The 101,252-nt window shown below is 50.5% G+C and overlaps 5 protein-coding genes across 15 annotated transcripts; 1 reads left to right on the top strand and 4 right to left on the bottom strand.

The window, feature by feature from the left end:
- Window positions 1-8,090: 8,090 nt before the first annotated feature.
- PCK2 (phosphoenolpyruvate carboxykinase 2, mitochondrial) lies at window positions 8,091-17,089 on the bottom strand. The gene is made up of 10 exons (XM_036449623.2): window positions 16,928-17,089; window positions 14,497-14,742; window positions 13,605-13,789; window positions 13,315-13,518; window positions 12,618-12,805; window positions 12,144-12,306; window positions 11,663-11,881; window positions 9,219-9,356; window positions 8,854-8,949; window positions 8,091-8,628 (listed from the first exon to the last, which is right to left on the bottom strand). Exons 1-10 carry the CDS (start codon window positions 16,954-16,956, stop codon window positions 8,174-8,176), a joined length of 1,923 nt encoding a protein of 640 aa, XP_036305516.1. The 5' UTR covers window positions 16,957-17,089; the 3' UTR covers window positions 8,091-8,173.
- Window positions 15,325-28,577, top strand: NRL (neural retina leucine zipper). Of its 2 annotated transcripts, none has more exons than XM_036449740.2 (4): window positions 15,325-16,878; window positions 17,523-17,657; window positions 25,986-26,392; window positions 27,216-28,577. In XM_036449740.2, the coding sequence occupies exons 3-4, from the start codon at window positions 26,012-26,014 to the stop codon at window positions 27,546-27,548; spliced, it is 714 nt and encodes a 237-aa protein (XP_036305633.1). In that variant the 5' UTR covers window positions 15,325-16,878; window positions 17,523-17,657; window positions 25,986-26,011; the 3' UTR covers window positions 27,549-28,577. The 2 variants fall into 2 exon arrangements, with proteins under 2 accessions (XP_036305633.1, XP_045440785.1); XM_045584829.1 differs by having other exon boundaries at window positions 15,325-16,894.
- A 1,653-nt stretch (window positions 28,578-30,230) lies between these two features.
- Window positions 30,231-36,945, bottom strand: CPNE6 (copine 6). Of its 2 annotated transcripts, XM_036449638.2 has the most exons (17): window positions 36,746-36,945; window positions 35,266-35,437; window positions 34,675-34,854; window positions 34,310-34,384; window positions 34,066-34,140; window positions 33,846-33,929; window positions 33,666-33,755; window positions 33,190-33,294; window positions 32,899-32,985; window positions 32,619-32,678; window positions 32,219-32,352; window positions 32,086-32,140; window positions 31,955-32,006; window positions 31,287-31,420; window positions 30,923-31,159; window positions 30,546-30,720; window positions 30,231-30,421 (listed from the first exon to the last, which is right to left on the bottom strand). In XM_036449638.2, the coding sequence occupies exons 2-16, from the start codon at window positions 35,431-35,433 to the stop codon at window positions 30,583-30,585; spliced, it is 1,674 nt and encodes a 557-aa protein (XP_036305531.1). In that variant the 5' UTR covers window positions 35,434-35,437; window positions 36,746-36,945; the 3' UTR covers window positions 30,231-30,421; window positions 30,546-30,582. The 2 variants fall into 2 exon arrangements, with proteins under 2 accessions (XP_036305531.1, XP_036305543.1); XM_036449650.2 differs by lacking the exon at window positions 36,746-36,945 and having other exon boundaries at window positions 35,266-35,449.
- On the bottom strand, window positions 33,948-55,029 carry CARMIL3 (capping protein regulator and myosin 1 linker 3). 9 transcript variants are annotated; one of them, XM_045584783.1, is made up of 41 exons: window positions 54,743-55,021; window positions 53,039-53,133; window positions 52,681-52,731; window positions 52,526-52,585; window positions 52,330-52,445; window positions 52,040-52,137; window positions 51,738-51,808; window positions 51,557-51,630; window positions 51,273-51,348; window positions 51,102-51,190; window positions 50,560-50,654; window positions 50,246-50,332; window positions 49,944-50,053; window positions 49,762-49,839; window positions 49,187-49,263; window positions 48,998-49,107; window positions 48,839-48,908; window positions 48,511-48,625; window positions 48,283-48,364; window positions 48,062-48,158; window positions 47,885-47,939; window positions 47,629-47,801; window positions 47,311-47,379; window positions 47,063-47,156; window positions 46,879-46,977; window positions 46,368-46,496; window positions 46,097-46,210; window positions 45,604-45,779; window positions 44,746-44,833; window positions 44,491-44,634; window positions 44,178-44,241; window positions 43,849-44,057; window positions 43,413-43,516; window positions 42,501-42,816; window positions 42,044-42,172; window positions 41,366-41,432; window positions 41,185-41,274; window positions 39,548-39,666; window positions 39,282-39,462; window positions 39,045-39,155; window positions 38,579-38,924 (listed from the first exon to the last, which is right to left on the bottom strand). In XM_045584783.1, the coding sequence occupies exons 1-41, from the start codon at window positions 54,780-54,782 to the stop codon at window positions 38,899-38,901; spliced, it is 4,248 nt and encodes a 1,415-aa protein (XP_045440739.1). In that variant the 5' UTR covers window positions 54,783-55,021; the 3' UTR covers window positions 38,579-38,898. The 9 variants fall into 9 exon arrangements, 8 of the variants coding, with proteins under 8 accessions (XP_045440739.1, XP_045440743.1, XP_045440741.1 ...); XR_006742207.1 differs by lacking the exon at window positions 48,511-48,625 and adding an exon at window positions 33,948-33,993 and having other exon boundaries at window positions 38,836-38,924; window positions 48,062-48,364; window positions 54,743-55,024; XM_045584787.1 differs by lacking the exon at window positions 48,511-48,625 and having other exon boundaries at window positions 39,282-39,456; window positions 49,003-49,107; window positions 54,743-55,019.
- Window positions 55,030-55,727: 698 nt separating this feature from the next.
- LOC118725686 (dehydrogenase/reductase SDR family member 4) lies at window positions 55,728-67,687 on the bottom strand. The gene is made up of 8 exons (XM_036449714.2): window positions 67,513-67,687; window positions 66,146-66,323; window positions 60,950-61,051; window positions 58,746-58,816; window positions 58,602-58,653; window positions 58,240-58,374; window positions 57,791-57,846; window positions 55,728-56,109 (listed from the first exon to the last, which is right to left on the bottom strand). Exons 1-8 carry the CDS (start codon window positions 67,641-67,643, stop codon window positions 55,995-55,997), a joined length of 840 nt encoding a protein of 279 aa, XP_036305607.1. The 5' UTR covers window positions 67,644-67,687; the 3' UTR covers window positions 55,728-55,994.
- Between the last annotated feature and the right edge of the window lie 33,565 nt (window positions 67,688-101,252).

Raw genomic sequence — 101,252 nt, 5'->3', positions numbered from 1 at the left:
GGCGTGGTTACCTCAAACTGCCCTAACCTGATGGCCTGGTCCCTCCCAACTGCCCTCCCCGCTTAGTCCCCGTGACCCCTGGCCTGGCCAACAGGCCCAAACATTCCAGCCTCTCTGCTCAGCCCCAGACACTCCAGAGGCGGCAGAGCAGTGAGGCTTGATCCCCTATCAGAGTGGGCGGATCCTGCCTCTCCACTTGGTCCCTGTGACCCTTGGCCAGGCAGACAGGCCCAAACACTCCAGCAGGGGGGCTGAGGGGACTGGGCGCTGCCATCTTGTGGTTATGGGTGCCTCCATATTTGTGATGAAGTGATGGTTAATTGCATATTACTCTTTTATTAGATAGGATTAGTTTCAGGTGTACAGCATAGTGGTTAAATATTTATATAATTTATGAAGTAATCTGCCTGGTAAGTCTAGTAACCATCTGATAGCATACTACCGTGTTTCCCTGAAAATAAGACATCCTTTGAAAATAAGACATACTTACAGGTTTCCTTCTGAGTGAAATATAAGGCATCTCCCTGAAAATAAGGCCCCCCCTAGGTTAAACATGAGAGATTTGGTCCACTGATTCTGAAAGAAATGGAGTCAAGAAATTCACCAGGAAATTCAGGAATTGGATTGTTATGATGATGTTTCAGAAGATGATGACATGATTGTCATTGAATAAATGAGTAAATTCTTGATACTGTAGGATTCACAGTTTATCTGGTTTGTGTTGACAACTACCGTACTACCGTACCGTATACAAGTAATAAATTTCCTTTATTTTCATTTAACAATAAATGTGTACCGTATTCTTCTTCATGAAAAAATAAGACATCCCCTGAAAATAAGACCTAGCGTATCTTTGGGAGCAAAAATTAATATAAGACACTGTCTTATTTTTGGGGGAACAGGGTAGTATATAATTATTATAATACTAAAGGCCTGGTACATGAAATTTATGCAGGGTGTGTGTATGTATCCTTCAGCCCAGTCTGCACCCTCTCTAATCAGGGACCCATCGAGGGATGTCCCACTGCCCACTTAGGCCCGGTGGGATCAGGCCTACACAGGCAGTCAGACATTCTTCTCACAATCCAGGACAGGGCTCCCAACTGCTCGCCTGCCTGCCTGCCTGATTGCCCCTAACCACTTTTTCCTACCAGCCTGATCATCCCCTAACCACTCCCCTGCCAGCCCAATTGCCCCTAACTTCCCTCCCCTGCTGGCCTGGTCACCCCTAATTGCCCTCCCCTGTTGGCCCAGTTGCCCTCAACTGCCCTCCCCTGCCATCCTTGTCACCCCCAACTGCCCTCTCCTGCAGGCCTGGTCCCCCTATTTGTCCTACCCTGCAGGCCTGGTCTTCCCCAACTGCCCTCCTTTGCCAGCCTGGTCACCCCGAATTGCCCTCCCCTGCAGGCCATCTTGTGGTGGCCATCTTTGACCACATGGGGATGGCCATCTTGTGTGTTGGAGTGACGGTCAATTTGTATATTACTCTTTTATTTATTTATTTATTTATTTATTAAAAATATATTTTATTGATTTTATACAGAGAGGAAGGGAGAGAGATAGAGAGTTAGAAATATCGATGAGAGAGAGTCATCGATCAGCTGTTTCTTGCACACCCCCTACTGGGGCTATGCCCACAACCAAGGTACATGCCCTTGACCGGAATCGAACCCGGGACCCTTCAGTCCCCAAGCCGATGCTCTATCCATTGAGCCAAACCGGTCCCGGCTGTATATTACTCTTTTATTAGATAGTATTATTCACTATATTCCCTATGCTGTACTTTTAAAAAGTATATATATTTTATTGATATTTTTACAGAGAGGAAGGGGGAGAGATAGAGTTAGAAATATTGATCAGCTTCCTCCTGCACGCCCCCTACTGGGGATTGCCTGCAACCAAGGTACATGCCCCTGACCAGAATTGACCTTGGGACCCTTCAGTCTGAAGGCCAATGCTCTATCCATAGGTTTCGGCTCCCTATGTTGTACTTTATATCCCTGTGACTATTCTGCAACTACCAATTTATACTCTCTCTCTCTTTTTATTTTTATTTTTAATTTTTCATGAATTTCAGAGAGAAAGAGAGAGGGGGAGAGAGATAGAAACATTTTCTTCCATTGTATATGTGTACCACAGCTTGAAATTTTTTCTTTTTTGTTCTCACCTGAGGATGTTTTTTTCCATTGGTTTTTCCCCTCATTGATTTTGAGAGAGAGTGGAAGGCAAAGGGAAAGAGAGACATAGACATTCATGTGAGAGAGACACACTGATTGGTTGCCTCTTGAACATGCCACGATGCCCCAACCAGGCTGGGAATGAACCTGGAACCTGCAACCCATGACTGGGAACTGAACCGGTGACACTTCAGTACTCTGGCTGATGCTCTACCACTGAACCATACCGGCAAGGGCAGTCTTTTTTTTTTTTTTTAATTATTATTATTTTTTTTAAACTATATTTCTTTATCGATTTCAGAGAGGAAGGGAGAGGGAGAGATAGAAACATCAATGATGAGAGAGAATCATTGATTGGTTGCCTCCTGCATGCCCCACACTGGAGATCAAACCTGGAACCCAGTTATGTGCCCTTGGCTGGAATCGAACCTGGGACCCTTTAGTCTGCAGCCAGTGCTCTATCTACTGAGCCAAAACAGGTAGGGACAAGGGCAGTTTTTAATTCATTTTTAGTTTATTCTTGTATATGGTGCAAGAAAGTGATGTAGTTTCTTTTTAATTTTTTGCATGTATTTGCCCAACTTTCCCAACACCATTTATTGAATAGACTGTCTTTATCGCATTGTGAAAATGGCATTTCTTTTAAAATAATTATTATTAAGTCATTTTGATAAACTCTATTAGTCTTTCCTCTCGTGATTTTGAAATTTGGTGTGTTTCTTGGTGACAGTTCATAGTGCTTTTCATTTGGATAGCTCTATTCTCCCAGCTACACTTATAGCCCCTGAGAGGTTTTCTACCTTTAGCACCCATTTTAGAACCAATTCTGGTAATTGCTAAATAAATGTCATGACCTGCCTTGGGGTTTCTTGCTCATTACCATCTCCACTAGAGGGCAGGTGGGGCCAAAGAGGAGAGAGAAAAGCAAAATTTTCTTTCTCTGAATGCACTGTTCTCTCTCTCTCTATCTCTCTCTCTCTCTCTCTCTCTCTCTCTCTCTCTCTCTCTCTATCTCTCTATCTCTCTATCTCTCTATCTCTCCATCCCAGCTCCTAGCCTGCTGATTGATTGCACAGAGCTCCTGGGACACCTGTACAGCTCCAGGCAACACAAGGGGAAATTCTGAAGTGACTGATGATGTGTTTATACATTATCTTCTTGCAGCATTCTCTTCATAGAGGAATGGTAATGTACCCAGGACTTAAAATAAAATATGTTGATTATAAAGCAACTAGTGGCCCAGTACGTGAAATTTGTGCACATTAATAGGTAATTAATTAGAGGAAATATTTTAATATTGCTATCTGCCCTTTCTCTATAATAGAAGTGTCAGAGATGAAAGAAAATTAGTAAAATGTATATGAAAATCTCCCTCCTGTCAGAGTCTGGGGTGCACCACGGGACCCAGAGTCAATTTCCCACTCACCCACATACTCCTCAAAATTGCACGAGACCCAAACCTGGCTGTCTGCCCCCTATTGGGATAGATCCAGAATCGGCCGGTCCCATTCTTGTCAAGCTCCGCTGGGTGAAGGGCTCAGCCTCAGGTCCCCTGGCCTGGTGTCATGGCGGGGGTGGGTGGGGGAGCACAGCCTGAGGTCCCCAGCCTGGTGCTGGGGCGGGGGTGCAGCCTGAGGTTCCTTGGCACGGTGCCAGGGTAGGGGTCTCGGCCTGAGGTCCTCCAGCCTAGTGCCAGGGTGGGAGGTGTGGCCTGAGGTCCCCTGTCAAGCCCCACCGGGCAGGGGGTGAGGTGGGGCACAGCCTCAGGTCCCTACTGAGTGCTCATTAAGGCTCATTAAGGGAACTCAGCCTTCACTGTGGGTGCCGCCATCTTTTGGCAGAGTGAGTCAATTTGCATATCCCCACTTTATTATATAGGATTGTATAATTATGGGTTTTATAATACTTTCATGTCTTGTGTCCTTGAGAACAACAACAAAAAAATTTTTTTTTGAGAACCAGAATTTTTTGTGTGGCAGACAGGAGGTACGCATGTGATACAGAAGATGTTAAAAACCCTTGACCCCTGAGTTTGAGTAGGAACTATCAGTATGAGGTGTTTTACTTTTCGATCCCTATTCACTGTGAAGGTCTAGAAACAATGATTATTTCAGTTATCAATGAATACTCCTGCCACCTATATCTTTTTGTTGTTGTTCTGCCACTTATATCTTAAAATACCATTACCAACAGAAAGAAACCACAGCTTGGAGAAATGGCTGATTCTAGGTTTGGGGCAGGAACTGTACAAGATGAGCATGGAATAACTTAGCAAAGAAGCCAGCTAAGGGTAATGCCAGAAGGACTCAGGAGCCTAGTCCTCATAGTCAAAGATGGGACAGTTTGAGCATTAATAAGGATAATATATGTTTAGGGGCCCTGGCCGGGTAGTTCAGCTCAGTTGGTTAGAGTGTCCTCCTGATAAGCCAAGGTTGCATGTTTATCCCCAGTCAGGACACATATAAGAATCAACCAATGAATGCATAAATAAGTGGAACAACAAATCAATCTCCTCCCCCTTCCTCTCTCTTTTTCTAAAATCAACAAAAGTTTTTTTTAGAAAACTAAACATTACATTTAAATCATGAGTTCATAATGGGGTTTGTGTGTGTATAACTAATTGGTCATCTTATTTAAAAAAAATTTATTTCTGAGAGGAAGGGAGAAGGAGAGATAGAAACATCAACGATGAGAGAATCATTGATTGGCTGCCTTCTGCATGTCCCCTAACAGGAATCCCACAATCCAGGCATGTGCCCTGACCAGGAATTAAACTGACCTCCTGGTTCATAGGTTGATGCTCAACCACTGAACCACACTGGCTGGGCTCATTGGTCATCTTTTTGAAGGATAAGAAAACAAATCATTATTATGAAGATGGTAAATAAAGAAAAAGAAGCAGTTAATTGCTGTTCATATATAAACTGTACCCTAGGGTAATGGGTAAAAGAGAAAGGGAGTGTTCCTTTGTAAAAAGTATTTCAACTGTTGAGCTTAGATATGAAATCCCTAATAAATTAATAAGTCTAAACATTGAACATCTAGGCCTGGATTCTTCAATGGTTAAATTGAGGTAAAAGAAGGAAATAGAGGAGGAACCTGTAGTTTAAAAGAGACTTAAAAAGTCTATGAAATTTTTGGAAAACAAGCAAGGCTAAACTATAATGTTTAGGGATCCATATTTGGGTAATAAAACTACAGAAAACAAACAAATACAGCCAGGAATTGATTATGGTGGACCATAGTATTCATTTATGCCGGGAAGGAGGGACTGTGATGGAGATTATGAACATGGTGAGGAGGTGGGTGTGGTGGTGGTAATGAGAGGTTACTTTTGGTGTCTGGCAAAGTTCTCTTTCTTTTTTAGGTGATAGTTTCAAGAGTATTCACTTTAGTTTATTAAATTATACCTTTGTTTTTATGTATCTATTTTAAAATTAAAAGGTTAATAAATATGTGTCATTTATCTTTTATCTTTCACCTGGAGCTATAGGCATACAACCCATTTTATTCTAATTGATAGTCATTTTTAACGCTAACATAGTCACATCACTGTGAATTTAGATACCAGAAAGGTTCCCGGAACCCCAATTCCCTGCCTCTTTCCTGAAGAGACTTACTTCCAAACTGATTTTCTTTCTCCTCTAAGTTTTATTTACATTGCTGATTTTACCCTTAAACTACAGAGTTAGTAATCCTATCTAATAAAAGAGTAATATGCAAATTGACTGTCACTCCAACACACAAGATGGCAGCCCCCATGTGGTCAAAGATGGCTGTCCCCATGTGGACACAAGATGACCGTCATAAGATGGCCAGCAGGGGACGGCAATTGGGAGGGACCAAGCCTGCAAGGGAGGACAGTTGAGGGTGATCAGGCCAGCAGGGGAGGGCAATTGGGAGGGATATCAGGCCTTCAGGAAAGGGCAGTTGGGGGGACCCAGCCTGTAAAACAGGGCAGTTAGGGGTGACCAGGCCTGCAGGGGAGGGCAGTTGAGGAGGACCAGGCCTGCAGGGGAGGGCGGTTGGGGGAGGGACCAAACTAGCAGGGGAAAGCAAATTAGGGGCAATGAGGCTGGCAAGGGAGGGCAGTGAGGGGTGACTGGGTGGGCAGAAGAGGGCAGTTGGGGGGACTAGGCCTGTAGGGGAGGGCAATTGGGGGTGACCATGCTGGTAAGGGAGGGGAGTTAGGGGCAATTGGGCTGGCAGGGGAGCAGTTAGGCATCAATCAGATTGGCAGGGGAGTGGTTAGGAGGTAATCAGGCTGGCAGGCAGAAGCGGTTAGGGGCAACCAGGAAGGCAGGCAGGAGACCTGTTGGGAGCCAGCAGTCCTGGATTGTGAGAAGGATGTCCAACTGCCCGTGGTAGGATCGAGCTTAAACTGCAGTCGGACATCCCTTGAGGGGTCCCAGATTGGAGAGGGTTCGGGCTGGGCAGAGGAACACACTCCCCCGTGCACGAATTTCCTGCACCTGCCTCTAGTATATAATAGGTTTACATAGCCTAATTTAATCAACATAGAATAATCTGATCTAATAAAAGAGTAAGGAAAGGTCAGGACAGCTAACATATATTCAAAGATTACTCCATGCCAGGTGTAGTTTTGAGTGTCTGGCACCACTGACTCTTACTAGTAATCTTAACGATACTGGAAGGTGTGGGCCTATCTACATTCTACAGATAAAGTAACTGGCTTGAGTCTACTATGTGCCTAACATCTGTTATGCTGCTTCTGATCATATTGTTTTAGTCATCACATGCTATTTATGAAGCTGAGGATTTGTCTGTATATTTTTAAATGCAATGGACTCCATTGCTTACTGTATTTTAGCATGTGATCCACTCTGACCTTTAGAGGCTTTTCTGTTCTTACACAGACTTCTATCGTACCCACCTCAGTTTATACGCTGACTCAGCCTGATCACAGATGAAGTTATCCTCAGCTGATGCCCCTGATTTATGTAGGATCCTCTCTCTCTCTCTCTCTCTCTCTCTCTCTCTCTCTCTCTCTCTCTCTGTCTGTCTGTAGTTTCCCTCAATTTGATTTCAGAGTTTAGGCCAAGGCCTTGCTACTCAAACTATGGTCCCTGGACCAGCAGCATCAGCATTACTCAGGCTTGTAAGAAAATCAGAATCTCCAGACCATCCCAGACTTGCTGAAAGAGAATCTGCATTTTAATAAGATCCCCAGGTGATTCATATGCATTTTTAAGTTTGAGAAGCATGAAATAGGTAGCTTATAAGATCCTTACAGTTCTATAGTCTATGCTGCTGTGAAGACATGGCTCTGCAGTTATCATTTACCTTTGGCTCTATTGCTTACTGTGTGACCTTGAGTAATTACTTAACCTCTCTGTGCCTTTGTTTCTTCATCAGTAACCTGCTTCAAAGGGTTGTTTTGTATGTGTTTAGGACACTGCCTGCCACACAGAAAAGGCTATAGAAGTGTTAGTGGTTCTAATATTGAATAAGCTTTCTTCAGTACTCTGTGAGTCCCAATTTCAGGACAGGCAGGAGGAAGAACAGTTTTGAGAATTGACAATGAACCACTTCACTGGAGAATGGGGTTATAGAGGCTTCTGCTAGGCTAGTGGAAGTTCAGGAATTTTAGGCCTGGAGGCTGTACTGAGCAGCTGGCAGAGGACTCCACCTTTTTAAGACCTCAGGACACAGAGTAGATAGTGCTTATTCCCAGAAATTCCTACTTAGATGGCAGGAAGATAGAGCTATCCATGGCCATCAGCTGCTTAGAGGAGTTGGAAGAAGATTGTGAAATTGGTGTTAGAGGGAAGCTGTGAAGATAAGTGGGGAATGAAAACACAAGTGTTATGTAAAATAAATGAGCATCTCTTATTGGAAAGCACGTGGGGAAAGGCCTCTGGCCTGGTCTCAAGCCGCCTAGAAGTTGTTTTGTGCAAGCTCAGTTGCTCTCCTAGTCCTCGATGGCAGAGGGACTAGGGGGATGCTGTGCTCTCTGGCTAGACTGGAGCCTCAGGTCACATTCTGCGCACACGTTTCTCCAGGGCCTCCAGCTCAGTCAGTACCTCCTTGGGCAGATCCTGGTTGACCTGCTCTGTCAGGTAGCTCCTAATTTCACCAGCCTCCTGTTCCCAGAAGTCCTTAGGGAGCGAGAACAGCTGGGCAGTATCTATGGCTCCCAGGCCACTGAGATTCAAGGCACCTTCCTTTGGCACCAGCCCGATGGGTGTCTCTCGGGCACTGTCCTCCCCCTCTAGCCGCCGGCAGATCCAGTCAAGAACTCGAGCATTCTCTCCGAAGCCTGGCCACAAGAAGCGTCCAGCCTCATCACGCCGGAACCAGTTGACATGGAAGATGCGGGGCAGCCGGGCTCCCTTGCGCCCCTCCATGCTCAGCCAGTGTTCCAGATAGCGCCCAAAGTTGTAGCCAAAAAAGGGCCGCATGGCAAACGGGTCATGCATGATCACCTTCCCTGGGGAGGGGAAAGGATGGGTAAGGAATCTTCCTGCTTACTGGAAAAGAGAAGGGCACCAGGCATCCAGGTGGAGGAAGTTGTACAATGTTCATGGTTCTGGAATCTCCTCAGGGCAGGGTGAAAAGGGATGGGGAAAGGGCTTGGCAGGAGGAAGGTCTGGCTCAGGCAGGGAGAGAGGAGGCAATGTGGGCACATGGGAGAGGGACAATGGAAGGTTCTCACCTTTGTGTTCAGCCGCAGCAGTGGACTCAGAGCGCATAGCACTGCCCACAAACACTCCGTGGCGCCAGTTGAAGGCCTCATATACCAGGGGCACTCCTAGAACACCAGTGAACGGGGTCATAGGCAACCGTATTATTGGACTCACTCCATCCTTTCTGGTGATTCTGACTCCTAATCTCCTAGAACCTCAGGAAAGGTTTGAAATGTCCCATTTTCAAACCTCATGCTTCCCCCCAATTTTGCATTCTCCAGGGGAGAATGCAAACTATAGTTGACAATCTGAGCTTTAAGTATAAGAGGGAGGTGGGCCCTGATGTAGACTCAGATCCTTTACCGACACGGCATGGCTTCCACACAATGTTTACCTTTGGGTCTGCGGCCTCCAAAGATGATAGCATCAATGGGGACACCCTCAGGAGCCTCCCAAGCTGGGTCCATGATGGGACACTGGCGAGCCGGGGCACAAAAGCGAGAGTTGGGATGTGCACAGGGCTCCTTGTCACCTGGCAGAGGAAATACAAATACTATCACTTCAAGGGCACATCCACCCCCAGCACACACATGCAGGCACTCTTGCACAATTTCTTTTTGCCTCATCAGCTCCCTACAACCTCATGTGATAGGGAGTAGGGAGTTAGGACATTTCCCCTAAAAGATCAGGTTATTTAACCATAATGGTATTGACAGTTGAGCTGTGTGAGAAAAGTGAGAGAGGAATTGGGGTTCAGCAGGACACTAATGTTTATGCCAAACTATGCCCATGTGGCATGGGCCACTGTTCAAAGGAATGGAGTTAGATGTTGGCATAATTCCCCTGTCCCCCACCACAAAAAAAATATTTATTTATGGATATTATTTAAATACCCAAACCTAAAGCAAAAACTGAATCTGTCTGGTGAGTATTTCAGACAATTGACTTTTCATCAGCACCCCTGAGCTATCAAAATATAAATAGGGACCTAACTGGTTTGGCTCAATGGATAGAGCATCAGCCTGTGGACTGAAAGGTCCCTGGTTCAATTCTAGTCAAGGGCACGTACCTTGGTTGCGGGCACATTCCCAGTAGGAGGTGTGCAGGAGGCAGCTTATTGATGTTTCTCTCCCATCAATATTTCTAACTATCTCCTCCCTTCCTCTCTGTAAAAACTCAATAAAATATATTTTTTAAAAATGCAAATAGGAATTGATTTTAAAGCTAATAGAATTTTGGTGACTTCCCTGGGTCTGCCTAGTCCCTGATGGAGTGATAAAGGTTGAAGAACTCAGACAAGGATATAACCTGGACAGGCATAACCTGAGGAGCCCAGGTCAGTTGGCCCCTTCAGGTGCCCTAGAGATGCGTTGGGACTAAATCAGGGGAGAATGTATACTAGTATGTAGGGCACTATCCTGGGGACCCCAAATGGACATGGTGCCTTCTCTGCTGGAGGTTGCTGGTCAGACCTATGAGGCAAGGAAGTTAAACAGCTGGTTATCCCTGCCCTTATTCCACCCACCAGCTCCTGCCTCCACTCTCAAATAAGAGCTGTCCTTTACCCTCTCTCTTACACTTTCATCAGCCCCTAATTCAGGTCCCTAGCACAGGGTGTTATTCTGGGAACTGAAACTGGGAACAAAATGCTCTAGTTATAGCCCTGAATCCAGAAATGATGAAAGGGTTGGGGAATTAGCCTGTAGGGAAATATGAAATTTTCTTGGATTTCTTAGTTGGGTAGGAAGACTGAGGAGGGCTTAATGATGATGTTGAAGAAAATAAAGGGTGATTAGATGAGGAGGGTGACTGCTAGGCCAGCGTGGAAAACTTGAGTATAGGCTTCAGTGACCACAGTGACCATCTTCCCCCACCATGCTCTTCTTTGCGCTCATCCCTATGTCTCTGGGCTCTCTGACTGCTGGAGGCCACAGAAAACCGAAGGCCAGAGTGCAGGGCTGGGGGAGGGGGAAGTATTGCAAAGCATGGGGAGAATTGACAGGACTGAGAAACTCACTTCTAGGAGAGGCTAAAGAACTAGTCTGATTCAGTTTGGAAGAATGTGTTGGAGGGATTGGGAAAGGGTAGGGATTACAATACTGACCTGTATTTATTTAATTTATTTTGGTAATCCTCACCTGAGGAATTTTTCCATTGATTTTTAAGGAGAATGGAAGAGAGAGAGAAAGACAGAAAAACATTGATATGAGAGAAACACATTGATTGGTTGCCTCCTGCACAATCCTGATCAGGTACATGCCCTTGACCGGAATAAAAACCGGGATCTTTTGGTCCGCAGGCTGATGCTCTAGCCACTGAGCCAAACTGGCTAGGGCAACATTACTTACCTTTAGACAGTGGTTATTATATGGGGGGATGTTGAGAAACAAGTCACAGGTAGAGGGGAGGCTTCCTCCCTTACTAATAGGTCAAAATTTATGAATTATGTTGTGAACCCTATTCCTTCTATAATAATTTTCAAAACATACCGTTTAAAAAATAAAATATATTTATGGTGGATTTACTATGTGTTTGGTACTGTACTAAACCCTTTGTATCTATTTAATCCTCCAACAACTTTGTGATAGATGCTACCCCCATTCAACTAATGGGGAAACTGACACTCGGAAAGTTAAGCAGTTTAACCAAGTCACAAAGCCAGAACTTGATGGAGCTGGGATATGAACTGAGACCTTGCCTGGGGTTAGAAACTTCAAACATTCATAACTTCCTGTGCCTCCTGGAGGTCCTGGAAGATGCCTCTGGGTTGTGAAGGATGTTATGTCATCCAAGTGCTGAGCCCTGGGAGCTGTGTCCTGACTCCCCCGCCCCACATACCAGGTTTCCAGGCCTTGCCCAGCCAGGAGGTAACGGTGACGCCAGGTGGAAGAGGCTGGTCAATGCCCTCCCAGTACACGCCACCATCGCTGGTCTCAGCCACGTTGGTGAAAATAGTGTTACTTTGGATTGTGGCCATGGCATTAGGATTGGTGGTGGCAGAGGTGCCAGGGGCCACACCAAAGAAGCCATTCTCAGGGTTGATGGCCCGGAGTCGACCTGTTAAGTGAAAAAAAAAGAGAAAGACCAACCAGGAGAAATTGAGGGGTGGGCCAGGGAAGGTCCTGCTTTGTTCCTCTTTGCCTTAAGCTGGACCCTAGATCTGACAAGGATCCTGGTTTGTGTCTCTGCCAGGATTTTCAGAGGAAGGTCAACTATTCAGGAAGTTTCTTACTGACAAAGCTCACCATGAGTAGTGGAGGGGAGACCTCTATGCTCTGGTAAGAGCCAGAATCAAGAGTATGATCCAAGGACCACTCACCATCACTGTCAAACCTCATCCAGGCGATGTCATCCCCCACACACTCCACTTTCCAGCCTGGCAATGCTGGCCGCATCATGGCCAGGTTTGTCTTGCCACAGGCACTGGGGAAGGCGGCTGCCACATAGCGCTTCTTCCCCGCAGGGCTGGTGATGCCCAGGATCTGTGTGTTGGGGAGAAAGGGAACAAGGGGGAGGTCACCAAAGGTCAGGGGATGGTCTGCACAGGAAGGCAGCTACAGAGGAACAGGGAGGACAGATGTTTATTCACTTAACAGGTGCATTGCCTTGCCACTGGGCCAGGGGTAGCAGCAAGGGGAAGCCCCCCAACATTTAGCAGCTTGGAGTCAAAGCTTTGGGCTTTGGGCAGAGTCCCTGCCCACCAGTCTGGCACTTGGCAGTGGGGAGGCAAGGCTGAGGCAGACTGGTCAGGCACCACCACTGCCTGGCCCCCCCACACCTGCCCGGTCCTCACCAGCATGTGTTCCGCTAGCCAGCCCTCATCCCTGGCCAGCCGAGAGGCGATGCGAAGGGCAAAGCACTTCTTGCCCAGCAGGGAGTTGCCACCATAGCCGCTGCCGAAGGAGACGATTTCCCGCCGGTCAGGCACGTGGCCAATCAGGGTTTTCTCTGGGTTGCATGGCCATTTGCTCACTGGCTCCCCTGGGGACAATGGGGTCATGGGGCTGCTAGCAGGAGCATCAGAAATGGGTTCGCAGTGTTTCCCAAAGTGTGGTATGCGTACCCCCAGGGGTACGGGAAGAGTTTGGTGGGGATATGCACTGCATCGTGCTTAGCTGCGCCTAATTCTATGTTCTCATGAGTATGAGGGGTACTCAGTGTTACGAAAATTATAGAAGGGGTACACGTTTGTCAAAAGTTTGGGAAACACTGGAAAGGGATCAGGGGTTGGCAGGATAGACACTTGAGAGCAATGGCGGTGCCAATGGATGGCTGAAGTCCCCCACCTCATAATATCCATCAGCTCTCTATTCTTAGAGACTTTCTCAATCTTGTGCAAACTGTTCTACAGACAGCCTCACTCCCAACCCAGGCCTGCTGGACTGACCTAGGGAATTAGGTGTCTCATTAATTAGGATGGGAAGGATTTGGGGTTCCCTCTGAGTGTAAATAGGCCTTGGTGTCTTCCCATGGACAGGGCAGGAGCTCACCTTGCCCAGCCAGGGGCCGGCCCACAGAGTGCAGACACTTGACAAAGTCACCATCTCCGAGGGCCTGAAGCACAGGCGTCCCCAGCCGGGTCATAATACGCATGCTTGCCACCACGTAGGCCGAGTCGGTGAGCTGCACTCCAATGCGGGACAGTGGGGAACCCACAGGACCCATGCTGAATGGAAGCACATACATGGTTCGGCCTGTGGGGGGAAATGTCACCTGGATGAAGGGTTCCAACCTATTAATACCACCAGTGCCCTACCCTCTGTGTCCCTGCCCTGATTACCCTGCATGCAGCCTGGAAACCTCTCATCCACAGCTTGCTGGAACTCAGCTGGGGACATCCAGTTGCCCAGCTGCCCACGGGCCCCACCAGTCGGGATGGGCACCGTGTCTCGTTGAGAAGGAGTTACAATCACTGTCTTGCTCTCTACTCGTGCCACATCCTTGGGGTCTGTGCGGGCCAGCCAGCTGGGGGAGAGAGGATTATCAGGAAGACGGTGGCCAGAAGGTCTCCCTCATCCCCAGACCCTCTTTCAAGTCCAACTTTGATTCCAAGTCTTCTGTTTTCCCCATCCATTTGCACCTCAATCTTCCTCCAGGTTGTGTCCCATTTAAGGGGACAAATGAAGGGGAGTCAGGTGCTGATGTTATTGCAGGCTTAGCCCAAACCCATATTTAATTATGTAGTTCTCGTGGCCCCTAGCCCTCTTAAAGGCCCCTTTTCCTGGCAAAAACTCCCCGAACTTGTGAGAAAAAGAAAAGAAAAAGCTTTTATCTGTATCTGCTTCCTTATTTAACATAAAAATACAGACCACTCCCAGTAATCCTGACTTTGTTTCCTCTAAAGCTCCTACTGTCCTTGCTCATTCCAGTGAGATGGTTTAGTTCAGTAGTCAACTCATTAGTCAACAGAGCAAAATAATCAACAGTACGATTGAAATTTCTTTTGGGAGCCAGATATTTTAAACTTAAACTTATTTTTTTCTAATTAAACTTAAACTTCTTCTAATGCCACTTCTTCAAACTATACTCGCCCAGGCTATGGTATTTTGTGAAAGAGCCACACTCAAGGGGCCAAAGAGCCGCATGTGGCTCTTGTCTTGGTAAAGACAAAGTGAGTGGCCTCAGTCCAAGCAGCTGCCCCCATCTTGTGGGTTGCTGGGCCCAGGACTTACCAGTTATTGTACTTGGGGAGCTTTCGGATGAGTCCCTGCTGCTCCAGCAGGGTCAGTGTGGCAGAGTTCTCTGCCTCAGTCCCATCACAGATGTGGATGCCCTCTGGTTGGCACAGACGTGCACTACGCTCCACAAAGTCTCGAACCCCAGAAGGCAGCTGGCCCAGATCGCCATTGAGTACTCGCAGCGACTGGATGCTGCGCTGGGATGACCAGCCATAGGGGCTCAGCCTATGCCAGCTAAGCCTGTGAGAGAAAAAAAAACAGGTAATGAGCCAGGACAGGAAGCTGGGGCTGCTACGGAGCATGCTAAAGCATCTGGGTGCAGGTCTCATGAAGAGCAGGTTGGAGTAGGTGTGAGGAATAGGTTCAGGCGACGTGTATCTTGTGGCCTTTATGAAGCTTAGTCAGGGTGTCTCCTGGTCACAATGGGTAGGTATTGCCAAATGATCATAAAGGCTGTGCTATGTAGAAGTACATGTATAGGCATGCTAATGTTTTTGCGGGCCTAGTCTATACTAGATCTGGTCAATGTTTAGAAATGAACAGGTGCCCAAGGCCCAAGTATGGAAACTGTGCCTAGGTGACAGCTTCATGTTTGGTATTGGAAGTTCTCATCCCTGTGCTTTCCATTCTCAAGTCTACTTTTTTAAAAGTTAAAAAGGCAGCTATTTTTATTTTAAAAATATATTTTATTGTTTTTTTTACAGAGAGGAAGGGGGAGGGTTAGAGAGTTAGAAACATCGATGAGAGAGAAACATTGATCAGCTGCCTCCTGCACACCCCCTACTGGGGATGTGTGCCCACAACCAAGATACATGCCCTTGATTGGAATTGAACCTGGGACCCTTCAGTAGAAAGGCTGACACTATTCACTGAGCCAAACCGGTTATTTTTATTTATTTCTTCTGGTGTGCATGCTGTAAGACTGTAAAAACCTCATGCAAACAACCTGTTCTTTGAGATGGTACAGTCCCAGGTTTCTAGATTAAAACTCTTGCACAGTGAGTAGGTGATCAGATGTTGGGTTTCAGCCATCAGATCTGCTGCCGCCCACCTGATCCAAAAGGATTGCAAAAATATTGCCACTGGGTAGTTACTTTTGAACCATGCGAAAGGCTGACTATTGGGAAATGTCACTAGCTAAGCATGCCCTGTTTCCCAGGAGTGTAGGGTCCCTGTTGTCTCTCCATTCATATTCCTGGGAGAGGGAGAAGCAAGGTCCGCTCTGATTGGACCAAAGGCCAGGAAAGGGAAGTTGCCCTTCTATGCCCCACACACCTAGGAGCACATGATCCTATCACCCCCACCCCCCCCCCCTCCCCGTTCTCTTTCCTAGAGGACATATGCCTAGAGAGCTTTGGGTGTTGGTGGTAGGGTGCAACAGCAGACTGCAGGAAGCTCAAATTCAGAGGGCGTAAGCCTGTGGGAGGGAGAAGCCTCAAACCATAGATGTGGGAGTTGGAGCCTGTCTGGAGTGGGAACTGGGGTGGCTTCCACTGGGCAGAGTGAGATGGAAACCCAGTGTAGTCCCAGGGGCAAAGGAGGAGGGTGCCTGGGACCTGGGTCTGTTCCTGCCTCAGGGGGAAGTGTTCCCTGAGCACGAATCTTAAAGGTACACAGCCTGGAGAGAGCCTCTGCAAGAAAGTCTGGTGAGGCTCCCCCACTCCTTCCAGTCCTCTAAGAACTCCTCCTCTCTCTGCTCCAGAGACCACCTATGTGTGGGCTGGCCAACTGAACCAGCTGTGGGAGAGAGATGGGGTCAGTTCAAATTCTGGAACAAAACCTGGGGAGAAGGGACAAGACGGGAAGCTGTGAAAAGGGGAAGGGAGACAAGCAAGGGCCTAAGGGCTCCTGTCCTGAACTGGGATAAAGCCAGCCATATACGAATTGAAGGCAACTTGGATCCTTCCTCCTCCCTTCTTCCCCTCGCCCCAGGTCCCTCGGCTTCCGGCCAGGTCCCAGTGGTGGTGGCAGGGCAATGGATGTTTACATTAGGGAGCTGAGCGCCAGATCCCTGGACTCATGCACCCTTGACCCCAGGGCCTTTCTGTTCCTCGTGGCAACGTGAGCACAAGAGTTACATCTGCAGAGGAAACGGGACAGACTCAGAAAGGGGCTTCGCGGGGGCGAGCGAGGAGGTGAAAGGAAGTTCTGAGCGTCATTCAGAGACCGCGGGGCAGAGACCAGCAGAGCAGGGCGGGTAGGAGGGGACGGAAGCGGAGAGATCGGAGCTGCTGAGGCAGCCCCTGATCCCTGGCAAGACGTCCGGCCAGAGCAGCTTGGGTTCGAGAAACACTCGCCCCCTGCCCGCTGCCCCCTTGGATGGGAAGCCAGGTGGAGGCTGACCAGCAGGAGGGCGCAGCTGGCAGCTCCACGCGGGTGAGCTCCTTGGAAGGTGCGGGTCGGCCCCGGGCTGGGGGTCACTCACCGCAGGCCCGTGCGGTACACAGCGGCCATGGCACCTGGGCGGGGGTCGTGGGGTGGCACGGAACGTAGCGGAGCCTGGGAGAGATGGAAGGCGGAAAGAGAGCGCGCGGTGGGGCGGCAGGGAGCTGAGACTGGGCGGGAGGCGCTTAAAAAGCGGGCGGGCGGGCGGATGCAGGGGCGGGACCTCGCCGGGCAAACGCGACCCTCTCCCGGCCACGCCAGCCGGCCGGCGCTCGGTCCGTCCGGGGCACCCAGTCCCAGGCCCGCCCAGCTGCACCCCACCCCCCGCATCCTAGCCCTCAAACCCGTCTCTCCCATTGGGGGACCGGCTGCTCTCCTCGAGGCTCCGCCCCTCCCGGCCCACAGCACATGATGTAACTTTGAGGACTCTTGCTCCCGGTAGATAGTGACTGGAGACGCTGGGTGGCAAACAAGCCAGGGGCTGGAGTCCACGGGGCCTGGAAGTCTGTTAGAGGGTGTTGGGCATTACATTCTTCCCAGGGACTGGGCACTCCCAGGCTCTTGTGATTTGCAAGGTCTCAATTCTAAGGTCTCTTCAGTCCCCAACTCCCAAATCCTTGTTTCTTCTCCTCCAGATGAGGCCTCCCTTCTGCCTTACCATGAAGCAGTCTTCACGCCAGTCTTTTTGGGGCCTCTGCCATGGTCATTCTTTCCACATTCCCCTGGAGAAAGCATCTGCCCCACCCAAGCACCATCATAAAAGTCCTCAGGTAATTTCTCAAGTTATATCTACATTTTTCTTCAATTTGAGACCACTGGGTATCACCCCAAATGCCACAGCACCTCAAACTTAACATGTCCGTGAGAGGCATCTCTCAGCATCCACTCCCCCTTTCTGATAATGGCATCTTGATGCTCCTCTTCAGTCTGTGTGGTCATGTGGGTCTCCTGGGCGTAGGTTCTCAGCTTGGCCCATTTGTGTGTTCCTCACTCTGACTTCAGCAATTGGAAATGTTCGAGGATGGGGATGAGGCCACTCTCTTTGGCTTTTTCTGTAAACTTTCAAAATAAGCTCCTGTCCTGCTGAGGTTGCTGAGCTAGTAGACTATAAGCCTGGAGCTTCTGGGTGTCAGCTTAGCACTGCAAAGCAGGAACCTGCCGAGATGGAAGCCAGCCTAGAGGACGCAGAGCAGAGGAACGGAGAGAATCGAATTTGTGACTTAGAATTCAAATTTAGAAATCAATTTATTTCTCTTGCTCAAGCTAATTTTCTTAAGAGAGAGGAACGGAGAGGGAGTAGAACCTGCAACCTGGGTGTGTTCCTTGACCAGGAATTGAATCTATACCACCTTTTGGTGTACCAGGGTGATGCTCCAACCGAGTCACACTGGCCACGGCTGTTCAAGCTAATTTTAAGTGCATTTCTGTCATTTGCAACAGAAACCATTTAGATTCTCAATTTCTCAGAGTTCTATGCTGGAGCATGGTGAAACAAGGAGAGCTGGTCTGTAGCCTTGGGTTTGCTGCTGGTCTTCCTCTCTTCCTGCTCCATCATGCACTCAACCTCATGTATATGTATTTGGGGCTCTTCCCTCCAGTTCCAACATCTAAACTCTGTCCACACCCATCCCACTGCAGAAAGCTGCCTGTTTGCACCTTTGGGCATAAAAGTGTGCACACTGGTGGGCTGGTCAACCTACCAAAGGTCCTCATTTCTTCCATAATCCTCTCGTGCTCTCATGGTTCCATATCTCAGCAAATGGCTCTACCATCTAGCCAGTTGCCCCAGAAGAATCTGAGTCTGTTCAGACAACTCCTTTTTAATCCTCTATAGCCAATCAGACACCAGGACTTCTGGGTTTATACTTCACAATTATCTCTTAAGTCTGTGTCTATCCCCATAGCCACTGTTTTAGTGCAGGGCTCATCTCTCATCTGGTTTCAGGTGATGGCTTTCATGCCACTTCTTGGCCTCATACTCCTCCAAATGCAACCCTTCCCCTCCATCAAGCTCCCCTCCAAATGTTCATCAGTAGATGAATGGATTAAAAAAATCTGTGGGACATTTACACAATGGAATACTGTGCAGCTGAAAAAAGGATGGATCTCTTACCCTTGGGACAGCATGGATAGATCTGGCAAGTATTATGCTAAGTGAAATAAGCCAATCTGAGAAAGACAAATATAACATGATCTCACTTATTTCTGGAATCTAATGAATGGAATGAATTGACCAACAAAATAAGACCTGAAGCATGGAGGCATGGAACAGACTGACATACCTCAATTTGAGGTTGGGGGAATGAGAAGAGATAAACCAAGGAACTTACTTATAGGCATGGCCCATGGACATGGGCAATAAGGTAGTGAAGACATGGCAGGGGGTAGGAGGTAAAGGGCTGTGAGGAAGGAGGTAAATAAAGGTAAAGGGGCCAGGGTGCGGGGAGAAGGGGAGAGACCTGTAATACATCAACAATAAAAAGGATATTAAAAATAATAATAATTTAAAAATTGGTCTTGTTTTTATCATAGCTCCCTACAGAATCTGGCCTATGATAGGCACTTATTAAATGTTGGTTGAATGAAAGAATGAACAAGTCCCACCCATGTTTCTGAATCCTTCCCCTCCTTTTTTCTTCCTCCCTTAATTTTAGGCAGACTGCTCAAGGGGCTCCTGAGAGGATTTCCTTGTACTGCTGATTCCCTGTATCTGCCACACACTTTGTTTCCTGGCCCTCCTGGCAGCCTGGCCCACCAGCTGACCAGTGTCCTGTCCATGGCGTACCACCAGGGGGCAGCGTGTGATCAACCTTACTCTGGTCTGCATTTTCTTCTTCCCAGAGCATTGTGGACAGGAGGGGGAGGGGCAGGGGGAGGAGGAGAGGGAGAGGAGATATCGGATGGCTCACAGCTATAGTGGATGCTGTGATGAGCTCCTGCCTAGATTCCCCTTCAGAATCATGATGCTCATTGTCCCAGCCACTGAGTGTTGGCTCCTGATGGTTCACAGCTGAATGTTTCCCTGAGAACTACCTGTGACTGAAGGAAACTGTCTTATCAAATGCAATGCTCCTTTCCTGGGATAACATGTCACCAATGACAGGTTCAAAGGCCTGGTCCCTTGGCCTCAAATTGAAACAACTATGAAAGTTCATCCCAGCTCCAGAGATTCTATAGAATCAGCTGAAGTCTATTCTGTTGCAACTGTAATGCATTTCAACTTTTCCCCTGCCCAGTCCTGCTTCTCTCACTCCCTTTGAAAGTCTTCCCTAATAAGCCCCCTGTACATAAGTTTTCATCTCAGTTTGTGTCCAGCTTAAGATTTTCCCCAAACTCAACTTGGATGCTCCATTAACTTCCTTATTTGACTCTGATTCCATTTTTGCTCTCTTCCACACTAGATCCAAAGTGATCTTTTAAAAATAATTTGATTCCATCAGGTCTCCACTGAAAGCCCTTCAATAGCTTCTCACTGCTCATATTTATTTGTTTACTTTTAGATGATTTTTATAAGAGTTTATTTGAGTCATACTGACAACATATGCTGGGGAGTAAGATCTCAAACGCTCCCAGCTTCTCACTGCTCTTAGAATAAAGCCCACATTCTAAACTTGGTCTACAAGGCTCTGCGTGATCTGGCACCTGTGGACTTCTCCACCCTCATCTGCCACCATTCTTCCTCCCTTTCCTAGGTCTTTTGGAAGACCTCTGGCCCCCTTGGTCTTTTTCAGTTTACTGAATATATTCACTTTTTTCCTACCCTGCCCTTCTCCTTCATAGCACTCGTCTCAGTTACAATGGTTTGTTTTTAGGTAGGCCCATCCTTAACATGGATTCACATTTGATTTTATTTGGAATTCCCAGGATTCCCCAGTAGAATGTGGTGGTGTGGGGAGAGCCAGCTACTGGTCCTCAGGTCCACCTCTTTTCCCACCCCTGACACAGTCTTGTACTGCAGGGGCCTCATGTGCATGTATGTGGACCCCTCTGTCTATAAATCCTAATACTGCCCATAGCCTTCTGCAAACAGCCACCTCTTGGCCACTTGTTAGGTCTAGGAATGTGTGAACGGGTAGTTTGGTCTACTCTTGGATGGGCAACCCAGGGAAGAGGTCCATGTGGGCCCTAGAATTCTGGAGTTCTGGAGTGTGGTCCAGAAGGGGACTGGGTGTGTGCACAGAAGAGGCCTGGCTTCCTCACTCCTTGGCACATAGCTGGAAGAGCACCAGAGTGGAGCCTTCCAAAGCACAGTGCCCAGGGCAGGGGTCACCAATGCAGTGTTTCTGTTTCATCTGTAAGCTCCCCAGAGGCAGGGTTGGTGCCAGTCTGATTTGCTGAGGTATACCTAATGCACAGCACAGTGCCTGGGGTGGAGTAGGTGTCAAGTGAATATTTGTCAAGTGAATGTAAGAGGTACACCAGAAAAGGTTTAAGAATTTGTATCTATTACTGAAGATCTGGATACCAAAAGTCAGAACTAGGAATGAGAACAAATCTTACAGGGCTCCAAAAATGGATATAGTAACAGCATCCTGGATTACTGACTCTGTCTCTTCACCTCTCCTTTCTATTTCTTTCCTACTCCACTTCTCTAGGCTCTTTGCCTGCTTGGCCCTTTTTCCACATGGCACAGCATCCCTCAGTCCACATCTTTCTACTTTTTCATCCTTTGGCAACTACTCTTTCTTTGTGACCTGACCATCTCTCTGTCGGCTTCTCTGTATTTGTTTTAGTTCTTGGTTCTCAACTTTCTTTTCCTTTGTTTGTTTCTTTTTTCTTTAATCTACATTTTCCCATTTATTTATTTTATTTTAAATAAAAATAAATATTTAAATAATCAATTTTTTAAATTGATTTCAGAGAGGAAGGGATAGGGAGAGAACATCAGTGATGAGAGAATCGTTGATATCTGCCTCCTGCATGCCCCTCACTGGGGATTGAGCCCACAACCAGGGCATGTGCCCTTGACCGGAATTGAATCTAGGACCTCTTAGTCTGCGGGCCAACGCTCTATCCATTAAGCCAAACCAACTTGGGCTCTTTTGTTTCTTTCTTCTATCACTTTTGCTCTTCTAGTTATTTGCTCTTATCATCTGTCTTGTTACTCTTACTCCCTTCTTGACCTCCTCCCAGAAGCTTTCCATGGCCCTTTGCCCAACTTTCCATGTGCCATTGTTCCTCTGTCTCCTTGAGTATAGATCCCTGGGAGCCCTTGACTTTTTCTGTGTTCTGTCCTAGGTCTATACCCACTGCCTCCTTAGCTAAGTCTTCCTGCCTCTCTTTCTCTGTTCTGTCATTCCTAGAGTCTACCTGACTTCATCTTTTTCCTCCCCATTTTTCCTCCCCAGATGTTCTTGAGCCAATCAGTGTCAGGATTCACCCCCTGCCCCCTCCCCTCCTGACAGAGGACCTATGAACTACCTCCTAGGCCACAGTCTCTCCTTTCCATGTCCTTGGTCCTTTCCTCTGGCTCAGCCCTCAGACTCCCTTTCCTGCTCAGTGTCGCCTGGTCTGAATCCCTAGCAGCTCAACCTGCCTGAGCTTGTTTAGTCTGACTCCTTTAGCCTGTTAGCAGCTCAGCCCTCCCACCTCTCCTTTGAGCCCTCCAGTAAACAAGAGGATCAGTGAAGACCTGACAGCTGCTGAGGGGAGAGGGGCCAAGTGTCTGGCCAGGCCAGACCAGGCATAAAAAAAAGGGGGCTCATTCAACATTTCAATTTCCTTCTTTAACCAGGAAGATTCTGGGGTCTCTCTCTTGACTATCTGTTTTAGAGCCACATACTATGGGCATGCGTGAGGGATTCCCTGTCTATATGGTCCCCATTCTCATTTTGTGGCTTTGCTTCCAGGCCTTGAGCTTTTTGGCTCTTCAACAAACAGCACTAGATTCAGGCAATCACACTGAGAAGCCTTTCTCCTTGAATAATGGTAATGGTTTCTGCTCCACAAAATAGAGGCTAGGTGTGGGAGACAGATGTCATCTGATCTAGGTCTTCTTTTTTTTCTTCTTCAGATTTTAAAATTTTATTTTACCATTTTTTAAAAATTAAAATATTATCTGTATACACATCTTACCATTGTCCCTCCCCCCCATAGATGCCCTCCCTCCCCAGAGTTTTGTGTCCATTGGTTGTACTTATATGCATGCATACAAGTCCTTTGGTTGATCTCTTATCTCCCTCAGATCTCCCTCCCCTCCCTGCTGTAATTTGACAGTCTGCTTGTTGCTTTACTGCCTCTATATCTATCTTTTGTAGGTCTTCTTATATGTGTGTGGAGAACATGTCAGGAAAGACCACACACACAAACACACAAAGGGAAGCTGAGTTTTCTGTAGGCATTCTGTAGACCAGTAGTTCTCAAACTTTAGTGTTCATCAAAATTGCCCAGAGGGCTTATTAAAACATAGATATTTTTGGCTCCATCCCCAGAGTTTCTGATTCAGTAGATTTGAAGTAAGGCCAGATAATTTGCATTTTAACAAGTTCCCAGGTGATGCTGCTGATCTGGGGACCACATTTGAGAACCACTGTCTTAAATCATATGAATCTCCCAACTTTTCAACCAACACCTAAGGCTGGGACTAGATTAATTTTTATAAGTTATGATCATTGGGGCTGATTGACACCCACGTCTCTCTTTGGGATGGGAAATAGGATCTGTTAACCCTACGGGAGGGTTTAGGTGTCCTCAGAAGGTAGGGAATAGCCTTTAACTCATGGAGTTCTATTCCAGTACAGACCCTATTTAAACAGCTTCAGACAGCTTTAAACATCTCCTTAGCTAATTCCTAGTATCCCTGTTCCAACTTCTCCTCAGGGATGATAGGTCTAAGAGGTGTTAGGGGATTAGGCTGAAAATGTAGGTCACCCACCAACCATCTGGGAACCAGAATGAGTGAGAGAGGAAAAGAGAGGAACAGAATACACACAGAGAAAAGATGAGGAGAAGCAAAGGGCATATGAGGGCAGTCACAAAAGTCACAGATGGATTGGTGGTGATTAGATTTCAGTGTTCCACACTGGCCTGGAAGGAAGGGGCAGAATTTCCAATTTTTCCTTCTCCTGTTCATTCTCTGAAGCTGGACTGCCTGTCTTGGGGCTGGGTCAGCAAGAGTGAGAACGACTGAGGATTGGATGGTCAAGTCCTGGAGATTCCTCATGAAGAAGATGGCTTCTCTTTCCGATTTGATACCTACGAGGGTCATGAGGCTAGATATAGTGGGAGTGAGGCAGGGCGCAGAAACATGAGGATTCCTGAAAATAGGAGACACCCAACAGCCCAGGTGAGAGTGGGTTCCAGAGAACTTGAACTCCCAAAAAACAATGACAAGGGGCTGCAGAGCTTTGGAGGGCGAGAGCACTGGGAGCTGTCTTTTCTAATCCATACTTTCTGTCACTGAGGGCTGAGGGTTGTGTTCACATGAGGGTGGTGGTCTGTACCAGGAAGCTGAGAACATGTAAGTCAGACTATCAGTGAGGAGCTTTGTTGGGGAAGATGCCTTCTTTCCTTCCTTGAAAACAGGCAAACTTGTTCTCTCCTCTTGTCTCTCCCTCTCCCCCCCAAGGCCAATAAGATAGTCAAATGATCCCCTTACCTCATTGGCTACAGGCCTAAGGACCACAAATGACCTCAGAGAGCTATCCCTTTAAGAGTGCCCTGTGGGCTCTGTGCCCACAGCCCCTTGTTCTGAGCAAGGCACCTAGGCCTTGCTCAATGGTGCCTCCAGCCTCTGGGGAAGCTGTGCTTGCCTGGCTCTGACACTGACCATATCACCTCTGCCATCCCTTAAGTGAGTATGCCCTGGGCCTTCCTGGGTGCTGGGCTTCTAACCTAGAGCCTAGAGTCCCCTCCTCTGATACCTGCTGTCTGCTCTCTGTTGTCTATTTTCAGGAATCCTCACATTTCTGTCCCGTACCTCATTCCTACCCCAACTGGCTCTCTATCTCTCACTGCTGTCACATCAGAAACATAAACAAGTCTCACTTATTCTTTCATCTAATTCTCTCTGGATGCTTCTCTCAGTGTCTCACCACCTTCTCCCTGCCAAGAACCAGTTCCTTCAATCTGTGTGCTTGTTTCTGTCTTCTCTGTTCTCTTAAGGGTGAGGAGCTCAATAGACAGGGCGACAGCCCTTCCCTGGGACAGGAAGAGAGGCCTGTCCTTCCTCCCACCTCTTTGGCCAGAGCCTAGGGTCTGAGATGTGGCTGGAAAGAGGAATTCCTAGGTTGGGGGCATCAAAATTAAGCCAAATTCTAAGCCTTGTGGATGAGCACTCCCTGCTTTGCCCCTTCTGGAGCTATGGCTGTGGCTGCTGAAATTGGGACCTGAGCTAGGGGGAAACTGGGGTCAGAATGGGGAAGATGAACTGCTCAAGTTCACACAACATAGGGGGTTCTAAATGGAAGAAGAAGAACCAATCTTGCTTGGTTCCCCTGGGAGAGATTGGCCTTGGGGAAAGATGGTCGCCACCGAGTCCCGATCTTTCTAAAACGGATTCTAGAATCATTTTTTCCCCCCTGGAAAGTCTCTCACCTCTATAAAAGGGGTTGGTTAACTCATAGAACAAATGTGCAGTAAGGGTCTTCTATATGCAAGGCATTGTCTTAGGTGCTCTGAGAGATAGAGAGGTATAATAATAGCATTTTATCCTTACTCATGCATTAAAATTCACAGCGTTCATGTTTCCCTTTGTCTTAAAATATATACCTACTCTCACAGTTAATTAAGCAAAATTTTTAATTGCTTGGAAATGGAATGGTGCCTCTTGAGATGACAGAGCATCTCAGCATGTTCCAGCAGTAGAGTTGGAGCACTGCCATATTCTCCTTGTTTTTCATAAATCTCAGAGGCACCAGTGGGGCCAGAGACTGTGCTGTCCTCTTCCTCACGTAAGCTACTGTCCCCGATCAGGGACTTCTGCCACCTGAAAAATTGGCCCTCCGCCCAGAGGTGACTATGCAGGGAACAGGGCTGCACCATCACCCGGCTTTCCAGAATTCAGGCTCCAGAGCCCTCGGGCTTTGGGGGAGCAGGTTTTGGTGAAGGAGACTGGCAGGCAGCCTCCAAGTGCTCCAGATGTCTCCTCTGTTTTGCAGGTGTGCCCCCCCAATCCAGCCCCAGAATGGCACTGCCTCCCAGCCCCCTGGCCATGGAATATGTCAATGACTTTGACTTGATGAAGTTTGAAGTAAAACGGGAACCTTCGGAGGGGCGATCTGGCACCCTCACAGCCTCACTGGGCTCTACACCTTACAGCTCAGTGCCTCCTTCGCCCACTTTCAGTGAGGCAGGCGTGCTGGGGGCCACCGAGGGCCCCCGGCCAGGCCTGGAAGAGCTGTACTGGCTGGCCACTTTGCAGCAGCAGCTGGGGGCTGGGGAGTTACTGGGGCTGAGTCCTGAGGAGGCCGTGGAGCTGCTGCAGGGTCAGAACCCAGTCCCTGTTGAGGGACCCCATGGCTATTACCCAGGGAGCTCAGAGGAGACAGGAGCCCAGCCCGCCCAGGTGAGTGATCAGTACGCTGTTTTGAGGGGAAGCAGAGAAAACGAAGGAGCTCCTGGACGGGGAAAGAGACAGAGGGCAAAAGAAGGGAAGAAGGGCCCTTGAAAGAAATCAGAGAAAACAACGCTCTGCCCCCTCCCTTTTTTCCAAATGGAGAGAAATGAATAGGCCGATCCAGGAGGAAAAGGGAGAAGGTAAGGTTAGAAGAGGGCAGAAAAGGCAGAGTTGAGAATTAAAGGTCGTGGAGGAGCAGGCGATTACGGCAGGTAAAAACCATGCGTGGAAAACTGGGAACGAGAATGAATTTGTCCTTTTCAAGTCTTGGTGCTACCCCAGCCCCCAACCTTCTCAGAAAGGATCGGGACTCATCCTATTAATTATAGACACAGATGGGGGTGTTGAGGGCATTAAGACCTAATCCAAATCCGCTGAGGGTCACAGGGTTGCAGCCTCCGGGAGAGGAGAGCCAGGTGCGTTGGAAAGGTGGGGTCTATCTGGGCATGGGCACACTGGAGACACGTGGGCTTGGAGCCTGATGCTACAGACTAAACAGGGATGGCCCTAGGCTCAGGTGCATGATGGGCCTGCTTGTCAGTGGGAGGCGGGCGGGGCCAGCCGGGCGGGTCTAAAACGGGGCTAGAGTCCCTGGGCAAAGACCTCTGGGAGCCGGAAGTGTTGGGACCCGGGGCGGGGTCTGGGTGGGGAGATGGAATCAGAGGAAGGGCGAGCATTCAGGTCAAGTCCAGGGCCAGGCGGGGCCGGCCTGGCGTTGGGAACCGAGTGTCCGGTTCGGACCAGACCAGGTCTCCCCCTACTCCCTCTGCAGCTGGCCGAGCGCTTTTCTGACGCGGCGCTGGTGTCGATGTCCGTGCGGGAGTTAAACCGGCAGCTGCGGGGCTGCGGGCGCGACGAGGCGCTGCGGCTGAAGCAGAGGCGCCGCACGCTGAAGAACCGCGGCTACGCGCAGGCCTGCCGCTCCAAGAGGCTGCAGCAGCGGCGGGGGCTGGAGGCGGAGCGCGCCCGCCTGGCCGCCCAGCTGGAGGCGCTGCGCACCGAGGTGGCCCGCCTGGCCAGGGAGCGCGACCTCTACAAGGCTCGCTGTGACCGGCTGTCCTCCGGGGGCCCCGGGCCCGGGGACCACGCTCACTTCCTCCTCTGAGCCTCTTGGGGCCACGGAGTGGTGGAATAGGTTGGGGTGGGCTCACCACCCAGAAGGCAGCTGTCCCATTCACTAGGTGTTATCCAGCGCCTTCTGGTGCCAGACACTCCTCTGTATGACCACAGCCATATCCTCAAATTTCCCGGACCCTTAAGGCATGTGCTGTCCCTTCAAACGGGCCATGCACAGAAACCCTCTACCTTTTGCCCAAAAATCCACACGACCAGGATCTGAGATCAGCGGGAACCAGTACCAGGCACTGTGTGTGAGCTGGGCAGGGCGGGGGGGAGGGGGGGGGCGGGCGGCAAGGGCGTGGATGATGGCTGAGTGACAGTGCATGGGAGGTGAGGGAGTGGTGTGTATTTTAATGAAAGGTTTTCAATTTATAGGGCATTAGGCAGTAATTAGCAACAAGGCTGTATTTTCATTCTGGGGCTCATAACCTCCCCAGTTAGGATTACTGCATTTTCAAGGTTTTAATTTCCAATAGCAAGACAGACTAGGAATTTCATCCAAGAGGCTTTCCTCCTACCCAACCCAGTGGCTTCCAGGGCCCAGAGCTGCAAAGGCTTGAGGAGCTTCGGGGGTGGTGATTGTGGGCCGGGAGAGAGCCCTGGGCGGGAGTCCGGAGACCTGGGTGCTCCAGCTCTGCCAAGGGAACCACTGCAATCTTAAGCAAATCATTTGCTCCCTGGATCTTAGCTACCTCATCTAAGCCTCATTCGGGTTGGGTGACTGCTCTCACTTTTCCAGTCCCGGCATCCTTAGTGTGCGAGTCCAGGGGTCTCCCCAAGACAACCTCACCGAAGGGACTTCCTGACCTGCGCCAGCTTCCTGGCTGCAGCCTACACAGTGGATGAGCCCACGCACCGGTCCTCTGCTGCTCCCTGCAGGCCGCTTGACCTCCAGATCTGCATAAGATGACCCTGCTCCCTCCTGCCTTTCTGAGGGCTGAGGTGAGACTTGCCCCAGCATGGCAAGGAGCTGAGAGTGCAGCTTTTGTGAATTAAACTTGAAGTCCAGACAGAACTTTATGCTATTGGTTAGTGTTCTTGTAATTTAGAAGTGTTCATTCTTTATCCTTTATCCCTGTGTGTGTGTGTGTGTGTGTGTGTGTGTGTGAGAGAGAGAGAGAGAGAGAGAAGAGAAGGGAGAGAGAGAGACAAAGAGAGACAGAGAGAGACTGGGAAGCCCTACCTGGGCTGAGTGGTGCTTTTCAGTTCTGGAGGCCCAATAAAAATGGGGTGGAGGCGTGGGGACTGGGCCAGATGGAGCCTCCCCCTCCCACCACTACTGCACAGACGCTCAGGAGCATCAGTGACTATCCTGAGGTCTCACAGTTGCTATGGTAATCCAGCCCTCTGCTTCAGCAGCCTATGGTGAGAGTAGTTAGGGGATATGGGCATGTCAGAGGCATTGAACTGGAAGCAGCAACCTCACCAGCTACTGTCACAGGTCCTCCAGGTGACATAAATGGGGAGAGGCAGTCAGGCAAGGGGGAAGAAACTGTCATATGTCTCTCTTCCTTCCTGCCCCCTTTAACCATCCCTTCCCCAGCTGTCTCTTCCCATTCCAGTTCTTGTTACTGCCTCCCCCTCCTCTAGCCCAGCTTGTCCCTCCTCCACTCAGGAGCCTGCAATGGGGGCCTCTCTTTCATCTCCCCCAGGATTTCTTTCTTTTCTCCTCTTCTTTCCCCACCACTGGCTATTGGCTGCTGGCAATGGCTGGCTCATGGCACCTTTAGCCTCTCCTCCTTCACCCTCTCCCACACACATCATTGAAGGAAGAGGAGCCCAGCTATTCTTCCTTCATTCTGGATCTCACACCTGCCTTACCTGCCCTCTGAAGCTGCAATCCAGACCTACTACTGTTCTTGCACACTTTACCTTATTGGCTGAGGCACACACATGGGCAGAGACTCCCATCCACAAGTGTCTCTGGGTCACCAGATATATTCCACACAGAAATTGCACATTAGTGGTTGGTAGTATGTGCCCTTTAGTCAGATGGGCCTGGGCTCAAGTTTAAGGGCTCCTGGTTCTTCTTTGGCTAAACAATAATGTGTCCTGCTATTGTGAATGTTATTAAGAGTACACAGCCGGACTACCTGAACCACTAAGGCCACGCTCATGGAAAATCAGGGATGTGCAATCATGAGCACACACGTACATCCAAACAACTAGGAAAACCAGGCAGCACAGACCTTAGATGTCTCTTCCGTATTCTTAGTTCACTAGCAGACCTCCTGCCCTGCTCACTCCCCACACACCCCTTCTGGGTCTCACCCACAGCTGTGTGTGGGCTGAGTTCCACCCCTTGGGCTCAGCTGGGATTCTCTGGAGACAGCTGTAAAAAGGCATTAGCCTGCCCCCTTGACAGCCCCTCATTACCTTCCCCATCTCCAATAATTAACCCCCATGGTGCCTGCCGCGCCCCCCCACCCCCCATTGGGAGGTGAGGATAGGGGCTTCTCAGATCTCCTTGGTACATAGTTGGGGTGAGAGTGTAGAGACATGTGACTGCCTGGTGAACTCCGGCCTAGGTTTTGAAAGGTGCCGGTTCTTAGTTGGTCCGAAGGTTGTGGGTTATTGTTAAGCTGAAAGGTGCCGGTTCTTAATGGCATTTGTGGGTGCTACAGACTACCCAGTGGACATCTGAGACATGATGGGTAGAGGCTGAGGCGCTAAGACTGGTTCCCTTTATTAACGGCCAGAAAGTCAGGATCACTGAAGAGCGTCAGTGCGGGGCCACAGGACTATGGGGCCTGGAGAGACGGGGCAGGGCTCTCCACTCACTTCCAGGACCCAGGGGGCACAGCTGATCCAAGAGGGAGAGGCACTGGTCACTCGAGTCACAGGGGTCAGGACAGGCACCTGAGAGAGAGTGGGATCATCATAAGCACCCTCCTCTACACCATACCTGGCCGAGATGGCCTCCACCAAGCCCCACTCTGCACCCCCTCGGTAGTGTCCGCTCCTTCGGGCACCCAGGACTCACTGAGAGGCTGAGGGAGTGTCCGTCCAGCGGGAGGCAGTCACGGGCTAGGGCTGGGAGTGGTGGCCGGCGTGCTGGGCCTGGGCACCCCGGGGCTGATGCCCTGGCTGGCGTAGTACTCCACCACCTGCCGAGGCACCTCGGCCAGGACACACTTAGCCAGCGCAGACGGTGCGGCCTGCGGGTGGGGGGTCAAGGCAGTGGTTGTTAGGGACCCAAGCCTAAGGGGCGGGGGCAGGGGCAGGTGTGGGCGGGGCTTCGGAGTGACCAGCTGGGCTCTAGCATCCTTCTCAGGACATCCACCCGGTGGGAGGACCAGGCCAGATTTGGGTTTGTGGGGAGCTGTGGAGTCCCGTTGGGAGGGAGCACCGGACACTCACATCCTTGAAGTCCCGGAAGGGAACGAACTGGACGATGTCACGGGCTGCGGGCACCCCTCGAGGGCAGCGCAAGGTACCCTCATCGCCATCCAGCAGCCGCATGTCAGAGAAGTCGGCATTGCCCACGCCCACGATGATGATGGACATGGGCAGGCGGGAAGCGCGCACGATGGCGGCGCGGGTCTCCGCCATGTCGCTCACCACGCCGTCTGTGAGCACCAGCAGCACCGAGTACTTCTGCGGGGGAGGGAGGGAGGAGGTGGCCTCTGTGTGCAAGGCCTCTGGCACATGCCCCAGCCGGTCCCTGCCCCGCCCCACCCAAGAGCTCCCGGGCAGAGGCTGGTTGCCTGCTCCCTCTCCTCACCGTGGCTCGGCCGGTGCTCTGCTCCCGCTGGGCTGGCTCGGCCACGCGGTTGATGATGGGGGCCACGTTGGTGGGGCCATAGAGCTGGATCTGGGGCAGGCAGCGGCGGTAGGAGGTGATGACCCCGGAGATCTCTGTGGGCAGAGGCGAGGCTTTCAGGGATTAGCAGGGACATGAAGAGCATGTCCTGGCACCCCTTAAAGTAGGGGTGTCGAACTCAATCAGAGAAGGGGCCAAAATCTAAAATCCAGCCTAAATCGCGGGCCGAATGGTTTACTGAACAGTCATAAACTGTCATTGTGATGGAAACGCAGCTGAGTGCAATGATGACAGCGCGGTGCGGGCCACATTGCAAGGCATGGCGGGACGGATTTGGCCCTCGGGCCTTGTGTTTGACACATGTGCCTTAAAGCAAGGAGGTGTCCTTCCCCCCGCCCCCCTTCCTAGTTTCTCAGTAAGAAGGAGAGTTGGATGGCCCAGGCCCTGGGGCAGTTGGGCGGGTAGATGCTGGGCCAGGGTCTGGAAGTCTTATCAAAGGAACCCAGGCAATGAATGGGTAAAGGGTCGGGGAGCTGAGCCCCTGGGAATGCAGTCTGTGCTTTGCCATGGGGTGTACAGGGGCGTGCAGCAAACTGTATTGGGGGGCTGGCGGGAGCATCCCCTCTTACCTTCACATTCAGGATTTTCCGGGTCAAAGTTGATAGCAAAGTCATGGGACACCTAGGAGAACAGCCAGGGGATCATTCCTTCCCGTCTCTCTGTCTCACCAGCTCCTCCCACCTCTTGGCACCCAGCCTACCTCGAAGTTGGGAGGGATCCGAGCCCCAAAGCCAAACGCCGGAAACCGCTTGTCACTGGGGAGAAGAAAAGGCTGCAGGGCCCATCGGGCAAAGCCTCCCTGCCCGTCTCCCCCTGCCCCCACCTCTCTCTACCTGTCATAGTCTTGGCAGATGCCTCCCACTGCCCGCAGGGCCTGCAGGTAGTGGTTGGGCTGGCGAGGGCTGAGGCAGTGTAGGGACTGGCTGCTCCTGGGGTCCCCATTGGAGGCCGTGAAGTCAATGGCCACCTGGTAGAGGGGGGAAAGGTTCTTGCTACAACCCCGAGAGCCAATAGGGCGGCTAGGCCAGGGCTAGTGTCCATACGGAGGACTAAGGAGAATCAGGGTGAGCCCACAGGTAGATAGCATCATCACAGAGCGGGGTGAGAGGAACAAGATGACAATGCTAGGCTCACGAGAGGCCTAAGGAGGGCCGAGGGCATTCTGGGGTCTTTCTGCTCACTGTGGGCTTAGCCCTTCCCTCGTATCCGTGTCCCCGTCCCCTGGGCATTTACCGTGAAGCTGATCTGGCAGCCGCCCATGATGTAATCCAGAAACGTGTGTACCTTCTCCACCTGGCGGAAGCAGGGGAGGTGAGGTGGAGGGGAAGTCCTTTGGGGAGGGAGCTAGGTGGGGCTTCTGTGGGGGAAGTGGAGGGATCGGAGCTTTTGAGGTTGAAGTTGGCAGTGGTGTAGGGCAAGGGTTTTCAGTTCCCAGAGGCAAAGGAAGAGTTGAATGTGAGGTTGCAGAGGGCTCGGGGCTGGGGCAGGGCTTGAGGCTGACACTGGGGTTTACCGTGCACTGGGCCAGAACTACAGTCCCCGAGCTCTTGTAGTTCTTCTTCTTGTCCCGATATTTGGGGTTGATGCAGTCCCACTGCATCTAGACCCCCACATTCCCCAAAAGCCCAGGTCACAGTTCCATCAGGTGACCCCTCCTCCCCCTTCCAGCAAAGCCTCCCAGAGCAAGACTTCCTGGATCAGTCCCTAGGGTGATGCTGAGGATGCACGGTGGCCTCTTCACCATCACCCTCAGAAGTTTCCCAGAGGTATTGGGGGGGTTCTAGGGGAGGGGTCTTTGTAACACCTCTTGTCCAGGATTTGCTGTTCCTTCCTGCATCTCCTGGAAGGTGCTGGTGAACTCTCCAATGAAATCATGTTTCCCACTTGAGTCATAGTCATACACCAGGAACTGAGAAGGCAGGGGGGTCAGGGTCAGGGTCAGGGATGCTTTGCAGTGGTTTCAGGGGCCAGGGGGAGGGACTCGGGGAGGCAGAGGGCTAACAGTCTCTATGTCCAAAAAGATGAACTCATCCTGCCCAGAGAGGCCATTTGCTGAGAATTTCATTCTTTGGCTCAGTCTGGCAGCGACTTTGGCTTGGCTAAAAGGCACACATGTAGGCACACATGTGGGCACACATATGGGAACACGGAGTTGTGACAGGTTCTTTAGCCCACAGTGGGGGGCGGGGGGGAAAGGAAGGGAGCTTGCTACACTCAGGGGCAGGCCTCAGGCAGAGACTGGACGCCTTAGGCGGCTGCCCTTGCTTGCTGGGGCCTCACCTTGAGAGGCCGGTGGATGTCACAGCTGCACAGGGAGTGCAGGGACAGGCGGAATGGCTCCCAGCTGGGGTTCAGGTTGTTCTTCACCACCTTGGAGAGGCACCAGAGAGCCCGTCACCCCCTGTCTAGGTTTCCCTACTCTGCTCCTCCTCCCTCCCTCCCACAGCTCCAGGCACCAACCTCGGTCCTCCAGACCAGCTGCTCGCTCTGGTCCTCATTGGTCTTATAGATCTCGATGAAAGGGTCAGACTTGCTGAACAGATCCTGGGGACACGAGGGAAAAGGTCCATGAGCCTGGAGAGGTGTGCGGGGGGTGTGGGGGGAGGCTAATACAGAGCAGGGAGCAGGGCCGGGACTCTGGGATTTGTCTTGAGTGGGGGCCGGGACTCTGGGGGTTAACCTTGTTGTCCAGCTTGTGGGCTCTGAAGGTGAGCTGCACGTAGTCGTTGGTGCCAGACACCTCCTCAGCGACAATCTGCAAGGGGAACACAAGTGGCAGGACTCCCCCCTCCCCCCTCCCACAGGGGCCACTCTATGCCCTTTCCTTTAAGTGGGGGCCAGTCGTGGGCATGATGTTGCCATGGATGTCCATGCAGGGGCATTGAGTGCCCTGTCCAAGGGTGAATATGGGTGACCTTGCCTACCGTGATGGTGGACTTGCCCGCAGTCTTCCCATTCTTCAGCAGCAATGGCTTAGTGACCTTGGTTTGGGACACAATCTGGAGATGGAGGAGGAGGGAGACCTGGCTGTGAGGCCCCACCTGCCTTGGCCAGGGTAGAAAGGACAGGGGTAATAAGTTGGGCTAAGGTTGGACTGTGACCCCCATTGTTTAGATGAGGAGACTAAGACTCAGAGAGGTTAAGTATCTTTCCCAAGGCGGCACTGCCAGTGAATGGCGGAGATGGGGGTCCAAGCCTGGAATGAACTAGCCCTAGAGCTCATGCTCTCTGTCAATCTGGATCTCAGAGAGGAAGGCAGGAGCTGGAGGGGGCGGGTGGTGTTGCAGACCTGGCCCAAAGTGCACTCTGTAGAGCCAAGGAAGGTGTCATTGCTGGGGCCAGTGGCTCCGTCCTCGGCATCAAACACGTGGAACTGCAGGGGCTGCTTTTCTTCAAAAAAGTACTCAAGGGCCAGCACCCGGGAGAAGACGGGGCTGGAGCAGGAGCGCAGCACCTCTGTGCGCTCCACCTGCGGAGAGGGGGCGGGGGGTGAGGGCCTCTGGGAACCCAGTACTTTCCCCTGGACCACCCACCCTGCCAGCTGTCCTTGGGCATGCACACCCCCAGCGACTAGCTCTCCCTCCCTAGGTTGCCTGTTCCCCCAGTGTCCCCTCTCGCCCCCCCAACTCAGGATGCTGTCAGCTCACTATACCTTCAGCCCCCTGGGGCTCTCCTAAGGCCTCTGAGAACAGTGCCACTGGCCATCTCAGGCCCCTCTGTAGCTCTGGGCTTTAGAAACTATAAATGATTTGTGTTTGTACCGACGGCACACCCTGCACCAAGGTGACCCACACCTCCTGGGAGCGGCCCCTCAGGGTCTTCCCTTCCCACGTGAGGCCTCCACCCAGCCTCCCTCCTTCCAGGCCCGAGTTGCTCTCACCTCCACCCACTGCTCATCAGAGTAGAGCTTGAGCAGCACGCAGGGGTGGGGCTTGGCGAGCGTGTCTCGGTCCAGGAGGCCATGGCAGGATACCCGAAGCTCCACCCGCGAGGCCCCCAGCGTCATGGCTGGGGGCTCGGGCACCCATGCCATCTCAGGGTTCGACATGTCACTGTGGGGACAGAGCAGACGGCCTGGATACTGGAACGCGAACACCTGCCATGGGAGGGGGTCTACCTTCTGGAAGCCTTTGCCCTGTTTCCTGAGGTCCGGGGACCCCTGGGCCGCTGGGACCTCCTGTTTCCCTGCCCTCTCAGGGCTCGGCTTCCCTGGGAGCTCTGAGCAGAGGAGGGTGGAGTACCTGAGCCTCCCACCTCTGCACAGCCCTGTGCTTCTGTCACCCCTTCTGGCCTAGCGTGTATGGAAGGGGCTGGAAGGGCTAAAGGGTTGGGGGTGGGGGAGTGGGTTCCTGGCAGTCTTGGTTCCTAGGCCATCGATTGATCCACACTTTTTGCTGCCTCAGCACCTTCTGCTGTTTTCCCAACTGATGTCTGAGCCAGCGCAGCACTCAGTCTTGGCCCCGGGGAGATAAAGTGGGGCAGAGGGGGGTGGGGGAAGGGGTGGACGGGCCCCTGGAAGCCTGAAGAGGATGGGCCTCAGGAGCGGAGCTGCGGTGGGCAGGAGGGGGCAGGGTGAAGGCGCCTGGCCGTCCCTGTTTGTCTCCCCCCACTCACCTGCAGCTGGCCGATGGGAGGGGAGGGCGGTGGGCTTGGGGAGCTAGAGGCAGAGCTTGTGCCTGCGGAGCGCTCCTCCAGGCTCCTGGCAGGGGCTCCCACTATGACAACTCTCACTCCCCTCCCCACCTCCCCTGTTCTCACACTTCTTGGCAGCGCCCAGCAGTGTCTCTTAGCGACGCGTTTTTTGGGGAGCTGCGGCCCCCTCCATGCTGCCCGTGGGATGCACGCACGCCACCTTCCCCCAGCAGTGGTACCAAGCCTCGGGCAGCGGCAGGCAGGGGTACGCTGGCCCGAGTTCACGGCCGGTCAGTCCATCTATCTGTATCTGTCCGCATCTCAGGGTGAGGCTGTCTGATCTCGTGTCGTGGTTCTGCCAGCGAGTGTGCATCTGTGTGTCTGGATGCTCCCACCTTGTGTGTCTGTCCCCTAGTCCTGTGTCTGTCCCCAGGAGGGTGTGACAGTTCCTGTAGGCGCCTCCCTCAGAATGGGGACCCTTCTCGGGCTGGGTACCCCCTCCCCACAGGCTGTGCTTTCCGTGTCTGTGAGGGAGGGTCTGGGCTGCAGGGGTCTCTGCCTTCTAGCCACCCGTCTCCCGGTTCCTGCAGGTCCCCTGAGAAGGGCAAGGGCACGTGACAGGGAGGGATCCGGCAGAACCGGAGGCTTCTCTGGGGGCTGGGGGAGATGCTGTTACAGAGACTGGGCCGGGCCGGGCCGGCCGGGCTGGGGAGGAAGGGGAAGCTCACCTGGGCTCTAGCTGGGGGCTCCTCTCTCCGGCTCTGGCCCGGCCTTGACTCCTTTCTTCTCCAGCCGCTGGCGCCAGCTCCGGCTCCGGCTCTGCTGCTATTTATGGGGCCGGGATGGGGAGGGGAGGTGGCAGCACCAGCTCCCCCCTCACCCTCCCTCCAGTTGGGAGGGAGAAGAGGAGAGGGGCAGGGACACTGCCTGGGAAGGAGCCATAGATCTCGGGGAGGAGGGTGGGCTGGAGGTGGCTCAGAGGCTGGACCTCCACAGACACAATGACACACATCTTCCCCTTCACACCACACCCACAGCCAGCATCACAGAGATGCACACACATCCACTCTGGGGAGTGATGGAGATGCGCACCCACAACCCACAGGCTCACACATATCTTGACACGCACAGACGCCAGCACATAAACTCTCTGTGACACCACGACAGTTATAGCCACACAGACACACACAGGGAAACACACCCAGTCTCACGACACTCTCCACATCACACTCGTTAAGGATATTTGCGCCTATGAAAGAATGCTGGCTGTACTTGTCACTCACACACACAGCAGAATGGAGATCTTCACGTGCTCCTTAAAAACCACTCAGCTCCTCAGAGCTCTGAGAACGAGATTCAGCATCCCAGCCACCTTTAACAGGGAGACACAAGGTCATGGACACAGCTGCTTACGGGCATTCAGTCTCACGTTCTGGTCACACAACCACCCCCCTGAAGACGGGGTGCCGGTGGGATGTGCTGAAGGACTGGTTCCAGAGGCATCTTCCTGGTGCCCACAATTCTCAGTTCCTCGTGGGAGGGGCCAAACCAGGCACTGGTCTGGAGGAGAGATCAGTCATTCCCTAGTGAGGCCGGGGGAAGTGAGCCATTGCCTGGGAGCCGCCTGCCCCACATGAAGACATCTGGGTCCATGGGGATGGCGATCTGGGATGAGTGGGCAAGGAGGTTCCCCCGAACACCTTCCCCTCAGCGGGCAGCCGTTTACTGACAGCTCCTGGGTGCCAGGCACTGTGCCCGGGGGCTGGGCCATGAGGTGACTGGGACACAGCTCCTGGCCCTGGGGAGGTGTGTGTCTATAGAACAGACAACCTCACAGACAGAGACGATTAGCCACTACACAAGTGCCATTAAGTGTGTCAGGTGCAAAGGTGTGGATCTGGTCAGGATGCGGTGGGCCGCAGAGAGGGAGGGTCCCACGGATGAGCCGGGGGAGGGCGGCGGGAAGGGCTTCACAGAGGGCGGGGCTCTTGAGCTGGAGTCTTGAATGCTAAGCTGGTATTTGGCAGCACTCCAATGGGAAAAATTAATTTAATCATCAATCTTCTCACAGCATAGACATTTCTGTTCACCTTCAGGCTGCTTTTCTGCTGAAATTTCTGACTATTGATGGTGCACACTCTAATCCCACCATTAGTGAGCCTGCCTGTGTGTAAACACACACACACACACACACACACACGCACGCACACACGCGCACACACACACACACAGCACCCCTTCCCAAATCTCCTCCTGGTACATTGGGGTCTTCCAATCTTACCGCACGCCCCAAAGCTGGACATACACTGGTGCTGGTTTCTATCATTTTGGTCTCTTCTCCAGCCAGCTCAGCCCAGATCCTACACGTGACATTTCCTGGGGCTTGGGGACCTCAGTCCCCTCCAACCTGTCCATCACTTTTCCGGCCTTTCCCTCTCTACTCAGAGCCCCCACCCCAATCCTGTGAGGTATTCCTCACTCTTCCCCCTGAGAACAAGCACGGAAGGGGAACAGATGGTGGGGTGTGGGGCAGTGACTGGGGAAGGCAACAAAGACTCAAGGCAGGCAGTGATTTTTTTATTTTATTCTATACAAGTGGGGAGAGAGCCCCTGGGGGTAGAGGGCTAGATCTGCCCTCCAGGGAGGGAGATGTCCCCCACCCCGACTCTGCTGAGGGAGCAGGCACTCAGAGCCTCCCTCTTTCCAGGTTGCTCCCTCCCTTCCTGTCCCCCTCTGTCCCCCACACCTCATCCTGCCATCCAGCCCCTGTGAGATGGGCTGGCAGAGGGACCTGGAGGTGCAGGGGGTGTCAGGGGGTGGGGGGTCAGTCCTTGTGAGGCACATGTCGAGAGGAGGGCTGGGGAGGGCGCAGCAGCGGCGGTCAGTCTGTTCCGGGCTCACTGGTTCCTGTGGGGACAAATCCAGGGAGCCCTGTGTCCTGGGCAGGGAGAGCCTGCCGCCCGCGCTGGGCGCCGTGTTGGACAGGTGGGTGAGAAGGGGAACTGCCCGTGGCCCACCCACCGGCACCTGTGGAGTCGGGGGGCCGCCTTCTGTCCGGCTCCAGCTTGTCACAGGACTGTGCCCGCCGAGTCCTCTTGGGCTTCAGGGGGGCGGACCGGCGGCCTGGGTCTAAGGGGCCTGAAATGACAGTCAAGGCGGGTCCGGCATACGAGTGAGGCTCAGAGCTGGGTGCTGGGGAGGGGGACCCCGTGCGGGCAGCGGGGGCCCAGAGGCCTCCCGGGGCCCCTCCAGCGGGTGGCAGACCTGGGGCCTCAGGCTCCTCTTGGTCCTGCTGTGAGCCCAGCCTCAGCCGGGGCTTGTTTATTCCTGGGGCTGCACTCCCAGCCTCAGCCTCTTCCCTGCCCCCTGGCTCCTGGGGGGGACGGCGGCCCCTGGGCACAGCCACGGGCTTGGGGGGCCGTGGAGCCAGAGGGGGGTCCTGCAGCTGACAGAAGAAGGAAGATGCCAGGTCATTAGTCAGTCCTTTGCCTCATCAAACTGCCTCCCCCACTCACCTGGCCAGCCCTCACCTTGGCATTCCTAGCGGGAACGGTTCTCTCAGGGAACAGGACCCCGTCCTTCCCCTCCTCCCCATCCTGGGAGGAGGGGCTGGGACTCTGGCAGCTGTGGTTGGGGGCACTCTCCTCGGCTAGGGGATGGGGAGAGAAGAGAAACTGCAGGAACAGGCATTCTTGCAGAGCCCTCCCTCCCCTGCCCCTACGAAGCCCTGGAGGCCCGGACTTCCCCATTGGCTCCTAAGCCTCTGCCTTCATGTTCCCTTCTGCTCTCACGTTTTCTTAGTCAGTGCTCGGCAAACTCATTAGCCAACACAGCCAAATATCAATGGGACAACGACTGAAATTTCTTTTGAGAGCCAAATTTTTTTAAAAACTTAAACCTCTTCTAACACCACTTCTCAAAATAGACTCGCCCAGGCCGTGGTATTTTGTGCAAGAGCCACACTCCAGGGGTCAAAGAGTAGCATGTGGCTCGCGAGCCACAGTTTGCCGACCACTGGCCTTAGACCTTGGCCTCCGGGATGGTCCTGGGCCTGTTACCTCTGGAGTGGGCGCAGGCTGCCCCTCGCGAAGAGCAGGCTGAGCTCGCTCCTGCTGGGATAGAGCCAGAGCCTGGGCTGTCCGGCCCGCAGGCGGGGCTGCTCGGCCAGGGCTGCAGTGCCCGGGCCCTGCCATGGCTGCAGCCTGGCTCTCCCAGGGCTTTGTCTCCCGTCTGACTTAGATGGCGAGAGCCTCAAGGAGGGGCGCCCTGGCACCCCCACCTCCTGCCTCTGTGGCTTTGTGCACACTGAGCCTGAGGGTAGCCCACCTGGAAGGTGTTGTCCGTGTGTGTGTGTCTGTGGGTGTGGGTAAGAGAAGCCGGAAGGGTGCTGGGGCAGGTGTGCACGCAGGGGAGGGCAGCCTGGCTCTGCACACGCCCGGTGCCCTGGCGTCTGGTGGAGAGGAGGAGGGCGATGGAGGGTCTGGATCTACGGTGTGATATTCCCTGTCAGTGATGCTGAAGGGTCAGGTGCCAGGCCCGTGGGAACATAGGCTGACGCTGAGCTGACCAGCTTTCCTTCAGAGGTTCCGTGGGTGCAAGGTGCTCGGAACCCGGCAGACAGAATGCCATACCACGAACCCCTCCCTTTTATGCCTTCAGAGTTCCAAAGCCAGAAGGTAAATAACTTGTACAAGGTTAACCCAGTTGGTGGTGGCGAGCTGGGCCTAACCACCTCGGGGGCAGGACGGGCTCCGGCCCCTGCCCTGTGGCACCTGCCGCGTGAGCTGAGGCTGGCTTAGCAGCTGCTCTTGGAGGAGACTGGCATGTCTGAGGGGGGCCTGGCATGACCAGTACTTGCCCACTCTTCCCAGCTGAGGCTCAGAGAGAGGACTGTCTGTCCAGGGTGCCCCTCTGCTGACCGGGACCACAAGGGGCCCTGCCTGGAGAACCCTGGAATCTCCCACAACCTGCGTTCTCGTCTGCCCGTCCAGGCAAAGCCACTTCTGCCCTGTCGGGCCTTTCTTTGGGCTGGGCTGTCTCTCCGGGCTATCGCTTTGTAAACAGCCTTCGGCATTTCCCCCGTGTTGTCTCTTCACGGCCCCGCCTGGGACTCCCGGATGCAGGCACAGCCTGGGCCTCAGTGCTGCTGCCTGAGAGGTGCCCGTACCTATGTGCCAGGTGGCCTCCGCACGACGCATGGCGCTGAAGCTCGGCTTGGTGCTTTGAGGGGGTGGTGGCGGCTTCCAGGCTCCAGGCCCTGGGGATGGAAAAGGGGACCAGGAAAGGCAAATTAGGAGGGGCCCCCGAGAGGGGGGTCAAAAGCAGGAAGGGGGGGTGACCGTGCTCACCTGCATCATCTGAAGAGCGCCGCTTCTGCCACGCCTGGACACTGCCCTCCAGGTCTGGGCTTGTGCCCTGAAAGGAGAGCCGAGGGGGGGATGGGGTGGTGGTGGTGGTGGGGATCAGAAACGCCCTCTCCAGGCGGGGACTGCACATAGCAAGAGGCTTCCGTTCCAGCATCCTATGTCATTAGTCCCCGGACGCCCGGACCACCCTAGGGGTGTGTGAGATGGCTCGCATGAATGAAAAGACTGCTATGTTAATAGTTGTATGTTTATTTTATGTGCCGTAAAAGAAAACATGACTTTGGCTTTAAAGATAATAATGCTCAGGTCCAGACGAGGTTAAAAAAGGCGAGTTGATTTAAATGAAAACGATACGTAAATATTAACACAGGTGGACAGTGGAGAAGATAGAAGTCAGTCCTAACATGGCGATCAAGTCACCGAAGTTTGGGAAGCAGCTCTGGAGGAAAGTGTTTCTATGGCGGCCCGTTTCACAAGGAAGTGGAGGCTCCAGAGGTCAGGATGCCACGGCAAGTGTCTGGTACGGCCAGAGCTGCAGCGAGCACCTCTGCGGCCAATGCATGGCTTCCCACTGGCCCACCAGGGACGGGGGTGCAGGAGGGAGAGGGTGGCAGACAGGGACCCCCAGGACCCTCACTTCGCCGCTTGGGCTCCCCTCACCTCTTGTTTCCCATCGAAGCTCCACCCTTTGGTTCTTCCCAACCCGGGAAGGGCAACGCCCTGGACTCTTGGCTGCTGTGCTGTCCCAGGGGCCTGGCCCCCCTCCGCTGGGTCTGACCCCTCAGAACCCTAAACAAGATCTCAGGTTTACAAGCAGCTTCGAGGGAGGAGGGGCTCCCCCGGCAGCGAGGGAGTGGGGAGGGCCCCTGCCCTAGGAGCCCCCAGCCCGGGGGAGCCCTGCCCACACCCTTGGGAGAGTCTTCCCACCACCCGGCTATGCATGCAGCACGCCCAGCATGCTGTACAGGCCTAGCCCCTCTCAGGGAGCAGGGAGTTGGGACGACCAGAGGACCCCCGAGTCCCTGGCATCCTCCCCATAACTGCCTGGGTGGGGTGGGCAGGTGGGCTGCGTGTGGGGCAGTGGGCGGGGAGGTCACAGGACTTCCGCCTCACTCACCATCTTCCTGCGGAAGGAGGGCCCCCGGCTCCCGCCCAGCCCGGGGAGCAGGCCGCTCTCCTCCTCCGGGCTCCAGCAGGGCGAGGAGTTGTTGCCGAGGCTGGGCGGGTCTGGGCTGGGGGGGCTCTCCTGAGTTGGGGGTGGGGGTGGGGGCGGAGGGAGGAGGAGGCCGGTGGTGGGGGACCCCGGTCCCCTGTCCCCCTTGAAGCTCCGGGGCCGGCGGAAGTGAAACAGGCCTCGGCGCCTCTTTTTCTGCAGCGGGGGCAGCGGAGGCTCCGGGAGGCCCGGCCTCAGGGTCCGCAGGGTCCGAGGGCAGCTGTGTGGGGCCAGGGGGAGTTAATGGCAGGGCACGGGGAGACAGAAATGCCAGGGGCAGAGGCAGCTCAGGGTGGTGCTGGTGGTCCCTCTCAGGCCTCACAAACCTCCCCGTTTCCTCTCACCTAGTTCTGCTGCTGCTCTGCAGCCCTTCCCACTTATCTCAGGGGAGACACGTCCTCACCTTCCCTGTCATAATCCTCTCCTAGCAGATCAGCTCTTCTCCCAGGCTCGCCTCCTGCCCTCCCCTCTGTCTCTGCAGGTGACCCAGTTCCTCAGGGCAGGACAGTGACTGAAAACACACCCTCAGGCCTCTTACCCTAATGGTCATACCCTCCCCCCGCCCGGGGCCTGCAGCCAGCCCCAACCTGCCCCAGGCCCCATCCCCACCACCCCGCTGGCCCTCCTTCCTAGCCAGCTGTCCTGAGACTGAGAACATGTGGGAGACAAGGGCTCGGTGTGGAAGGACCTGGATGTGAGGAAATGCCCCAGAGAGACCGGCTCTGCCCCAGGGCTCCGTCTCCATGGGAGCTGGGCAGGCAGGAGCCCGTCAGGGCCTTGGGGCTGGAGAAACGGAAGTGTGTCTAGGGGCCACACCTGGAACTCTCATCCATGACCCTTCGGCTGAAGAAGTCCTCCAGCCCCTCATCAAGGCGGGTGGCCATCCCGTTCTCCTGGCGCATCCCAGGCACGGGCACCTGCTGGGCGGAAAGTCCCGTAGGCAATCTCATCCGGGCCAGGGAGGCCCTCCCATCCCCTCAGGGCCGTCCCCTTCGGACAGGGACTGGCTTCTCCCTGCCCCATGGGAGTGTAGACGTCAGTCCCTCTGGAAATTTACTGAGCTTGGCAGCCCGCACCACAGTGACTGCTGCTGTCTGGCAGACAGATTTCCTCTCGGTGACAAGGTCTAGGTCCCGTCCAAACTGGAGAGTCCCTGTTGGGGTGGCCTGCCAGGCCCCCCCCCCCACGCAATGGCTGGTGCTCTGTGCCAGGCCTGTGAAGCTGGTCCTCTTGAGAGGCCTGACGGACTCACATTGGGCCGACCAGGTCCCGGAGGGGTGGTCCTGGGGGGCCGGGGCCGGCCCTGTGTCTGATGCCTCAGTTTGTAGCCGTGGGTGGGGAGCTCGGAGAGACCTTCCCAGGAGCCACCGGCAGCGGGCTGGCTGTTCCCGAGCCCTGAGAACCAACCGGGAGGGATCCCCAGACTCCCCAGCTGGCTCTCCATGTCCTGAGGGCTCCCACCTGTGGGGACAGCGGCGTTAGAGGGACCGACCGGCAGGGGGGACAGGGAGAAAGCAGGCTGGCGAGACAGAGGAAGAAGAAAAGGAAACGAGGCTGTTGGAATCAATGCTGGGGACTCACTAATGAAGGCGGACACTGGCCGGATCTTGCGGCAGCGTTTCTGCTTTTTGATGGCCATGGTGTCCTGCAGAGATGGAGGTGAAGCGTGGGGCCCACGCAGGACCTCATCGGGAGCCTCCATTCCTCAGAGTCCCTCCTGCCCCCCTCCTCAGGGGTCTCGGGGAATTAGGGAAGAGGCTGGGCTGGTTGGGCTAGTGGGTGGGACCAGCTCCGTCAGGGGAGCGTGGGGTCCAGAGAAGTGGAAGGGGACCGTGTTTTGCAGGTTCAGGGGCAGGACCTAGGTTAGGGAGGGGGTTGGGGGTGAGGTGCTCACGATGTTAGTCCCAAGTTCATCATCTGTGGTCTCCTCGTGGTCATGGTTCCGGCCCCGGCCCTGGCCCCGGGAGGACAGATCCTGCCCGTGGCCTGGCCCCCCTGATGGGTCTGATAGTGTCCTTAGCTGGGCCAGGTGCCGGGCCTGGGAAGGACAGGATCCTAAGGAAGTGGTCTACCTCCCAGAGGCTTGAGGGGAGGGGGCTTGGGGAGGCAGTATGATGCCCACGTGCAGGCCATGTCTGCACTGGCTTACCAGGCTCTTGTGTGAGTGGTACAGCTCCTGCAGGATCTCATCCACTATGGAGTTGGTTAAGTAGGTGACGACTGAGAGCTTCACTTCACTGCGGGCACAGGTGGGGCTGCTCAGCCACTGCTTCCCGGGCCCTGGCCTCAGCCCTATCCTCCCCAGGTGCCCGGGGGGGGGGGAAGGGCCGGCTAGCCCGGCCACCCAAGGAGGCCCTAACGTGCTGTAGGAGGCTCGGGGGGCCACACTCAGATCTCCATAAAGGCACCCTCAGTCCCTTCCACCGACCAGGGGTGTGTGGGTTAGGAGGGGGGGCAAAGAGGACGGAGGCCCCTGGAGCTCCCGTGGAACAGAGCTGGGTGAGGGGGTGCCGAGAGAGCTCTCCTGGTCTCTGCCGTAAGAGCAGAAGCCAGTTCCCCTGGTAATAATGTTTCTTTTTCTTTGCTTTGGAGAGGGCTGGCACCCAGACCCAGAATGAAAGAGGCCTCGGGGTGAAACCTGGGAGGGACAGCTCACACTCTCCAATCACATCTGTTCTCCTGGGCCAAGCCTCCGCAGGAAAGGACTCCAGTGTACGTGTGTGTGTGTGTGTGTGTGTGTGTGTGTGTGTGTGGCTGTGTGTGTGTGTGTGTGTGTGTGCGCTCGCACCTCTGTGTGTGCACTGCCCGGCTCCTGAACCCCAGCTCAGCACTTGGATTTCTAGGGCAAAGACCAGTCCGACCCTGAACAACAAGGTTGCATTTGGTTAAAGATTTATCCCTGGTAATGGAGATTGGGCCATCCATTATTCATGGTTGAGAGTGGGGCCCCAGGTCCCTAAGTGTTCTGGGCCCAATCCAGCCCTGCCCTAACCCGGCCGCCTCTCACTCCAGCTTGTTCTGGATGTCCTGCCCGGCCTGCTCCAGCAGCGCCCCGCGGATGAAGTTCCGGGGCACAGTGACGCGCTCCGCCACGTTGCTCAGCATCTTGTTGTGCCCCTCGGCTACCCGCATGGCCACGGGACATAGCTCCTGCGTCAGGCTGACCATGGACTCCAGGATCACCTAGTATGGGGAGAGGGAGGCCAGAGCCCAAAGGGGGGCGGGTCAGGCGTGGCTTCCCTGCTGAGAGACAACAGCCTGTCTATTCCAGCCCCTCAGGCATCTACAATACCTACCACACGGACAGGGAAGTCAGTCTGGGGCCAAGACTGAAGCTAGCAGGAACAATGCAAGCCCAGTTTTCTAGTAAGGTCTCTGCACAGTGGGAGTGTGGGAGTTCTCAGCTCCGCATTTCCTTCTGGCCTCAGGGATCTCCCGGGGCAGACCTCGCCCTCCGCTCAGAGCCTGGGTCCACACCAGACTCTTTCCCCAGGACTTGCCTGCAGCTCCTTGTCCACGGCCTTGGACACCTCACTGGCGACCGACTCCAGCCTCTGCCGCACGGGCCCGTCGTTGGCCAGCACGTGGCCCAGCTCGTAGAGGCTGGGAAACAGCTGTGTAAGGAAGGGGCTGCGGTCAGGCCAGACACAGGCCCGTGTGCCTGGAGGGCGAATGCACAGGCAGGGCCCGGACACTTCTGGGATGGCCTGGTGGGCCGTCCTGGGTTCCCGATTGCCAGGGAGAGTGTGTGGGGTGCTGTGCAGGGCTCACCGCCCGGGAGTTCTTGGCGTCCTTGATGAGGTCCCGCGCGTAGAGCAGCTCGTCCTGCACGGGCTCCAGGGGGCATAGCCTCAGGGCCCGGACCTCCTCCTGCACGCGCCCGCACAGCCGCTGCAGCATCTGCAGCACAGCGGGAGTGTTAGGGGGACCTCGCACAACACCCTCCCAGGCGGGACCCCAGGCACCCCGTTTCTGTGTCTCCCTGGGCAATGCTACTGGTGCCAGCACTGCTGGGGTGGTGGGCATATCTCTGGATGGCCTGCTCTCACTTCTCCTGGGGAAGCCCTCCTTGAAGGCCCCGTGGAGCTCCCACAGTCCTGTGCACCCCTTGTCTGGGGCCCCCACTGTTTGCCCACATGTTCTCCCATTTTGGGGACTCTTATTCTTCCCCATACTTGAGGCCAGTTATGGGCATCATGTGATGCCTCCTCCATGCTCCCCGCCCCCGTCACATCACACCTGTGCCTCGCATGCCCCACGTGGCCCAGAGGGAAACGTTTACTTGCTCGGCGCTGCTGGTCACCAGGCCCTGCTGCAGCCTGAAGGCCTGCTCCTGGGGACACGTCTGGGAGTGGTTGTTCCTCACCAAGCACCACTGGATCTGGAGATGACGGGGTGAGCCTGTCAGGGCCCGGGGACATGGGCTGGCCCCTGCCCTCTCTGTGCCACCCTGCCGAGGCCACCACCTTCTGCCAGACGTCCTCCGTGCGCTCGGGGGCGCTGCGGTAGGCTTGGGAGATGTCGCTCACGGGGAAGGACATGAAGCGCAGCGTGTGGTTGCTGTGGACACAGGAGCACAGGGGAGGTGAGGAGAGGCCCACCTCCCGCTGACCTCTCCCCTCGCCCATGGCCCTTTCCAGCATTTCTGTGCAAAGAGGTCAAGAGGACTGGTGTGAGGCTGAGTTAGTTCAGGCGTGGTCCCTGGCCCACTCACCTCTCCAGAGCCCTCGCAACGTCCAGGAAGCCCAGGGCAGACGTGTTGTTCCGATCCCATAGGATAGTTCTGGGGAGAGGTTGAGCACAGCTTGTTACCTTCCCTCTGAGTCCCTGTTAAGGGGCAGGACACAGCCCCTCCTTTCCTGGGTAATGAGGCAGACTCAGAGATGGTTTGGGCCTGAGGGTTTCCTGGAAGCTGGGGCAGAGCAAGGCAAGCAGGAAGTGTGTATGTGTGTGTGTGTCTGTGTGTGCGTGTGCATGTGTATGTGTGTGTGTACGCACACTAAGGGGTCAGAGGGTTCAAGTGGGGACCCACCTGAGGGAGGAGTTTATCTGCAGGGCCTTAGACAGCATCTTGGCCCCAATGTCCTCCATGCCATTGCCGCTCAGGTCCACCTTGGCCAGGCAGGTGTTGCTGCCCAGGGCGTTGATGAGGATGCTGGTGCGCAGCTTCAGCCGGGAGTCTGCCACCGACAGGGACTGCAGGGACTGTGTGGGCAAGCAGGGGTTGGGCCCAGGTTCCAAGGCTCCCGCCTCAGCAGGCACCCCCTCCCCCCGGCCCAGTCACCCACACAGTCCTCTTCCTGGATCATCTGCACCAGCTTGTGGAGGATCTCCTCCAGGGTCCTGCGGGGAGAGGGCCGGGGTCATGCTCTTGGGGGAGGAGGGAGGGACCAGAGGCAACACAGTGAGCCCCAAGGGGAGGGGGCTGACAGAGGGAGGGCCTATGGTATGGGGAGGGGCCTTACTTGGCCTTGACATTGAAGTTCTTGCCCAGGAACAGGTGCTTGAGAGACTTGTTCTTGCCAAGTGCAGGCACCAGTGTCAGGAGGTCCGAGTCAAACCCTGGCCGGTAGATGGAAGAGGCCTGGCCTTGAGGCCGAGGCTCACAGGAGTCTCCTTCACACTTCTCCCCCACGCTCCAGGCCCTGTCCCCACCGGCTCCCGGGAAGAAAACACCTCCACTCACCATTGTCTGACAGATCCAGGCTGCCCACACAGGTGACAGCCCCCAATTGCTCTTGCAAAGCCTGGGCTCCTGCTGAGCGGAGCTGCAGGAACAGGGTGGGGGTGGGGCAGGGAGGCAGGGTAAGGGCGGGGGAGGGCACCTTTAATGTTCAGAGACCAAAGTAGATACGTCAGGGCTCAAGGTCATATCAGGTCTGGGGTGCAAAATCAGGAGGCCCCTTCTCCACACCAGATTCTTCCCCAGGGCTCTCTCCCTTTCAGCCAGAAAAGTCTCCAGGCCGCTGCACCCGAGATAGCTCGCTCCTGCCCTCTGGTGGGGAAGCCTGGTACCTCCGTCCGCAAAGCTTTAAGGGGGGAGATACTGGAGACTGAACATGACCTCTGGAAAGAGGGACGCGGGACGCAGACCACAGACGGAGACGGGAAAGCGGAGGTGTGAGCAGGTTGGGGGGTCACAGAGGAGTAGTGCAGGGGCAAATACTGCCAGGGTTTGACTGAGGTCAGAGAAATGAACAGTGGGTGGGGAACAAGCAGTGGGATCGGGGGACAGGGCTCACCTCACAGCCGCTGAGGTCCAGGTGCAGGTCACTGAGGTGGCTGTTGAGGGAGAGGCCGTGGAGCAGCGCCCTGCGGGAGGAAGGCCGGCAGGCCCACTGTGACCTCTCGCCGCTTCTCTCAGGGTTCCCCCTTGGCCACGCCCCCAACCCTGCACCCACCCGACCTGAGGGCCTCCAGGGGCAGCTTCGTGGCAGACAGGTTGACGTGGCTCAGGGTGTAGGCGCTGCTGAAGAACTGCTTGAAGGCTGGTGGGGCCTCTCGGCCCTTCCTGCAGAGACCCTGGGGTCAGCAAGGGAGAGGGACACCCACCCCTTACCCCACCCTTCCTGCACCCCTCACGCCCCCACCTGTGAGAGCAGCTGTTACGCGCCAGGTTGAGGTAGGTTAGGTGGGAGCAGCAGCCATGGAGCAGGGCACCCAGAAGCTGTGGGGAGAGGCATGGTGGGTCTCCCAGGGGCTGGGAGGGGTGCTGGGAGGCGTCTCCCCTCCCCATCAAGGTCCTGTTCTTAGTCCCCCCATCGTCAGTCTATGTGAGCCCAGCTTCCCCTCGTATTGCCTCGGTTTCCCCTCTGTGGAAAGTGGGTCTGCTCCCTGCCTGGTGGCCAGGGGCACTGGAGAGGCTCACAGACAACGGATGCATAAAGCCGGGGTCACCGCAGACTCACGAGGTGCCTTGTCCCCATTGCCTCCTGGGGGAGGGGGCGGGGGCTGGTTCTCATGGAGCCAGCACAGCCTCGGACGGGGACCAAGGTAAAGTACAGCACAGGTGTCTGCTGTGGGGGCTCCTTTACAATCCAGCTGAATCCGAAGTCACCCGGCCAGCTCTGCCCACCTTCACACTCGAGGAAGGTGGCGGGGCACAGACCCGCCCTGGCCTCCCCAATCACCCCAGCTGGCCCACCATGACCAGCCCACCCCTCACCGAGTCCACGGCGCAGTCCGTCCCCGCCAGGTCCAGGTGCACCAGGGCGTTGGGCTGGGCCAGGAAGCTGTAGAGGGCCTGGGGAGGGAGGGCGGCGGGGTTGCAGGGGAAGGGGTGACAGACCAGGCCCTGCGGCCTGAGCGTGCTTCGGCAGGGGCTTGGGCTGTGCTCCAGGGACTCACGTTGGACTCGTCCGTGGCGAGCAGCCCCGGGTTCTTGCTCAGGTCCAGGTACTGAAGGGAGCTGGCAAAGGCCGGGTTGGCCCCGAAGGTCTGGCCCAGCGCCTGGAGCCCTGAGCACAGCGGGCACTGGGCTGGGTTGGCCCCCATTCCCACAACACTTCCCGGCTCCCAAAGTGTGGCTCCTTCCCTTCCCCTGGGCCCTGGGAGGCTGTGTGAGTGTGGGGAGAGGCCTCTGGATGGGGCTCAACTGGGCAGCACTGGGGAGGTTAAAGGTCAAACGTCAGGGTTCCCAGCGCAAATACCTCGAGGGGAAATGGCAGTCTTGGCCAGGCACAGTTTGGTGAGGCCCGTGGGGAAGCAGAGAAGCTGCTGGCTCAGACTGAGGAAACCTGGGCAGTGGGGAGAGAAATGCACCCAGTGAGAGGCTGGGCAGTGGGAGCAGGTGGTACAGTCAGGGGAGGGGCACGAGTGGGGTACAGGCCTGGGGTCAAGGATGGAGGTGCTGGGGCAGGGGCTGGTATCAGGTTGGAGAGCCACTGTCAGAACCCGGGTTGGGCTCTGGGCTAGGACAGGGGTCTGCACTGCGGAGGAGGTAGGACTCCGGGCTGGGGCTCACCCTTGTCCTCGATGGGATTGTGGGACAGAGTGAGGGCATGTAGCACGCAGCTCCCGTTCTCCCCAAACACGCAGGCCAGCTTCTGGACAAAGTCCCTTCAGGCAAGGGGAGGAAGGATGTGTTTGTCCCAGCCCCCTGGCTTCCCCTCTTCCTCCACCTGCCCGCCTGGCTGGGACTGCAAAGGACAGAGGCCCCCAAGGTGGGAGCAGGCCAGGGTCTGCCACGGAACTTGTCCCCACTCTGGAGCACAAGAGAAGCTGTGCTGAGACAAAGCCCAGCTTCGGGCCCTCGAAGAGAGAAGCCCACCCGCCTGGTGGCTGTGGAGCATGCTGGGGAAGCCACGGAGCTGGGGACCAGGGGGCTTAGGTCTGAGTCCAGCGTGACCATTGACTTGTTTTCTGCCCTCTTTGGGCCTCAGTGTCTTCTTCTGTAGAGCGAGGAGCAGGATGAGCTAGCTCAGAGGCCCCTATCATGCTCTGAGGTTCTGTCACCCTAAGACTACATCACGGGGGCACTGCTGCCCCAGGAGGAGGCTGGCTCACGTCTTAAGTCCGGCGTTGTCCAGCACCAGCTCTTCGAGGCTCCCCGACTTGCTCAGGGTATGTAGCACCTGTTCCAGCACTTCAGAGCCCTGAGGACAGAGCGGGGGCTGTGGTCAGGGGCCAGAGAGGACACGTCCCTCTCCCACGTCCTCCACCCCTCCTCATCCCTACCAGCCGCAGGTCCTTGCAGTAGAGTTTGGTGAACCACTGGTTGTAGGCCAGGGCTGCCACCATGAGGGCCAAGTCTCTGTGGGAGATGGGAGTGGGTGGGAAGTGGTGAGCAGGTGGGCAGGAAAGAAGAGACTAGGCATAGAGTGGTTGGGCTGGGGAAAGCCTGGGTGGGTAGAAGGCAGTGGAGGGGGGTTGGGGAGAGAGGTCTGGGGCTGTGGGTGGGATCAGGAGGGCTTCTGTGGCGGGGGGTGGTGTGGGGTGGGGCGTCGATCCCATCAGCTTACCGGCTCTCCAAGTGGCTGAAATCTAAAAGATTGAACTCCCGGTTATCCTCGGCATGATAGATGGTGTCCACATCCTTGAGGAGGTAGAACTGGCTCACCCCTGCTCCCCTCCTCCTCCTCCTCCTCTGCCCCCTCCCTCCAGGTCCCAGCTGCCCAGATGGTGGGTCCCTGCCCAACGCACCCATTGCACCTCCTCCCGGCAGTGCAGCCCGTTGTAGTCACACAGGGCAGCGTAGGTCTCAGAGAAGCCACCTGTGGGGCAGAATATGGGCTGGCTCCATGAGGTGTAAGGGAGTGAGGAACAGGTTTAGGGGTCAAGGAAAGGTCAAGGTCATTTCATGTGCTAGTGCCCTGGGTTCCTGCTACACCATGAGGTCCGGGAGCGGTGGGTCCCTGGGGCAGGTGAAACCCCATATAGAAAGGACTCTGGACAAGGGGCAGGGTGGTTTAGATCCCACTTTCGTCAGGTCTGCCCCCGCTCACCACACACACTGTGAGTGGTGGATGTGGAAGTCTCCGAGTTGGGGGATGTGTCTCGGGGCCCTTCTGGAGTGTCTGCATTTCCACGCCGGATTAGACTCCTGGAAGATGAACAAATCCATCCCAGAGAGAGGTGAAAAGAGGCTTTCCACGTCTTACGGCGTCTGGCCCCCAGAATAAAACGGGAGCAGGAACATGCTGGCTCTTCTCCTTGCTGTCCTGGGAGCTCAGGCTCAGGGGGAAGAGGGTAGGGGAGAGAAGTTTCCTTGCTGTCCCACTCCTTTGCCACTCACCCAGGGCCAGGGCAGACCTTGGAGAGGGCTGAGCTCACGTGCCGCGTCACTTGGTCCACACTCTCAGCTGATGGCAGCCGCAGGCTCACCATGCCTCGCTCTGTCTCCACGAGGATCTGGGGCGAGGGAGCAGCAGGGCCTCACACACTGACCCCCTCCTCCTGCTGGCCCGGGGGGGCCCAGGCCCGGTGCTCACCTGGTTCTGGCTGAGTGTGTTGAAGGCCCGGATCTCCAGGACATTGAAGGAGCTCTCCACCTGGGGGGTGAGGATGCTCAGCTCGTGGAGAGGGTCTGGCTGCCACGCTCAGGAGGGGGCATGCCAGGTGCTCTCCGCTCCTCAGCCCAACTTACCTTCGCTGGGACTTTAAGGGGGAAGAGGTGGAGGCGCCAGGAGGTCAGGGCCTTCAGAGAAAGGAAAAGAAATCAGCAGTAAATGGCCATTCCCTGGGCCTTTGATTCGTGCCCTCCCCCAGCCCCCTCAGCCAGTGTGCAACCTGGCCAGCAGCGGCCCTCCGTTCTGGGGGTCTAGGCTCTCTCTCATGCCCCATTCTAACCTCCTGGGCTTTGACCCAGTTCAGCCTAAGCCCTCCCCTAGACCACGTCTCCTCAGCTCTTCCCCACCTCCGTCTTCCCTCCTCCCAGGCTCTCTGCCCTCAGCAGCCCAGCTGCCCTTGGTGCCTCCCTCTGCTCCCAAGCCCTGTGCCCTCACCAGAACTCGGTCCTCAAACTTCTTGGGCTTCGTCTCCAGCTTCACACGATGTTGCTGGAGCACAGCCCCTTGGCTCAGGCACCTCCGGATGCTGTCTGCAGGTGGAGAGGGGCCTGCTCAGAGCTCCCCTTGCCCTGGCCACCCACCTCCTCAGGGCTCTCCAGGGGCAGAATCAGAGAAAAAGAGAGACAAAGAAGGCAGGGACACACAGCTTTCCTTCCTGGGTGCATTTCTCTTCCTATTAGAGAGGGAGGGGGTGTGGAGAAAACTCTGGTTCCCCATGTTTCTAAACCAAAGGACAGCCGCTGAGTGACCCTGTCTGTGGGAGGGCGTGTCTTACACTTCTGAGGGTGTGAAGGCTCTTTTCCAGCCTGTTCACTCCAGCAACTGTCAGCCCATACACAGTGAGTCAGTGCGTAGGGGTGTGGGCGGGTTCCTTTCACTATACTCTAGGTGGTCTTGGGTGTGAGTGTGCCTGCCTTTCACAACGCGTGTGTGCGCGCCTTCTGAAGCCGCCATTGGTGAGGATGGGGAGAGTGAATGAGTATGCTGTGCTTGCAGTTGTGAAAGGGGCACAGAGCCAGCAGGTTCCCGTGTGTGTGGCAGGTGGAAAGGAGTTGGTGTTTAAATGAGACCCTACCTAACTGCTGAGAGACGAGAGAGAGAGAGAGAGAGAGAGAGAGAGAGAGAGAGAGAGAGAGAGAGAGAGGAGAGGGAGAGAGGGAGGAGAGGGAGGAGAGGAGAGAGGAGAGAGGGAGGGAGGGAGGGAGGAGGGAGGGAGGGAGGGAGGAGAGAGAGAGAGAGAGAGAGAGAGAGAGAGAGAGAGAGAGAGAGAGAGAGAGAGAGAGAGAGAGATGTGTGTGTCCAGGCACTATAAAGATGTTTGTACACACATCTCAGGATTGTGCTGTGTGTGTGTAGGTGTGGGAAATTGCTAAGGCACGCTTGCCTCCGAGTATCCTTGAGCTCCTGATCTCTGCCTGGGCTGCTGCCTGTGGGGGTCAGGGTTGTGGCAGTGCTGGGGGGCCGGGCCTTGGTTTGAGCCGAGCCTGAGGGCCATGCAAACAGGAGAGGCCTTGAGGTGTGGGTATAAGGTAGCAGAAAGGGGCAGGCTGGGACGGGGGCACTGGGAGGTGAGCTGCAGAGACCTCGCTCTAGCTTTTCGTTGCAAGGCAGCCCTCTTCCCGGATTCCCTTCTCTGCCCCCCTGGTCTGGGCGCTGCTGGGCTGCTAGGGGGCTCTCCGGGCCAGTTCCGGGGCGGGGCCGGGAGAGGGAGGGTGCAGAGATAAGAGGCGGTCAGGACCAGGGGCAGCTCCCGTCGTGCAGCCTGGGGTGGGCCTGGCTCCGCCCGGCGGGGAAACAAGGACTCTCTGGGGAGGGGACCAGCCGCCTCGCTTAGGGGTGGGCCTGAGAGTCAGCCCCAGGGACCGCGAGGGGACTACACCTGCCACCAAAGATCAGCACGGGCGGCTCTGGGACAAGAAGGTCTGACAGGGTGAGGCGAGGTGGGGCAGCGGAGGATGCTCCGGGGACAGAGCCCCGCAGCTGGGATGCAGGGCAGGGGAGGGGGCTGCCTTGCCAGCGGGCTGCACGGGGCGGGGACGGGGCGGAGGGGCACAGGGCTGGGGTGAACCGCGAGGAGGAGCGCACTGGGTCTCGAACGCTCCCAGACCTGGCGTCCCGGAGACCACCGCAGCCTCGTACCTTGCAGCTCGCGGGTGAGCTCCGTGCTGGACTTGGCCATGGCGGCTGCTGTGGCTGCCGCTGCTGCAGAGGAGCTCCCGCCGCCGCCGGGGAGCCGCGGCACATGCTACACCCGGCTCCGGCAGGCCCGGCGCGGAGCGATGCTGCAGCCGCCGAGCCCGCTCCAGTCGGGCGGCTGCGTGAGCGCTCCTGCCCCCGCCTCCCTCCCGGCGCCGGCCCCCGCCCGCCGGGACGTGCGGGACTGAGCATGCGTGCCGCGCCGCCCGGCTGCGTGGACCCCGCGCGCCCCTCCCGCCGGCTCCCGCGTGCGACGCCCGGTGCGTGTTGCCAGGAGCCCGGGCCAGCTCCCGAGAGGGGGCGTCCCCGATTGGCGGGCCACACACTCCGCGAGCATCACGAGCAAAACCCGTTTCTTTTGTTTGTGGGCCTGGGTACCCCGGTCATCCTTGCAAGGCCCCTTCCTTTTCCCGTTTGCTCTGGCGGGCGGTCCAGCTCGTCCTCCTTGACCTGCGAGGGAACTCGGGGCCGGGCAATGCCAGGGGAGGACCTGGCCAGATCTGGGGGAGTTGGTCCTTCCTCTCCCGCTGCCCAGCATGGGGATCCCTGTGGCGCTCTGGGAGTTCCCATGCCACCTCTTTCCAACTGGCAGCTTTGCAGACACCTCCACCCCAAGCAACATGCTCAGGTCCTGAGCCAGGGAGGAAGGTCAGGGGATCCAGAGATCCAGTTCACTCAGACTTATGCTTTCTGCTCAGCTACCACACCTGTGCGCCCCACACTAAACAAATGAACACATAGAGTTAAAGCAACACGATCATCTGCATTTTATTGGCACCTCATTTACAAATTTCCAACCTTCACAGCCCCTCCTTCAACTCCAGGTCCTTCTCTCCCATCTCCCTCAAACTGCCCCATGCCAGGGATATATATATATATATATATATATATATATATATATATATATATATATATATATATATATATAGCCAAGGTAGACTCAGCCTACTCAGCAGACCTATCCTGTGTCCTCAGGGGAAGTCATTATCCAAGGCTACAGCCACAACAGGAATCCTCATAAGACCAAACTCTGATGGCAGGGAAGGCTGGATCTTGCCATAGGGCATAAGTGGTTTTTGGGGTGGGGGAAGGTGAGCAGTATGGTAGGCAGAGGTGGTAAAGGCTGGTAGATTAGTGCTGGACCCCGATGGGGGTTGAAGCCCAGTCTCTGCCCAGGTAGACTCTCTCCAGGTACTCAGAGGCGGGAGGGGGCTCCTCCAGCCACTGTCACTGTCTCCCCGGTAATGTAACTGGCATCTTCAGAGCACAGGAAAGACACAATGCCTGCACAGTCTTCCGGCACGCCTAACCTGGGGTATAAGGAAGACAAAGAAGGGGTAAAAATCAAACAGGCCAGGCCCCCCCAGAGAATGAAATTTACTTAATAAGTATCAGTTGATTTTTCAGGACCAGTGTACATGTCCATCAAATTGGGTTATCATGATGATAAGCTGTTATAGTTTAGTTTGAGCACAAATACTGTACTCTGAAAAAACCACTACAAGTTATAGTCAAATAATAGAGATACTTTGTTCTTCAGAAAACCGATGGCACCAAAATCCAAAATTTTATAGATAAACTTGTGAGCAACTATTTTATACTTCAAATAATTTGCTAGTCAAGTGTCAGGGAGTCTGTGAGATAGTAAATGGTTTGTTTAAAATTACTCCATTTGCACGGCTTTAATTCACAGATAACATTTTTAGGAATCTATTTTTGTCCCTTAGAGTCAGGTTCATTTTGTGAGAATGTGCTAATTCTCAGTGTTTATATCAGTGATTGCTTAGTTGGGAACATTTTAACGTAACTGCCAGAGTTCTCTAGAGGTGGGGCAGAGTGCATATCTCAAACCTAGATTAGTGATTCTTCACCTAGCTGTACATTGTAATTATCAGGAAGGCTTAACACCTTCTCCCCTTCCCCCCCCCTCCCCCCCCCTCCACCTCTTACCCCCTTCCCCCCCGCCCAAAAGATGCCCAGGACCTGCCTTGGACCAATAAGAAGGAATCTTTGGGCCCTGGCTGGGTAGCTCAGTTGACTAGAGCATTGACCCAATACACCAAGGCTGTGGGTTCAATCCCCAGTCAGGGCACATACAAGAAACAGCCAATGAAAGCATACCTAAGTGGAACAAATCGAAGTTTTTTTCTCTCTCTCCCTCTCTCTTAAATAAAAAAAAAAAAAAAAATCTTGGGAGTGGGCCTGACCATCTGTAGTTTCGTAAGCTCCCTAGCTGAGTGGAACAGGCACCCGTGATTGAGAAGCAGGGGGCCAGTGAATCGCTGGGGCTCTAGGAAGACAACACCTTGGCTTATTAGTGAGCTGTGAACTTGGCCTGCAGCTCATGCCTGACATCAGATGGCTTTGGGGGCACTGGAGGGGATCTTCTTCCTTAAGGAGGAAGTAGTCCTTGAGGGACAAGATGGAGAAGCTGAAGACCAGCGTTCCCAGAAGCCACAAGTTGGAGGGAGGCAGGGAACCTGGAGGACAGGGAGCCAGATGAAGGTGCTCTAGCAGTTCGTCCAGCCCCTGGGGGAACAGGCCAGTTTTCTTAGGCAAGAGGAGTTTGGGGACTTAGTAAAAGCGCTCCAGTCCTTTTATTTGGGTAGTAGGATCATCAACCATGTTTGAAAACATGACTTTAAAAACACACATGACTTTCATTCAAAGAGAACTAAAAAAGCATGATTTGGTTTGGTCCCTAGAAGCGAGGGATGCCTCGAGGTGGAGGCAAGCAGCCAGCTGGAGAGAGGAGCCAGAGCCTTCCCTGCGGAACCCTGGACTCATCAGGGTTTGCGTTTGGCAATGGAAGCCGACGCCTGTCCCGGCCTCACTGTGGTGACCAGCGATCACGAGCTTGTGAAGTGTGTGGTTTGAGGCAGAGGAGAGCGTGCCCTGTCGTCTGTGGGACCAGGAGACGCGAGTTGCGGGCTGTGTGAGGGGCCATATCTCCCATCTCTATCCCTCTTCTCTCTCTCTGGGACACCTCACCTTTTGATCCGTAGCATTTCTTTTAAGCTCTCCTCTCTTGCCTCGTCCATCCACAACTGCAGGAAAAGGGGACTCTCTTTATGTGAAAGAAGAAGAAAGGGGGACAAGCAGGGGGGAACTGGCCACCCGCACATCGCCACTTCCTACGTCTGCCTAGCCCCCAGCCTCTCCCCACTGCCCTCTTCCATTTCATTCTTTTCAGATTCATTCTTTTCAGAGGCATTTCACTGGCTCTCCCCCTTCCCACCCACTTAAGGAGACATGAAACGGTGTGAGCAGAGTCTGAACTTCTCAGTGTCCACCGAACACCTGGAGGAAGAAGGGGGCTGGGCTGGCCAGGTGGCTGGCACGGAGGGGGGCGACAGGAGAGCTGGGGAGGGGAGCAGTGATGGGGAGCTCAGGACCCCGAGCCAGCTTTCCCAGCAGGATGCAGGACAGCCCCTCCTCACCACTTGGCTGAAGTTAGTCTTGATGATTCCGGGCGCCAGGCAGTTCACCCTTATGTTACTCTGGGCCAGTTCCATGGCCAGGTTCTTGCCGAGGCCCAGCAAGGCTGTCTTACTGACATTGTAAGGGCCCAGGCCCTGGGGAGAGGAAACATGGGTTCATTCTTGGTTCTTATTGGAAGACATTCAGGGCAGTAGGTAACAGGGCAGCTCCTGGAATGGAGGGCCCCAGTTAGAAAATGGAACCCTCCCCAATGCTGGGGTTTCGTGGAGACGGGGCATCTGTTTTATGGGAAGGGACTTAGGGTGACTGGAAGGTGCCAGATGGAGGAAGGGATGGGAGTAGCGGAGAAAGGGGCTCTTACAGGAAAAGGGGTGTAGGCTGCTATGGAGGCCACAATCACCACGGAGCCACCTCTGGAAAAAGAAGAGAATGACCCTCTTCTCACAGAGACCCCCGCCCTCAGACACGTGGGGCCCGTCACACCCCTGCTCCCTCTCCTCCGTACCCTCGTTTCTCCATCTCCGGCACCACTGCCTTTGTCATCAGGGCCATGGCCTTCACATTAATGCCCAAAATCTGGAACCGAGAGAAGAAGGTGAACAGCATAAGCGGAGAGCTAGAGAGCACAGGGTAAGAGCAGCCATAATAGGTTCTCTCAGACCTGCCCGACGGGGCTGGTGGAGATCTTAGAGATGATTTCCGGGTCCTTACAAGAGACGAAACCAAGGTCCAGAGAGAAAGAAGTGTCTTACCAGTGCGTTCAGTGAGAGGAAGAACATCAGGCTGGGCGAGAAAGCACGGAGCCTGGCTCACCTGTTCCCTAACTAGCCAAGCATGATTCAGCCTAGAACGAACATAGCTCTCAGGGCTACGTTGGATTTGAGCTGGATTTTCTCTGTTTCTTCTCATCAGGGAGAGCCTGGGATTAGGTTGGCCTCCGGGGATCTGCCAGGGAGTGGGCTGTGCTTCCCAGGGACAATAAGCATTCCCGCACTCTGGCTCCGGAGCTCAGGGACTGGGTGCTCCTGGCCTCCAGGATGGATTGTCTGGGGAACATTTGCTGGAAAGTGGGTTTATGAGGAGAAGTGGGATCACTTTGGGGAAGCTGGGACATAGGCTGGAATCAAAACCTCACACCCACAATTTAAAACAAACGCATTGCCACTGCGCTGAGATAGTCCCCTCCCATGGCCCCTGGCAAACTCTTATTTTGAAAAATTTCAATTGTACAGAAAAGTTTAAAAAGAAGTGCAATGGTTATCTTTTTCCTAGACTCATCAATTGTTCACATTTTGTCCCATTTTCCCTATGTTTTTTTCCCGAACCACTGAAAGTTAAGTTGCAGGTGTCATAATGCTCTAACACTAATACTTATGGATAGTCTCACACCCAAGAAATTTAACACCGATAATAATGATTTTACCTAATGTGCTGTCCATAATAACATTTCCCAATTGTCTCCCCTATGTTCTTTTATTTAAAAAAAAAAAAAGTTTTTATTGATTTCAGAGAGAGGAAGGGAAAGGGAGAGGTAGAAACATCAATGATGAGATCATCAATTGGCTGCCTTCTGCACGCCCCCTACTGGGGATAGAGTCCCTAACCTGGGCATTACCCTGACCACGGAATCGAACTGTGACCTCTTGGTTCAGAGGTCGATGCTCAACCTCTGAGCAACAGGCGGTACTCCCATTTGTCCTTATTTGAAAAATGCAAGTTTTAATCAAGAATCAGCCCTGGCATTTAGATTTGATGTACTGTGATATTTCTTTTAAATGCAAACTAAAAAGAAAAATTACTTGGTGTAAAATTATTTTCCTGTGGTCTCCATTCAGACTGCTCATGAAAGATGTTTTTCTACTTTAAAGAATATCAATCAGGAACCAACTCACTGAAGAACATTCGGCACTTTGGTCTCTATGTCTGTGAAACACCGATAAAGTACAATATTTCTGGATTCTTAAACTTCAGTGTGGAGATATTGATGACATTAGAAGAAAAGAAAAATCAGGGGCAACTATAAAAACCTGGCATTTCCACACCATGTGGGAATATTAACCTTAATAAACAGAGACAGATATTTTAATTGAGGTTTTACAATTAAAGCGTGCAGGTGAGTGAAATATATTATAAATGTAGTGTAATGATACACATTCGCAGAAAACCCAAAATCCCACACTTGAATTCGGACAGCGGGACCTCCAATTTACTGTGGCAGCGAAGAAGAACAGAGTCGCAGGTCTTTTCGAAAGGCTGTGTGTTATAAAGCAGCAACGGAGGCCATTTCACCAGCATTGGTATTTTATGGAACTAGCGGCTATTAAAGTTCTCCAACTCACGCGAAATACTCTTTTTTATTGGCAGCTGAACGAGAGGACAGATGGTGTGCAAATTTAAATGTATCAGTTATTGGCAGATTAGCTGCCGTGCCTGCTGGAAATAAACCAGGAAGAACACCTGCATAAGGGCACAGTGAAGGCTGGGGTGTAGGGAAGGAGCGAATGGAAGGAGACAAACTGGGAGAAGCAGCAGTGACCGTGATGGGCAGGGAGAGGAAGCCACGCCCCACCAGCCCTTCCCAGGTGCGCTCCGCGTGCAAATCCCAAGCTCACAAGTTCTAGAACGTGGCACCTGACAGATGTATGTAAAAGCAGACAGAGTGTGTGCTGTTCTCTGAGGCCCGCCCCTGGCTGCGTCATTCCCTCTCACCTTGTCCCACACCTCCTCGGTGACGTCCATGAGGTTTCCGAAGAAAGGGTTGACGGCAGCGTTGGAGACCAGGATGTCGATGCCCCCATAACGCTTCACGGCCTGGAGGGAGTAAGGTGGGAATCAGGGCTTCGGGTCAGTTGGGGACGACCTGATTAATGCTGACAGAGAATTCCTAGTCAGGAACAAGAGGATGTAAGAACGACATCTCTGTTTCTTGAAACATTTTTCTCTAAAACCACCCTCACCTCTGCTGCTAAACACGTAAGGTCGCCTCACTTCCTTGACATCTTTTCTTCCTGCCCCCACTTCTTCTACGGCTGTCGCTGACCCTTTGCTCATTACACCTTCTCTTTGGGGTGCTGCTTTATTCTCATGGCCTCGCTGTCACGTCAAAATCTATTTCTAGACCCTCTTCTTCTCAGATGGAATCCCAGCCCCATTTCTCCAAGTGCTTACTGTCCAGTTCTCTTTGATACGAGTTACCATTATCTCAAACTCAGCCTTTCCACACCTCCCTGAAAAGAGGAACTGGTTTAGATGGACTCAGAAAGTTACCACTGGGAGGGGCCTGTAGGTCAGTTAGCCTCATGTCCTCAGGGTGAAGGTGATAACTCTCAGGTCCGGGTAAATTAATTTCTCAAGACCCAAAAGTCAGGAATGACATATGAGGGTCAGCTAAGCACAGGAGGCCTGTTCATTTTTGGTCTTTGAGAAAGGCAGAGGGATTTTCTCAGGGCACAAAGCTACAATAGTTAGTGGTGGCAGAACTGAAATCGGTCTGATGGGTGGGGGTGGGGGGAGGACACCCGTCTGGGATTAAAGCAGTTCTGTACTTGGTGTCATCCCTACACCCCACTTTAATGGCTTGGAGGCATGGAAGATTCAAGGCAGAGCTGAGATTGAAACTGGGAAAACCAAGAGTAACATCTCACTTCCTTACTAAATAGTAAGTATGTGGTAGCAGGAATGTGCTGGAGTAATGATCAAACAGAATCTGCCAACAACATATCACCCTGAAATGAGACTTTGCCTTTGCCTAGTACTGGCAATTTTTTGTTATCCTCATCCGAGGATATGCTTTTATTGCTGTTGCTTTTTAAATCCTCACACGAGGGTATTTTTTCCAATTGGGGGAGAGGAAGACGGAGAGGAGGAGGGGGAGGGGGAGGGGGAGGGGGAGGGAGAGATGAGAGAGGCACAATGACCAGTTGCCTCCTGCATGTGCCCTGACTGGGGGTGGGGAGTGAACCAGGAACCAAGGCACATGCCCTTGACTGGGAATCAAACCCTCGACCCCTTGGTTCAAGGGCTGATGCTCTCACCACTGAGAAAAACTGGCTAGTGCTGTTTTTTATTTTTAGGGAGAAGGAAGGAGGGAGAGAGGGAGAGAGGGAGGGAGGGAGAGAGGGAGGGAGGGAGAGAGGGAATCATTGATGTGAGAGAAAATCATACCCCGACTGGGGACTGAACCGCAACTTAGGTATGTGCCCTGATCGGGAATTGAGCCTGTAACCTTTAGATGTACAGGATGATGGTCCAACCAAGCCACACCAGTCGGGGCCAGACCTGGCTATTTTGATGCCTGGGGCAAGCGGCATTAAATGGGCCCTCCGTTGACTTTGTGCTTCACGATTTGGCGCAGGGAGGGGTGTTATTAACAATGTGTACCATCTGCTAGCTCCCGTTTTAACAAATTATTCTTGCTAACTAGGTGCTAAGCTCAGATGTTTTGAACGCCTGAGCTGTCAACAAGTAAATTTCACAAAAATGTAAAACACATAACCTTTTAAAACCAGTATTAATACTTTCTTGTGCTCTCTACACTTTAGTGTCCTGGCACCGAGCCCCGGTCTGTGTAAGCCTGGCGTAGGGACTTGTGACTCAGAAAGAGCAGAATACGTTAGGCAGTGTGTGCTGCTGCTGTGCGTGTCTTTGGGGGAGGGGGGGAGGTGGTGGTGGATTGCACAGAATCACCTGGAACGCTTTTCTATTTCTGCTGGGCATCCCTCTCCATCTAGGCCTATCAGCATGGACAGGGGAGGAGGCTGGGTTTTGATTGAACATAGATAGAGGACCATAGAAGATTAATGAGAAAGGTATTCTGGCTTTCCAGCTGGTGTCTTCTAAGCCTTTCTCTAAATTGTGCACTCAACTACATAAAATAGGCATTGTTTGCTCTGTATCCTGAGGATATAGTGTGTGTGTGTGTGTGTGTGTGTGTGTGTGTGTGTGTGTATATATATATATATATATATATATATTTATATATATTTATATATTTATATATTTATATATATTATATATATTTTATTATTTTTTTACAGAGGAAGGGACAGGGATAGAGAGCTAGGAACATTGATGAGAGAGAAACATCGACCAGCTGCCTCCTGTACACCTCCCCACTGGGAATGTGCCCGCAATCAAGGTATATGCCCTTGACTGGAATCGAACCTGGGACCCTTGAGTCCGCAGACTGACACTCTATCCACTGAGCCAAACCGGTTTCGGCCCGAGGATATTTTTTCCATTGCTTTTTCAGAGAATGGAAGGGAGGGAGAGAGAGAAACATTGATGGAAGAGAGACACATTCATTGGTTGCCTCTCGCATGAGCCCTCACCAGGGGCAGGGAGCAAGCCCGTAACACAGGTATGTGCCCGAGACCCTTTGGTGTGAAGACTGACACTCTAACCACTGAGCATGCCGGCCAGGGTGCGTTCGGTATATTTTTTAGAAAAACATAATCAAGTGGAGCAGCGGCTGATCTGGTTTCCACTCACCACGCCTTTGAGAAGCTTCCCGGCGCAGGTTAGGAGGTTACTGGGTAGTCACTATCCTCAGAGCACAGCTCTCCTCATCACAGGGTGACAGCTGGCAGCTGGGAGCACACAGCTCCAATTGCTAACAAGTATCCTGTTATTCTCCACCCTGGCATTGCCCCGAGAGCCGTTCTGCTCCTCTCTTCTGTTTCCCATTTCTTGACACCGGGTTAGAAAAAAAAGTCTTGGCTGGTTCCACTCAACGCCTCTTGGGCACACCCATTTGGTGCCACCACCACTGCTCCAGGCCGGAGTGACAGCAACAGCTTCCTCAGGGATCTCCTTGGCTCAGTCTCCTCTATTCCGGCGCATCCTTCCTACCAGTGCCAGGTTCTCTCTCTTTAATAACATCTTCAGCTTGCTCAAAACCTCCACGGCCTCTCATTTCGGAGAAGTGTGTTGAAACTCCGTTGGGAGGCTGTGGGGGCCCCAGGGCCCCCTCCTTCCCACCAGCCCTTGACACCGCACTCCCGACCCTGTGCTTAGCTGTGGGGCTGACGGTGCTCTCCTCTTCCCTTCCGTCCCTCCTGGGCTGCCTGCTCATTCTGCAGGGTCATCTGGGATCCTGTCCTACTCCATGTCCATCCCACCTAGTTCTCAAGGTTTAGCTCAAGCTTCGCCACTGGGCCCGGGCTGCAGGATTTTGACATTAAGCTTCCACAGACTTTCATATGGCTAGTCACTAATTGGCCCAGCATCCCAGGTGGCTCCCTTCCGCCTCAGGATCAAGGTCCCAATCTCGGCTTGGTCCGGCAGCCTATGGCAGACGAGGTCACTTTCTTGAACTTACATTTGGCTTTCTCCAACCACGTTTAAAAAACACACAGGTATATATCTTTAAACTAGCAGCCCTGACCATGAATCTGTGCGCCAGTAGCTCTCTGCGGGGCCTGGCCGCTCCGTGCCCGCTGTCCAGAGGCTCTCTGCAGCCCAGAGGCCCATCCACGGCCAGGCGTGGAATGCTTGCCTTGTTGCCATGGCAACAAAGCAAGCATTCTGCCAGGCTGCTCATGCTGCCCACTCTCAGCGGCTGCCCCCTCCTGCCCCCGAGACTGGAGGACTCCGGAGGGGCTGAGAGGACTGGGCGCAAGCATCTTTGTGATGGAGTGGTGGTTAATTTGCATATTACCCTTTTATTAGATACGTTTTTATTGTTTGTTTTTTTTTGAGAGAGAGGAAGGGAGAGGGAGAGATAGAAACATTGATGAAACACTGACTGGCTGCCTCCTGCATGTCCATGACCCTGGCATGTGCCCTGACTGGGAATGGAACTGGTGACCTTTTGGTGCATGGGACCATGCTCAACCGAGGCACATAAGCCTGGCTCCAATGCTCACATGGGCATTCCCAAACAGTTCTTTCAAAATGGAATAACCTTATGCCACCAACATCCCACTCTTCTAATATTACCCAAGTAATTTCTGTCATTTGGTTAGTACAATGGCTGGCAAACTGTGGCTTAGCCACATGCGGCTCTTTAGCCCCTTGAGTGTGGCCATTCCACAAAATACCATGGCCTGGGTGAGTCTATTTTGAAGAAGTGGTGTTAAAAGTTTAAAAAATTTGGCTCTCAAAATTTCAGCCGAAACCGGTTTAGCTCAGTGGATAGAATGTACTTGCCAAGTACGAAGTCTGACACTGGCTTAGACTTGCGTTTGAGAGTAAAGTCCAAGTGGGCACACGACGCCTGACCTGACGACAATGGGGAAATGCCCGGCAGTCTTCAGGCAGCTTGGCATGTCTGGATGACCCTCAGCTCCTTTCTTACTGGCTGTTGGACTTTGGGATATAGCCCCACTTTTCTGAGCGGAAAATAGTCTGTGCCTTGTTTGGGTTGCTGTCAGGGTTAGAGATGACCTGTGTAACACCCTGAACAAAGTGGATGGCACACAGTAGGTGGCTGAAACATGGTGGCCTTCCTCCTGCAGGTTTCCAGGGACTGTCTCTACGCTGAGGAACTGGGGATTGACGGCTGATTTGCTCACAGGGCAGGGACATCTATTTTGTGGTTGTATCTAACTTTTCATCTGCCCAATTAGATTGCAGGCTACTGGAGAACCTGGACCAGCTGTTTTTTTTGTGTGTTTTTGTTTTGTTTTTCTTTTTGGGGGCCCCCAAGGGCTGCTGCAGGGCTGAAGCATTGGAGTGGTTTTTGATTCTCTGACTGGAATGATGGATGATTCTTAGAGACAAAACAGAAAGGCACACAATCAAAGTGTGCTGGTGGACTGGTGTGGGTGTGCAGAACACACTGCTTTGTTTTAGTTAATAGTGCTGGCTTGGATCACACCCATGTGGTCCAGGAAAGCCGGGAAGGAGGCTGAGGCTGGTTCCCTTCCGCCACCTCCTGGCTGTGCCCATATCCTTGCTGCTCACCGTGGTCACCAGCCGCTCCCGGTCCTCAGCCTTCCCCACGTGGCACACGGTGCCCGTCACGCTCAGCCCCTCCCCCTGCAGCGCCGCCACTGCCCGGTCCACGTTCTGCTGCTTCCGGCTGCTGACCACCACGTGGGCCCCATCCTGGGCCAGCCGCCTAGCGATGGCCAAGCCGATCCTGTGGGCAGAGAGAGATGGACGGTCAAGGCGAGCACCGGGAAGAGGGCTCCGGAGCCAGACTGCCCTGGTTTGAATTCTAGCTTTCCTTTTGGACACTCGTTTACTTTAGTTTTCTTATGGTTTTGGCCTCAGACTAGGTTCCCAGAAGTGACATCACCTTCCACAGGCCCCTCCACCATGGACTACAGGCCTCATCCTCTGTAGTCACTGAGGGGAAAGAAATGAGCTAAAGGTGCAGCAGCAGCCACTTCCATGATTGGAAGAGCCCTGCCCCCAAATGAAAGGATGGGTCTCTGGTCAAAAATGTAATTTTTAAAATTTTATTTTGCTCTCCTGAGAGTGAGGGTTATACATTTTGCAATTGTTAGCTATTGGTGTTTCCAGTATATTGTATTTTATATTCGTGCAGAGTTGGTGTCTAGCAAAGTTCTGTAGTCAGAAGCAGTATAGACAAGAGTGATAGGTACAGAGATAGGCTGTGCAATGGAGGCCAAAATGTACTCAGCCAAACAAAAATTTGAATAGTATGTGAGTCTGGTGTCCAGCCTAGGTAAGGGGCGCGGTTCTGGGAGACTTGCCGAGGCGCCCAAATGGGGTGTCTGGAACACTTCCATAGTCCATGGAGGCAGTGGGATAGTGTGTGTGTGTGTGTGTGTGTGTATACATATATATACACAATATATATAATTTATTATTATTTAAATATATTTTATTGATTTTTATAGAGAGGGATAGAGAGTTAGAAACATCGATGAGTCACCGATCAGCTGCCTCTTGCACACCCCCTACTGGGGATGTGCCCGCAACCAAGGTACATGCCCTTGACCGGAATCGAACCTGGGACCTCAGTCTGCAGGCCGACGCTCTATCCACTGAGCCAAACCGGTCTCGGCTCTACATTTACAGTACGTATTTTAAAAATCTGGGCTATCTTGAACCTCTGGCATCTGGTCTTCCTAGACTCAGGGCCAGTGGGTTGGAGACGCAGGGCTGCAGGGGGCAGCACTGAGCTGGCGCAATGGCGCAGAGGCGGCGGCGATGGAGACTGGGAGGCCTCAGGCCAACCACGTGGCTCCTGACTTCCTGGGCCGCGTGAGTCTGAGGACGCGACCCGGGAGGACAGGACGGGAGTCACCGCCTGTTTCCAGATACCGGGGGGCCTCAAAGCCTCCGGGCCGGGCACTCACCCATCGGTGGAGGCCGTTACCAGGGCCACCTTATTCGCGAGCAGGTCCCGGCGCGCCACCCCGGAGCTGGCCATCCGCACCGACTTCCAGGACCGGACACAACCGCCCAACAGCAACCCCGCCTTCCGCATGGCGCCGACCTGTGGTGCAAGGTCCCGCCCCCCCTTGCGGGGCGGTGCGAGGGGCGGGCCTCCTCCCACGCGGTCCGCTCCGCCGCCCTCGGACTGGACCGCCCCTCCCGCTCTGCGCCGGCGCGCTTCGTGCGGGGAACAGACTATGGTTGCGGGCGCCCCCTGCCGGCGCATGGCCGCCGCGCGGCGCAGCCCCCTGCTCTGTTCTGGCGGGTGTGGGACAGTGCTGTGCGTCCAGATTTCCTGAAGGGCCCACCCCACCGCTGGAGCCCTCGCACTCCCCCTTCCACATCTGCTTGCCCTCATTTTTCGGGGGGCAAGGGGTGCAGCTTTGAGTTGGTTGCTTTTGCTTCCCAGAACTTCAGGATGGACCTTCTCTGAAAAAGTCTGGGTCTAAATATATGACAGCCCCAAAATGGGGCAATTGTTTTGCCATTGCCCGTAGAGATGAGGCCTGTGTGCACTACATGACGGTCTCAGGTGAGGGTGGGGGCGCCTGAGAGAGAGACATAATGGGGACAGCTGGGCCAGGCCTGACACTGCCCTTCATTCTAGCTCAAGGTCACCTCCATCTTGACAAGCCTGGAGGGCAGGCTCTGATCAGTGTGGTAACCAGTGTTCAGGGACAGGACTCTGATACCCTTTACCACAAGGGGACTTCCCCATTATGCAGGGCCTAATGGCAGCAGGGAGGCCCCCAAACCAGTGGGAAAACAGAGAAATCTGTAGGATTCTCTTCTCCACAACCAGCAAGTTCCCAGGTCCTAGCCTCCAATAAATATGTAAAAGCACTTTATAAACTGTAAACTATTAAACATAGTAATTATTGCCACAGGCCAGACTCTTCATCTGTAAACTAAGAATGCGGGAGTAGATGATGAATAAAGTCCTCTCTACTATAAATTGTGTCCAAGACTTCAGCCTCCACTTCTGCCAAGTGGGCTGAAATGATCTCCCTGCAGGGTTTCTGGGAGAATTAATAAATCTGGATGGCTTATGGCACACTGTACAAAGGCCCTGGCAGACCCAAGTGCTAGTGCCCGAATAGGTTTAATCCAGTGGCCTCTAAAAGCCAGACTGAGAAGTGGTACTATCCATGGCAAAGTTTTCACTAGTTCAAGGCAAAATGAGAAAATAAAGAAAATGTAGTGAGTATCATAAAGCTAAGCTTAATTGACTTAACAGATACTCCTTTATTCTGGCATAGGCTTTTGCTTTTGTGTGTGCATTAGTCTTTTTGTTAGGAAAAGATGATGAAAGCAGATGGGTAGGTTGAGGAAAGTGTTGTGAGTTGGCAAAATCACCAGTTTGGGAACCCTAGGTCAGTCCCTACAACTGGAGGAGAGAGAATGCTGGTCTGTGAAATTCAGTTTGGGGGATTGTTGTTTAATAGAATTTATACTTGCCAAAGATTCATGTAGTGTATGTATAGGTTAGCTGGTCAGCTGAAAAGGGGATTTCAGCAGTCAAAAGGGTGTGTGTGGGTAACAAGTAATATAACAACACATAACGGATTTATAGTATATTCCTCAACCAATAAGTTACAGCTGCAGTACTCTGTTTTGGTACTCAGCACATCCCGTTGAGATAAGAGAGCTTAAGTCCAATCTCCCCCATATCGGGGAAAACTGACTCTCTGACTGGTGCCCCTCAGTCTGAAACTCATGAATTATTGACAGGCTGGATAGTGTGACACCGCTCTTCCTCCTCCCCGCTCAGAGCTAATGCACGGTGGGAACGCTTCCCGGTGCTCTCCACCTGCCCCTGGGGCTGGGACAGCGGGTGTAGGAGGACTGGGGTAGGGGTTCCCTGGGCTTTCAGGTCTCAAAGGGACAAGCCTGAAGGGCAAATTTGATCTCTCATCACCTCCTGCCCAGAGGTGGGTAGCCAGATCCAGGAGCTGATGTTGTGAGGGAGATGGAGGGAGATCATACTCCAAAAAGCAAGGGGTTCTGGGAAGAGAATTCTGGCCTGGGAGCTCCGTGAACATCGGCTTCTCCTCATCTGGGCAGGCTCGGTATTCGGCCTCCAGCACCACCTGGGAGCACTCAGGGGACACTAGGGAGGGGATCTGAAAAGAAAAGGGCAGAGTGTGGGATCTCTAGCTCCTCCTCATGAAGCTGGTTTATTGGGGAGAGGGTAGGACATTTTTGGGGAAAATACATGGGTGTGTTGGAGTCTCTTTGAAATGGGAACTTTAATAGACAATGGATTGTTCTTGTATGGACTTGGTACCTGAGGAGTGGAAAATAACTGACCTTGCCTGGAGGGTAGAAAGTTGCTACTCCCTCCCCCTCCTGGACCTGAAGGCCAAATCAACAGTCTGGGTTAGTCAAGGCTGAAGATAGCAGAACAAACCAAGAAGGGAGATTAGGCCATCTGGCCGATGCATGCAACCACAAGGTTAAGCAATATAGAAACTAATCAGCTTCAGCCCCGTGGACCTCCACCCCCCTTGTTTGGAATGTGCTTGTTTGAAGAGTGCTTAAAAAGGAGACTGCTTTGTAACGGCTGCTGCTGCTCCTGGCCCGCGCTGTTGCCGCCGCGGCAGCCCAGATTCGAATCTGCAATAAAGTTTGTTATTTGACTCCGCAATTGGCTAGTTGGAGTTATTTCCCGGGTAGGGGTCTCTGCCTCTTGGGTGGTCTCGTCTCCATTCAACAGTACCATCCGCAGAGTTGAAGAAATGCTCTGTGATTGAGGACTATCCTCCCATCTTCTTCTTCTTCAAGGGACTGTGATCCAGAAGAAAATTCACCTGGAATGGAATTTAAATCTTGGGTTTTGCTATAACCATCCAGATTGGTCTTTGGTTCATGTGGTATCATTTGACACAAGTCAGGAATGGGCAGCATGGGAGGGCTGGGGATAGTAACTTTTTAAGAGTTGGCAAAGGTTGGTGCTTTCTAGAAATTTTATTGAATATTTCCAATCTAGTGAGGTGGGTGTTTTTATTTTCATATGTGAAATCACAGTGACTGTTCCAACTCAGCCTCAGGTGGGAACGTATGCACAGGTGACTGGGGCCCCTCAGCCAAAGGATTGGACTTATACGGGTTTGCCCACAGTACTTAATTAAGTTTGACCGAGCATAAACTAAACACTGAGACAAATATTAAGATGCACAAATCACACACGGTTTATTTACCAGAGTCCTGGTGGTTTTCAGAAGCCTAGGCAGGTCACCTGGAGATCCGCGCGGACAGACACACACACACTGACAAGAACACGCCATAGCAGCGTCTCGGCCACATTTGAGACCTCAGAGGTTCGGCTCACGGGCAGAGGGACAGCTCACTGCGGCAGAGCTTCATGCAGTATTTCGAACAGGGAGAGAAGGGAGCGAAGAGAGCACGTCGGGTGGAGGGGCCCTGTGGTCTCTGACCAGTGCCTCCAGGTCCCTTCTTTTATGGCCATTTCTGGGTGTTCCCTTGTTCCTTCTGGGTGTAACCAATGGGTCTTCAGTGTGTTTAATAGGGGGTCTCCAGGTACTTTTTTGCCTCGCTTACAACTTTCCAGATAAACACTTGTTAGGGCATTCACATAGTTACAACTTTCCAGATAAGCACATGTTAGGGTGTTCAAGGGGCTCAGAGTCACTTTAAAACTTAAGTTTTACAAAATGGATTCAAGTCACACTAAATGGAGTTACTTATACTAAGCCTTAAACACATTTCAAATGATTTCTTTTACTTAAAATAAAATCAGAATAAGATCAGAAATACAATTCACACTTAAACTATGAATCACTCATAAAAATAAATGCTTTCACTCCTATTTTAAATCACACAAATAATTATTCTCACGCTGTTTTAAATCATTAAAATATAAATCAAACATCACACTAATATAACTATAACAGTGACTCATGGCAATCTGACCCTATGTCAATGTCATAGAGCTACATGTTCCTTTCCTGACATTGTTGGAGAATGACAGTTTTCTTAAACATTAATTTTCTCTGAATTGGAATTTTACTTTCGTCATCAATGTGTTTTTATTTTAACCATTAAAACACCTATTTTAAAAATCATATAAATTACAGATGTTCATGATTTTGAAAAGAAAAGTGAAAAAGTAACTCTTCCCTATGCTTCTTTACCTATTCCCACGTAGCACTTGGCCTTGTGTGTCCTTCCAGAAACTTCCTCTGCATTTAGGTGCACTGTCCCCTTAAATATGTTCCCATGAATGGTCTGACACTATACATCATCGGTCCCTTCAAGTCACTGGTTTCTTTTCTTTCTATCCCCCTTCATTCTTTTGTTTCTTAAAGTAGAGACTGTTCTGAGTGGTATACAATAGATCTATTCTCTCTCCCTTTAAAAATAGCGGTGCAATATTCTATTGTGGGGATATTCCATAATTTATTTAGCAAGTCTCCTTATGATGAACATTTAAGTAGCTTCTCGTGTTTTGCTATTTCAAACAATACTACAATGAACAGCCTTGGATGTATACATAATTGTGTGCAAATCTGGTTGTACCTTAGGCCAAATGTTTTAAATGAATGACTATTGTACAGTTACCTTGAAAAGAAGTTCTGATGGATTTGTTTTCCTACAGTGAATTTACATGCTGCCCTTCCCTCTTAAATATTGACATAGAAGGGTTTCAACTTTGGTTGGTGGCGTAAACTCAGGGGTAAGTGTTGACATACCCTGTCCTCCGCGGCTGGAGGCCGTGAGGAAGGGGGCCCCGCTGACTGCAGCTCACAGAATGAGGCATACTCATTCTCACGTTTGTCATCAAGAATGCCCAGCATCGCCAGGTCTTGGGACTTGTAAATAGAAGGTAGAAATCTGGATTTTAATATGAGGTATTTGACATTTAACTGTTGACAAAGAATTTATTTAACACACACACACACACACACACACACACACACACAAACACACACACCAGTGAATGGATCTGTAGGTGCCCAAGACTGACTCAGTCTCTGCCTATTTAAATGTAACGGGTTATTAATTCTGTGAAATATTGCTCTGTCTAGAATCTCATGATTCTGTTGCATAGCTTATTCATTTTCGGGTTTTTCACTCCCCTTTCCCCCCAGATTGCCCTGTATTTAGGCAGTTGTTTGTGAACACTGTTTAGAAATCACCCACCCAGTGTTTGTTTAAGTCTTTCACAGGAGCTCTGTTAGCAGCAGGCAAAAGGTTTTCAGAGACAGGCTTCTCTCTTCCTGAACCAGGATTGCTTTCAACTGTTGTGTTTGGGAGGGGTGGTGGGGTGGGGGTGTCCCTCAGTCTGTTTTAAAGTAGCAGTTGGCTCCACTGGGTCTCATTGCTCTCTGCCGCCGGTCACTTCTGGGAACTCCAGGATTATAATCCTGGTGTGGTCTCCAAATGGAGGCTGAGATGCAGGGACAAGATGGGAAAGGCCATACTTTCCCAGCTGCCATATCCATTTTATTATTTTATTTTATTTTATTATTTTATTTTATTTTATTTTATTTTATTTTATTTTAATTGATTTTTTACAGAGTGGAAGGGATAGGGGTGTCGAACTCAATCAGAGAAGGGGCCAAAATCTAAAATCCAGCCTAAATCGCGGGCCGAATGGTTTGCTGAACAGTCATAAACTGTCATTGTGATGGAAACGCAGCGGAGTGCAGTGATGACAGCGCGGTGCGGGCCACATTGCAAGGCCTGGCGGGACGGATTTGGCCCGCGGGCCTTGTGTTTGACACATGTGGGATAGAGAGTTAGAAACATTGATGAGAGAGAATCACGGATCAGCTGCCTCCTGCACACCCCCTACTGGGGATGTGCCCGAAACCAAGGTACATGTCCTTGACCAGAATCAAACCTGGGACCTTTCAGTCCAAAGGTTGATGCTCTATCCACTGAACCAAACCAATTTCGGCTGCCATATCCTTTTTAAAAAATTTAATGAATTTTTATTGATTTCAGAGAGGACAAGGGAGGGAGATAGAAACATCAATGATGAGAAAGAATCCTTGATCACCTGCCTCCTGCATGCCTCCTACTGGGGATTGAGGCTGCAACTCAGGCATGTGTTTGTCAGATTTGCCTAGTGTGGTGTAAACAGGTCCTCTTTCTCAGGTCTGCCTGCTCCTTTTCCTTTCACAGGGGTTACTCTAACTAAACCTTTGGACTCCTAACTTCAACCAGGCGTCTGCCTTGTTGAGGACTCACTGACAGTCTTTCTTCAGAGTCTTTCCGATGCATGAACCCCTCCCAGCACACAGGGGTGTTCTCCCACAGGACTGAGGATCAGTCTTCCTCCTCATTCAGAGCTTCAGGGCATTCTGAAGCAAGAATCTTGTCGCTACAGTTTGGCTTATTGGAGGGGAGGCTTCCGTAGAAGATTGCAGGGTGGGCATCGGCAGTCTAAGGCCCACATAACAGTGCAAGGCCTGCTCTGTAGCTCCACGTGTTTTCCCTCAAGATTTCTCTGCTCATAGGAGGTGAAGAAAAGTCCCCTCACCTTCCTGGGGTATTCCCTTTCCCTGTGAGCCATTTCCAGATCAACTGTGCGCATGCACCCAAGAACCAACATCAATTTTTAGGGGCGATGCAATTTAAATCCACATTAATAAAGAAAACCGTTTCCCTAGAGGTGCCAGCCTGCCCTCTCTGGAGATATCGTTTGACATTGTTATGCAAAGTAGTTTCTTTTCTCTGGTCCTGCTCTGAGATCCCTGTAAGAGGCAGATGGTAGGAAATGAATAGGATCCATCACAAGCCTTGCCAAAGGACAGAGCCGTACTTCTGAGGGCTCTCTCTTTGTTAGGCTAGATCAAATTCTTGAGCAGAATTGCACTTGTTTTAATCTCTGCAAAGAAAGTGGGGGTGGTTTAAGAATTTATTATCTTTCTGCCTCTAGCGAGCCCTCAGGAGTGGAGGGAATGGGTAGGTTGGTCCTGGTTATAAGTTCTCTGCTCACTTGTTTTGAATTGATTGATACAGGGATTGTTCTTATCTATTGAACTACATAAAAAAGGCACCATACACTTTCTAAACTTAAAAAGCACACCTTTATTTTGAAGTAATTATAGACTCAAAGGTAGTACATAGATACCCCATGTCCCCTTCCTCCAACTTCCCCCAGTGATGATCTATGAAGTAGAATATCAAGACCAGGACATTGACATTGGTGCAGTACTACTAAACTAGAATAAAGCCCTTATTCAGTGTTCATCATTTTTTATGTGCACCCATTTGTGTGTGTCAGCGTTGGGGTGTGTGTGTGTGTGTGTGTGTGTGTGTGTGTGTGTACGTGTATGTGTGTGCACGCGTGTGCACGCAAACCTGCAGGCTCCTTAACCTGTTGGTATATCTTGGAGATCTTTGACTAGTAGGCCATACAGGGCAGAGCTACTTCTGTCTTAATCCTTCTTTCATTGTCTGGATGGATTATCACTTATCAGTCACCCATTGAGGTCAACTTTAGTTGTTTATGTCTTTTCTCTACTACATATGATGTTGCAATAAATTTTTGTACACATAGCTAGGAGAACTTGTACTAAGCCCAGGTAAATAATTGAAGTGATGGGGCAAAGGGTATGTGCCTTTGATATTTTGATAGAAATTGCCAGTTGCCCTCCAGAAAAGCTGTGCCCTTTTCCAGTCTTAGGGCACTTTCCATTTCATCACACCTTCATAGCACTCAGTTTCAGCAAACATTTTAATTTTTGCCATCTGGGTGAAAAAATTTTTTTTTTTAATTTACATTTTTAAAATTAAGATTATTGTGTATTTTTCAAATGTTTACATGTATTTGTATTTCTTATTTTATAAATGGCTTTTTTTTTCATGTCCATTGTCTACTCTTATTGGATTGTTTACATTTTTCTTATTTATCCTTATACATTCATTATGAAAGGAAATTAACCACTTGACTTATGTGTTGTGGATAGTTTTTTTCAGTTTGACTTTTGAATGCATGTCTTTTTAATATCATGTAAATGCTTTAAAATTTTTATGGAATCAAATTTCTTATTTTTAAAGGCTTCCGAATTTCATGTCATGCTCAGAAAGGTCTTTCTACTCCAAGAGAATAAAAAAAAAATGTTTTTGTGTAGTTATTCAATGCTGTGTTTATGTGTGTGTGTATTTAAATCCTTAGGCCATTTGATATTTGTTCTTATATGGGAAATGAGAGAGGTCCAAGTTAATTTTTCCCGCAGATGGTTAATGAGTTATCTCAGCACTGTTTGAGTTACCCCCATGCTTTGATTTCTTTATTATTCCCATTTGTATTTGAACCTGTGTCTGGATTCCATTTCATTCCATTGATTTATCTGTCTGTTCCCAAGTCAGGATTTTAATAGTCACTGCAAAAAGGAAAAAGGAAAGTGGAAACCTACCATAAAATATTTTCAAATAGAATGGCATGGCAGTTCAGAGTTTGGAGAGAGATTTTTAGTTTGGGGTGGTTAGGAAAAACTTGATGGAAAGAGGGGCATTTCAGACAAAGCTTGAATGATGGCAACATTAGCCAAAGGGAATAAAGAGCAAAGGCATGGAGTCATGTCTTGAATGTAGTCAAGAGCAAACAGAAATGACTGTATTACTCTTTAGATGCCTTTAGAGCAGACATTTATTAATCAGAATAGCTATAAGTTGAGCACCTCCTATTTGCTAAGTCAATTCTGATTTCCATGACAATGAGCCAAGTTGATATTATTATTCCCATTTTAGGAATGTAGTAAAGTGTCAAGCAGATAAAGTAACAGCTTGTAAGTGGCTACACTGAGATTCAAATCCAAGACAGCAAACAAACACCAGAATAGAAAACATTCTGCTCTGCTCTTGTCACCTGGAGTCCTTTTACCTTCTCTGTGCACACCAGTGTGTGTTCTTTTCTCAAAACCAGCATGTTAAGGGGAAATGCAGGAGAGCCAGAGGGGCCTGGGAATCTGTGTCCCTTCTTTTTCTCCATATCCCATAATCAACAACTAACAGGGACAGGGATAGACATATTCCAGCTCTTTTGCCCTCTCATTGGGATGCTTTGAGGTATGACCTACAATGCCTCCAAGCCCTCTGTGGGAATGAGTCAAATTACCTTCTACGTGACTTAGCTTGATATTGCAGCCTGACTGGGCCCCTTCCTGGCCAGCCTCCTCACTCCTCTAATTCTTTTCCCTGGAAATATTTCCCAATGAACCATTTTCACATGCATCTTTCTATAAGCCCATATTGTTTCAAGAAATGTGTTTCAGTTATGTAGGTGTGTGTGTGTGTGTGTGGTGTGTGTGTGTGTGTGTGTGTGTGTGTGTGTGTGTGTGTGTGTGTGTGTATGTGTGTGTGTGTATGTGTGTGTGTGGTGTGTGTGTGTGTGTGTGTGTGTGTATTGTGGTGCCATTTAACATGCATTATTGTGGAGCCAAAAAGTTTGAAAGCTGCTGTCTTATATACCATGTGTAGTTCAGTGAGCTGGACTGTTTCCTGGCTGCCCCAGAAGCAGATCAGATTCCAAGTGTTATTGCCTTTTTTAGTACAGTGACTTAAACATATTGAATAAAAATGTGTATTCATAGGTCTAGAGAACCCCATCATCTTTGACACAATTGGCTAGGCTGTTCTTTGAAATTCTTTGGGCAGTCAAGCATGACATATAGCTAGCTTTCTTTCTTTCTCTCTCCTCCCCTCCCTGAACCCCCACCCCCCACAACTCAGAGGGTCACCAAGAAGTCATTATTTTTTAAAAAGATTAAAAAATTTTTTCAACTACAGTTGACATTCAGTATTTTTATTAATTCAGGTGCACAGCACAGTGGTTAGACATTTATATAACTTACAAGCCTGCCAAATAGCTTTCAGAGTCCAGGTTTCCTTTTGCCAAGATTGATAAATGTGGTATAAAGGTCACGGTGGTTGTTAATTTTTTGCAGACTACCAGAACAGGAGACCAAGTTTGCCTTGCAGGAAAGCCAGAAGGTATGATTGCCCACAGGCAGGGTCATCATCCAGAGCTCTGGCCTTAGAGGGAGGGAGTGAGGTCTTCAGAATTGCTCTACATTTAACCCCAAAGACAGTGCAGTTAAAGAAAGATAATACTCTGTATACTCACTAACGACCAACGAGACCTAGCAAAGGTCTGGCAGGACTCTGTCGGTCAAAGCTGTGGGGGTCCCAGGGCATGCCTGACTATCAGAAGCCACTGGCGGCCATGACTGGAGGGCAGAGAGCACCAATTCCCAAAGTACAGTGGTGATGAAATGTGGAAGGCAGTGCCAGGGAGAGAGAGAGGGCAAGATGGCCATCTTCCTAGGGAGGCCTTGGGGGCCCTGCCATCGAGGTTTAAGTTGAAGATCCCGATGTAAGATTGGCTCCATATTTAGAAAAGAAAAATAAAAGTTGAAAATCTGGTGGAATGAAGAAAAAAGGAAGGATGGAGACGGCTGTGAGTTAAGAATTTATGAGGTCTCTACTGTTGTCCCAGGGAAGAGCTGTGCTTTCTGCTGGCCATGGCCATCCCGGTCACCCTGAAGGGGTGCTGCAGCGTGGGAGTGGGTGCTTATCAGCACCATGAAGGTCTGGGTGAAGGTTCTTTAGAAAGATAACGCCCTGTTTCCTGATTCCAGATTTACTCGTCTGCCTCCTGACTGTTCTCCAGGAAGGAGGTGTGGGTCATGGACAGCTTTTCTCATGACTGGAAGGGCATGTTCCACAATGAAACTTACTCCATTTGCATATGAGTCTAAATCCGTTTCCTGTGAGTTTGGGTTGTGAGAGTCAGTACCACGCTCCCTCTGAAATGTGGACTACCCATGTTTCTGGCTGAGCAGTCTGAGGGCCACAACAGGGGTCAGGACCCTGTGGGGGCCCAGCTGAAATGTGCACTCAGACCTCATGCCTGTGGACCACAGAGGAGTGCCAGGATCGCACCAGAGAAGATCCTGAGGCTGAGCTGGAACCCTGGGAGGAGGCAGCATAAGTGGATTCCTGACGGAGTAGCAAGCTTTAACTGTGAGACTGTAGAGTTCAGCAATAGAGAGGGTGTCCCGTGGGGGTGGGGTAAGAGAAACCTTTGATTCTAGGGAGCAGAGCAGGGATGAAAGGGAGATAGGGGGTCAGTTCTGTCCCCAGTTTCTGTTTTGTTTTTGCTGGAAAGCTAGGTGTCTCCAGGGGAAGCTTGCTCTATCCTAGCAATCATGAGGGGGTCCCTCGCTTGGGATTCTCTCTCTCTGACAGGGTGGGGTGGCCCCTGTGAAGCATGGTGGGTTAGGCTGTGGGGAGATCCTTGGCTCATAATGTATAAGCATTAACTATTTTACACTTTATTATATTCATATAGTACTCTCACATGAACTTTATACTGTAATTGTTGTAAGGATATTCCATTTTCCCCATAAAGCAGATTCTAATTAGTCAACCATATGCTGATTAAGCATCTGTAGGAGAAGGACTGGGCTAAGTACTCTATGATATTAAAGATTTACAACATAAACCTAGTCTTTGCACTAAAAGAATTTACAACTGAGTTGACGAGATAAGACTTATCAAGAAACACTTAAAAGTTAGGGAGTGAGGGTAGGGGTGATATGGGAGAGGTTAATGGGGGAAAAGGGGACATATGTAATACTTTCAACAATAAAGATTTAAAAAAAAAAAAGGAACTCCTAGAAGACAGCTGCTAAAAACCGCTAAATTATCTACCTACCCAAGTCCTTTCCACCTTTCTACTACATCTCCCCACAGTGAGGCTCAATCCTGCCCCAGCTGGCAGCACTCTGGAGGCACTAGGTAGATAAAGCACACAATCTTCCCTTCTTTGCCCCACCCACTCCTCATTCCATGGGGTTTAGGTAGTCCCAGTTCTCCACACCCCTCTGTCCCCAGCCTTACCTTAGGGCTCAGCAGGGGTGAATGGGAGTAGGGCTTTATGTGAACATATGTAGAAAATGGATCATACAAAGCTGATTGCACTTAGATAAAAATAGGCTTAATTTCTCTGATCATCTTATATTAAAATTGCATGGGGTCGGTGAGTTGAATGGGTCTGATGCACCTTGTTAAATCGATAAGCATTTGGTAGGTTCAGACATGCAGAAGGAAGGAAAAGACCATCAGGAGACCTGGTGTAGACTTTTTGGGATTCCTCTGGTTGCTTTTCTATGCTCTTCACTCTGTCTTTATAGTACCCATATTCTTGCAAAAAACATTTCCCTCCACCTTGTGTTAATGCTGGTGTAAGTATAATAGTTTGTGTGTGATTCTTTGAATTAAACAGGTTCAAGAGAATGACAAAAGTATTACTGGAACTATTTCTGATATTGGGCAGGTTTTTCTTTTTCCTTTTCTTTTTAAAAAATATATTTTTATTGATTTCAGAAAGGAAGAAAGAGAAAGACAGAAACATCCATGATGAGACAGAATCATGGATTGGCTGCCTCCTGGAAGTCACCCAATGGAGATCAAGCACACAATCAGGGCATGTGCCCTTGACCAGAATTGAACCTGGGACCTTTCAGTTAGCAGACTGACATTCTATCCACTGAGCCAAATTGGCTAGGCCAGTTTTTCTTAACAGGAGTTCCTAGAGAGAATTAAGGACTATAGAATATTATTTGAGGGACTGTTTTCCCATTTTTCGCTAGGCTGGTTGGGATATACATAGAGATTGAGAAGGACTGCTCCGGACCCTCGTCCATGGCTCTCAAGCAACACCTGAGCACCTTTTCACCGCCTGCAACAACTGACCCATAATGACTTATTGAGTCATGAGCTTTGACAGTGTTTACTTGGAGAATTCAAAGGAGAGACTAGTGCCATGTGGGTGGTAGTATGGTGAGTTATAAAGTTATTAGACATACAAAGGTTTTATATTAACCTAGGTCTTGTAAATAGAGATTTAAATGGCAACGGTGAAGAAAGTATGCCTGCCCTATTTGATATATAAATTTAGAGATTTTATGATTTGGCAAGAGGAGTCAAGGTGTTGAGTAAGTCTGGAATTTGTCAGTTTTGAGGAGCAGATAAGGATGTGGTGCCTTGAGCTCATCAAGACAAGAATGGATGCCCGTTGGGACAAAGCAGCACAGCAGCCTAGGGACTGTCGCTTCCTTAGTCCCCATATGGTGCTGGGCTGGGAAGAGACCTGGGAAATGCTGTAATGTTGGAGCTTAAATGTTTAGGAAAGTGTTTTCTCTGAGACAGGCTTGGCCTGCACATTGCCTGACACCTGTGTTTTAGAGGTTGCCAGGGAGATAATACAGTCTTCCACCATTCTGGTCTCTCCCCTGACTGGACCAGCAGGCTGCCGAAATAACGCCATCCTTTCTTCTCTGCCATAACAGGCATTGAATCCTGCTTGAAACCCTTAACTTCACCTTCTCCAGCGTCCCTTTCTTTTCCCCCTGCTGGACTCAGGGAGGATGAGAGGCAGCATGAAAATGTGCCCAACTGCAACCCTAGTTTGTGGGGCTGTGTCTCCGTGTAAAGACCCAGTTAGAATTTCTGGTGTTGCCCATGGGAAAACAAAAAAAAATTTTTTTTTTGAAGAGTAATCATTTTTTATAAGACTTTTAAGTAGCAGAAAACAATGGTTATGCACATACAAGAAAAAAAACAAAATAAAAAATTAGAAAGTTTATGGTTACTTTAATAATCTATTAAACTTCTTACAGGCTTCCTTATTTTTGTTTTATCAAAAATATTATTATTTTTGTTTATGAAGCCACTCTACTTTGAGCTGTACTATCTGCACCATACATTTCCAGTAATGGTCTGAATACAAATTCACAGTGAAAACAAACTGACTGATTTAACCAAGTGAAAAGAAAAATCACGATCATGAAGAATAATTTAGACTGTGGTCTGAAACACCATCGTTTAAAGAGTTACGTCTAGTTCTCTAATAAAGACCAAAAGACAATTTCTTTTCAATAAAACTTTTGCTATATTAAATATTAATTTCTGTTGTAATCTTTCCACCCATTCATGTATTAGGGTAGTAGTCTTTAATGAGGTTGACAATTCTTCAACTGAACTAATGTAAATGTCATATGTTCTTTGGAGAAAACAAAATTTATCCTTATTCTAGGTTAGATATCTCTGCTCTATGTTCTTATGTACTTTCCTTTGAAATACTTACCATACTAACAATTGATTATTTAATATTTGTTTTTCCCAATAGACTGTGAGCTTTGTGGGATCAGGGACTGAGCTTGTCTTGTCCACTGCCATATTCGTATCAACATGTACAACAAAACCCTCCTGGGGATTTCAAAGAGGGAATTTAAAACAGGGAATTGATTACACAGGAAATGGGTAGAGGTGAATGGGATGATGAAATAACCAGATAGGAGTGACAGCAGGAAGCTCTTGCCACCACAAGGGCCCAAAGGACACAGGAAAGGATGGTGTCACGAGAATTAGAGGTTGAGGTATACCATGGCTGGGTCTGCCAATGATGTTGGATGGAGGGGCTTCTAATGGGAAGCTGGAACCACACAGAAACATGATGCTTAAAACACACAGAGAGAGCGATGGAGAAAACAATCTGGCTTCTCCTACTTCCCAAATCAATATCTTGCTAATGCCTCCCCTTGGCCATTGTAGTTGGAAGATAGTTGATGTAATGCTCAAGTGTCATAAACCCCAAAGACTACCAGGGAGCCGAATCCGATGCAATTGCAGAAAGCCTGTATTTATTTCAGACTAGTCCGAGCTCAGTCCCACTTACACTAGCGAGGGCATGGTGAGAAAGAGAAAGAACTTAACATATCAATGGGTTTTATAGGGAGGGTGGTGCCGCTACCTTGGCTGACCTGATTGGTTGGGTTAGGCCTAGGGTCCAGTTACCGGGAGCTGGACCTGCCCCACCCTGCCCTCTCACCCCGCCTGCCCTCTCAATTGGCAAGGATAAACAGGAGGCTGGGTTCTCAGGAGAAGGTTGGGAAAGAGACCTAAGAGCAAACAGGCAATGACTGGTACAGTATGAACTAATAAATATCTGTTGCTGGTATAAATTAATAGATGTAGAGATATGCATGTAATATTGGCTGCTCAATAATTTAAAGTAGCCACAACCCTCCCTTTCACAGCCTGTCAGGACAATTCCACCCCTCACTTCTCTGCCGCTAGTTGCCACAGATGTCTTCTTCAGACATACGGTTGGACAATGTAAACCAAGTGTAATTGAAGCTCAAAGGAGAGACAAAGGCTCTAGATCTGGCAACTTCATTTTGAATAGCTTTATTATGAAACACTTGAATTCAATTTTTTTTTCCTCCTGCTGGGAGTACCCAAAATACTAGTAAAGATGTAGGCCATTTAACATTGCCCAGTTTGAAATCAAGCCTAGTTTTCTTGAGCCTCAAATCTAACAGCTGCAGGGATAATGTGCCTCAAAATGACACAAGGTACAACTTCTGAGGCAAAGACCTAGGCCAGTGGTCAGCAAACTGCAGCTCACGAGCCACATGTGGCTCTTTGGCCCCTTGAGTGTGGATCTTCCACAAAATACCACGGTCTGGGCGAGTCTATTTTGAAAAAGCAGATTAGAAGAAGTTTAAGTTTAAAAAATTTGGCTCTCAAAGGAAATTTCAATAGTTGTACTGTTGATATTTGGTTCTATTGACTAATGAGTTTGCCAACCACTGATAGGCTGTCCCTCACAGGCAGGCTCTTGTTAGGGTTCCATGTCACTGGTGGAACCATCTGAAGTTGCCATTCCAGATGGGCTCAGGGGCCTTTTCCCATGCAGAGAAGGCTGCAATTCTACAGTGTGTCCACCAGATGGTCACAACACAGTGTGTCTCTCCCCACCCCCACCCCCTAATTTTCCTCTGCCCACCCCCCCCTCTACACCTCTTCCCAACGTCCCCAGATTTCAGACTAAGCTGAGACATAGTGTCCCAACCATGCCTTGGCTGCCAGTGGGGTCTCCTCTTAGGTACCTCACGTATTGGAGCATATTTGGGAAGTAGAGGCTGCACTGACCCTGGAGGGAGGCATTTCCTATTCAGTGCTCTCTTTCCCCTTCACTGGTTCATTTTATGCTTAATGAGTCCATTTCAAAAATTTATTGATGGGGAAATCAAGTAGGAGAGACGATAGAGAGAGGGAGAGGGAGAGAGAACATACATATGCATTTTGAAGGTGCGGTGGCAGGAAGTGGGGACATTCTGGTCACATCAGTTCATCCCTGCAGTTTAAAGATTATTTAATGTAGAAATTCAGAGCTGGGAAAAGACCTTGGAAATAACTTAGCATCCCCCTCACTTATAGGTAAGGAAACCAATGTAGCCTTTATTGCTTGCAAGATGCTTGGAAGGTTCAGAAATTTTGGGAATGCAGTTAATAAGTAGTTATTAAGGGGTTTCTGATAAGATTTTATTTTGGTATTCCATCCTTTCTCCTATCTTAGGCCCAGCCTGAACCTTAAAAGATGCAACAAAACACAAAAAGGCATTTTTCAGTTTACTATTGAAAATGTTTGGTTCTCTGGTTCTAATCCCATCTTTGGTCTTTGGATTCTTTCTAGACTCTATTGAAACAGAGGCTAGAAAGAACTGACACAGTAGGAAAATTATCCGGGAAGATGGTGGAATGAGTAGAAACCCAATCAAACTCCTAATTACAAATACTATTATAATCAATCAGAAATTCCACTGAAGAATTTTTAATGCTAAGGTAACCTTAGGGAGAATGTGTTCAACTTGAAAAATTGATGTGGGCTCCCTGAAGGAGCTTCATCACCCCCCAAAAGAGCAGAGAACACAGGAAACTGTAATCCCGAAAAGGAGCAGCTGCAGAGAGCCACGCAATTCAGAGAGTGGTTGGAGCTTCTTTTCAAATAAATGAAGTGGACACTGTTGTGAAACATAAATACAATCATTGTAAAACATAAACTGAAAATGTTCATGTTTTAGTTGCACAGGTAGAAATGGCACTTAAATAATTAAAAACAAAACCCCCCAAAAAACACACCACAATAACTTGAGCAATATATCCAAAATTTTAAGAAACAAAATCCTGAAGTGGAACATTCAGGCAGACCTGGGGAATAGAATTTAGCATTTCAATTTATGAATGGTTAGACTTCCTGAATAAGCAACCAAAATAAAAGGCACTCCATCAATAATTAAAGATGCAAGAATACATTTTTCTAGAATCAATAAAAGATTAGACTGAAAACAGAGAAGAATCATATAGTCTAATAGGATACTTATGAACAGTTGAGGGATAACTTGCCATTTGCAACCCAGTTCTCACACTCTTACACCTTTTCACTTGATTTTTTTTCATAACTATGTGAAATGGCTGATATTTTTATTTGTCTATTTTACTGACAGAAATTCATCTCCGAGAGGTTAAGTGATTTGCCCAAGGGACATAGCTGGTAAGTGAAGAGTCCAAGTTAAGTCCAGGGCTTGCTCTCCAAACTGGGAGGATCTCTTATACACTTAAAACAATAAGGACAATGCATCTGCCATAACGGGTGAAAAGAGAAGTTCACTTTTTAAAAAGTTGATTTTCAGAGAGAGAAGAAGGAAGAGGAAGAGAAACATTGAAGTGAAGGAAACACCGATGGGTTGCCTTCCATAAGCTTCAAACCTGGGCATGTGCCCTGATTGGGAATCGACTGGCAGCCCTTCATTGCACAGAATGCCTAACTGAGCCACGCCGGCCAGGGCAATATCACCAAGGATGGGAGCAAGAGAGAATGTGTCCATTTATTCTTGATCTGGCCAAATTGTCCTTCATGTGGAATGTGACAAAGACCCATAAGCTCTTCAGAGTCCTAGAAGTCCCATAATTACCCACCTTATTCCAATAGGACTGCTTCTAGCAGAATCTTCATTAAACTCTTAAACTAAACAGATGCCATTGACCTAAGTGATCTTTTATAGAAATGCATAAATGAGAACAGTATGAGGAAGCATTTTCATTGATAAGTATAATTGCTGTATTTGATGAAATTAAAGATGTATGCTTATAGCTGTATAAGGCATTGCAAACTGCTACCACCTTTCTAAGAGAGTTATTTGGCTAAATGTGAGGAGAACGATCTCCTAGACTCAATATACCACTCCAGGAACTTATCCTAAAGCAATAATACAAAGGAGGAAAAATTATAGATGGTTAACTGATATTACTAGATATTTATAATTATGGAAACTTGAAATACCACCCCCAACCCCAAACTGGATTTTAGCATGAACAAATATTGTGTAGCTATTAAAAATAATGACAGTGAAATGCGTGAATGAAAATAGCAATGGAAGTAAAACTAAACTTTTTATAACCATGATTAAACAATGAAAAGCATGCACATGTTAAAAATTGAAATGCAATTTAGAGAAATCACATTCACTCATTTAGGGTGGTGAGACTGATGTGGGAAACTTAGGCAGGGACTCAACTGGTTGCCTCTGGGAAAACCCCAACTTGCTGTGTTCTGCCTTTTCTTCACACTCTAATGCCACCTGCAATTGTTGGGGGGTTTAATAGGACGAGAGTAAGGCTCCCAGAGAGAGCAGGCACTGATTAAATGACGTTGCCTGCCTACCCCTAACAAGGTACTTTGCCCCTTGCCTTCTGGGGCTCACAGTCCTCTGAGGAGACATTGTAAAGCTACATATGTGCTGGGGTGCCCAGAGGAAGGAGAAATCTACTGGGCCTGGGAGGGAAGACAGGGCTCTTATTGTGAAGAAAATGCCAGAGTTTCCCAGAGGGAGAGGGCATTGCACGTACAGCTTGTGGTGTGTGAGTCTTTGAAAGGGGCGCAGCCTCCAGGTGGCTGCAGCATGGACGCATGTAGCAGAGGGTTCGAGAGCATACCGAGTGGTGTGATGGGATGCAGACACCAAAGGTGTGAAGAATGCAAATTGTACTATGTTAATACGTTTTTATCTCATCCTACAGGTGATGGGGATCCCCTGAAAATTTTCAGGTAGGTGACTGACAAAAAGGAATCTGCTTTTTAGATGTGAGATCTTGAAAGCAGGGGAGGTATCTTAGCCACCCTTGTGTCTTTAGTGAGACACATACTTTTATTCATAGAAAGAAACCAACATTTGGTGAAGGAATGACAGACACAACTGGTGGCTATGGTGCCCAGATGGGTGTGAGGCAGGCTGTTGCAGGAGCCCAGGTGGGAATGCTGAGGGTGTGAATGAAGGCAGTGGTAGGGCGTGGAGAGGAGGTGACATGACATTTGAGACTTATGAAGTGGCATCAGCGCATTCTGATAGGCTGGAACTCAGGGAGTGTTAGAAGATGACTTTATGACTGCTAGCTAGGGTGATGCCAAAGCTATTAAAAATTAAAGAAATAATGGGGAAATAGCTCATTTGATGAAGTTTAGGACAGCAGCACAGTGTGAAGTGTGAAGTGGATGCAAGTGATGTTTTCCTCTCGACATTTTGTCTGAAAGCAAGGCAGTCATTATCAACACTTCTGGTCAGCTCTCGTGAGACTTCCAGGGGACCAACAGTTTCAAGGTAGGAGGAAAAAAATCATGGCACAGTTTTCACCGATGTATTTTACAGTAGAGCATCTCAATGATGTGACAGATGTAAAAAAGGAAGTACAAGCAAATGTGTTTACATTTTAACATTAAAAATACACAACTGAGTGGAAGTTACTGAGATTTCCCGTATAACCCCTGCCTGCACACTGTGCAGCCCCATTCCCTTTATCATCCTCCACCTGAAAGGCACATTTGTTACAATTCCTGAACCTACATTGACACATCATTGTTACCCAGAACCCCTATAAAAATTAAAATATATTTATTTTTATTTTAAAAATATATATTTTATTCAATCTTTAGAGAGAGAGGAAGGGAGAGGGATAGAGAGTTAGAAACATTGATGAGAGAGAAACATTGATCAGCTGCCTCCTGCACACCCCCTACTGGGGATGTGCCCGAAACCAAGGTACATGCCCTTGACCAGAATCAAACCTGGGACCTTTCAGTCCACAGGCCAATGCTCTATCCACTGAGCCAAACCAGTCAGGGCTAAGAATTAAAACCCACACATAACTGTATACTGTTACACACAACTGTATGTTGTGTATGTATATGTATACTACTGTATACTGTGTATGTTATGTGTGTGCATGTACACAACTGTATCCTGCTGTATGTTGTAGAAACAAGCAGGGATGCCTGGTACATGACACGGACCCTGATCCTGGGCCTCTCTCTAAGTTGCCTTACAATGAACCAGCTCTCAGATTCAATGGCCTGTGGGGCTGAGGGCTCCCAGTTCTCCAAGATCTGGAAGTTGTGGCATCTCAGAGAATTCCCCTGAATAGCAGGCCCCAAAGACTGGGACTGGTGTGCATAGCTGAAACGTGTATTCCCCCACGCGAGGCCACTTTTGTGCACATCTCACAAAACGGAGGTGGATGGGGCGGGTACTCTACTGTCCCTCTCCACGGCATAGTCCCGTTATTTGGTCCAGCACACCTCTCCGCAGGAGGCCCGGGGCCCTGCTGACCCCACGCCCACGAGTTCCAGCTGCATCAGGTGACTGCTGGCTGGTGTTCCCCAGACCCTTTACTGAACAACCGTGCTGCTCATTTGGATCCTCAGGAAATTACAAATAATTGCAGCAGCTGGGAAGGAAAACTCTGTTCAATGACCAGCAGCATTGAAGCCCACTTCAGCGAGCAGGGGATAATGTACTGTTTTATCTCATAATGCATGTGTTCTAATTATTTTGACCCCCAGATGTAACAAAGCTTTAAAGTTAAAATAAAGCAGCACAAGGGTTTTATGTAAGACACTGTATACTCAATTCCAGCTATACTGCCCCCATTCACAGAATCTAAAAGGATGCTACTTACTTTTTCTACTATTTTCAAGGGGAACATTTTAGAACGCTTTGTCCACAGGTGTCCTAAATAATGGTGGTGTATTTTCTCTAATGGCATGGAGACAGGCCTTCTTCTGCTGACCTTATTGATCAGAGTTGAGTTAATGGCAGTGGCTCGTTTGAAGTAGTTTTTGTATGTGTATGTTTGAGGTAAAATTCATGCAAAGAGACAGATGTATTAGTCTTCTGGGTTCTTGCTGTGACCCAGATGACTTTATCTTTTTTATCCACCTTTCTTTTCTTTGGGAATGAAAATAACACAAAAATCTTAGTTTGCTTTGTAGTTAGTCTAATTATTGGGGATCAAAAAAAATCTCATCAATGACATAATGAGACTACATTTATATAATTATGAGGACGTTAATTTAATTTCATCAAAATAAAAAAACTTTTATTTTGGTGAAAACTATAAATACTTATCAAAGCACTTTGACTTTCTTATTTCTGTTAACTGCTACCTAAAAATATCTCTCTATATCATCTGTAAGAAAAAACGTTTTGGAAAAAGTGGAAAATTATGTGAAAAGGTGCATAATCCCAGATCACATTGAAACAAAACAAAGCCAAAATATAGAAACAGAATGTGTGTGTCTGTGTGTGCCTGTGGGTGTGTGTGAATAAACAAGCTACATATGCCATATATGTTCTCCCATCTACCTTGCAATAGAGAACATTATTCTCTTATATACTCAGGAACACAATTAGTAATGACGTATTTCTAGTGATGCCCTGGAAGTCTTGATAAGATTGATCAAGAATGGGAGCCTGTAGTTAAACTCAGTCCTGGTGGCACAAAATAAAGGAGGCAGCACAGGAAGCTGGGCTGGGTCCTCGAGCTCTTTCTCTAGCCTGCCTAGTCTTTCTGGTTCTTGCAAAACCAGCCTAAGGCAAGTGACAGGAGGTAGAAGGTGGAGATGAGTCAGGATCCAGCCTGGAGACTCTGAAGTGACGTATCAAGAGCTCTGCGCCCTGTACAACAAGGAGAAAATGCTAGTAAACCCATTTCTCTTTTCACTCCAACTTCTAAATATCAAGAAAATTTATTTTTATGTGTTTTTCTGGGAGGAATGATTAGAATATCTGAGGTGGTGAAGGGGAGAAGAAAGTAGTAGAAAGACATTTGCTACAAAGGAATGGGGTGGGGGTGGTGTGTGTACATTGAATTGCTTCATGGCTGGTTGAGTTCTTCCAGCTCTATCTATGACAAAGAGAATGGACAGTTGGAGATTTTCCCCCTGGAGATTTTCCACAAACTTGATCTTAAGCACGATTCAAAGTTTAACTTGTTAGCAGGAGGGTTCTGGTCCAGAAAGGGTATGAAAGGAGGGGTTTTCGACTAAGTTGGCAAATGATGTTTATGTAGCAGCTAGTTTTTTAAAACTGTAAAAAGAGTTGCAGTTTCTGCTATGGCTGGTTTTGCTCAGTGGATAGAGCGTCGGTCTGCGGATTGAAGGGTCCCAGGTTCTATTCCGGTCAAGGGCATGTACATTGGTTTCGGGCACAACCCCAGTGAGGGGTGTGCAGGAGGCAACTGGTCGATGGTTCTCTCTCATCGATGTTTCTAACTCTCTATCCCTCTCCATTCCTCTCTGTAAAAAATCAATAAAATATATTTTTAAAAATTTAAAAAAAGTTGCAGTTTCATGTGGAAGGCCACCACAACATCAAGTGCACGTTGGTTGTTGGGAAGGAAGTTTGTGGCGGACAGTCTTACATGACAGCGTGCAGACTCTCAGAAGCAAATGACAAATAGCTTCAGTGCGACTAGAAATGGGAATAACAATTTAACCTCCAAATTATGATAAGGCCAATGACAAGAAAGCAGGAATGTCATTGATCTAAGGGGCTCAACACCAGGGAACAAGACTTGAATTTTGAGCTGCCCAAAGCCAGTGGTTTTTCTCAAATGCAGACAAATCTGCCTGTTTCTTGTTTGGGAACAGTCTTTTACCCCATTTGGCAAAAAGTTCTTCAATTTGAAATTAAGAATGATCAAGACAAATATGGCCTCAATTCTGTTTCAACCTGCTGGTCTGACACCACCTGGTGTACCTCAATCCAATTCTGGAATTAGGACAAGCCCCACAGGTTGGGGCTCAGTCTTATACAGGACTGCTCCCACTTCAGGTACTTTGGAGTCCCCAGGCCACCCACACTTTTTACCAACTGGCCTCAGATTTGGAAGTTTCCCACAGCCCCCTCAGGTTTGATAATTTGCTATAATGACTCACAGAACTCAGGAGCACTATGTTTATTATTATAATCCTATCTAATAAAGATGGAATATACAAATTGACCATCACAAAGATGTCAGTCCCCATAGCCACAAGATGGTTCCGCCCAGTACCCTCAGCCCCACCAGAGTCCCCCAGTCCTTTCAGCCCAGCCAGGAGGGGTGGTGGCAGGCACACGGTGTGGCTAGACACTCCTGAGGGTATGTCTGGCCACCTCTTGCATCGGCCGCAGGAGTCCCACAGTCCTTTCAGCCCAGCCAGGGGGCCAGCAGGCGCACAGTGCGGCCAGACCTGCCCTCAGACCCCCAGCCGCCCAGGGCTGCCCGAGGCTCAGGTAATCAGGGCCAGCCGAGGGTTGCAACTGACAGCAGTGGCAGCAGCAGAGGTGTGATGGGGGCCTTGCCTTCCCCTGATTGCTGGGTCAACTCCTGCCCCTGAGGGCTCCCAGACTGTGAGAGAGGGCAGGCTGGGCTGAGGGACCCACTCTTCACTGCATGAATTTTCATGCAGTTGGCCTCTAGTCCTATATAATAAAAGGCTAATATGCAAATTGTCCCCTCAACTGGGAGTTTGACTGGAAGTTCAACTGGGAGTTTGACCAGGGGGTGGGGCTGGCCGGTCAACCAACTGCAACCTCTCTCCCTGGCTGGCCCCACCCTCAGTCTGTCCCCCCCATCAGGGTAGGCCAGCCAGACCCCACACATGCACGAATTCATGCACTAGGCTTCTAGTTTTATTATAAAAGATACAGAACATGACCAGTCCAAATGTAGAGACCCATATGCAAGGCCTGAATACAAAGGGTCCTGAATGCAGAGTTCCCTGCCCTCTCCAGGACAGTCAGGATCTGTCACCCTTGAACTTCAATGTCTACGTTTTATCATGTAGGAACGATTGATTAAATCACAGGCCAAGTGATTGAATGCAGCCTCCAAGTCCTCCTCACCCAGAGGTAGGCTGGGCTGACAGCACCTTGCTCAAAATTTCAGCAGGTAGTTGGTCTTTCCGGGGACCAGTTCCCATCCTGAAGCTGTTTAGGAGACCCCTGAGCCATCTTATTAGCATAAACTGTGTGATCCAAGAACTCAGGAATAACAAATACATTTTTTATTCCTTGGGAAATTCCAAGGGTTTTAGAAGCTCTGTGCCACAAACCTCAGAAAAAGACCCCAAAAACTCTTCCTTATACTACTGCATGGGAAAATAGGCAATCAGGCAGGTTTTCATATAATGAACTTTAAGTTGTATATAGGGGTTCTGATCTGTTTTCCAAACTGGAGCCACAGTAAACTGATATCTAGTCAAACCAGCTCCTGCTTGAAACCCTTCAGGGCCCTCCTACTGATCTTAGCACAAAGAGTACAATCCCTAAGCAGGCCTCCCAGGTGTTCCGGGTGGTGTCCGGACTCATCGCCACACGCATCTCCCCCTTGCACTCAGGAGCCAGCCTTTTAGTTTCCCCCCATAGGCTTGCTTGTGTTGGCTCTGCCCTGCTGGTCTCTCTGCTGAAACCAGTCCCTTCCTCCCCCTTCTGATCTGTGTGCTCCTACAGTACCAAGGCTCCTATAATCACCCCACATTGTCCTCTCTATTAGCTGTTTGTGCTCAAAGTTCATTCACACCCTGTGTTTAAAGATAAACTGAGTCATATTAAGCTTTTTGTGCTTATTTGAGTGAAAGTCCGTTTGAATTGAGCAGTGCCACACAGGAAATGGTTAGGAGTGCTCCACCTGCAGGAGCTTAGGGAGAGACTATTGTAGAAAAAGGGGGGAGCAAAGCAAGACATTTGTTGTTTGGCTATAGCTTAAAGCCTAGTTGATTGTGATTGGTTGTCTTTAGACTTCAATTTCATAACCTTGAGGCATTTACAGGCTTAGATTTTGGTTTGCATATGTAAGCCCTCATGGCATTAAGAGCCACATCAGTCCAATGGTTTCCTTGCTTAAGTAATTTAATACTCCTAACACCTATCACAGTCCCTGGTATGTGCAGGATACTCAATATATTTTTACTGAATGAATTAAATTATCAATACTTCTCAATTCATCCTCAGAGAACTAGCAAAAACTTTTACCCAAGTATGACTAAGAGAACAGTGCTCTGCCTGGATCTCCCTGTTGTGTTTTCCATGTTCTTTGTGTGTCTCATTATTCCTGTTAATATGTCAGTCTGCACAGAGCTCTCTCTGTTATCATGGCCTGTTATAGACATAATTCATATGTAGAAGCCCAATCTCCCAATGCTATTACATTTGGAGATAGGGTCTTGAAAAAGGTAATTAAGGTAACAGGGGGCCCTAATCCAATATGACTTATGTCCTTACAAGAAGAGGAAGAGACACTAGAGGTGTACATTCATAGAGGAAAGACCATGTGAGGACACAGTGAGAAGATGGCCTCAGGAGAAACTGGACCTGCCAACACCCTGATCTTGGACTTCCAGGCTTTTCAACTGTGAGAAATAAATTTGTTGTCAAAGCCCCCAGTCTGTGGTGTTAGGCCCAGATCTCTATAGGGCCTTTGTTTAGGAACTTGCTCCAAGTTTGCTTTTTAGAGCTTTCATCAGTTATATTCCTGAGGAGACTCTAAGATGTCCTTCATGCCCTGGCCAGTGTTTCTCAGTGGTGAGAGCATTGGCCAGAGCACCAAAGAGTTGTAGGTTCAATCCCCAGCCCTGGTTGGGCACATGCGGGGAGGCAACCAATTGATGTGTCTCTCTTGAATTGATGTTTCTCTCTCTCCCCATCTCCCTCCCTTCCTTCCACTATCTCTAAAAATTCATGGAAAAAATATCCTCAGGTGAAGATTAGGGGGGAAAAAAGATGTCTTACAAAATGCCTGCTGCTAATTTCCTAAGGTGGGGACCTAATGTGGGGATGGCTTCTGGTGCCGTGTGGTGGGATGGGTCAGCCCATGACTCAGTTCTGTAATAGGCTCTGTGCTCTGCTTCTTTGTGCTAAGTTCTGTCCTTTTCTGTTCACTGCTGTGCTGTCTGTCCTAGGCTGTTCCTTACCTGCATTTAATGTTCACACCATTAAATCTGTCCTGGGCTATTTCTGTTGAATGACCTTATGTCCACTGTCCAGTGGCTTATTCTTGGCACACATGGTCCTTCTGTTGGAAAGCTACAGGAAACTGACACAGGAACTGAGTGATTTTACCTGAGCACATACAGCTAGTGAGTAAAAGAAGTGGAATTAAATTTCTGACTTTATATTTAACTGTTCTTTCCACTCTGCCCCTGATTGGCTCACATTTGTGAGTAGATGAATAGAAAATGTTGTTGACTATCTTTCCATCTATCAAAATGTGTGGAACCATAGCAGTCTACTTGTCCTATTAGTATCACCTCATTAGATTCTTGGATTATGAGAACTAGAAGAAGCAATTAATCACAATATAAGCTTGACTTCTCTTAACTTTCTCCTCCGGAGGTTCTGATCAAATAGAACAAAAACCCAAATCACCAGAAAGTGTCATTAAAGAGTACTTGACTGTGTATCCAGATTTCAAAATTGCTACCAGCCATCCCAGTTTCCCATCAGCATCCACTTTGTAAAAGGTGGCTGATGAATTCATTCACGCCAGGCACTGTATATTCCAGCCTTCAGTTTTTACTAAAATAAATGAGACAAAAGACTTCAGTTTTCCCACCTGAAATAAAATATTTTATTATGAAAGGCTTGTTTATGCACACCCCAAAGATTCCATAAAAGATGAACTGTAAATATAATTTAAGGGAGATGAAGTTTAGGGTTTTATGAGATTAAAGAAATGAAAAAAGGATGCAGAGAGAGTTGCCAACTCTTCCAGTAGATCTGACAGATGCTTTAGTTCTTCCCTTGATCATGTTCTTTCACCAGCAGTCCTCACATCGAAATGAATAAAATGAAGATAATTAACCCCCCAATTCACATCTGCCAGAGGCGAAGATAACCATCTGCCAAGAGGACCCGTCCTACTAACATTTCTGTGTCTCCTCTAAGATTTAAAGGCATTTGTGTCTCTGGTCTTCAGACTCAGCTTTCCTGCTGCAGATACCTGCTCTTTTAGCTCATAGTCACACAAATCCATGGCGCTGTGTTTCATGACTTAGAAGAGTTTTTCCCCTTTTAATGAGGTTACAATCAAGTTGAGATCTGCAGTAGCAGCAGTTTTAGAATTAATTATTCTGTTTGTTTTTAAAGCCCATGTTAACAACTCCTTCAAAATAGATCTCAAAACTGAGTGGATGAATTGTAATCAACATTTTGATGCATAGCTGTGCACATCGCAAAGCTCTGCCTTCCCATGGCCTGTTCCTAAATCATTATATATTGTTTTCTCAATCTTTTCAGGTTGTTAATGAAGGCAGATGGGAAAACAGATTAACTCTTTGTTCCTTTCCTCTGTTGGCTCTTGTGCTGGGTATCTTCTTTTGCCCCTCCCTTCCCATTCCATTCATCCACTCCCAGTCAGGGAGGCTGGTCCATATAGATGTCATCAACATACCCTGATGACTTCTGGCTTTTGGTTGAGTTTGGCTGATGGAAACCATAATAAGCAGGAGATGGATACGAATGGGGGAGGGGGCAGTGCAGAGAGGGAGGTGGAGGTGTTTAGTACAGCAGCTCACTCCCTTCCAGTTTAAGAGGGATGGTTTCATCCTATTCCAATGGTGGCCTTCTCCTGTTGCTACGCAGGTGCCCCAATCTCCCTTTCCTGAGACCCTTCAGGCATAGAGGCAGTAATCAAGGCACTGAAGTAATTGTTGCTGGTTTCATAAGCTCTTTGAAAGAGTGCCTTTATTAAAACCTCAACTAGCCTGGTTTGCATGAGTCTTCTGTTTCTGATACCACTTTCTCATATTTCTCCCTCTCTTTTCAATCCTTTCTCCTCTACCCCTTTCCTCTTCTCCAGTTTTCTCCCTCTGACTATCATTTTTTCTTTCTGTCTTAGTTTCCTCAGTCTTATCTTCATTTTCTCTTTTACTCTCTATTGTTTATATTCATGTTTTTATTTCATGCACTTATTTACTGTATTTAGGGGTTGGAGAAGAGCTCCACTTAATGAAACAGTTAAATATATCGAAAAAGGTAAAAGCAAGTTATTATTGCTGCTGGGAATGCAAACTGGTACAACCACTTTGGAAAGCAGTGGGCAATTTTTTGAAAAGTAAGACACACACCTGTCATATGACCTGGCCATTCCACTCATAGGTATTTACCCAGGAAAATTGAAAGCATACGAAGACTTTTACATGAATGTTTGTAGGAGCTTTATTTATCATAGCCCAAATGGAAACAACTCAATGTTTGCTAATAGGTGAGTATATAAACCAATTGTAATATATTTATGCAATAGAATGCTACCTAGCAGCAAAATGGAATTTACTACAGTAGTCCCCCATTGTTCAGAGGGAATAGGGTCCAAGACCCCCAGTAATTCCTGGAATGATAATACCAAACTATGGAAAGCAATTGGGCAATTTCTTGAAAAGTAAGACACACACCTATGTATACTATGTTTTTACTTATACATATTTATGGTAAAGTTTAATTTATAAATTAGTCACAGTAAGAGATTAACAATAATAACGTAATAAAAGTTACGTAAATGTGGTCTCTCTCACCCAAAAGATTTTATTGTCTTATATTCACTTCTTCTTGTGATGTGAAATGAGAAAATGCCTACAAGATGAGATGCACTTGCATTTTGAGATGCAACTGCAAAACTAGCATGAATTTCTTTTCTCTTCTTTACAATTTCACAGAAAGAAAATTCTTACCATTGGTCTTAGGAACTACAGCATACAATTTCTTTTCTATCAAGTTGAGAACTTTTACTTTTTCGCTTAAAGGAAACATTTTGCGGCTTGTATTCGGCATATCTGAACTGTTAGCATCATTACTCTTGCACTTTGGAGCCAATAAATACTAAGTAAAATCAGGGTTCCTTGAACCCAAGCACTGTGATACTGCTACAGTCTGTCTGATAGCTCAGATGGCTGCAAGTGACTCCTGGGCAGGGCATATACAGCATGAGATGCTGGACAAAGAGGTGATTTACCTCCTGAGAGGGAAGGAGAGAGAATTCATCAGACTATAAGTAGCATGATGGTGTGCAATTTAAAACTTATGAATTGTTTATTTCTGGAATTTTCCATTTAATATTTTTGGACTGTGGCTGGCTGCGGGTAACTGAAACTGCAGGAAGGAAAACCACAGATTGCGGGGGGGGGGGGGGGGGGGACTGTGTTGGTATGCATGCAACATAGATGAATCTCAAAATGACTAGGCTGAGTGAAAGAAGTTATTCCTAAAAGAGGATGACCCTTAGGCTTTGTTGACACATGACCCTGGTCTTGGTGAGACTTCTCAGAAATGCGGAGAGGCTGGGGGCAGGGTTTGCTGTACTGCATAATGGTGTCAGAGAGAAACTTTGCTTCTTAAGTAGCCCCCAGGGGCAGCAGATAGAGTCAGAGTGATGCTTTTATTGCCCACAGCCTCTGGGGTGGTTGTCTCATGTCTGAACCCTGGCCCACACCAGCAGGAAACCCAATTTCAGGAAGCAGCCTTGGTCAACCCAAAAATGTCTCCAAACTGGGAGTTCTCCAGTGTACAATTTTCTTCAAAAGAGAGTCACAAACAAATGACAAATGCTAGACTTGCAATGCCTTTGGGGACCCCAGGATGTGTCTTTGTACAATGAGGGTTTAGGCCACATTTACAAAGTGCTCTCATAGGCAGGAGGCAGTCCTGTTTCTTCCTGCTAGCTGCCCTGACAGGTAGGTTTCCTTCATGCAGCACAAAGCTTGGGAACTCTGGCCACCTTTCCCATGTAAAGTGTCAGGGAAGGGAGTTGCAGGGGCCAGGGGAGATGGGAGTGTGATGCTTGTGTGGACACAGCTGGTGTTCCTTCCCTCACCTGAAGGGGTCAGCAAAGGCCAAAGAAGGGTGGAGACTTCGTGACTCCCAGGAGAGAAAAATTCCTATAAAGGTTATTAGGCCCCAGGGTAGACCCTACCTAGCTGCTGTGTGGTTTCCCCCAGGGGACATTGACATATTCTCCCACAGAGTTCTCCTGCCTGCCTGGAGATCCTGGAATGGGCTCTGCATGTTGGAGAATGGAAGTTTATGTGGGATACAGGAAAGGGAGTGAGCCTAAGGACTGGATTGATGGGTCTGTGAGGGTGTAGAATCCCTCTGTCTGCCCACTTGGACACTTTCCCTGGGATGCCTGCACCCCAGCCAGAGCCAGTAATCAAGCCATCAAAGCTATTAAAATGATTTCCATATTGAATGAAATTGTGGATGAAGAATGGGGATGCAGGAAACAGACTAATGGGTCTAATGTTTTCCCCCAACCTTTTGCTTCTCAATAAAGTGCAGTCATCTGACTCCTTGTTTATTGCTAGGAAAATGATGACTCCTCTGAGAAGCTCTTAACAATGATCATTTTGCCACTCATTCCCTTGGGAGGGGACAGACAGGAAAAACCACGACAGAGATAGGCATTAAGTCACAGTTGGCTTCTTAGAGGAGCGTCTAGCTTCTAACTCAGGTTCACTGGTTGCCACACTTTCAATTGTCAATAATATTTCCATTTTTTAAAAACAAAAATATGACAAGATTATACTTTTATTATTAAAAAAAAAAAACCCACAGGAAAAACAGAAACCTTTTTTACTTAACTCCTCAAGTCTATTCCCTTTCTCATTGTTGATTTGGAAAATGACCTTTTGTTTATATGCAGTGGTTTGAAAATACCTGGACATCTACAATTATTTGATACTAGAGGCCTAAAGCATGAAATTTGTGCAGGGAGGGGTGTCCCTCAGCCTGCCTGAACCCTCTCTAATCTGGGACCCCTCCGGGGATGTCCAACATTGTTCTTACAATCTGGGACTGCTGGCTCCTAACCACTGGCCTGCCTGCCTGCCTGATCACTCCTAACCGCTTCTGCCTGCAAGCCTGATTGCCCCCTAACTGCTACCCTGCCAGCCTGATCACCTCTAACTGCCCTCCTCTGCTGGCCTGATCTTGCCCCCAACTGCCCTTCCCTTCAGGCCTGGTCATCCCCAATTGCCCTCCTCTGCCAGCTTAGTTGCCCCCAACTGCCCTCTCCTGCTGGCTTGATCGCCCCCAACTGTCCTTCCCTGTAGGCCTGGTCTTCCCCAGCTTCCCTCCCCTGCTGGCCTGCTCATCCCCAACTGCTCTCCTCTGCCGGCCATCTTATGATATCATGAAGACATTGTGTGAGGGTACAAGGACCACCTAGGCTTTTTTCCTTTTCTTTTTACAGTAAAAACTTTTATGGTTTATTGCATTTTCCTCATACAAAACTATGGCATTCACTAATGTTACGCCCAGATTTCGTGATCCCCAAGGACCACCAGGGAGCTGAGTCCAATGCAATTGCAGAAAGCCTGAATTACATGCTAGCATGGGCTCTGTCCTACTTACACGACAGCGTGGTGGAAGAGAACAAGCTTCAACAAGTCAAGGGGTTTTATAGGGGTGGTGATGTCACTGCTTTGGCTGACCCTGATTGGTTAGGTGAGGGCTAGGGTCCAGTTACACAAACTGAGGATAGCTCCGCCCTGCCCCACAACACAAAATGGAGTCAGGAGTTAGCCCCACCCCTCCCTGCCCTTTCATTCCCCCCTTGTCTTATGTGTATGAGTCAAATCATTGACTCAGCCTACTTCCTTTTAGGGCATTTGCTGTTCTGTTATCTAGTCTTACTTAGCCCTGCACTTTCTCACTGGCTCTTGACAACATGAGTAAGAATCAGTATAAACAACAAATACAGTTACCAAGACCCTTAGTCACTGAAGTCCGGTTTCCCTCCTGCAGGCATCAAGTCTCCTCCTGTCCTGTGTGGAGCCCAGGCTGGGGATCTCACAGGTGAAGCCGCTAGTTGCCAGGATCCAGGCCATGCAGGAGCTGGAGTCATGTAATCAGGTCTGGGTGCCGTCTACTTCAATAGCTGTGGGCATGCTCAGGATAACAGTGTAGCGTCCCTTTGAGCCCTTGGGCAGTGAATTTCTTTACTCACACTGAGTTTCCAGGCTACAGGGTCTGCAGTAGGCACTGGCAGTGCATCTGGAACAAGCAAACTGCAGACCCTGTAAGGACTTGAGCAAGGGAATGGTTATGAATTCAGTTAAACTCCTTTTCAGAGTCCTGCTCATGCCTGTCCTAAGGCTTGAGCTATACTTTGAGATACCTTGGCTACAAAGACCACTTGGGCTGTTATAATCTCCTGGAGCAATCTCCTGACCACTATAGAGGCCGTTCCTGTCCCAGTAGGGTATACTTCAACCTAATCTGAAGTGTCTACAAAAACTAGACCTTAATGCTGGTGGATTAATCTCTGAAATCTACCTACCTATGCTCTCCTGGGGAAGTTCCCTTGGACCCCCTTACCTTGCTTAGCATTTACCTGTGCACAGACAGTACTAGCAACTCTGCCTCACGGAAGCTCAGAAGTCTTGGTGACACTTAAGTGGGTAACCTGATGTCACTGGGCAACTAACGTCTGACCTAGGGCCTCTGGGACCAACAGTCTGTCATCTGGAGGGTCCACCAATCATCTGGTCCTTCAGTGGCTTGCCAGTTCAGCCAGTTCCTTCCGGCTGCAGTTGGTAACCCTCTTTCTCTGTGGATGGTACAGTGTCCCCATCAAAGGGCCTGGATTAAGGCCAAAAGTTCAGGAACTGTGCCCAAATGGTGTGGTCCAGGGTGATGGCAGCACTGTGTCACCTCCATGCAGCCAAGAATGGGCTCCTCTAGACCATCACCGGGAAGCAGGCCGGCAGGGTCTGCTTATCTGCCTCCTTCACCAGCAATGCTGTGGTGGCCACTGCCCGGAGGCACGCTGGCCATCCTGCTGCCACAGGGTCCAGTCTCTTAGGCAACAGGTCTCTTTCAGGGACCTAGAGTCTGAGTGAAAATCCCTTTGGCAATGCCCCTTACCTCACTCACATAGAGGTGGGAAGGGCTTCGTGACGTCTGGCAAGGCTAGGGCAGGTGCTGAGACGAGAGCCTTCTTTCCAGTTCAGCAGTTGTATTCTCCCAGTACGTGTTCCTTCCCAGGTCCACAGTCCTTCTTTAACAGGCAGTTTGTCCGGTGGCTCCCTGGACTGATGTATGGGTCCCATCAGCTCTGTCAAGACTGAATAGGCTGCCCCAGTGTCCACCAGGAAACTAACAGGTTTGCCTCGCCTCTCCTAGCTAACCTATCAGGACATTCTCTTTCTGTGCTCTCCTTTTTCATCACATGTACAATCTTTACAAACATCTTTATCAAATAAACCTTCTTTATATATCCTTCAAAAATACATAACCATGCCTCAAATCTTATAGAAAAGGCAAGGGGGTAGGGAGCAGACCCAGTACCCAGCTCCCAGGCCTCCAGACACTTGAAATTTAAAATGCCACATTTTCCCTACATATACAGATCTAGTTGCACCTCTAAGCCCCCTAACAGAATACACCTAGGCTTTTAGTAGTATAGATTACTGCCTTCAAAAGATGGAGTATAATTCCCTTCACCTTTAAGTGTAAGATGACTTGCTTTA

This window comes from Pipistrellus kuhlii, unplaced genomic scaffold, assembly GCF_014108245.1.
Source record: "Pipistrellus kuhlii isolate mPipKuh1 unplaced genomic scaffold, mPipKuh1.p scaffold_m20_p_1, whole genome shotgun sequence".
NCBI lineage: Eukaryota > Metazoa > Chordata > Mammalia > Chiroptera > Vespertilionidae > Pipistrellus > Pipistrellus kuhlii.
This window is presented reverse-complemented; position numbering and strand designations above follow the sequence as displayed.

Bases quoted from the DNA above. Each gene is read 5' to 3' on its own strand.
- LOC118725686 (XM_036449714.2), bottom strand. From the start codon at position 67,643: ATGCGGAAGGCGGGGTTGCTGTTGGGCGGTTGTGTCCGGTCCTGGAAG. The intron at 66,324-67,512 runs GTGAGTGCCCGG...CTCTGCCCACAG, and splicing joins GTAACGGCCTCCACCGATGG to GATCGGCTTGGCCATCGCTA. The intron at 58,817-60,949 runs GTGAGAGGGAAT...TCTCGGTTCCAG, and splicing joins CCGAGGAGGTGTGGGACAAG to ATTTTGGGCATTAATGTGAA.
- CPNE6 (XM_036449638.2), bottom strand. From the start codon at position 35,433: ATGTCGAACCCTGAGATGGCATGGGTGCCCGAGCCCCCAGCCATGACG. The intron at 34,141-34,309 runs GTAGGCAAGGTC...TTCCCCTTGCAG, and splicing joins CGGGCAAGTCCACCATCACG to ATTGTCGCTGAGGAGGTGTC. The intron at 32,007-32,085 runs GTAGGCTGGGTG...CTGTTCTCCTAG, and splicing joins GGATCCCTCCCAACTTCGAG to GTGTCCCATGACTTTGCTAT.
- NRL (XM_036449740.2), top strand. From the start codon at position 26,012: ATGGCACTGCCTCCCAGCCCCCTGGCCATGGAATATGTCAATGACTTT. The intron at 26,393-27,215 runs GTGAGTGATCAG...CTCCCTCTGCAG, and splicing joins CAGGAGCCCAGCCCGCCCAG to CTGGCCGAGCGCTTTTCTGA.
- PCK2 (XM_036449623.2), bottom strand. From the start codon at position 16,956: ATGGCCGCTGTGTACCGCACGGGCCTGCG. The intron at 14,743-16,927 runs GTGAGTGACCCC...TTTCTCTCACAG, and splicing joins GTGTACCGCACGGGCCTGCG to GCTTAGCTGGCATAGGCTGA. The intron at 13,519-13,604 runs GTAATCAGGGCA...TTCCCCCCACAG, and splicing joins GTTTCCAGGCTGCATGCAGG to GCCGAACCATGTATGTGCTT.
- CARMIL3 (XM_036449556.2), bottom strand. From the start codon at position 54,782: ATGGCCAAGTCCAGCACGGAGCTCACCCGCGAGCTGCAAG. The intron at 52,586-52,680 runs GTAAGTTGGGCT...CTCACCCCCCAG, and splicing joins CCCTTAAAGTCCCAGCGAAG to GTGGAGAGCTCCTTCAATGT. The intron at 47,802-47,884 runs GTGGGTGACTGG...TTGCCCACACAG, and splicing joins TGATCCAGGAAGAGGACTGT to TCCCTGCAGTCCCTGTCGGT.